The sequence below is a fragment of the Lepidochelys olivacea genome (genome assembly GCF_965140295.1).
Source record: "Lepidochelys olivacea isolate rLepOli2 genome assembly, chromosome: 8".
NCBI lineage: Eukaryota > Metazoa > Chordata > Testudines > Cheloniidae > Lepidochelys > Lepidochelys olivacea.
Genome location: NC_140418.1, coordinates 4,983,766 through 5,126,462, shown reverse-complemented (window position 1 = coordinate 5,126,462; position 142,697 = coordinate 4,983,766). Strand labels below are relative to the sequence as shown.

At 47.3% G+C, this 142,697-nt stretch overlaps 3 protein-coding genes and 1 long non-coding RNA gene across 7 annotated transcripts; 1 reads left to right on the top strand and 3 right to left on the bottom strand.

The window, feature by feature from the left end:
* Positions 1 to 49,252: 49,252 nt before the first annotated feature.
* On the bottom strand, positions 49,253 to 76,762 carry LOC311524537 (LON peptidase N-terminal domain and RING finger protein 1-like). The gene is made up of 12 exons (XM_084635709.1): positions 76,129 to 76,762; positions 69,438 to 69,556; positions 66,188 to 66,310; positions 65,075 to 65,218; positions 64,075 to 64,225; positions 62,743 to 62,845; positions 58,703 to 58,817; positions 57,802 to 57,923; positions 57,134 to 57,292; positions 56,197 to 56,359; positions 55,268 to 55,414; positions 49,253 to 52,687 (listed from the first exon to the last, which is right to left on the bottom strand). The coding sequence occupies exons 1-12, from the start codon at positions 76,433 to 76,435 to the stop codon at positions 52,490 to 52,492; spliced, it is 1,851 nt and encodes a 616-aa protein (XP_084491835.1). The 5' UTR covers positions 76,436 to 76,762; the 3' UTR covers positions 49,253 to 52,489.
* A 16,227-nt stretch (positions 76,763 to 92,989) lies between these two features.
* Positions 92,990 to 98,286, bottom strand: LOC311524508. Of its 3 annotated transcripts, XR_014712571.1 has the most exons (6): positions 98,210 to 98,273; positions 96,842 to 96,951; positions 96,656 to 96,716; positions 95,015 to 95,136; positions 94,225 to 94,287; positions 92,990 to 93,166 (listed from the first exon to the last, which is right to left on the bottom strand). It is a non-coding gene; the product is annotated as an uncharacterized lncRNA (long non-coding RNA). The 3 variants fall into 3 exon arrangements; XR_014712570.1 differs by lacking the exon at positions 96,842 to 96,951 and having other exon boundaries at positions 98,210 to 98,286; XR_014712572.1 differs by lacking the exons at positions 96,842 to 96,951; positions 98,210 to 98,273 and adding an exon at positions 96,995 to 97,393.
* Positions 98,287 to 103,006: 4,720 nt separating this feature from the next.
* On the bottom strand, positions 103,007 to 120,036 carry FAM114A2 (family with sequence similarity 114 member A2). The gene is made up of 14 exons (XM_084636990.1): positions 119,893 to 120,036; positions 117,298 to 117,521; positions 116,095 to 116,194; positions 115,335 to 115,430; positions 114,878 to 114,990; positions 113,876 to 114,010; positions 113,516 to 113,674; positions 111,835 to 111,958; positions 110,598 to 110,677; positions 109,463 to 109,591; positions 109,105 to 109,244; positions 108,180 to 108,252; positions 107,232 to 107,285; positions 103,007 to 105,536 (listed from the first exon to the last, which is right to left on the bottom strand). Exons 2-14 carry the CDS (start codon positions 117,505 to 117,507, stop codon positions 105,435 to 105,437), a joined length of 1,515 nt encoding a protein of 504 aa, XP_084493116.1. The 5' UTR covers positions 117,508 to 117,521; positions 119,893 to 120,036; the 3' UTR covers positions 103,007 to 105,434.
* Positions 120,037 to 120,093: 57 nt separating this feature from the next.
* Positions 120,094 to 134,066, top strand: MFAP3 (microfibril associated protein 3). 2 transcript variants are annotated; one of them, XM_084636991.1, is made up of 4 exons: positions 120,094 to 120,209; positions 121,503 to 121,551; positions 127,517 to 128,004; positions 130,041 to 134,066. In XM_084636991.1, exons 3-4 carry the CDS (start codon positions 127,713 to 127,715, stop codon positions 130,784 to 130,786), a joined length of 1,038 nt encoding a protein of 345 aa, XP_084493117.1. In that variant the 5' UTR covers positions 120,094 to 120,209; positions 121,503 to 121,551; positions 127,517 to 127,712; the 3' UTR covers positions 130,787 to 134,066. The 2 variants fall into 2 exon arrangements, with proteins under 2 accessions (XP_084493117.1, XP_084493118.1); XM_084636992.1 differs by lacking the exon at positions 121,503 to 121,551 and having other exon boundaries at positions 120,103 to 120,209.
* Positions 134,067 to 142,697: the final 8,631 nt, after the last annotated feature.

Here is a 142,697-nt window from a genome sequence, read left to right as displayed (position 1 = left end):
CCATAACCATATCCAAAGCTGTTATACCCTTTTATAAATTACATCATGGACTATCCAAGGCTTTAACAGGGTTTGGTGGGATGGTTAAGATTCCAATCCACACTGTAAGACAACGTAGTGCTTTAACAGAGTCTGGAGACAACCCTGTTGTAACTGGTCTCCTGACACACCTGCATTTTCAGCTTGGCTCTCATGTTTCATTTAGAGGCGTTTTCACCTCAAGGAAACTTTCCAACGTATCAAGATCTGCTTTCCAACGTATCAAGCTCACAAGAGAGACCCATCCACCTTTCACAGAGCTTCCACCATCTTTCTGAGCCCATCTGCTAATTACCCAATGGTACAGGGACTCTGTCTCCAGTGTGAAGTCAAAATGTTGAACGGATGACATCACATTCAATTTCCATGGCAACAGACTATCATCACAAACCCTGGCTAGTAATGAGTTCCTGGCAGGATCACCCAGGAGGAGGAGCTAGCCGAAAAGAGACGAGGCTGTCGTTCAGACACAAGGGTCATTAATAGCAGCAAAAGATAGGAACAGCCAGGATCAGCCATGTCAATTGTTGTCGTGCGAAATGCTACCTTTGTTTTGTCAATCATAGGATTGCGTGTCTCCCTGCTACTCTTCCCTCTGCACGAGGCTTCAATGTCATTTGAGAGCTGGTGGAAGCTGACAGTAGAGGTATTTATTTTCACAGGTTACTGGGCGAGGTCCTTCCAGGCACATGGACCCCCTACATCACCCAGAAATCCTCCTTTGGGCATTTTGCTATCAAAATATCTCCAGTAAGTTCCACCAAAGCTCCAGGCCACTGGCCTGTGCGCTTTCGGGCTTTAAAGTGAGGCCTGATGCACTCTGGATGTTTTAAGGTACAACATCAGTCAGTGATTATGTGAGTTCTGGAAGGGCCAAGGGTGGAGGAAGAAAAATAATAAGTTGCTTCTCCAGTTGACTTGACTCCTCTGGCCAATTGTGAATAGTGGGAGCTTTCCTCTCCTGCTAAACTGAGCCAACTCACCCGCTCTTCAGCACCAATGGCTGGTCTGAGGCTTGTAAGAGCAATTTCACCGGTCCCAAAGCTAGCTGGGACCCTTGTGATCATCTTGTCTGTATAACACAGGCCAGAGAACATCCCCAAAATAATTCCCAGAGCAGATCTTGTTAGAAAAACAACCAATCTTGATTTATAAATGGTCAGTGATAGAGAATCCAGCTGACCCTGGGCAAGTTGGTCCAATGGTTAATTACTCTCACTGTTAAAAAATTATTAATTAAAATGTCCGGGGAGGAAAACTTAGCACAGTCATTCCTGGGGTGGGGGAAGGTGCAGCCCCTTGTGTTCATTTTGTGGAGCCTATCATTATTTTACTATGGTAGCCCATGAAGGCTCCTAACTAAGATCAGGGGCCCATGTTGCTAAGTGCAGCCAAGACACATAGTGAGAGATGGTCCCTGCCCTAAAAAGCTTATAGGCTCAATCGACATGGCAGACAGAGTGAGGGAAACTGAGGCAGAGTCTTGCTCAACATACCCGAGTAGTGCCCAGAATAGACCCCAGGTCCCCTGATTCCTAGGCCAACCCCCGATCTGGTAGGCCTGCTTCCCTCCTGGCTCATTGTGGAAGGGGAAAGTGTAGCCTGCCCCTGGCCAGGGTAGAGCAGCTGCTGAGGCTTATGTGTGAGACAATTCTTATAACCAGTGTGAAGCCAACAAACTGGGGCTTTGCTCTTCTGGCACTTGGCTGTAATGTTCTGACTGGTAAGGAAGGGCAGATGCCAGACGACTCTGCCGAGAAAAAGGAGGCTGGAAAATGGGGGTGAGAGGAGGCCTGAGGGAATAGAATCTGGAAGGCCAGAGGGGACGACAGGCCACCCCCATAGTGAAAAGTCTCCCCCGCCCCAACCTAATGCCCTCTCCTGCTTGTCAGATCCCCACACAACAGCAGACAAGCCTCCCACCCCCTCAGCCACCCAAATCCTGCTGTTTTCCAAAACACAACCCTTCCTATCCCCTCAGCCTCAGGGCACATTTCTTGCCCTCAGCAATTGCCCTTCTGTGCATTTGAGCAAAATCCATGTACTGAAGAGGGTCAGACTCCAGGCAGCTTCTTGGCAGCTTGGCTCCTCAGCAAGGGGACCACGCAGAGCCCAACAGATAATAATCGTTGTGGGTGAACTGGCTGATGCCCTGTTTGGGAAAGGAAGCCAGGGGTGCATCAGCATCACCAAGGACAGGCACAGAATTCAACAGCCTGCCAAGAGAGTGGCTGTTGCTGGCCCAAGCTTTTGCATCAAGATGCTTACGGAACACCCACCAGGAGTCAGCCAAGGAACGGGGCTAGTGAGAACAAGGGTCACTCCTTCTGGGTATTTACACGCACACCCTGGTTGTGGATTTCGGTTCACAAGACACCTGCAATCTGGGAAAGGATCATTAGCCCCCTTCTAGAAAGGGGAAACTGAGGCAGAAATACCTTACAGAAGTTGTCTGAGGGGAGAGACAGGAACTGAACCCACAGCCCATAGCTCTCTCCTGTAGTGTCTTTAGCACAAGACCAGCTATCTGTGAGCAGCTCGTTGGTGCAGTGGGAGTTCACCTGAACCCTCTGGGGGAAATACAGCAATCGTTACTTCCAAGAAGACACATGCGTGTTCATATCAGGAGTCAACCTTTGACTTTAAATACATTCATTATGCCCTAACATTATGCCCTGACTTAATCCATGCAGGTCATAAAGGAGGGAGGTGCCTGCACAGCTGGGCTTCACTTGGCGTGTGCTTTCCACCCGGACTTCTATTAAGTTACTATAAGAGCCTGAAATGTTTACAGAAAAAGTTGAAACAGGAAAATGTTATATGGGCTGGGGGGAGGAATCTGTCCCAGCTTTGTGGCTTCGCCTTCACTGGAGTGAAACCAGCCTGCTGGTTCCTGTAATTGGCTAAGAAATCACAACAGCTGTGCTCCTTCTGCTCCTTGGAGGCAGGCAGAAATGACTTAGAAGGACAGAGTTTTCACTTCCATCACCAAGCTCACCCGAGTTTACAAAAGGGGCCTGTATGGCTATGACGGGTTTATAGACCCTTGCCTGGAGCCTGGCAGACAAAGGGTTAACCTTTTCCCCATGGCTAGAGAAAGGGCCACAATTACCTGCCCTGAAGGCAGGGGAACAAGGCTGGGCCAGCTGTAGCAAATTAACTAAACAACATACACACTATAAAGGGACGTGCTGTAGGGAAGGAAGGGGCTGAGTTTGGCAGTGTCAGTGTCCTCTCTTCAGCTTGTCAGCCCTGACTGTTACTTTGGCAGAGGGAAATCCTGGGGTGGGCTCTGAAAGGGGCAAGACGTTTTTTTACTTTTACTCCCCTGTTTTATCGTACAGCTCAGCTGCTGCGCCCCATCTAGCTGTGTGGCCATTCCTTTCCAGTCCCAGCTGGTCTGTCCCCAGGACCCACTGGGTTTCTTGTTTGCAGGAAATCCCAGTGTCCCCAGCGTCCATTCACACCCACTGAGGTACTGCGTGCTCCAAACCCAACAGTGCCCCTCAAGTACCTGTAGAGCAGAGCTGGGTGGCAAATAGCCATTGAAAAATGGCTTTGCTGTTTCTTCTGGTGGTGCAGCGCTGCCCTAACAAGGCAATAAAGGACTCCCCAGGCAGGGCTCTATGCCCCTCTCTACCGTGGTATAAGACGTTAGATGCAGAGCAGCACGCCAGGGGTCGCGCCCAGTATACAGGCCCCTGGGGGCCTGCTGCATGCCCTGAAGGTGCTCTAACTTCCAGTATGGGTCAGACAAACCCCAGGGAGCACAAAGGGGGCATACAGTACCTTCCCCTTGTCCCAGCTCTCCTGAGGGCTTGTGCTCCTGGCTGTAATGCCCAGCACTTGGGGGCTGTGGTTGAAGGGAAATCTGGATGGGTTCTCTCTGCTGCAATAGGGTAATGGGGTCTATTAACAAGGGGCTCTTTCCAGCCATTCAAAATTGAGAAACCTGTTATTTGTATTAGGGCAGCACCCAAGGCCCCAGCTGAGAGCAGGGCTCCGTTGTTCGGGGTGCTGTACATACGCATAATAAAGAAACGGTCCCCGCCCTGAATTTACAGTCTAAATTGCAGTGGGTTTGCGCTTTCCTCAGAGCTGATTTCCTTTATGTTATTTCTGCCCTGCCACACTTGGCCCCGTCTCACCTAAACGGCAGTCCATGGCAGGCGTATTCCTTTCAAAACGCGCCTGAGTTCATAACCTTCTTGGAGCAAGCATGAGACGTGTGGTGCACACAAACCCATTAAGGCCCAGGGGCTCCGCCCTGTGCCTTTGATAGGAGGAGGCACAGGAGAACTTTCTCTTTGCTAGTGGCCTCCCCTTTCCGGACGTAGGCTGTGCAAATTCTGGGTCTGCCACCTCCGCTGCTTCCACGCGTGTTACTCTTTGACGGGCCACCCGTCTGGCTAGAAAAGCTGCAATGTGATTAAGTGGGAAAGAGGTGGGAGGGGAGCAAGAGATAGGAAGAAGGCCAGGGGCATAGCAAGAAGGGAGAAAAAGAGAGACTGGTGGATGGGGGAAAAGATGAGCAAGAGCTAGTAGTGTGAATGGCATGTAGGGTATAATGAGCTGCGATGGAGCTAGCCCCAGAGCCTGCAGCTTAACAAGACACAGCAAGGAAGCATTGCATGTACTGAACATCACACTAATGCCAAGAGAGGCGGAGGGGGGGGACAAATGCAAAGAGCCGCGGCTACTCATAGATGTTGCAGGTGCTGTTTTTCTGATGAGCTTTGGCTGCTTCCTCTGAGTATGCAGCTTCCCTTTGGAGGTGCCAATGATGTAATTCTGGAGCAAAACCCTTCTCCGGCTCCCATTGTTAGTGAGCCTCGAAGACAAGCAAGCACTTGCATGCTTACCAGCTCCCCTGGCTTGAAGCAGCTCAGTGCGGAGAACAATACTCATTGTAAATACGGTCCTGAGACTTGCTCCTTTCAGACTGGCAGGAACGCAGGGAAGGAGGCTTAAAACCCTTAATTTGTATGGAAGTTAGAAGCTGGTGCCTAGAGGTTTTATACCAATCAGCTTTGAAGCAATTAAGCATGATTGGGAAAACATTACAGCTTGTTTAATGGGGTTGTCGGCTCTCCAGTGGAGCCTGGCTCAGAACTATTGCTCTTTAATGTGAAGGCTTCCTTCAAGCGATAAAGAGTTAATAGGATGTTACTTATGAGAGTGGCTTGATAGCTAAATTCCATACTAATAATTTACAAGGCATTTACACTAAGGAACTACTCTGGCACATTAACAGCCTTTGGTGACTCTCTGAAATGAATTGGTCTCACTTCAGTTCCCGTGGCCATGTGTCCAAATGGCTTATGCCTCTTAGGCACATGACTTGAATGCATCATAAAGGAACACTCCTTGACTCTGTAGTGCGCAACAATCTCAAGGCAGAGTCTTGTTCTCCCTGGTGCCCAATGCATTGCCTGTTTTACACCTTGGAGTTAAGAATGAGTGAACCCCCAAAAGTCCAACGGTCTTCAAAAGCACCTGAACTCTTGATGCTTATTTACACCTTATTTCCATACTCCAGATTTTTCTGAGGTTCTCCCACCTCCATCTTTCCCCATCCAATCTACCCACCTTCAGTGATTTCCAGCGTAGGGAAAAGATCTGGGGCTTTTCTCCCCTGTAGTAGGAGACAATATAAATTGAGGGAGGGGTCTAAAGCTTTACTCTCCCCATTCTGTGTGTGCGGAAGACATTGGCGTGCCAGTTCTGGCTAAACAAAGCAGATGGGTCACCATGAAAACTCTTATGTGGAGGTATCCACTTTCAGCGGTTAGATGAAAATGGTGCCCTCGTCTCTGGGCCTGAACTGTCAGTGAGTGTTCACATTCCTCTCTTGTTTCTCATTGGTGGAGGGTCTTGGCCCTGCCAGAATTCTCCTGGAGGGCTGGAGTTTTTCTGACGTGGAATGACCTCTCTTCCACCTGCTCCTCCAGTTGCATTTAAGTCTTCAAGCAATAAAGATTATATTTCTGCTCTGGATTCTCAGATATTTTTACAAGCAAGCGCCGTAAAAGGGAAGCCTCTGATTCAGTAGTAAATATCGCAACCTGTCATGTTCAGGACAACGTGTGCCCAGAGCACATCACATTCCCTTACGCTCCCCCAAATCAATCTGTTCAAAGAAGAACAGAGGAGGGAAAACTCTTTCAGCATCTGACCATTAGTTGTTTTCAGACAGACCTCTTTTTGCGTAGCGTCCTTGCCAAAGGCGCCGGAAAATTCCATCGCTTTAATTTATAACTGCAGTCATAGAGTACTGTCTCTTTAAAGATCAAAGCCAGGAGACCAAGAGCCTGGGAGATGGGAACTAAAGGAAAGATTCCGGTGATATAAACTCTTCTTGCTTGTGGAATAAAAGGCAGCTGTTAAACCAGCTTAATGTGTCCTGCTTCCTTACATAGCAAGGGCCAAACCGTTGTGGTAATTGCTTTCCCAGCAATAAATTGACTATGTACGTTTAGGTTTCAATTAATTTGCTTGCTCTAAATGACCTGCCTCCTGGTGCTTCCAGCAATCAAACCTCTTTAACTGAACACAGCATTTGCCCTATCTGCTTGGAAAAGGGTGGACAAAAGTAGGGCAGTGGAATCCCGTGGGAGGGCAATGCAGAACAAAGGAAGCTGGGGGAGAAGAGACACAAAGCACAGGCCGCACCCTGCAGGCAGGAGACATTCCATTCCTTCCCGAGTAGCCAAGGGAGAAACTGGGTGTGGACCTGATCCAAAACCTATTGGCACTCTGGTTGGTTCCAGTGGCATTTGGATCAGGTCCTAAGTCCTCAGCGGCAAAAAGGCAGAGTGGAACAGCAAGCCAAGCTGTCCTTCCAGGGAATCTCCCTTCTGAGCTGGACCGCTTCTTCCAGGAGGGTCGAGGAAGTGGCAGGGATTTAAGGCGTATGGTGACTTTGGAACGGCGCCACCTCTAGATCCATCTTCTGAAATAAAGATTTACAAAATGTGAGCCTAGAGAAGAGGGAAAGGAGGTGGGGTGAGGGCATGGCTTCAACTCCAGTGGAGAGGCAGGTGCTGGCTGCTTCGGGAAGCAAGCCAGCAGCAACCGAGCAAAAGAAGAAATCCACCGGGAAGATGAATTCGCTGATGTTTTTGAGTCCCCAGACTAGGCAGGGTAGGAGGATCTGGAGAGGGGGAATGGGCCCATCAAAGTACACATCCCCTCCAAATGGATATGAATTGTTTATTTACGGTCGCACCTCTGATGTGCTGGGCACACACCAACACTCACAAAGGACGGTGCTTGCCCTGTGGAGCTCACAGTCTAAGGACACAGGAGCAGCAAATGGCTAGGAGAAAGGGAACAGTGGGCAGTTAATATACAAGTCAGCTAGATTCATGGCAAGCAGCATGGCAGAAGTGGGTCTTTAAGAGGATTTATGTGTGGACAGAGGAGGAGCCACTGAGCAATGGGGCTACGTGGAAAATAGAGGCTGGAACCATGTTGATGCAAAAAGCAAGTGACACCAGCCTCCCTCCATCCCTCTTGTCCTTTTTCTTTCTGCAACTTTTCAGGTGTCTGGGGCCTTCCCTGTCACTCCCACCCCTTTCCAAGCACTTGGATCAACTCTTTTTTAGCCAGCACCTTCTCTCTGATGCCAGAAATGTTTCTGTTTCCATCTGAGATGATGTAACTAGTGTTGAGGTGAAGGAGGGAGGAAGCGGATTACTCTTACTTTCAGCTCTGACATCCAAATCTGGGGGTGCCCTTACCTTTCCCTGCCCAATGAAAACAAGCCTCTCAGAAATCAGTTCCGACCTCCACCATGGAAGGGAGGGTGCAGGCCCAGCTCTGCCATGGTGCTAATATAAGTCAGACCTCCTAGAACACCCCCTTCATAAATGCAGCCAGTTGTCTTTTCTCACTGGGTCTGCTCATCATGCAAGAAAGGTCAGATCCCTTTCCGTAGCCGGTTTCCAGCATTGTTTCTATGATACAGTGTGGAAAATGTCCACAGCCAGTCTAAGCTAATACACCATTGCTAGCACTGGCATGGCTGCTCCTGTACTGAAAAACCTTTGTAGGGTAGAGGCACCTTCACAGTCTAATAATCTTCTCACCCCTCCGTCTCCTGGCTGAGGCAATCGTTCCAGGGCTCTCTTCAAAACCAATCAATGACACTTCTTTGTCATCTAAACAAGGCAACCATGGGTCAGTGTGATTCAAGGCCTACCTCCCAGGGTCTCCTACTCCCTACCACCGTGGAGAGTGAGTGGCAAGGTTTAGGAGTCAAACCCAGGTTTCCCGCAAACCTTGTGGCTTGTAATGCTTTCCTCTTTCTTCCTATTTTTGTGGGACAGATCAGTTAGTGATTCAAGAGGAGAAAAATACCATTAAACCAAAGGAAGCGAGCCGTCCGCCTCTTTCAGTTAGAACAAGCAGCTGTTGGAAATGTGCATATGTGGAGCAATAATGCCAAATGAAACAGTGACTTCTCAATTATGATCATTTAGGCTTCATTTAGCAGACTGAAAAGAAAGCACAGGGTTTAATTGCATGAGAGAGAGAGAGAACCTCTAAAGCTGCCAGGCCCAATCAAATGGCCTTGAGAAATAGCACTGTATCTGCTCTGGGGGAGTTCATTCTGTGTCCAAAATACAGACAGGACCTCTCCACTCTGGCCGATCTGACTAGTGTACAGGGTGAGTCTTTGAGAACAGCAAAGCCCAGAATCATATCCCCTCTCCTTGTGATTTTTAGGTCTCCTTAAGGATCAGGGCTAATAACATTCTAGCTCTTTTTTAAATAACTTTCACCATCACCAGCATGGAAAGGACAGTCTGGGATTGGGATTCTTTCCCACGGCCATTGGTAATTCATGGTGTCTCCCTCTGGACCTACCGGGAGAGAGGGGGTGAGGGACATCAGGAAAGAAAAGGAGAGAGGAAGATGCTAGGAAGAAGAGCGAAGGAGAGTGTGAAATATCCCAGGGGTGGGGATGAGGAGAACAGGGAGACCCACAAATGGCTTGTGAGTTGGGAAGAGCACAAAAAGAGGGAGAGAGGAGGGGTGGACAACAGAGATGGGGTGGCAAATAACAAAGAGACAAAGCAAATGAAAGGAGATGGGCTGCTGCTCTTCAACAGAAGACCCAGAGATATGGTCCAAGGGAGGGAGAATAACAGAAGAGACAACAATAGAGAGACACGAGACAAGGGGAGGAAGATGAATAGAATGGGCCGGAACTAGAAGGAGAAAGGAAAGAGGCTAAAGACATGGAAGGAGGAGAGCAAAGGAGCGGAAGACACACAGCACATTCGTTTCAGTGAATTTTGAGTAATTGTGTTCCACTTGATTACTATGAGTTATATTGCGGTTGGGCCTGGAGGCCACCACCAGGTGAGACTCCTTTTGTTCTCGGCTCTATATAAGCAAGTGGTAAATGGCAGCCCCTTCCCCAAAGAGCTCTCCCAGTCTGTTTGGGTCTGTGATAAACTGCCCTGCATCTCTGTAGGTTTAAAGGTCAGCCATGGAGAGATCCTCTCATTCTATTATTACTGCTGGGTGCTCTGGAGTCGGTAGTTAAGTACTTTGGGGGTAGGGAAGGAGATGAGACAGAGGAGGGAAAATCATTCCTCTGGCCCTCCTAAAAGCCCTAAGTCGGAGCTGTTGCTACCCAGATATTCACACACAACTCCCTCCCCTGCACCACAAAGTGGGCACGGGCCTTCTCCGAGTGGTCACAGCCCCATCAACCCCACCCCTTGTGGCTAGAGGCCATTGCATCTTATTTACACAGCTCTTCTGTGCCCTTCCCCGACTAGTCCTTTGCACCCCCATAAAGAAGTGCACCCCACACTGGGAAATGCTGGCATAGAGCTTAAGAAGATATTTAGGACCCAAGTTGCAGAGCTAACTTTTCTAAGGTGCCTTCTGAATTTTCCCGGTGGCATAGGCCAGCATTCATCCATAGATCCATAGCTGCAGGTACAAGATAGCTCGCTGCACAATAGCACCCCTAAATCCAGGGTTTTGTACATGCCAACTGGCCAACTCACAGATGCTGGCAGTTTGCAGTTCAGACGTCTCCTGTGAAAATTTGACCCTAAAAGTTGAAAATCACAAACTAGATTAGCCGTGCCGTACAATGCAGCCGACGTAAAAAAGAAGCAGAACTCCCTCAGTATAAAGCCCCATTCCCATCCCTTCCTTCTAAAAGACACTTTTGTTGGCCATTCAGTTTTTCTGCCTTTTTTTTAATAAAAAACCTTTGCCAGCTATGTTTCTCAATGTGAGCATCTAAAAATAAAATGAAAAGCCACCATCACGCCTGGCCTTGTTGCAAACTCCCATGGAAATTATTGTGGTTTCTTGCTGCTGCTACATAATTGTTTAAGAGGTGGAGTGAACTGGTGTGGTTTGGTTCGTTTTTTTCTTTCCCTTGGTCTGATTATTTTAAGCCTTCTGCGAGTCCCATACGATTGAACCTAACGTTATCTCATGCACACAGTTGTCGTCTCATTAAAAGGAAATCAGAGAAACTGACTTTAATAAATGTTAACACCCTCTGTGAAAAATCCAGCAATTAAATCTTCCTGACCCTAGACCTTTGAAAATGACACATGGCAAATCCCTTTCGGTCTTAATAAGTCCAGCCCATCAAAGGATGGTAGCACTGGGGGAGGAGGGGAGAAGGTTGGGGAGGGAGAGAAAAAGGGAAATGAATACTTAAAAAGAGTAGGAGACAAAGAATGGCCATGCCATTTTCCATCATCCACACCAAAAAGCAGAACATAATGAGCATCATTAGAATTGGCGTGATAAGATGCACTCACTCCAAGCAACATGGGTGGGGTAAAGGGATGTGGGGGAGGGTGGCATGAGAGTGGTGACTTGACCTACCATTGAGGGCACCACAACCCTCATTAGATAGATTTCCAAGGGTGCTTAAAGAATTCTATTTACCCTATAGCTATAATTTTGTTTTCATATGAGTCTCAAGCACGGAGGTATTGTGGGCATTGGAAACAACTGGACCGCAGGCGAGGGTTTAACTCCACAGACTGTATTGTCAACTCATAGATAGTAATAATCATAGGACTGGGAGGGGCCTCGAGAGGTCATCTGGTCCAGTCCCCTGCACTCAAGGCAGGACTAAGTATTATCTAGACCATCCCGGACAGGTGTTTGTCTAACCTCCTTAAAATCTCTTTAAATCTCCAATGATGGAGATTCCACAACCTCCTTGGGCAATTTATTCCAGTGCTTAATCACCCTGATAGGAAGTTTTTCCTAATGTCCAACCTAAACCTCCCTTGCTGCAATTTAAGCCCATTGCTGCTTGTCCTATCCTCACAGGTTAATGAGAACAATTTTTCTACCTCCTTCTCATAACACCTTTTATGTACTTAAAAACTGTTATCATGTCCCCCCTCGGTCTTCTCTTCTCCAGACTAAACAAACCCAGTTCTTCCAATCTTTCCTCACAGGTCATGTTTTCTAGACCTTTAATCATTTTTGTTGCTCTGCTCTGGACTTTCTCCAATTTGTCCACATCTTTCCTGAAATGTGGCACCCAGAATTGGACACAATACTCCAGTTGAGGCTGTATCAGCACGGAGTACAGAGGAAGAATTACTTCTTGTGTCTTGCTTACAACATTCCTGCCAGTACATCCCAGAATGATGTTTACTTTTTTTGCAACAGTGTTACACTGTTGACTCATATTTAGCTTATGATCCACCATGACCCCCAGATCTCTTTCTGAGTACTCCTTCCTAGGCAGTCATTTCCCATTTTGTATGTGTGCAACTGATTGTTCCTTCCTAAGTGGAGTACTTTGCATTTTTCCTTATTGAATTTCATCCTGTTTACTTCAGACCATTTCTCCAGTTTGTCCAGATCATTGTGAATTTTAATCCTGTCCTCCAAAGCACTTGGAACCTCTCCCAGCTTGGTGTTGTCCGCAAACTTTATAAGTGTGCTCTCTAGGCTATTGTCTAAATCATTGATGAAGATATTGAACAGAACCAGACCCAGAACTGATCCCTGCAGGACCCCACTTGATATGTCTTTCCAGCTTGACTGTGAACCACTGATAACTACTCTCTGGGAACGGTTTTCCAACTAGTTTTGCACCCACTTTATACTAGCTCCATCTAGGTTGTATTTCCCTAGTTTGTTTATGAGAAGGTCATGACAGACAGTATCAAAAGCCTTACTAACATCAAGATATACCACATCTACCGCTTCCCCCCATCCACAAGGCTTGTTACCCTGCCATGTGGTACTTTGGCACAGTTGCTTCCAGTGGGAGCTGGAACCTGGGAGGTGGAAATAACCAACTGGTGCTACCTGAAGTCAGAACTCCTCAGAAATGGAGAAATTGGGCCTGATTTAAACTTGGGATGAAAGATGTGGGGAAGCCAGCAATTCCTATTGTGTTTGGACCAGTACTCTCCTTCTTAAACATGAATTCCTGGGTGGAAGGAAATTGTGTGTGGTGGGGTCAGTAATATTTTGTGATATGTTTAGAAAGCTGTTGGGGAAGGAAGACAGGATGAAAGTGAATTAAGTAAGGGAGGGGGGAAGCCAGAGGAGGAGGCTGCTGAAAAGCAGAAGAGGATTAAGCAGAGGCAATATGATCCATTTGTAATCAAATAGGGAGTATCTCAAGAGATCTGGGTTCAAAGCATGGTTCTGCTACCAACTCAGTCTGTGACCTTGGACAAGCCGCTTGATCTCTCTGAGCATCACTTTGTCCATCTCTTGTCAAGTGGAAATAATAATCTTTTCTCAGAGGTAAGGGACTTGATTCATGTTGAGCGTGTGTAGCGTACTGTGAGATCCGAGGACAAAAGGCACAAAGTATCATTCATGGTTCTGATTTATTCCGGCATTTCTGGCTGTCCACTGCCTGACTGCTGATACTTTTATTACTTAGACCCAACATTTCCCTTTTCATTCTATTCCCATTATCCAGCTCTTTCAGCTCTTTAATCTCGAGTGGCTGAATTGGGGCGCAACTGGGAAATAGCTGTTTTTGTGCACAGCCAGGTGAGACACTGGCAGTGAGAAATCGCTGATGCACAGGAACTCATTAGCACAAATGTCTAGAAAGCCTGATAAGAGTCCTCCAATAAGCCTGCCCAAGAGATAACAGCACTGGAAGAGGAAGAGAAATGGCCAGCCAGGGACTACAGGTTTGATTGGATTGTAACGAACCTTTAGTTCAGACACACATTTGCCTGTAATAAAGTTTGTTGGGCCAAAAAAACTTTGCTAAGAGTACACGTGATGGATGAGTGCCCAAGAGACACAAGGGCCCAGAAAGTGGAGCTGCTAATATGCAGGTGGGGTAGGTGGGGGACGTAGGAACTCTCTCTGGCTGGACCGGGGAACCCAGAAATGACCAAGCCCAGTTTATAAAGGCTAGAAATGCCTTGGGCAGGAATTGCCATCTCGTCTCTACAGGGGAGACTCTCTGGTCAGAGTCAAGGAGCCTTGCTCGGTCGCAGCATGGTGATGCTCGCTCTGCCTGTGCTGTATCTGCACTGTGGAGCAATGCCGGAGAGGACTTTAGTCGCAAGGGCTCGCAGTGCCTTTCACACCTCCTTGGCACAGTGGGTGCTGTCGGGGGATCTCCATTCAGGCTTCCCTCCTGTTGACCCTATGGCACTCATTCCTGTGGGCTGACTTTTTTTGTTGCCCATGAAATCCTGGTTCTGTGGCCCCACCCTCTTCTGAGGGGTGGGGCTTCCACTCCATGGGTGGCTTCTGCCACTCCATGGGTGACTTCCTAGGACTTAAATAGGCTAGTGCCTTTCACACCTCTGGGTGCTGTCCAGGGTTCTCTGCTTAGTGTCCCCTCCCAGGCCCCTAGCCTCACTCCCCTTCCTGTTTTGTCCCCTGTACTCAGTTGATCCTTGTGGTCTATCCCTTTGATTTTAGGGGAAGATCTTTATTGCATTTGTGGCTGGTGCTTTGAAGGCTCCACCTGCCAATGTGGGAATCAAACAAGCCAGTACCTTTCACTAGCACTGACCGACGCAAAATCCATTGCACGTGTGTGTGCACCTTGGGCTTTTTCCCCCCAGGGCTCCCGGCTCCCACCTCAGGCTTTACTAAAACCACACAGAACATGGCTCTCCCTCAGCCGTGAGCTTGCCCAGATTCCGTGCTGCCGGGGCTCAGTGAGGAATCTCACGGCCTACAGGGGCTACGTTATCCCAGGGCTACCTGGGGCAGGATTAGGACGGTGTCTAACTTCAGCTTTGGAATTTCCTCAGCCGCTCCTGTTAGCTGAGGTCGCCCTGCCTACAGCGACTATTAATGCAAAGAGGCCCTCTGCAGTTGGCGCACGAATCTGAGCCAGCCAGCGGAGTCACTCCACGGCCCAGCTCTGGTGCAAGCGTGGTGGGTCTGTCCTCTGATATGAAAGAACGACAGCGTCCAGGGCATTATGTATCCTCCTCCCCGCCACCCGCCAATGCTAGATTCTTCTTATCAGAGCTAAAATAGCCACAGGCTTTTTCTCACAGTGACAGGGTCTGCTTGGGCCCTGAGAACTCTGCTTCCTCTGTGGCAAAAGAGCATTTAATTTCCAAGGTAATTTGGCTTTGGGCAAAAAGCGATCTCCTCACCTCAGCCTGCTGCAGTGTGATCTGCCACATCCCGCGCTGCCTTGCCACTGAGAAATGGCTCTGCTAATCAGCTGCCCTGGGTAAGATGTGAGTGACTTAGAGCCCCGGGGCGCAGGGGCCAAGGAAAGTTGGTTTGGTTGACGTGTTTGTTTTAGTTACTTATTCAGCCTCTCTCTCCGGTGCAGAGCCCCGTCTGCTGCTGAGCGATAAGCAGCAAGGAGGCCGTGGTCTCGTCGCCACCTCTCCAACCCCAGTCAGTTCTCTCAGCCTCCGTTTCCTGCCAGACCCTGTTGCCACTAACACACCGGCTGCACGGAGGAGCCCCCGCGTAAGTCTCTGCCAAGCTGCCGTCCTGCCCCGTGTCTGGAAGGCCGCGCTGAGCGCCATGGAAATGCTGTCAGCACAACGCAGACAGAAGGGCAGGATGGCAGGGAGGAGAGAAGGACGGGGCAACTCGTGACTTACTCAAACAGAATCCACCAGAATGACTGTGCTGGGACAGAGCTGCAGCACCGGGATTATACACCCGCCAGCAGCTGCCCTACCTGTGGCATGCCATGCAAATTGTTTGACCTCGACGCTAATTGCTTTGCTAGCAATTTGCATATGTGCTACTAATATGAATATGCCCACATGCTTCAGCTCAAGACACCCTGCCCCAAGCCGTGGCAGGGATTAGGACCTTCAGCCTGGGCTCTGGAGGGGGCGTGTGCCACTTGGCAGGATGGACCCAACCTCGCCTCCATTCCCCCTCCCGGTGCCCCATGGCTCCTGCACACAGAGCGATTTCCCTTGTTGTAGGTGCTACCGAAGCTCAGAGCTCTTGGCCAGCAGAGCATTGCAACCCATGTGGTGCTGCCCAGCAGGGGAAGGTTAAGGAGATGTCTCCTGGTTCCCTGGAATGTCCTGCTTGGGTGTGGGCAGGGAGTGGGGGCTAAAAATCCAGTTGGAGGAGAAATGGAGCCTCTCCCCACCCATTCTGCCAATACACCTCAGTACCGCTTTGCAAAACCACAGCTGTCTGTCTACCCAGATATTTGCATCACGCCCATCACCATGGTCTTGGGCCATGAAAAGAACTAAGGAAGCAAAATCCAATCAGCAGAACTGGGATCCTCCACTACTGCCTTTAATGATGGCATTGGAAGAGAGAAAGTAATGAAAACAGCAAATAAAAGTGGCGTTGCTGGGCCATCGTGAGATAGCCATTGTGAAAGGCAAACGCGAAGAGATGGGGCTGCTCTTCTGCTCTGAAGCTGGTGAGATCTGGGCTCATTCTAAGCTGTTCCAGCCCTGGCTACCCACCCCCCGCCCACACACACACAGCTCTGTTGATGCACCTCAATCCTGACCCCTCAGCCCCCCTGCTATTCCAGCCCTGGGTCCCCACACACAGCGCTGCTGATGCACCTGAATCCTGACCTGAAGCATTCCTCGCTCTGCCTCTGGTTTGGCATGGAGGCACCTGTGTAACTGAGCTGTCTATGGCAGTCTGATGCAGGGCGCAGACAGAGGAGCAGAATATACACATGCAATTGTCCCAAGTCCCTAGCCAGAGCAGTGACAGCTGCTTTGTGTTCTCTACCCACCGACTGCAAGCACCTGGGTTCCAGGCTGCTCTGTGGAAGGGAATGAGCAGTGTCTGACAATCCCACAGCACTACACAGCCTTCCTGCTCCCCCTCCTGGCACGCTAGAGCTAAACAGCCACATGGAGGTAAGATCCCAGGCCTGGGGAGAGGGAAGAAAAAATCATTCCAATTGCTCTGTCGTGTCTCCAATCTTGAGCCCCAGCAAACCCATCTGATGGTCTATTAAGTTATCCATCACACCAGTCAAAGGAACAGCAGCACAGAGAAACTACTCAGCAGGATTATATGGATCATTTACTTCTCCTGCTTTGGAAGATCTTTTTAGAAGCTTGTAAATATCATTTTTCTTTCTACTGATGTGTTCTTTATTATCTGTATCACAGCAGCACCCAGAAGCCCCCGCTGAGTTGAGGGCCCCAGTTTGGTGGGGGCTGTACAGACAACCTGTCAGCCAGTGGATATGCCAAAGAGCCTACAGTCCCAGTAGGCAAGACAGATACAGATGGGAGGGGAAACAGAGGCACAGAGAAAGGAACTGACTAAGGCCAGGTCTACACTACAGATTTCTATCAGTCTAACTACGTCACTCAGGGGTGTGAAAAATCCACACACCCACCCCGAGCGATGCTGTTATACCAACCTAACCCCCCAGTGTAGACAGCGCTATGTCAACAGGAGAGCTTCTCCCACTGCATAGCTACCGCCCTCGGGGAGGTGGATTAACTGCGCCGATGGGAGAAGCTCTCCCGTCGGCGTGTCTTCAGTACAGTGATACAGCTGCACCACTCTAACGCTGTACGTGGAGACGAGCCCTTAGCCAAAGTCACACAGCTAGGCCATGGCAGAGGCAGGAGTAAAACTGGTCTCCCGAGTCTTAGCCCAGCGTCCTACCAACCCCGCCCCTTTCGAACCACACCTTTCCTTAGAATTAAAAATGAACTGCAGGCAAAGTCAGTCTCTGCTTCATTTACTTTCTGTCCTCCCCCATCATGAGTCATACCACTACTAATCATCATCATTAATTAATCATTTGTATTGTGGTGGAGCCTAGGAGTCCTGGGCATGGCTCAGGACCCCAGGGTGCTAGGGGATGTTCACGCACAAACCCCACCCCTGGAATCTGGTTTCATTAGCTGCCGTGCACTTCCTCCGCTGGCTGCTTTGGCAGCAACAGAGAGTTCATCTTTTTAAGAGGTGACTATTTGTTTCTTTAAGTTCATGGGGACCCCGCTGTGTATTTGCAAAATGCAGAATTAAAAAAGCCAGCAAGAGTATTTTGCCACTTTAGAAAAGCAAAGTGTTACATTCTGTACTTGTTCTAGGTAAAAACCCATCACCCCGAGAAGTGTGAATTGCATTGCTAATTGGGCAATTATTTTGTTCGGTAACAAAGAAAAACTTGGAGTGCTTTCAGCAAATTCTGGGGCGGAGCAAATGATGACTTTTTAAAAATTACATACCACAGAAAGCAGTTCTTTGTGAGATTTGTTATTAGGCTTCAGGCATATTTTACTGCCAGTCCTCTAAAAAAAGACGAAAGCAATTTGTCTCATTAGCAAACATGTTACATGGTGGCCTTGCCAGCCAGGCCTGCTGATGCAGGCACCTGCATGCACCGAGAGGATCACTGACATCCACACCTGGAGTCATTTTGCAGCGAAGTCCCCATGAGCAATTTGTATTCACAAACGTCAGCTCTATGGGCAATCTGGGTGTCCCATGGTCTGGGCATCCTATTTTCGGAAGGCGCCATTTTTCCTTCGTGTACATTTTATTTCCTAGGATATCGCAGGTTGAGAGGTGGCACAGTCTAGTGGCTATGGTACAGGATCGAGACTTGGGTTCTGTTCCCTGTCCTGCCACTGCCCTGCTTTGTGACCCCATCTCTGTGCCTGTTTTCCTTCCCACCTTTCTCTCTCTAAACAATCACGGTGGGACCCAAAGTCTGTCTGAGCCTCTGTTTGGCAAATGTGGTTGTTATAGGAGTTGATTCTCTCTGTCTCCTACCGTCCTTCCCTCCTACCAAAAAAAAGTATCCCCTGGGTCAGAATGAAGTTTTCTCTCCATCTTGGCCCCAGGCTGAGCATGTACCTGGCGCCATGAAAGAGAAGCAGAAAATAGATGAGAGAGAACAATGTCCCTTCTTAGCAAGTGATCACAGATGTTTGGGAAACAAACCTCTCCCAGACCAGAGGAACACTAAATCTGTTTGCTGCAGATCCATCCCCAGTACCAGCAGAAGCAACGAGCAGCAAATTACGGGGCATCTGCCTGTAGAGTTTTCTGAGATATTAGGATCCCGATCTGGAAAACATGGTGACATTTTAGCCATGAGACTTATTGGGCTGTTCAGTGGTAGCTGGCTGGTCAGGTAAGCCAGGTCTGTTGGTACTCTGCAGGCCAAATGAAAGTTGGCATGGCTCTTTCCTAAGCTAATAAAAGCAAACTCAGTTTCTATTTATCTTTCCTGCAAATGCCCGCATAGCTTGCACACATGCTCTGCCATTCAAAGCTGATTGCTTCAGAAAGAATGGGCAGAATTGTGGATGTAAAGTCTTTAAATTAGACTTCCAGTGTTTCCTGCTTTCACGGCAGCAGTGTCCGCATGTTCCCAGGGCAAACAGGCTCAGCACGAAAACTAGAAAGAATCAGCTGTCATGTCACTGAACATCCCACACATGTATTGTGGATGCCCTTAAAATCATGCAAATCTGTCCTTAGAATGAGGAAATGCTGAGAGGATCACATCAGCCAAACAGTTAAATAGTTTTTAATGGTGCCCAGTGTACACACAGAAACAGACCCGAGGGGTGGGTTGTGACTAACATCATGCAAAACATTCAAACCATATCGCTTGATTTTAGTATGGATTTCAACACAGCCTCACAAGACATTCTCAGAAGAAAATTAGGGCAATGCAGTCTAGATAAAAATTACTATAAGGTGGGTGTGCAACTGGTTGAAAGACCATACTCAAAGAGTAGGTATCAATGGTTCACTGGGAGGGTGTAACTAGTGGGGTCAGTTCTTGGTCTGGTACTATTCAACATTTTCATTAATGACTTGGATAATGGAGTGAAAATAAAATTTGAAGGTGACACCAGGCTGGGAGGGGTTGCGAGCACTTTGGAAGACAGGGTTAAAATTCAAAACAACCTTGACAAATTGGAGAATTGGTCTGAATTCAACAAGATGACATTCAATAAAGACAAGTGCAAAGTACTTCTCATAGGAAGGAAAATCAAATGCATAACCACAAAATGGGGACTAACTGGCTAGGTGGTGGTACTGCTGAAAAAGCTCTGGAGATTACAGTGGATCACAAATTGAATATGAGTCGATGATGTGAGGCAGTTGTGAAAAAGGTTAATATTCTGGGATGTTATAGTGTTATATGAAGACAGGGGAGGTAACTGTCCCGCTCCACTCAGCATTGTGTCCAGTTCTGGGCACCACACTTTGGGAAAGATGTGGACAAATTGGAGAGTCCAGAGAAGAGCAACAAAACTGATAAAAAGTTTAGAAAACCTGACCTGTGAGGAAAGGTTAAAAGAATTGGGCGTGGTTAGTCTTGAGAAAAGATTATTAGGTGGGGGGTGGGGGGGCTGATAACCCCGTCTTCAAATATGTGAAGGGCTGTTATGAAGAGGATGCTGATCAACTGTTCTCTGTGTCCACTGAAGGTAGGACAAGAAGTAATGGGCAAAGTCTGCAGCAAGGGAGATTCAGGTGAGATATTAGGAAAAACTTTCTAACAGTAAGGCTAGTTAAACACTGGAACAGGCTTCCAAAAGAGGTTGTAGAATCTCCATCCTTGTAGGTTTTTAAGATCAGGTTGGACAAACCCCTGTCAGAGATGCTCTAGGTTTAGTTGGTCCTGCCTCAGAGCAAGGGGCTGGGTTTGATGATTTTTCGGGGTCCCTCCGAGCCCTACATTTCTATGATTCTCTGCAATTATTGATCTCAAACTGCAACTAAATATGTGCATTCGGGACAACTTTCATTGCATCTGACTTTGCAAACGATCTCTCTAGCTTATGCTGTTGCGCAGAAAGTGCCTGATCCTGCTCCCAGGCGAAATCAAGAGCAAAATCCACACTGGCTGAAAGCAGACCCTATTTCCTTTGCTAAAAGTTCTCTCATCTTTAAAGTGTCTAAGGGTCCAATCCAAAGCCCACAGACTCCAATGCAAAGACTCCTACTGACTTCAATGGGCTTTGGACTAGGCCCAAACTTGTGTCCTCCTAGATGCCTCATGGGAAAATGTTGCACGTTTTCCAATGCCATTAGCTCAGACCCTTGTCAGATGGAGGCCATGCCTGGGTTACTTCCCCCTTAGATTTCAAGCCTTCAGTCCTTCTGGGAGCTGATCCTGCCACCCTGAAGCCAGTAGCTCTTCCTCATATGAGTAGTCTCAGTGACTGCAGTGGGGCTGCTCGAGTCAGCAATGGTTGCAGGAACGGGCCATAAGTTATAGGCATAAGAAAGCTGATATTTTTTTTCTGAGAAGGTTAGTAAGGAGACCCAGTTGCTGTCTCTCCTGCTGCCAGATCTTACAGCACCTTCTGAGTGGTTTCACAGATAGGTTAAAAGCTTCAATTGTATCAGCTTTATCCCCATCTGATCAGTTTCACAGCAACTCTTTGGTTTGTGCAAAACCACCCATTATCCAACAGACCAGGTGTCCCCATGCTGAAAGCCACTGCAAGGATTTGCCCATTGGCAGGCTTGTTGAAACAAGCCGAGGGCTAAACAAGGGCAGAGGACTCTTCATTGGGGAAATCCTTTGTGCAAAGAACTCCCATGGAGACCAGTTCCATGTGGAAAGCATCTACAGGATGAGACCCAGGGACTGAACTACCTCTTCAGCCAGGGCTGAGGTGCAGAAGCTTGCTGCCCCCATGTGTGGGTGGGGGAAGCTTGCATTGCTCCTGGATTTGGAGAACTAGTTCTGAGGAGTCACAGAGGGCACCACGCCCCAGGACAGCCAGGCTGGTACTTCTCAAGAGCATTATTGTTTGCAGCTGGTGGGGGCTTTGGCATAGGGCTAAGTTCTAATAGCCAGTGTGAACACTCACTGGTGAAGTGAGCTGCAGTCTGAGTGTCTGCAGCCAGCTGTACAGTTCCTCGGCCCTAACACTTCTTTGTAATGGGACAGAGTTCCTAGCAGACCATTTGTCTCCTGACCTGTACTGTACTTCCGTAGGGGCTCTTGTGCCAGAAACTACAGATTCAGCTGGTGCCCTCTTGCTTTTAAGCCTGCTAACCTCTCCTAACAGTTTCCTGGCATCTACCTTCCCTTCACCCCTCCTTAAGGGGATAACGAGTGCCTCTGGTTTTGGTGTTCAAATTTCACTGTGGCCTTTCCTCTCATTATTTCATCTGCCTTCTTAACCAAACGTGAACCCACCCCAAATCTGAATGAATCATTCTGCTCTAAGAAAAGGAGGACTTGTGGCACTTTAGAGACTAACCAATTTATTTGAGCACGAGTCCTCCTTTTCTTTTTGCAAAAACAGACTAACACGGCTGTTACTCTGAAACCTGTCGGTTCTGCTCTAGTTTCCAAGGTTTACGGACTCCGGTGTCTCAGAGCAATCAGACCTTCCAATTAGCCTTAGTCTCTAAGGGTCTGCTCCAATGCAGACTGAGGTGAGGGGAGTCTCTCCATTGGCTTCAGTGGGGTTTGGATCAGGCTCCTAAACAGTGTCATTCAGACGCTAAACCTAGAAACACTAAAGGCACATTTCCAGAGGCGGCGTCAGTGGGTGTGTCCACACAACCTGAGGCCTGTTTGCAGAAATAGTATTGTGTAATTACACATCAGTCTGCATTCCAGTGCAGGTTTCTGTGCACACAAAATGACCAAGTGGCAGCAGGCACTGCAGTTAAATCCGAACTTTCGGTATCAGCCCCTTTTTTCACCTGCTTCTGACTTTCTCAGCCCTCTCCTTCTGGACAGAAGTGCATTTACCAGATGCGTGAAACGGGAAGAAAGCAAGCTTTGAATGAGGGCCGGATTCTCCCAGCAAGACACAAGGGATCAGCCTGCTTAAACACATGATACTTTCCCAAACGCCGTGCACCAATTTGCATAGCTATTTTTCAAGTTTGGAAATTGACTGTCTGGTTGTCCCCTTTGGAGAATCTAGTGTTGTGAACATGGCTTACTGATGAAAGCAGCAATGAAGGAGAGATAAACAGCGCTCTACCTGGAGAGCTAGGTGAATGCCAATATACCTGTTGACACATCCTTTGAGAGGAAGGATGGTCTTGTGAGTAAAGCACTGGACTGGAACTCTGGAGATTAAGATCCCATTCTTAGGTCTGCTATGGACCCACTCTGTGACCCTGAGAAATCATTTAAACCCTGTGGATCTTAGACGCCTATCTATAAAATGCAACAACAATGTTTCCTTTTTCCCACCCTTTGTCTTGTCTGTGTAAATGGTGCCGGATTTGGGGCAGGGACACTCTCTCACAATGTGTTTGTACAGCACCTACCTCAATGGAGCTGAAGTTTCACTGTCTAGGCACTAGTGAAAACTGTTCCCATGGATATAAAATGAATTGGCTTCTTGTCTGCTCCTGTTTGCCTTCTGCAGGCCTCCATGAGACAGCTGTGTTTGGGTAAATCCTTGCATAAAGCACATTTTAACAGCTCACAGGTGATTTTTCATGGCAGGTGAATTTTAAACTGACCAGTAAATAAGCCAATCGAAGATATGCCTGAACCGTTTGGAGTTAGATCTAGGCGTGCACAAGCAATTACTTTCTGACAGGGATTATGCTGATGACAGAAATTTCCACCATGAAATGCCTCATCCTCTAAGCTAAATAAAGACATGTAGGATGAATTTTGGTTTTTGATTAATTATTTGTATTAAAGTAGCATCTAGGGGCCCCAGTCATGGATTGCAGCAGGATCATATTGTGCTAGATATTGTACAACCACATAACAAAGAGATGATCCCTGCTCAAACGGAGTACAGTCTACCTTGTGGTATGACTTCCCCCCGCCCTTTTGTCTCATGAGTGTCAGGAGTAGGGCTATATTGTATGGGTGGTTAGACTGACAACCTACACCCATGAACACAGATTGAGACCATGCGATACATCAAGGAGAACCACAAAGGTTCTATATATCACCTGAGGATCTGGCCCTCAGAGTCAAAGATCTCAAATTATAGCAAAAACTGCAGCACTGACATGGACAGGTTAAGGGCCAAATTCAGTCCAGTGTAAGTGATCGCATCTGTAATTCTGCCTGAAGGGTGAAATCCTGGCCTCACTGAAGTCAAGAGGAGTTTTGTCCAAGACTCCAATGGGCCCCGAATTTCATCCTAAATGAATTCATTTAGATTAGAGCGTTCTGCATTCTTTCTGCTCCATTCCCTCTCTATATGTATGGGGCTCTCTGGTTTGGGGACGGGGTGCCTGCCTTCGAATTAAGCCACGCAGCTGCCGTGGCTGTTGCGTCAGCCCACTAATCTGTAGATATAAACTCTCTCTCCGTTAACTGGAAAGAGTTAAATGACCCCAAGAGCTCCATGCCTTTGCATGTAGGTGTGTATGAGAGAGAGGGCAGGGCAGGAGAATTAAAGGAAAAAACCAGTTCCAAGTGTTTCTATAATCTCTGAGAGTTGATTTGTATCCTGCTTACATTTAACTTTGCATGAGGAGTCGGGGAGTGTTTTGCAGAGAAGGGAAGGACCTTCTGATGGAATTAACACGTGCTGATTTTTCATCCTTGCTAACAATAAATTACTTGAAGAGAAAATCAGTGGGGACCAGCTACTGTCAGTTAACCAGTTTCAGAGTAACAGCCGTGTTAATCTGTATTTGCAAAAAGAAAAGGAGTACTTGTGGCACTGTAGAGACTAACCAATTTATTTGAGCATAAGCTTTCGTGAGCAACAGCTCACTTCAAGTGAGCTGTTGCTCACGAAAGCTTATGCTCAAATAAATTGGTTAGTCTCTAAGGTGCCACAAGTCCTCCTTTTCCTTTTTGCCAGTTAACCACGTACTTGAGGAAAATAATTGGAATGCACAGTTCAGTCATTTGTAGCAATACCCAGAATGTCCGTGCTTCCTGAGTTCTTATGCAGCAGGATCTGCCTCTCAACGACTTGGCATCCTTCAAAGGTTTTCTTCTGTTCTCTCTCTCTCTCTCTCTCTCTCTCTCTGGTGCTAATCGCTGTGTCTTTCCAGGAATGCTTGTTAAAATTTCAGGATGAAGGAGTCCCAGGAAGGCTGGCTGGACCCACGATTGTGTCTGTGACTTTTCAACTGTCATCATTTCCAGTGGCACTTTAAATAAAGGAGTTAGATTTAAGAAGAGTTGTTGTTAGAATGGAGACAAAGCCCAGCTGATTATTGGAATCACTTAGTTGAAAGCTACCAGTTAATATACTTGGCTCTTATGTGGCACATCTCATCCATAGCTTTACAAAAGGAAGTTAAGTATCATTATCCTCACCTTACAGATGGGAAGTCTAGGCACAGAGACAAGGGATATGCCCAAGATCACGCAACAGGTCAGTTGCAGAATCAGGAATGGAACCCAGATCTCCTATGTATTTATTAATTATTGTTCTTATTATTTATTGTTTCTGTTGCTGGAATGCCTAGAAGCCCCAGTCAGGGACCAGAACCCCATGTGCTAGGCACTGTACAAACACAGAACAGAAAGACAGTCTCTGCCCCACAGACCTTACTGTCTAAGCATGAGACAAAAGACAACAGATGAACACCAACAGACAGACGGAGGAGCACAAGTACTGATCAGAATGACAGGCATTGGTCTCAGTATATGAGCTACCTAACTGGTGTCACTTGGCAAAGGAGAGTTTGCAGAAGCACAATGAGTTAGCTTTGCATGATGGTTACAGGAAGTTCCTTGTAAGCAAGAGGGACAGAATGGGCGAAAGCAGGAAGATATTTGTTTGAAAATTCAACAAGTGGGCAATGAAGCCTACCTGAGATTCCACCTCCACTGGACACCACGACCATTCAGAATTTCACGGTGATAGAGGAGGCAAAGCTCAGATCATTCTGCCTCAAAAGCACAGGCTCCTATTACTCAAGCTACAAGAGAATCTCCATTAGGTGTTTGCAGTCTAGGGCCTAAGACACATAGCTGATAAATTCTTATAATCTGATACCAAGTCTATTGTTGCACCAGGTGGTGCCTGCTGTGGCGTGACTTTTGCTTGGAAAAATGTATACCGAAATAGAATGATAGAAATGCAGGGCAGGAAGGGACCTCAGGAAGTCACCTAGTCCATCCCCTCACCAAGGCAGGATTAAGTATACCTAGGTCATCCTTGATAGGTGACAGGTAACCTGTTCTTAAAAACCACCAATGAAGGGGAGAGGCAAAACAGAAAAAGCATGAGAGGAGAAGCAGAGAGACAAAGAAGCGATTGGCAGAGGCAGGGGTAAAATTCAGATTTGCTGACTCTCAGTCCAGGGGCCCCTCCTGTGAAATGAGTTTCACTTTGTCTTCATGGACTACTTAGTAACTGCAGACACCAGTAAGTATTCTGTGGGGTCCTGACTTAAATTCGTCACCTGTGTCTGCGAAAATAAAAAGCAGCGATCACAAGAGAGAGCCTGAGATTTTGTGCGCGTGCACACCCACAAAGCTAACTTTTCCTTGGTTCTTTCCTACCCCTTTAGATAGTCAAGGACTCTGCTGTCTGCGGACGCTGACAGCCACTTTGTGCTGAGGCCAGTGCAGAAGTACAGAGAAGACACACATAGCATGCTCTCTCAGGGAGACTTTACTTTTGTTCTTCCTTTTTGGTTCTTTTAATCCTGGCTGGAAGGACATGATTGCCCCTTTGGGTATAGAGTAACAGGCTGCTACCTCTTTGTGTATTTGTGATGCATCCATCACCATGGCATCTAGGTACCATCTCGGTTCTTCATAATCCCAGAAATTGCTAAAGAAAAGAAAACCCTGCTTCAGATAAATTACGTAACTGATAGTGATGTAAATTAGGGAGCCCACTCCAACAGCGAAACAGAACGAAGAAACCTAGGATTTTCCTGCTAAAGGCTGCTGCCTCTGGAATGCACTCATTTCAGAGATTAAATGACCACCAAAGCATTGGGGTCAGTGATGGGATGGAGGGAGAAGGACAGACTGAATGGAGGGACAGTCATTCTCATTCTCCTGCAGCTAGTGCCTTAAAGGAATGATCGCTGGGTTTAAATGCACCTGTAAGTATGTTCCTCATCTGTAATGAGCAGAGGCCCCTTCACAAAAGTTTGCTTTCACAAACCAATAGGGTATGGAGGAAGGGCAGGCGGCATATGTCCCTCCCATTCCAAAATGTCCACTCACCTCTTCCACACATTCCAGGCACCAAGTGCTGGACAGATGTGCTTGATTTCCTATGCTCCTTATGCCCCTGTGGTCACTGTTGTGTTCCTATTAATCACCCACTTCACAAACCAGGCATCTGTCTTCTCTCCAGCAGTGATTGTGCAAGCAGCCACATGAGGGATGGCTAAACAGTGGAGGGAGGAAAACGCCTCATGTCCCATCTATTTTCCTTGTCTGGCTGGATTGGCGCTATGCCTGTCATGTGGAAGTGTGCTTTAATAAACAGCTGGATTCCCAATGCCTGCTGCTAGCTCCAGAATCATGTTGCTTCTTGAGCCAAAAGAATCAGATTAGAAGTAGAATCATCCCTGGATCCCAGCCTCCCTGAACTGCAGAAAGGGGATGGGGCAGGAGACCAGAATCCAAACCCAGATCTAGAGTTGAATTTGTAATGGACCAAATCAGATCCTCAGAGTCAAACACTTTGAGGAGTTTGAAGCTGAGCTGTATTGAACTGGTGCCCGATTCTGAAATACCAGTAAGAGAAAAAGTCTACCCCAAGTGCCCGGGATGATCCTTAACAACATCAGTGCAGCCCCAAAGAGCCTTAAGAAAGCCCTACGCGGATCAAGGCGACAAAATCATGATAGTTCCAGCTGAGAATCTGGCTCCCCCTGAGTGAATCAGTTGAGTTTCACTGCAGGATCAATTGAAGATCCAGGCCAGCCCTGGAAAAGCCAAAGCAGTGATGCTAGCCTGCCTTTCCTCTGCAGTAGGCTCTATTCCACCCCTGTGCACAAAGCACAAAGACCTTGGAGGAAATGAAATGACAAGAAAGAGCTCGGCACTCCGTTGAATGAGGCACAGAGCAATGACAAAGCAGAGAGCGAAGAGATGCCCACAGAGGACTCTGACCTTTATGGGAAATGCTAAATCATTGTGGGTTTATTTGTTATTTAATATTCTTCATTGATTCATTTCTATCTCCCTGAAGGGCAGGAGGATTTGACTAAGAGCCAGCACAGTGCATGCCATTAAGGCTAAGGGTATGTCTGCAAATGAGCTGGGAGGTGCGATTCAGTTTCCTAGTGTGGTTTACTGGTCCCTAAAGCAACAGACGCACAGCACTGGCTACAGCAAGGAACATTACAAAATACCTCCCCCCAGTCTCTGCTGGTGCTCCTCGGTCCCCACCTGCACCACTTCCAGCCCTGGACCCTTCTCCCAGCTCTGCCAATGCACCTCAGTCTTGGCTTCCTGCTTTCCAGCCCTGGCTGGCAGTCTCTTGAGCAAAGGTGGCCAAACATACTCCAGTGTAGAGGTGAGTGAGCACTGCCAAAAAGTATGTGTGGATATTCCTTTAACTTCCATGGAACTCCATTGTGCTGCCATGTCTGGGCCTTTCTTTGTTTGCTCCCGCACAAACATTCGTGAGCATCAGGTTTTGTTCTCAGGATGCTGGGGGAATAGCTGTTCTTCATGGGAACATCCTTTTCTAAGCACAAACGGTATGTGTTTGCAATGTTTTGCTCATCCAGTCATGGAGCAGAAATAATACCAGATGACTCGGGGACCAATCACACGCAAGGAATAACAAACGGTGAACAGCCAGAGACTGGTTTTGTCCTCGTGGTCACCTATAAAGCCCCAGTGCTTTCACTGCAGTTGCACAGGCCTCAGGGATTGGAACTTAGTACATAATTCCGTTGTTGATGCAAAAGGAAGACCAGACTCCAGACCAGCCATTCTCATGTGCGCTGGCTCAGAAGGGCTAACAGGAGCAAAAAACAGGAACCACGTAGGTTTGTCAGCAGTTCTGAGTGTGAATATTTACAAAAGGAGTCTAAGAGAAGTGGTGTTGACGCATTTCATATAACAGGGTGCATAAGTTATCCCCTATAACCATTTGCAGCCATGACTATTGCCATGTGACCGGGAATAAAGGCCAGGTTTTTCCCCCTGCGTTCCTGTACACCAGCCTGGTCTGTTGCATGTGCAAAGAACCCTTCAACCCAACCATGCACGGAGTCTTCCTCGTCCGCTCTTCAGACTCTGAGTAATATCTGTCCTTGCAAGGATACGCACTTCTGTGTGCCACACTGTACTACCAGGAGCAGAACTGGTGAGCAAAGAGGCGTCCATTTTAGAGCCTGTTTCAGGGTGCAGCTCCTCAGAGACACTTTTAGCAGCAACAGAAATAATAATCAATAATAATCAATAGAAGGCTCATATCCCCAAAAGAGCAGCCATTATCCTGCATGGTTAATAATTGCTTGTTCTCCCGATGCTCTTTCCACAAAACTCTCACTCTCTTCTTTCTGCTGAGTCATAACAGCCGATCCCCCCTACTCCCAGTGTAGTTCTCAGTCTCATCACTGGTTTTAAGGCCTTCATTTCCTGGTCCCTGACGAACGCCTTTGGGAATCTCGCTTATGAATTTAATTTTTTCAAAAACTATTTTAATTACTCCCTAATGTTCCGAACGCGGGACCAGCACTCAGCGTCTCTTTGGCACTTCGCTTTGTCGCTCAAAGGTGCTGTAGGCAGCATTTGCTAAGTGACTGCTAGGGAATACCATCGCTACCCCTGGTGCGAGAAGACAGCACAACAGGAGATGAGGCTTCTCTGAGAAAAAGCCCTCAGAAGTAATCAAAGGCTTCATCCCATCCCATTTCAGGACTCTGTATAAGTGGGCAGTATCTTGCAATAATACAGCTGAAAATGAGTGACTATTATTATTCTTTATTACAGTAGCATCTAAAGGCCTCGTGTGAGATCAGGGCCCATTTGTGCTAGGCTTTGGGCATCCATGTAGCAAGAGACCGTTCCAGCCCCAAAGAGATCACCACCTAAATAGACACATGGTGCACTGGGATTTGCTCAAAATTGTGGCAGAATTAAGACTGGAACTCAGACCCCTAGATTGCCAGCCCAAAGCCATAGCCACAAGGTCACACTGCCTAGCCCTAAGGCAGCATACTGTCTTGTGCCATGCAAGCCTCCTCTCTCTCCCTGTGATGCTCAGGGCCCACCTGCAGCATTTCCTCCTACTATTCCTGTGTAAAGACCAGCTGACTGTGTGGAAGCTTTGGCAGTATCTGTAAATAGACGCAAGGGAAAGACCAGCAGATTCTCTTTCTCCTTTGAGCTTCGGCTATTTATTTGAACCTCTCTCCCTAGTATATTAACCCCTTTGGCCATTTCCTCTCTCCACGCTAACATGGAACTCCCCTAAAGGCAGAGCTGGCTTGGGAATCCATAAAGCCTGCAGCCGTCCTCCCCATCCATGTCTATCAAGTTGCCGGTTGCAGGATAGTGATGCCAGGGCTAATCTCAGCTTTGATGGTCAAACCCGACAGTGTCTAGTCTTTCTTCTCTGGCAGACCACGTTGGTGTCAAGCAATTGCTGGGTCTGAATATCCGTTACTGATTTTTCAACAGGTCATAGGTTAGTCAGTCACCATCTTCACCTCGCCCACCCAGTTTGGTTCTGGGCCCCATGTTGTACTAACACAGAATAAAGAGATGGTCCCTGCCCCACATTGCTTACAATCTGGGTATGTAAGTGGCATGGTTCTCTTGATGGGTCTGTAAGCTAAAGCCTGAGTGTGACTTCTATTTGGGCTGGTAACCCAGCCACTTTGGAGTGGGAATGGCAGTTAAATCACTCAAGTGTGGCTAGCCCCCCAGTGCCTTCCCACAATTCCCCCCCGCCCCCGTGCCCAGAAGCGCAGACAAGTCCTCCCACAATTCACTGGGCAAGCATGAAAGAGCGGCTCATCTTACTGCAGTGTGAAGAACCAGGGGATATGCCCTAGAAGTCCTAGCAACACACATGGGAGAGCACTGCACCAGTCAGGACACAGTAACTTGGGTAAGGCTTGGCGGTGGAGGTGCTCACACCTGGGCTATGCTCACCCAAGGGCCCAGACATGGAGCCAATCACCCAAGTTAAGTCTGTTCTGAAGACCTACCCATAAACAAGGCAAACTCCTGTTCACTTGGCACCCGGGAGAGGTGAGAAAACTCAGCCCAGCTGAGCAGGGGAAGTCAGCAATTTTGGACATGCCGAGCTCCTGTCTGTAAGCAAATTTTAGGCTTTCTGTGAATCTGTTATTAGCAGGGAGAATGGAAAGCAATTCCCCCCTGTCCCTCGCCTCCAAAACAAATCACTCCTGGACATTCCCGGGTGCATTGCTTTCTGGTTTTCAGTGATTCATTCCCCCATCATAAGCTTTTCTAAATAACCAGCGTTCTCAAGCGGCTGTTACACTTATCTCTTGTGCCTCTCGCCCCCTACCTCTTCTATACCTGCTATAATACTGTGTTCATTAACAGGAACCTTCAGTCTGCAAGGTTATGAAGCAGCTTCCCACTCTTATATAAACTCTTATCAAGCATAAGGAGTAAAAAGCAGGAGGAGCTGGGAAACTGGAGAGTGTTTATTCTTTTTGTTTTAAATGAAGTCGTTTTCCATTTTCAGGAGTTCATTTGATTAAGGAGGAATAATGATAACAGGAGATAATGTATAGATATTGAACTAGTAAGATGCTCCTTCAAAGCGATCGCAGAATATTTTTTTAAAAACTCATGGAAATATCCCTGCTAACTCCCTTATCTTTTTGGGTGCACCTGGGACTGTGAAAGATTTAAACTTGCAAATCCAAAGCTCGAACAGGGTAAATATTCTGGCTTCAATCAAACTGCCCTATAAAAAAAATGACTCACTATATTTGGCCTTTGGATTTGTTGCACGTCTGTGGGAGGGAGGGCTTCATGGGAGCTTATGGATTTGTTTGGGAGCTGAAAAGCTTGCGCTTGCTTAGTAATCTTCATAGCAATGCGTTTAGGGGAGAGAAGCCCGTCTGCTGCTTTAAGTAGGGTTTGCTGCTGTTTCCTTCAATGCCCTCTTTAGTGGAGGCAGCACCGGCTCTGACTGTGGATCTGTATTTAAAGGGTCCCTGCTGGCACTGGAATGGTATGAAAGGGCTCCCGCCCGAGTCATTCGTGATACTCCGTGCCTGTGAAAATTGTCTTCAGGCACCGCTTTTTCCAGTGCAGTTCTTGCCTGCTTCCTCCTCTGTCTCCTCTCCCCATTGTCCTCCACTGACTGCCTTCTGCCCCCTCCTATGTTTGAGATAGCGGGCTTGGGGCATGCTCATTGCAGCCCTTTGCACTGAGGGTCCATGCTTCCAGGTGCCCAGCTCCCAACATTTAAGGCTGGGGTTTCCTTAAGAGCTCAGCTCCAATTTAGGCAGCTCACCGAGGGCCAGGTTTTCAAATGCTCAGCACTCAGCCCTTAGCTCAATGCCCAAGGAGCACTGGCCAGGCTAGCTCTTCTGAAAATCTGGCTACTTGCTTCAGTGCTTAGTTGGGTGGCCCTTGATGTGGGGCAACGGTGAATCAAGCCCTGTTTCTCCCACGTTGGTTATTTGAACACTACCATCCCTCACCCATGCTCCACAAGGATGCTTGCAATGGAAATTTTGGCTGCAGTCCCTTTGGCTCGAACCTCAGGCTACTTTTGGAAGAGTTAAAAAAAAACTATCTAGGGAGGGGTTGCCTTTTACTTTTATGCATAGATTTCTCCTCCTCCCCCCCTCCACCCTCCAACCCATCCCCCAAAAAAGCTATAACCAGCTTCTGCATTTAAAAAGTGGAAAGCCGGGTGATTCCAGAATTGGCCAGGAAATCACCCTTGTCATTTGCCCAATGCAGTCCCGGGAATTTGTTCCAAAGAAGCCCTGTAACGAGAAGAGTTCACCCAAGAGCTGAGGCCACGGGCCTGAGATGAGGTGCTTGGAGTGACTAACGTCAGCTGTGGAGCAGAGCCAGAGCCGGTGTAGACTGTCAAGGCTCCAGTAAAGCGCTATGATGGTTTACACCAGCTGAGGATCTGGCCCTGTGCCTCCCCGAGGTGAGGGGGAGGATCTGGGGTTGGCTCTCCTCTTGCTTGCACCAGTGTGATTCCATTGCCTTCAATGGAGTTGCTCCAAAATTACACCGGTGGGAGGTGGCAGAGAATTAGACCTGATAAGGTCGGAGTCATCTGGGGCAGGCTGCTTATCCCTCCCCTATTCTGCTGCTGGGGGCAAAGATACAGGCTTGGACAGCCCTAACTTGTAACTCCTACTGCCTTAGTCCCTAAGCAGCTTGTGGCAATGGGGAATAGCAGGGGTGCAAGACTGCCTGGGCTAGGCCTTCTAACCCCACTGTGCCCTTCCCTCCTCTGGCCCACCCCTGCTTTGCCCCAGTCCAGCCCTACAGCGCCCTCTGCAGCAGGGCAAGTGTGAAGGTGGCACACAGCTGAATGGGGGGTGTATTGTGTGTTGAGGGGGGATATACCAGAGAGCTGAAACACAAAGGGGACATTGCATGGGGGAGGGGGTGTCTGCAGCCCACCAGGGATGTCCCTTCCCCTCCCCCCCCCCAGTTGACCAAGGTTTTCTGCTCATTCCACTCCAGGATTAAATCCAGCTCAGTGCCTGCAGGAGAAAGTCAGGAGTGTCAGACAATAGCCTCCCCAGCTGGAGATGGGGCTGGTGATCGAAGTCCCCCAAAGGCTCCTGGCCACACTCACTTTTTGCAAAGCATTCGGGCAGCTTTTGCCACACTGCCAATTTCTGCACACATTAGCAAAGTGAAACTCCATGCAGACAATAAATCATTCGGCTTCTGAAAGCTGCTCTCCCCAAGGAGCCTCTAGGGTGTCCTAAATGTCCTATCTGCAGACGGGCAGACTTCAGGGCCCTGAGACAACATTCCCGTCCTCATAGACCACAGTGGCAGAGGCCCAAACCATGTTGGCTGACCGTGAGATGACCCCTGAGCAAACATATCAGCCACTTGCTGTTAAAAATACACCACCCGAGGGCTCGGCCCGAACAATAAATGTAATGGGATGCACTTAACGCAGATAGACGCAAAGGGACTGTGCCAACTGTCCTTACTGAGGTTAGTGAGACTTTTGCCATTGGCTTCAGTGGGGACAGGACTGGGCCCACGGTACTGGAAGCAACCTTGTCTCCACTAAGAAAATGGCCTGTTGCTAATGAGAGCTGTAGACGAACCAGTGCTGAGCAGAGTTTAACTGCAGGCAAGGACAAGGGCAAACCACAATCAGCTCCATGTCAGAAACTGGGGTCAGACCTGTCCGCTGCACCTATTGTCAGCAATGGGTCATTTTCCTAGGCTGAGGGGTCAGGAAGCATCACGATAGCCACTGGATCCAAGTACCTTGACTTCTGCCATCGCAGTGGGACACGGGTCCTTTTGTAACCCTGATCCATGTGATATGACTGGAGCCAGGAGATGAAAACCAAGGCTGGGATTTTCAAAGTAGCTTGGGAGCTGGGTGTCCAACTCCCTTGGGCCATGTTTGAAAATGCCATGCAAGCTCTCCTGCATGTCAAATGGGATTCATGGGGTCTTTGTCTACACAGAGGACCATGCGCAGAGGACCATAAAGCATTCCCGGTACAGCCACAGTGTCAGTCATTCCCAGTGGAATGGCTCTCATGGTTTGATCATCAGTCTCACGACATTTGGTTTGTTTCTTACAGCTCCAGCTCCTGGAGTCCTGTGAATACATAGGGATTCCAGCTTTCATTTTTAAAAAAAGTAAGTTTCTAGCCCACATTGTTTCATAGATTCACAGATTCCAGGCCAGAAGGGACCATTTTGATCATCTAGTCTGACCTCCTGTACAGTACAGTACAGGCCAGAGGACAGCCCAGAATAATTCCCAGAGCAGATCTTTTAAAAAAAACAACCAACCTTGATTTCAAAATTGTCAGTGATGGAGACTCCACCACAACCCTGGGGAAATTGCTCCAGTGCTTAATCACTCTGACTGTTACGAATATATGCCTTATTATTGCTGAGAAAAGCTGGAACAAAAGTCATCCAAGTTCATCCTAATGGCCCAGAAACCTGAAGGCAAATAAAAAGAACCCTCCATGTATTGTTTTGTTTAGGGGGTTGGGGGGCTGACTCATGAGTTTTGAATGCGTGGGATTGGCAGTACAGTATCAATGGCGTGTTGGGGAGAATGGGTGTTCATATCTCGAAGGCATGGAGACCACAAGAGGGATAAAGCAGGTCCAGAACTGAATAGGAGAAACAGGTGTTCCTCTGCAGCTCAGAGAATGGAGAGAGAGACAGCGTCCACCTGCTGCCTTTCAGTAATGACACAATTTAGTTTCCGTTACTTTCTCCTTCTTCTTTTTAACATTGAGGTTTATGGCAGGCAACCTGCCCAGATGAACTTGAGTGTAACAGACATCTCCCTGTAGGTAGAAGCTGAACAGATCTATTCCTCCACCTTGTTAGCAATAATGAAGAAAGAGGAAGGTGGAAGAAATTCAGGGCAGCTACAGCATCAGGAAGATGATTACCAATATTATGAGAACGAGAGACCCCAGGAGCACACGAGAAACAATTGCAATTTCACAAAGTCCTTTATTAACAAATCCATTAAGGAGATAAACAGTCCCGCGAACACTGAAATACAATAGCAGATACAGAGAAAATACACAAGGTTTAACCCGCCGAGTGGCATCACTCCCATCTCCTGTGTGTCAGCTATTGTCTCCCTTATCATCTTCATTGTCGTCATCCTCACGAGTGCTTGACATTTTGGAGTCTCGCATGGCCTACAGGCCAGGTTATGCCTTTTGATAAGGTGTTACGCTGATGCCCCCTGGGGTTCATACATAATCATGAGGGTTTTAACCCCTATCTGTACTTCCACACCCCACTAACTTTGGGGTGCCCCATTTTTCACAGGCAGGGTGGGGAGGAGGCATGAAAATGCAGCTTCTTTTCCCATTGTCAGTGTTGCTGAAGGGGAAGCAATGGGTAATGAAGGATGCTGGGTGCATGTCACAGAGGGGAACGGACTCAGCGACGCAATGCAGAAGTACTTCACCAGATACCTTTCACCAGCTCCTCAGCTGCCTTTCCTTAGTTTTCCCTGCCCAGCGTTGAAAGGCATCACTTCGCCTATTGCCCCTCAATGGTGCGTTGTTCCCGCAGAAAGGAACTGAAAATGATGATTGTTCAGAGAGCTCTTTTGCCGTCTAATTGTCACTGATTCCGGCATGTTCGCGTTCCCAGCCCTCCCGCAAAGGGAGGCGGTAAATCTAGGAAACATAATTAACTACCCCAAACATGCCGGCATAATTGAAAGAAATTAATCAAATTTATTTAGGCTTTTGTGCGCTGGCTTCTGTGGATCTCAATTTGTACAAGTCTCGCTCTCAAATTGATGGGGGAGAACAATTAAGGTAAACAGAGAGCAGCTTAGAGAGCTGTCCTTGCGAAAAGTCACATTTGATTTTAATAACATTATATTTATATAAGTCCCCCACTTTTAACGAGTTTCCCATCTTCTCGCCATTTAATCTTCTTGTAAATGTTTTGCTTCAGCTGAACGGTCTAATGAAATCATAAATCATCAGAAAGGGAGCTCTGTGGGAGAAGGAATGAACAGTTGATGGGTGCCTAATGGTATGTGAGCTGCGGGTTAGGGACTCAGAAAGAGGCTGCGTTAGACAATGGTTAGAGCAGAGTCCTGGCAATCGGCCCTCCTGGATTCTACTCCAGTTGATTTCCTGGGGCAAGTCACTAACCTCTTTGGGCTCCTCTTTACTACAAAATTAGCCGTAATTAACACTTAATTGCACTCACAAGTAGCCTCCCCCTTGTGGCACAGCCATGTGACAATTTGCAGGCAAGGGGCCTAGTTGCTCACTGAAGGAATAAACGGCCAGGAGCTGAGATAGGATTAGATATGTGGCTAAACGGTTAATGGTCTCCCTGTGCATGCAAGCAGCTCCACGTAAACTGCTGGGTTCCTCTTGCCTCGAAGAGGCTATGAAGAAAGGAAAGCTGGTATTTTATTGCAAGCAGTGTTCTAGCCTGCAGCTGTCCTAGCTGTGCCACTGCTGATGGGAAGCGAGCTGGTTCCTCTGCGGGTCACGCAGCTGCTTGGCCATCTTGCGCTTCGAAACCCTTGTCTGCAATTCATACGGAAACCCAGCTGGGTGCTTGGAGAATCTTCAGTGCAGACCAGCAAACCTCATTGCTTAGTATTGGTAAAGTCCCTGGCAGCAGAAACCTGAGTCCAAGTTTTCATTGTATTGGCACGCTCTTTGACCCAAGCAGTTAGGTAGTATTTGGTGCCTTGCACGTTGTTTTTGTTAGGGGAAGAAATTGATGATGGAAACAGGTATTTCTTTGATGAAATCCTTTCACTACAAAGAATGTTCACAAAGTTCTGTTTCCCTGAACATCGTATGAATCAAACAGGAAACCGTTTCCTTGGTCAATCCTCCAAGCCTCTTTTTCCAGCCAGCACTATGCCCAAAAAGCTTTCTCTCTCTTAGCTTTCTCTCAGGGTGTCACTACAAGTGCTTGTCTGGCTGCCTTTGGCTTTCTGCTTGCCTTCTCTGGCTGCCTCTCCTGTGTGTTTGGCTGCCTCTCCTCATACATACAGTTCCTCCAAAACAATACACAACCCTCTGCATTTGCATTCAGTCCCCAGTGAAACCCCTCTGCCCACATAGCTCAGTTTCTGACTGGCCTTGCATGCGTTTTGGGTGGTGACTCCCATTGTTTCAGCTATCCCACTCCTAAAGGAGTTTAACTATGTCTTACTTTTATTGAGAATGAAGGGTGGTGATTACAACTACCCCCTTCAACAAGGTTTCACCCAACCCCCAGAATAACAATACTGTCAGCTATTGCACTGTGCTATTGTTTAGTGGTGTAAAGACTTCAGTGAGCAGAGAATCCTCCAGCAAGTGACCCGTGCCCTATGCTACAGAGGAAGGTGAAAAACCTTCAGGGCCTCTTCCAATCTGCCCTGGAGGAAAATTCCTTCCCGACCCCAACTATGGCAATCAGCTAAACCCTGAGCATATGGGCAAGATTCACCAGCCAGATACCCAGGAAAGACTTCTCTGTAGTAACTCAGATCCCACCCCATCTAAGTTTTGCTTTGTCCAAGGGAGCCATGACCATTCAAGTTACGGGACCAGACCCTCAGCTGGTGTAAATGCATGGAGATTGACACCAATTGTGGAGTTGGGCCATGAGTTCTCAGTTACCAGCCCGGATAGAAATGAGAGCTATAGAACTATCCAATCCTGGGCCCTAAGGTCATGTCATTCTGCTGTCTGTCTTGCCTCTATGCACCACTTATCTCAGTCAAAACCTGATGTAAGCAGACATAGCGGTCATGGTTCCCACGTACTGCTGCATCTGGGTGCAGAAGCACTCGAGCATCACGAGAACAATGAGACCGATCTGTAAAGCCGTCCCGCTGCACACCCCTTCTCGTCCGTTTTGTTCTCGGCACCCTCTGACAAGCCACGTGTCTCTGCAAAGGGACGACTAGTAGTACAGCAGCTTCGGCTCGTTGGCATTTCTTTGATCCTGAGGCTGGCTTGTTATTGTGTAGGTGCCTTGGGCTGCAGCTTCTGTCATTGGAAGGCCCCATGATGCAAGAGAGGAGTGTGAACTAGTTGAGAGGACCAGAAACTCCGCTCTGATACATCCTACTCCCTTAGATCAGTCACTGGCAGCCAGGGGTCCTGGCACTGAAGGTGCTGGGGGTGTGGCAACACCCCTTGGCTTGAAGTGGTTTCCATCATCTACAAGGTTCACAGTTTTGTTCAATGGCTCTTAGCACCTCCCACTATAAAACCTGTTCCAATACCAAAGCTGGCAGCTCCCTGATAGGCTTCAAATCAGTTATTATTGCTATTTATTATTTGTATTGCCATAGCACCCGAAGGACCCAGTCATCTGGGTCCCTCTGTGTGAGGTGCTGTCCATACACCCGCACCAAGTAGCTTAGTCAGACCTTCATTCTTCATGCATGTCACTCAGGGCGTTCATTCCTTTCTGTGCTCTCGGGGCTCTGATATCGTGCCTATCTGAGGGTTCCCAGCCTGGCATCTTGTAGAACCGCTTCCCTGCCCCAGGACATGAGAAAACAGGAGGAAATGGGATGATCCCTGCACCCCTGCTGAGAAAAATCACCTGATCAGGAGCCTCTTCCTGCCCTCTCCAACTCCCCGTGTTTTTGCTGTCACCTCAGAAGCCCCTAGCTGTTCCCTTTCCATCTGAAATGCCCAACTGAGGTAATTCATTGGTGTGTAAGCACAGGGAGGAGAAGGAGGCTGCTCTGTAATTATAGATAAGCAGCCGAGCGTGCCATGCTATTAACGGCTGCCTGGCTCTAATATGGGGAGGGAATGAGAGGCTGGGTTTTTTTAATGCCTCTTACAGGCACTTCTCAGGCCTGTGTTTTCGGGTTTTTTTACATCAGCCTTTCTCCAGTCTGTGGTGACCTCAGCGACCAGGGGAGCACTTTGTGCAAGAAGTTGTGGGAAGCTGAAGCAGAAGAGCAAAGTGGCAGCCCGCAAGCTCAGTCTTTCACGTTCCCTCTGCCCAGGGCTTTCGCCCAGCGAGCTGCTGCCCCTTTCTCACATGAAGGAAAGCGCCCCAACTGGAGAGCTGGCACAGAGACGTGGGCCTCTGATGACAGAGGCAGTGGCTCGAGTCTGAAAGGAGGGCTACGTACGGACACCTCCTCATGCAAACTGGAGCACTGAGGCCATGCAAACAATGGCATCACGTCACTCTGGCCAGAAAGCACTCCCAGCGAACGTGGGAACTGGGCCGAGACTTGGTCTGCTGCAGTGAGCCCGCTGCATGGAATTGCCCTCATGCCTGGAGTCTCACGTGTATGCTTTAAATACAAAACAGCAAGTGCCATAGAACACTATGTGGAATGAGCCAAATTCTGCTCTCTCAGCCACCCGGGGTAGCCCCAACTGGCCTCAGTGGTGTAACCTTCTGAGATTGTTTGTTTGCTTTCCACCATCTTCATGGCTCTGCTGCAAATAGGCTCCTCCTTTCTTCAGCCCTCTTCGGCCAATACAAGACTTTCATTTTGGTCCTGTGACGTAGGCAGCTGGTGGGGTGTGCCCAGTGCAGTGCTTTGGTACCTCCACGCTGGGCAAGCCAGAAAGCCGACTGAAAGAAAGAAGCTAGAGACGAAGAATGATCTTATGGTGAAGACACTGAGAACCAGGAGATGTCGGTTCACATCTTGGCGCGGGCACAGGCTGATTGTGAGACCTAGGGGAAGTCATGTGAAGCCAGATTTTGAAAGGTTTTTTTGAAAGATTTTTGGGCTGTATAAGTAGGATCATTGCTAGCAGATCAAGGGATGTGATTGTTCCCCTCTATTCGGCATTGGTGAGGCCTCATCTGGAGTACTGTGTCCAGTTTGGGCCCCACACGACAAGAAGGATGTGGAAAAATTGAAAAGAGTCCAGCGGAGGGCCACAAAAATGATTAGGGGGCTGGGGCACATGACTTATGAGGAGAGGCTGAGGGAACTAGGATTATTTAGTCTGTGGAAGAGAAGAATGAGGGGGGGATTTGATAGCTGCTTTCAACTACCTGAACGCAGGATTTCAAAGAGGATGGATCTAGACTGTTCTCAGTGGTAGCAGATGACAGAATATGGAGTAATGATCTCAAGTTGCAGTGGTGGAGGTTTAGATTGGATATAAGGAAAAACTTTTTCACTAGGAGGGTCGTGAAGCACCGGAATGGGTTACCTAGGGAGATGGTGGAATCTCCTTCCTTAGAGGTTTTTAAGGTTGGGCTTGACAAAGCCCTGGCTGGGATGATTAAGTTGGGGATTGGTCCTGCTTTGAGCAGCGGGTTGGACTAGATGACCTCCTGAGGTGCCTTCCAACCCTGATATTCTATGATTCTAAGGTATTTAGGCAGCTAAATAAACAGACAGGAACCTGGTGGGGTTTTCAAAAGCGCCTAACTCCCACAGACATCAACAGGGTGTGATGCACAAGGGGTGACTTGTGGCTTAAAAGAACTTAGTCCGGCTCCTGCTGGCTTGGCCAAGGTGAACATCTGGGAACCACCTGACATGGCAGCTGCCTATGGACGAACTGGTGCCTGTTTTAATATGTAGGAAGCCCCCCCCCCCCCCCGGAGGAGGAGGTCTGCACTGCAAAGGACACTAGAAGTGCAGGCTCAGAAGCATACGTCATTTTCAGAAAAGGGAGGTTTCGTCAGTGGCTGGTGGGGATCTAGGCTGACATGCCACAGGCAGATTCCTGCACCCGCTCTCTCTAACACACATCTTCATTGACATTAGCATCAGAATAAAGCCAGAGCTGTTACCGCTGCCCTGGGATGACTGGTGTGTCCGTCAGCAGAGTTACTCCCCATTTACACTGAGTGTAAGTGAGGTGAATCAGGATCAGGGAGTGAGCCCTGTTGCACCCAGGCAGTGCCAGCATTTTAATACCCCGGGACAAAAGGGAGCCGTTTTTTCTCTCTGGCACTGGCAGACAGTAGCCCTGGGAAGGAGGGGCGGGGAGTGTTGCCCTCAAGGACAAGGCCACTGTGTTACAATATTGTGTGGCCGTATTGCCAGGACATCACAGAGCAAATGTTAGCTGTTGACCTGTGACCTCAGGGTGCTGTGGGTGTCCAGGAATCCCACCTCACTCCATCAGCCCTGGACCATCCTGGCATCACTCCCAGGAGACGGCATTGCTGGACATGCCCTAAGGAGCGGGAAGATCCCTTCAGCTTGGAATCCCTCATAATACTAAGCAAGGACCCGAGGCTGTAACCACTCATACGGCCAGACCCAGTGAAGGCCAGGAGCACTCAGGCAAACGGTCCCATTGAGTGAAGCCTGCGCACATCCATAAGGGCCTGCAAGGTCAGGCTCTGACCAGCGAAGGGCCCCCAGCACATTTCAGCCACACTCGCTAGATAGATGTGTGTGAGCTCTGGGACATAGCCAGACTGTGCTGACTTCAGAGCTCCCGCTGCATACGTCTCCATGGCCCAGATTTCAAACTGCCACGCCGCAGAGCTTCATGCAACCCGCGAGGCAGCCGCTGCCATACTCAGGGTGCCTCCGCTGAGCTCTGTGTTTGCTTCTTGGGGGTTCCTTCCTGAAATGTTAAGGCAGTGGCAGAGATAAAGCAAGCCTTAATAAAACCCAATCGAAGCTGGAGGAGGGATGCCTTACTGCGGGACTCCCAGGACCCCAGCCCCAGAGGACAGAGAGCCCCTTCACTTCACTGCCTGGGCTGCGTCGTGATGCGGGATGCTCCGGCTGGACTGCAGCACCAAGGCCCCCCGGACGCAGACCTGTGAGTGGTCCTGGGCAGGAAAAGGCCGTGACTCACTGAGTGCTTCAGTACAGTCCGCTTGGAGGAAATAATGGGAACCATTTCTCCAGAGGGTGCTGGCCGCTTCCATTTAAACTGTTCCAGCAGGGGCTTACGTGGCTTGGGTCTGAGTCTATTCCAGGGGTGGGCCTGCTTGAAAGTGAAGACACATCCAGTTGATGTTATTTCTTCAAGCATCCGCCTCTTGCTTACATAAGGTATTTCAGAGCACTGGAGGCCAAGCTAAATCTCACCACAGAGGGACAAGAGTGGTACGCTCAGTCTTGAGTTATACTCATTTTTTTCCCTCTGGTACATAGGAAACTAGGTGGTAGTTTGTTTTTGTTTTTCCCCTCTGGTTGCCTCTGTTAACCTTAAAATGCAATCTGGTTCACTTGAGGCAAAAGCTTGTCTTTAAAGAGCTGCGGACCTTAACTTGAACCATTATCTGTTTATTTTTCTCTCTCTCAAGAACTGGCCAGTCCAATTAGTTGGGAGCCAAGCCAAATGCTAACGAAACACAAGGCCCAGCCAGACACCCGCTGTATTAATTACTCGCCTGCTTCGCTTAGTTTTCGCCCAGCCTCTAGACAGGGGAAGCTGCTATTGAGGTTTCTTCGTGAAAGCAGCTGATGGAATAGAGATAAAAGTCCCAGTTTAGGTGAGATGGAGAAATCCAGTTTGGTGTTTTTCTAATCTCTTTATTATTCCAGAGTGAGCAAGAGACCTCTACTGGCCTGGCCGCTCATAGCAATAGTGTTGTACCGACAAATTGCCACACGGTGGGAGTGTTCCAGAGTTTTGTCTGCAAGGGTGTTGCAATTCACATGCGGTCTGGCAGTAAGGCGATGCAGTGGGGGACTTTTATCAGATGTAAAATGCAGGCTGAAGAAGGAACATCTCCAACCAAGATTAGAGGAGGAAAGGAATTGGGTGCAGTGCTGGAGGCAGGCAAAAGGACTCAGGATATGGGTTCTAATCAGCGCTGCCCCTGGCCTGCTGGGCAATGTAGGGCACTTCTATGCCTCAGTTTCCCCATCTCTGAAATGGGGAGACTGACACTGACCTCCTTAGTGAAGCTCTTTGAGATCTACTGAAGAAAAGTGCTACCTAGGAGCTAGGGATTATTAGGACTATTTGTTTTGAGGATTAAAGGGGAGCCTAAAATCACTACAAGGAAAAGACTTAGAAGGAAACATAGGGAAAGGAAAAAGGCTGGAGAAATTGGGAGTAAGGCAGGAGAAGAGGCCCAGAGTGCCAATCCTCACCACACTAATTAATCTTATTTGGATTATAAACTCTTTGGGTGAGGGACCATCTCTGTGTTCTCTGTTTATACAGTGCCTGGCACAATGGGGTCCTAAGCAGGGACCAGGGCTCCCGAACACATTAAAAATTATAACATGGCTGAGCTGAGTCACTGCCACTCAACCAACGTGGAAAGTGAAGGGTGTCCAGATCTGCACTGTCAGCTCGTTGGGGCAGGGAGCTTGTCTTTCCTGAAAAGAGCCTGGGACACACATAGCGGCCGGCACAGAGCTGTGGGGCAAAATGGCTGGTGCTGCCCATGGCCCCTGTAGGCCTTCCGCTAATGTGTGGGGAGCACATTGAACTGGGATGGATCACATGGCTGTGCCCTCTTTCTCTTTCAAACCCACCTCCCCAATGACCACACCTCCAAGTCCTTGGTGCTGCAGTGGGTGCCCCACGCCCATCCATGGCTCCTGGTACAGGGGGGCGAGCAGGGCTGGATTCCCAATAGGCAGACTAAGTACATGCTTAGGGCACCAGCAAAGCAGGGGGCACCAAAAAAAATGAGATTTTTTAAAAAAAATTTGATTTATTTAAAAAAGCATCGAAGTAGTCATCATGGGAAAAATCGGAACTTTGTTAGACTTCCTTACACTTCACTACACACTCGGAGGCTGACGCTTCTTCTACTGGTGAAACAAACACCATTCCAGAACATGTGGATGTGTCAGAGACTGTAACTGATCATCCTATTCCTGGTGGTAAACCAGACATTGTTCTAGAAGGTGTGGATGTGTCAGAGACTGAACCTACTCATGCTGTAAATAATAGGAGAAAAGATCCTGGTGTGTGGGTTGATTTCAGTACCGATGATGTAACTTACTGGATAGATCATGGACCAAATGACTGTCAGCACGACACTGGGCCACTTGAGAAACCACGTCAGACTTTTACCAATGGAAAACAAACAAGATATTGTCCACAAAAAATATTTTTCGGCATGAAAGCGAATGGTGAGAAATACACTTGAGAATGGTTACTGTATTCACCATCAACAAAGTCTGTGTACTGTTTTGTTTGCAAACTTTTTGCGTATAAACCTTCAACATCCCGGGTTTGCTGCAGATGGATTTAATGACTGGTGGAATACTGTTTTAATTGACCAACATGAAAATAGCACTACTCCCAGAGACTCAATGTTGACATATTTAAATCGAAGACAGGGCTTTGGATTGGCACAAAAATTAGAAGAACAAATTAAAGGGGAGCGTGAATACGGACAAAATGGCTTGCAGCGTGTTATAGCTGATGTTCAAACATTAGCTGAACGTGGTCTGCCTTTCCGGGGATCAAAGGACACATTTGGATCATTGCAGAATGGAAATTTCTTGGAATTGTTGGAGCTTGTGGCTCAGTTTGACCCATTTTTAGCAGGCCAGATCTCAAAATATGGGAATGCTGGCAAAGGTAACCCATCATACTTATCCAAGACAATATGTGATGAACTCATTGGTCTAATGAGTGACAAAGTTCGTTCAGCTATTGTGGATGAAATAAGTACTGCTGGGTACTTCAGTTTGTCTGTCGACTCTACACCTGATCTTTCACCTATTGATCAATTGAGTAGTGTACTAAGATGTGTCTCCCCTACAGATGGAAAACCAGTTGAACGATTTATAACATTCCTCAATTTGAAAAGCCACACTGGTGATGAAATGGCAAATCAAGTATTGCCTTATCTGTGCCAAGTTTGCAAAATAGATTTCTTAAAGTGCAGAGGTCAGTCTAATGCCAAAGCTGCCAACACGTCAGGGCGTTATCAAGGAATGCAGAAGAAGCTTTTAGAACAGAACAAATGCACCATACTCATACCATGTGCTGCTCTCTCTCAATCTTGCTGGCCGCGGCGCTGTTGATCATTGTCCAGTGGCAGTAAGTTTTTTCTCAACAGTCCGGTTACTTTATACATTTTCTCTGCCTCAACACACCGATGGGCAGTCCTTAAAACATACTTGGGCAATGATTGTGTGTTGAAATCTCTTTCTAATACTCGCTGGGAGGCACGCGCAGTGGCAACAAGTGCAATTCTGGAGTCCTACTCAAAGATTGTGGATGCATTAGAAAGTACAGCTGAAGACCAAGAGGCAGAAAACATTGCAAACAAGATGCAAGAACTAGAGTTTGTATTCACGTTGACCACGTGGAATGAAATTTTACAACACTTTGACCACACAAGTCAAGCTCTCCCAGAGAAAGAATTGGATTTGAAAACGTGTGCAGACCTCTGTCAATCATTAGCAGACCAATTATACACTTTGAGGAATAATGTCGAAAGATTTGAAGACATATCAAGATATCTTGCCTGATACTAACTAAAAAGAAGCCCAGTCCTGCAAGCGAATCAGGAAAAAACAAGCAAATGATAGCAGTGTATCAGAAACAGCATTGAATCCTAGAGACAAATTTCTCGTATCTACTTACTACGCTATAATTGATACACGTGAATTTCAGATGAAGAGGAGAGATGAAGTGTACAATGAAGTATCAAGTAGATTTTCTTTTCTAAATGATATGGACTTATCTGATGAACTATATTCACAAGGTTCCCAAAAGCTCGTTGACTCAGACCCTGTTGACTTGAACATGAATCTCTGTGGAGAAGTACGGCAGTTCCACTGTTATATGCACGCAACGTTTAATGAAACAGGAAAAATGAAATTCAGTCACATTCATCTTCATGACACAATACTGAAAGAGGGACTACAAAGTGTATTTCCAAATGTAGAGATCACACGACGTGTTTTTCTACCATTGATGATTACTAACTGCTCTGCAGAACGCTCTTTTTCTCAGCTGAAAAGAATAAAAAACCCTCAGAGAACAACAGTGTGTCAGGACAGACTTGATTCACTTTCCCTATTGTGTATGGAAGCGGACATGCTTCGTCGAGTCAGCTTCGATGAGCTTATCCAGAATTTTGCAATCAGAAAATCTAGAAAGAAGCTATTTTCATTTCAGCATACATGTAAGTTTTGTGTCATTTCAAAAAATAAAATTTTATTTTATGGTATAGTATTGTTTTTATTTGAGTTACATATGGGGGGGCACCATAATCTTTTCAGTGCTTAGGGCCTCTAAAGGTCTTAATCTGGCCCTGGGGGCCAACATAGCCACTGCTATCTTTAGTGAAGCATAGACAGCATGGGGAGGTTGGCATGTGAGTTACCCCTTTCCTCACTGCAGTCTCTGCCTAGGTATGTGTACCCGCCCCAACACCACCACATCTGAGCCCCATGCACCAGATGGGCTGATCGGTGCAGGGACAGACTTACCTTCAAGTCAGATTAGAGCGCGGTAACCTGGCTCCGTGTTGTTACTGCCCCCCCATTGCCTTCCCAACCATACCGGCTTCGTTGGCTGACAAAAACAATTGCTCAGTACTACACCCCTGGCAGGAACGGGGAGATTCATTTCCGGATCACATAAGAAATTGAGCCAGCAAGGACGATTAATGACATGTAAAGAGCTGACGTGTGTGTGTCTGTTGTGTAAACATATCAACATGCATATCTATACACCCAAATATATTTAACTGCATATATAGTGATGAGTACATGCATAGACATATGGGGGACTCCTTCATGCTTACTGTGACTGTACCATTGATTTGGGGGCTGGGGGGCACTGATGTTTTAGGGGGACAGGGTGCAGAAAATAGGGTGACCAGATGTCCTGATTTTATAGGGACAGTCTCAATATTTGGGGCTATTACCCCCCAGCCCTGTCCCGATTTTTCACCCTTGCTGTCTGGTCACCCTAAGAAGGAAAGGAACAGGCATACACTCCAGTGACCTAGTGTATCACTTCTTTTCTCTCCCACCCTTCCCTTTGGCCTGTCTTCAGCTCCCTCATGCCACCTAGTGGAAACAAGGCAGCACTGTAGGGAAACAGGAACCCTGAAACTTGTATCAGGTTTGCTGACACTCACGGTTTCAGTGCTGTTTTTGAGGGGAAACCTGGCAGAACATGGTGGAATGTACAGCCACTCATGCCAACAAGGACTGGCTGCAGCTGGGGAAGTGGTGCATGAAACTACAAGCACCCCCTATCTACCTTCCCAATGCAGGAGTGAGACTTGAACTCAGGCCCTGCTCCAAAAGATGGAGTCCCCACCCACTTGTGCTAAAGGAAAATCCCCATCATCGCGCACCAGGGCACAGATCCTCTTTGTAGGTTGCAGCCCCTAGAGGGCGGCAGAGTCGCAGGCCGTGAGCAAGTCAGACATTCCACCCCATAGGGGGCAGAGGGACAGACACGCTGCTGTACAGAGAAGCGAACTTGCAAAATCTTTAATATTATTGTGAATCATCCGTCGCTGAGTCTCCATCCTCCCTCAATAGACTGAGGGAGAAGGGGTGGCTGGGCACACTTGTGCTACCTCAGCCTCAGGACTGACTGTGGTTAGATTTTCGCAGCGGGTGGAGTATCCAAGGCACAGCGTCCTTGTGCGGGAAGAGAACTTCCCCATCGGTTGCCTTTGCCTCATCCTGTGGCTGCCCCTTTCCACGGCAATTCCTTGCGAACAACCTTTAACTGGCCTCCCCTCCTTCCTCTACAGCACAGGGAATGCTGCCAAGTGTAGCTAACCTGGCATTCTGCTCCCAAAGCATCCACCTTCTTGTTCCTCTTCGCCCAGAGCATTCAGTGATTGGCCAGCTCCTGGGAACTGCCCCACTCCTCTCCCACGGCGGGACCATCACCACATGGCTGCGGGCATTTAAAGGTTCAAACCATTTCATTATTTAACTAAAGCCAAAGACCCTAACTCCACAATATACTGAAGTTCAAAGTCAATGTGGAGGCTATTCGTGCTAGGCCTTGCTGAGTCGAGGCCTGAGTGAGCATGTGGTTAGCTGCCTTTGCCCCTCCTGCTCTGTCCCAAAGGGATTCCCCAGCCCTCAAGCCCTTTGATGAAGATTGCAGAGAGCCTCCTGCAGCGATGAGCCTGACACAGGCCAGGTTTGGGGCTGGAGTATGTGCCCCAGGGGACATTTCCTTAGAAACTTGCTGCAGCACGGAGGATTCTCCTACCCTTTGTGGAGTTTCTTTTTAAGCCTTTAACTGAAAAGCCCACCCCAGTTTCTCGCTCTCCCCAGTTGCTGAGCAGGAGGTGAACCCTGGGCTGGTGCTGCTCTCTGCAACAGGCAAGACAAGAATAGGTTTTCTTTCCCTTTTTTGTTGTTGGATTTTGTGGGTGGAGGATTCTAAGAACATCACCCTTGCGGAACAGGTGGGCACCAGGCCACCACATGCCATAACAGCCAGAGTGGCATTCCCTGGAGATGGCATTTCTCCTGGAGCTTTACTAAGGGGAAGGTTGGGGGGTGGCTCTTTATCAAGCCACTTCTTAGCACCTTATCAGTGATCGCACTGGGCTAGGTGGTGACCCTTGGTCCCATAGAGGGCGCTGTGGCACCTAAGCCCCCCGAAGGAGCTCACTCCCGCCAGAGGAGAGTGCACAGAGGGTGGGTGCAGGCAGGACTGCCAAGTTCTGTGAACTGGTGGATCTGGATGATGCCGTCTCCCTCCCACTCCTCTCTGCCCGCCATGTGCCCCAACATGCATGGACTACCATTGTCTCTGGCCCTTATGCAGGGCACCTAAGGTGCAGGGAAGCTCCTTGCACACACTCCCTCCTGCATGCGTGGCACAAAAGCTGGGGCAGCTATTTGCAACTGCAGCTCTGGCTTGGGAAGCAATGGGGATGCTGTGGGAACAGGGCTGCCCAACATGGGTGCATTTCATAACACCTTGGTTGGAATCAGTGGAACGCCCCCCATTTCCCAGCAGCCACCTCCCTCAGAGGAGCCGCAGCTGAACGGAGCCCAAGATACAATCAGCTCCCAGAGTGTTTATAGCTCTCCCTGTATACAAGTCTTCACACCTCCTCCACTGCACCAACCTCACTCCCTAGCCTCCTCCCAGGTCTTCCTCGCTCAGCCTTCCACCCCAATCCTCTCTCCTGCCAGTGCTGTGTCTAACCCAGACTGTGAATGTCTTAGGGCAGGGGCATTACCACTCCACGTGTCTGCCAAGGCCCAGTTGCCACATGAGGGCTTCTGCTCAAGCTTTGGTTGAGCGGGACTCACGGGAAGGAATCAAACCAACCCAGTCAGTGTTCAAACAGGCACAACACAAAACACTCTCCTTTATTTCTTTGACAATACGGAGAGTTTTGTTCAAAGAGGAAAAATCTGCTCATAAAAATCCAAATGGACTCCAAGCAAACTGGAGCGATTCCAATGAGTCTCTACCAGACGCGGACATGGAAGGAGAAGTGGCTCCGGTGGTCACCCTCCATGGGGCTTGCCAACTGCTAAGCTAGATCACTACTGCTAAATGGGAAAGTCTTAGCAGCAACTTCCAGACACTGCCCCCATCACATCTTATCTGTGCTGCCAGAATAAGCATGACAGCAAACCAGGTGGGTCCCGGGGGATGAACAAGGTGTAGGGTGAACAATGCTGGCCAGTCGAATCTGCGGCCAGTCGAATCTGCAGGCCTTCTGATCAGCTTGGCGAACTGGTTGCGCCCACCACAAATAAAATAAAGGCACTTCCCAAAGTTCAGTGGAGAGAAAACTGTGTGTTTGTCATTGGCTTTCAAACCCCTTTCATATTTCCATTCCTAGCAGCAGCCAATCCCTTCTGTAATACACTGCAGCCCCTCTGTATGGACACCCCTGCTGTCGTTCTACCCAAAACTCCGGGGATTCCCACACAGGCCAGGCAGCCAGAGCCCCTCACCCCCAGTTGTCCCACCACTACGGTCGCCTTTGGGGATCACCATGGGCCCAGTGCTGTAGTAACAGGTGCAAAGCAGGAGAGGGAAAGGCCAAGTCCAGGGGTGAAGACAAAAATCCAGCTTTGACCCATCCTTACCAGCCACCCCATTCTGTCTTTAGCTTCTCAGGAACTGCAGGCCTCAGTTTATCTGGATTGTCATCCCCCAAGCAAGGCACTTTGTCGGGAAGTAGGGAATCAAACCTCCAACGTTGGAGGGTGGGGGAGGAAGGGTGGTGGGGGTGAGCAGAGGTGCTTGAACTAGCTGAGGGGATCGGGGTGGAGCAGGCAGGGGGGCTGGAGATTCTCAATCCTTTCCTACATGGTACAAATAATACCGAACACAGTGAGAGATGATCACCTGAACCATTCTAGATCCAAGCTCATACGCCAGATACTCTGCTGGTGTAAATGGGAGTAGCTGAGGATGTGGTGCAAAAAGAGACAAAAAGAAAAGAGAGGAAGAGCTCCTCTACCTTGCTCCAGCATGGCCTAGACTGGCCTCTCCTGATAGCACATGGAGTCCCCCGATAGTAGTTGGGAGAGATGGGACAGGCAGGGCTACAATCCTGGCAAATCTGTAACCCAGCGAATAACTGATTATTTTTTAAATAAAGAACTAAATAAAATTAAACCCAGCCCCATAGAAATAATCTTCTTGTTGGGAGAGAAAACTACCAAGTCTAGATAATCTGCAGAAAAGCAGCCACAAAGTCCTAGCTCACCCTCATTTCCTCCACCTTTCATCTCATTCCATTGTATTCAGTGACAAGGCGAAACTAGTTAGAGGCACTCAGACTCTTGCTCTCCTGCTACGGAGAAGTTTAGATCCAGCTCAACCTTAGCATCACAGGCCCATCATTAGCCAGAAGAATCCCAGATCCACTCATCCGAACCATTCTGAATTTATGGACATTTAGATTTGAAGCCCCAGCCCCAAACCTGTCTCTATCAGTTTCATCTGAAGGTTGCATCCAAAACTGGAAGGACCTCATCTTCTGATCTCGGTTCAAACTGCAGCCAAAATCTAAGGACAAAAGCTTTCAGCCCAAAATGGCAGAAATATCACGAGAAATGCTGATCTCACAAGATTTCCATCGCCCAAGATGACGGAAATCTCATAAAATCATTTGTGGGCCAAATTGCCTGAGATTTTGGTGCCTTCAAACCCAAAGCTTAATGAGCTGGCCCAGAAGCAGAATCCCATTTTAAACTCAATCCAGATCCAACCGCGGCCTCTTTGGCACATCTCTAATCTGAACAAACTCTCCCTGCCTTCCTCATTCCATGGCATTCCTCTTGCAGCAGATATAAACTACATGGGAAGGTCTCTGAGTTACTATAAAGAATTCTTTCCCACGTGTCTACTGGTGGGTCTCACCCACATGTTCAGGGTCTAACTGATAGCCATAGTTGCAGTCGGAAAAGAATTTTCCCCCAGGTCAGATTGGCAGAGACCCCGGGAGGTTTTTTGCCTTCCTCTGCAGCATGGGGCAGGGATCACTTGCAGGTTTAACCTACTGTAAATGGTGGATTCTCTGAAACTTGAAGCCTTTAAACCATGATTTGAGGACGTCAATAACTCAGCCAGAGGTTATGTGTGACAGGAGTGGGCGGTTGAGGGTCTATGGCCTGCAATGTGCAGGAGGTCAGACTAGATGATCACAATGGTCCCATCTGGTCTTAAAGTCTCTGAGTCCATGAGAAGCAGGTGGCTGACCATTAGGAGAGCAACGCAGCAACATCTCTTAGCATTGCCAGACTGAATGTGGGGCAGAAGCTTCCTGCAAATTAAGACACCCAAACAAAAGCAGAGAAGGAAGCAAACCTGAAAGACGGAAACATACTGAACTGGATATATTAAAATAGCAACTTCTCTTTCGGGATTTTTGGACATAAGCAGCTGTTAGAAGCTGACCTGAGAAGATCAGATTATTTCATTTAATTTAATTAATTTAACTTAACTCTTTTTTTTATGGACTATCAGATCAAACTCATGATTAAAGACAGCAACTCTAACTCACGGGAAGCTACTGAAACCTCCCCCCTCCCGTTACAACTCTTCCACTCATTTAAAACCCCTTTTCCTCACCTAGCGTGCAGAGACTGGGACAAACTAGCAAACACTAGTGACCCTGATCGTGGAAGAGCCCAAAACGATGCGACACCTGGCATTTATTTCTGGTTGCCCTCGAGAGAGATTTCTCGATACCAAAATAGCTTGGCATGTGGCTTTGGCTCATAGAGGCAAGCCAGTGTCCTTAGCCTGGCCCCACCTTCAGACTTGCTGCCTTCCTTAGACCTACTGAGATGCTCCTAAATCCCCTAAGCAGCTTATCAAGACTGCATGGACGGCGGTGGTATCACTAATGGATCAAGGACTCTAGCTGCCTCTGCATGCCATTGCCAGCTCTGTTTGCCAGAGAGGCTTGTGCGCGGCCAGTTGCTAAGGTCGGTGTGCGGATGAAAAGACAATAAAAACATGGAGGCCAAATACAGAAATAAAACCGGTGACATCTCCATCCCCGGCCCTCCCAAAGAAAGTGCTGAGCAAATTGGCCAAGGCACCGGCAACGCCCCAGATTTTAGATTCTGCCTCTCGGGCGGATGTCTGCGAGTTGGTGGCCGTAATCACGGTGCTGCAGGATGCCGGTCAGGATGTGCTTCAGCTGAGTGAGGCGGGCCCGCAGCGAGGTAGTGGCAAAGAGCCAGAGCTGGTCAGATGGGTCCAGGGGCAAGATGGAAATAAGCCACCAACACCAAGCTGGTCCATCTTTGGTGGCCTAGAAGAGAGAGAAGAAAGCTGCAGTTCAGAAAGAGGATGGGAGCTTGACACAAGCCCAGGCAGTAGGGCCTGGGACCTGTGGGATATCCTGTAGGAGGCATTATGCCCCTGGTGGACAGGATCGCCCCGTCAGACCATTGTTAGTCAGATGTCCACTTGGACATCTTAGTTACCCGTCAAGGGCCAGGCCCATTGCAGAACAGAACCAGGCTCCAGAATTGAAAGACTCAGACATATATACCACACGGTGCTCCAGAGTGCAGCTATGGCCAGAAAAGGGGCTGCAAACATGGCAATTCCTTACTCAAAACACCGCTTTCTGGGTCTTCAGATGGCTCCTTGCTTTGCTGACCAGGGGGCCAGATCCTCTCCTCTGTTATATCCACACAGCCCCACTGGGGCTACCCCACAGCAGTGTGCACTGTGTCCAGTGGCTTTTGCAGAAAGGAGAGTGTTGCCTACAGCAGTGGTTCTCAAAGCCGGCCCGCTGCTTGTTCAGGGAAAGCCCCTGGCGGGCCGGGTCGGTTTGTTTACCTGCCGCGTTCGCCGGTTCAGCCGATCACGGCTCCCACTGGCCGCGGTTCGCCGCTCCAGGCCAATGGGGGCTGCGGGAAGGGCAGCCAGCACATCCCTTGGCCCCCGCCGCTTCCCACAGCCCCCATTGGCCTGGAGCAGCGAACGGCGGCCAGTGGGAGCCGCAATCGGCCGAACCTGTGGACGCGGCAGGTAAACAAACCGGCCCGGCCCGCCAGGGGCTTTCCCTGAACAAGCAGCGGGCCGGCTTAGAGAACCACTGGCCTACGGCAGTTCTCAGTGGGGAAAGCCTTACCCAGGGTATCTTTAGGACCCTTTGTTTGCCCTTTGTTTGGGCACATGCAGCTCCTGGATCTGAATGCAGCACTGCAGCACCTATTCATGCCATTTAGGTGCGCAGTTGGGCACCTAAGTAATCTGAAAAAAATGCTCTTTAAAATGTAACCAGGTTTAAGAGAAAATACCCCACTCGGGGGAATGAGGACAGGGCCTGCCTCTAGTTTCAGGCTGTCTAAAGCAGCGTAAAGTCCAGTCACATTCAGAAGAGAATCTTTGCAACCAGTAGAAATGTACTCGCTTAAGAAAAGGAAAGCTTCTGTCTGCAGAGTCTGAATCCATCAGAAGAATGTGACAAGCGAGTCGGATCCAGCCCTTTGGGCACCTCGTCCCTAGCCAGAAATGCCATTTCCTTGAAGGAGCCGCAAATATTTACCTTTTTTATTTTGATTCCAGGAACAGTTTAAAAATATCTGTGGGCCGCCTGTTAGATAGCAGAGGGTCACAAACCGGCACTAAAAATTATGCTGAGCAAGGGAAACCCTCTCAAAATAGCAATAGGAGCAACTACTACGCGAGGCAGACCACGTTGCCTTATTTGTCCCCTCTAGGGTCCCCGCCAAACAGCAAGAGCTTTGTGGGGACTGGTTCGTCCCACAGCATATACTCTAAAACCAGGCAAATGGGTCTCACGGTTGACATATTCACCAGGACAGTGCCCGTGAAAACTCATGGTCGTGCACCTGGGATTGAGATATATCCGCTGAAAGGACCTCCCCCTGCCCTCCCTGCTCCAACTCAGACCCCTTGCAGGGTTTAGCCATGAGATCATAGTAGGTTCCCCTAGCAATTCATCTTGGCATGCAGAATACCTCAGTTTCCCCTGTGACCCTATCACTGTCCTCAAACCTGTTCTTGTTTTAAAAAGGAGAGAGTAATACATTGCTCTTTGGGGCAGGGACAAGCTGCAGCACCTAGCACAATGGGGCTTTGATCCCCAATTGGCACTTTTACAAACAAACATACATTTGGGCAGAAAATAGCCAGCCCAGTTGCTCAGTAGCGTGGAGTGCAAACTCCACCCCCTTTCCCCCCAGGTCTGCTAATGTACGATGGTGTGGCCTGCAGAAAGCCCTGATGGTCCAGTCCTGGGCTCCCCACACACTGCTCCACCAAGGCACCTCACTCTCGACCTGCAGTGCCTTTTGCTGCTCCTGCCCTGGACATCCGGGCCTTTTATTTTGTAATGATGGACTTCTGCTTGGTGCCTGTTCGATTTTGAAAAATCAGAGAGGGTACAGAGTTGATCTGCAAGAGTGATTCAAGTTTGGGAGAACCCCTCATGATGAGAGAGTAAAGGAGCTCACCCAGGAGCAATTTCATGACAGTCTCTAAGTGCCTACACAGGAATCTCTCTGCTATGAGAGGTCTTTAATCTAGCAGACAGAGGCATCGTGGGATCCAGTGGCTGCAAGCTGAAGTCAGCTACATTCAAGCTGGAAATCAGATGCAAATTTTTAACAGTGAGGGTAATGAACGACTGCACCAGCTCCTCAAGGGACACGGCGGATCCTCCTCCGCTTGGAGATCAAGCCTGGATGTCTTTCTAAATGCATGCTCTACTTCCACCACGGGGCTCCAGGTGATGCAGGAGCTCAGGTTAGAGCTCACAAGGACCCTTTCTGGCCATTGCATCTGTGGAATCTGTAAGTTTATTTCTAAGAAGGCAGCCATCCCAGAGGCGCCTCACCAGCAACTCCCTCATTACCTGGATGTCCTCTTCCTTCTCAGGCAGGGGGCCGCGGTGCATCAGAATCTGCCTCAAGGCAGCATCCCCGTGTTCACAAAACTTCTGCGCCTGCTGGTAGGTGCACTCGTGCAGACGGTGCAGCTCGGCCAGCTCTTCCCCTTCCACCTGGCCGGTGGGGAGATGAAAGCAGAATGAAAGGAAGAGTGATGGGGAGCACCCGGTGAGGGGGTGAGAGATCAGGGGAAGGGAGTTGGAAGGAGACAGTGCAGGAGTGGTGAAGACAGGAGAGGAGAAGAAAGCAATACAGGGATTTTAGATAAACTGGTTCAGTAACATAGTACATGCAGGAGCAGTGCGAGCACGGGTGAGGTTCCTCTCTGCAGCAGGCAGTGCCAACCCAGCATGACACTGCTGTCATCCCAGCCACCCGCCCCCACAGCACTGTGTCCATTTAGTGGCTCCTCGAAAGGCTGCGACCAGCAGAAGTTGGCCTGGGTCAGCTCACTCGCGGAGGGGGCCGATCCCATGTGCACAGCACCAGTTCCTCGTTCAACACCACCAGTGCACTGGCGAGCTATTCGGCCAGCGGGGGGAAGGGATGCCCTCCATGACGAACCTGGCCTGCAGCACAGAGGTGGGGGCAGCCAGTTAGGCGTTGGGTGCAAGGAGGTCAACATGGGTGAAACGGCTGAAGTCCGTTCTTGGAAACCCCCGCACGCTCTAAGCCTGGGAAGTAGAGATTATAAAGCACCAAGGGATGAGCCGGCAGCAGATGGCTGGAGCGAACGGAAATTCTGAGCCCCAGAAACGCGCCTGGAGAGAACGTTCCCATGCGCCAGAATTCACCGTTCTGGGGTAGCCCCATTTCAACCGGTGGTCTGCCCCGCTGAATGACTGCTACTGCCCCTGCTGTGCATTTATACAGCAGCCCTACGGGCTGCTCTCACCTTCTCGTCCTCCAGGTACTCAATATCAGCAGTGTTGTAACCGTCCCTGTGTCCCCGCCTCAGCACCCGGAACCGACGCCTTCCTATCGTGTCCACCAGGGATCGCCCGTCGGCCAAGAACTCCATGTGCTGAATCTCCAACATGCAGCCGTAGTCCGCAAAACTGGAGCAGATGAGAGGGGAGTATGAGGAGGAGAGGGAAGGAGCTTAGGCGTGAGAGCAATGCGAGAGCGTCTTTCCACAAAAAAAGGAAGAAAAAGCCCCAGTAACTGGCTGGATGAAGGCCCTACACACAGAGAAGTTCCCTGTCAATCTGTAAAACCCTCCACTAAGCCACATACATCTGCAAGGGAGTGATTCCTCCAGTGTCCAGGACACTGAATTATGTCCAAGCTACGCAACCGGTAACTATGGATATATTTTACTCAGGGCTCTTGCATATCATTGCCGGAGCCCTGAGCATCTTTGACCCTTGTGACCCAGGTGGGCAGCCCACCATCTTCCCACCAGGGGAGAGGGGTTTTGCCTTTTGGAGCCTGTCAGTGCTGTTCTGAAAGGAACTAGAGGGGTGCCTCTTGGAGGATCTGTGCAGCTTCCTTTCCCCACCCTCCAAACTCCCTTCATGTGGATCATTCTCCTAACGGGGGTTTCCAACAGAAATGCTGGAAGAGCTGTAGACCACAGCACTGCTGTACCTGGCCCTAACCACTGGACCATCTTTCTTCCAGCATTGACAGTGGCCCCCCGTGGACATCACAGGGCCCCTAGACTGACAGCTACTATTTTGGAAGATAAAGACACAGGAATTGACATGTCTACAGCAAAAAATGGGGCAGTCGATAGGTCTGAGAGGATGAAGCATAGGTAGTGGGAGGAGGGGGTCACAGATGGAGAGATGAGAATGCAGCTGCAGTTGGTGCCTTGGTCCATGGCTCACCTCTTCCCACTCTCATACATACACATGCCAAACATCTTCGTGCCGGTCTCCTGGCACCTCCGCATCATGAGACGGTAGCGAGGTTCGAAGACGTGCAGCGGGCACGAGATGCCCGGGAAAGACATGGTGCACACAAAGATGGGGATGTTCTTGGTCAGGCTGCAGGGAAGGGGATGACAGGAAAGAAATTCTTGGTCACTGCTTTGAAACTTCACCCCTTTTCCGTGTGGACGTGGCAAGAGCAGCACATGGAAAAGCATAGGACACCAAGTCTCATCAGTCTCAAGGAGTCAATTTATACTTAGCAGGACCTGACCAGTCTCACAAACCTGCTCTTTAATACTGCATTCCACCAAGAGGCAAGGGATGCATGAAGAAACAATGCTCTGGCCTTGCAGAATAATAAATCATCGCCTCAGATCATCCAGGGGGCTATAACTCTGCCAATGAAGCCATCCAGCTGATCTGATATGGAGGCCCAGTGGAGAGAACCCCACCAACCCACCAGGTAGCAGCTTCTCAGTGGGATCCTCTCTGTTCTCTGAAGGGCCCTTTGAGACTGAAGGTCTCCCCTGTCCACATTATGGTACAGGCACGTACACTCGCTCTCCCGCCCCTCTCCCCACAAACACACCCACACACATATATTGAAGATGTTCTTTGTTTACTTTGAGAGCTCTGCCATCTCAGCCTCATGCACCCGTTTCCTGTCTGCCAGCTGCGAGGGAAAGGTGGCCGCCATGATCTCCACCAGCAGGACGGTGGGGTTGTACTTCCCAGCCTTCAAATACTGGAAGAGAGGGAAAGAGAAAGAAGTATAACCTTGGTCAAAAACATTCACGGTAGTGCAGGGGCCCAACTGAAGCTGGGAACTATCCCCACCCCTCATGGAGCCAAAGGCCATTTCAGATCAAAGAATGGGAAGGAGAGAGCCCACAATCTTCTTCTCCCAGTGATGTAGGCCCCTCCCATTCCAGCTATAGGAGGGTTTCCCACAGGTGTAATAGGATTAGGTGTTATAGGAAAGGAATTGCCAGACTGGATCAGACCTATGGTCCATTTAGTCTAGTATCCTGTCTCTGACAGTGGCCAATATCAGATGCTTCAGAGGAAGCTTCAAGAACACCCTGAGATAATCTGCTTTGTGATGGTCTCCTCTTAATCCCTGTTAGTTAGAGATTCCCTTAATCCCTGAGGCATGAGGGTTTAATCCCCTTCCATTTTTGTTAGCCTTCACTATTATAACCCTAGATGTATATAAATGTGCAGTTCCTCTGTGAATCTAGCTAAATTCTTGGCCTCAACTAGTCTTGTGGCAATGAGTTCCACAGTCTAATTGCATGTTGTGTGAAAAAGCATTATACGATCACACATACATGAGCAGACCCAGTACCCCATCTGGTAGAGAACAGTGCTTGCCAATGTACAGCACAGTCCTAGTCTTATACCCTCCTAGTTTGGCCAATATTGCTTCCAGGCCTGCTGCTTTTACAGCTGGAGCGTGTTAACAGCAGTGCTCCGATCTCCCTTCTGCTCCAACCCACAGAGTCACCAGAGGCTTCCTCTTACCTCTCTCAGGCTCTGTTTGCACAGTGGGCAGTTGGGCCTGTGGTCCAGACAGCGCTCCAGGCACTCCTTGCAGAAGGTGTGGCCGCAGGGCGTGGTCACTGGCTCAAAAAACATCCTGCAGAACCACAGGCACAAGGTTGAGCAAACCGAAGGCAGGAGGGTGGAAGAGGGGTGCGTGGAGTTACAAGCCATGATTTGGCCTTAGAAGAGCCGAAAGCCCAGGACGGAGAGAAGCAGAGAGCAGGCCCCCCAGGTAGCTGGGTCCCAGTCTAGTTAAGGTTTCGTAAGCCAGCAAAGCATGTGTGCTCTCTGGGCAGCCAGTGCGAAGGACGTGTGGGAGGCTCGCGGACGCACACTTTGAGCTGCTGCAGTCTGAACCAAAGCAAGGGCACGGCTTTGCGGGCAGCCCGTGGCAGATGGAGTTACCACACTCTGGGTGCCACGTGACCAGGGTGTTAGGGGGCAGGGTGCATCTTGCCCGCCACTGACACATGTCTCTCTGTGGCCAGAGCTCACGAAGGACCCACCGCGCTCTTAACAGCTCCAGCTGTGCCCTATGGCACCTAGGACTCACCGGCTATGCAACCTGTCAGGATGCTTTACTGGGGACCTGGCGGAGGCCGGAGCCAACAGGAGAGGAGACTGTGTTGCCGTGCTTACACCCCAGAAAGGGGACGAGCACTTTACTGGGGATCTGCTTGTTAGTTTGTTCTATGAATTACTCTCACTGCTGGGGGGCAGGGGGGAGCTCTTAGAGCTAGAGCAGAAGGATGGCCACTGGTTAGAGCACTAGCGGACACCTGGGTTCAAGCACTGCCCTGCCATAGACCTCTTGGGTGAGTCTCATAAACCCAGAAGGGACCATTAGATCTAGTCTGACCGCCCCTGTATCACAGGCTATTAACCTGCACCCAAATCCCGCTATGTCGAGCCCAGTGACTTCACTTAAACTCAAGCATTTCAAACCTCAGGAGACTAAACTGCTGTGTACCACAGGTATCAAGTACAAGTGAGACAGAGATCCCACTGATGCCCTGCAATGGCAGGGAACTGAGTAGGTGAGACAGAGCTTTGTGATCCCAGGAGGGGAGCCAGGCCTCATTTGCGGAAGAAAGTGAAAAACTCCCAAGGTCCCAGCCAGCCAGTGGGGGCAGATTCCATCCTGACCCTGACTATAGCGACCAGTTAGACCTTGAGCATAGGAGCTAGACCCACCAGCCAGGCCTCTAAGACAGACGATTCTCTGTACCAGCTCAGAGCACTGGTCCACCCCAACCAGTATCATGTCTCTAGCTGTGGCTCATCTCTGATGCTTCAGAGGAAGTTGGGGGGGAAAAAATTCAAAGTGTATGTTGGGGGTGGGGATTCCTTCCTGACCCCAGCAAGTGACTGGCTGAAGCCCTGAAGCATGAGGTTAGACAACAGTCATTATCATACTGTAGAGCTAAACGTGTTATGAGCATGCTGAAGGCAATGCAGACAATCCCATTCCCTCCATGGTCCATGAAGGAAGGGGCTGAACAGGGGGAAGCACAGACTCACAGTCAGTCTATCTGCTTCAGGTGCCCATCTGTAAAACAGGACTAACAGCCCTTCCCTCCCTCACAGGGGTGCTGGGAGGATACATAGCTTAAGAGGGTCAGGCAGCCAGAGGCTATGGCAAATTGAACCATAGAATTACCATAGACAGAGAATTCACCCTCTGACACCTGCCCAGCACCTCCATCTTACAATGCAAGTCAGCTCTCCTGCACCTGGTGCTCACTCCCCTAACAGCCAAGCCTCCTGGCAGGCAACTGACTGTAAAGGAAATGTGCAGCTGAGTATGACTAGTGTTTGGAAGACACGTGACCCCATGACACTCAGTGACTTTGCCCCAGAGCCTCACACATCACTGAACATCTCCGCTCACATGGCCATCTCCCCTTCGCCAGGAGCAGCCAGCCTAGCAAGTTATTCCCAGAACTTGCCAGCACTTGCCAGTCAATTTGCCAGGAGGCCCCAGCTCTGTGCAGCATCTTGGCTCGCACAGACCATTTCCTCTCATCGAACTGACGTCTACACTAATGGATTAATCGCATTATTATTTTTAATCGAGGGAACTCAGGCTTAAAAAATAACCAGCCCTTGAGCTGCAGACCAGGACTGGGTCATCCAGAGGGATTAGCGCTTCAAGCCACTGCTCCTGGGTTCAGAGGCTGATCTGAAGTCCCAGGGTGGTCACGGGGGCCATGGCTCAGGGACAAGTTGCCTGAGCGCAGTGCGGCCATAGGTCTCTGCTAAACAGAGGCCTGAGGAGGGAGCAGCAGGTTTAAGGTCAGGACTGAGGAGCCCTGGCAGAGCTGTTTGTTCAGGTCCTGTCTGCTGCTGGCCAACATACCCAAGCACAAGGCCTAGTTCTCCTCCCGTCCCTGCTGGTGGGCATTAAGGGTAGCTCCACTGAGCCAGAACACAGTCAGACCCAACTCGGAGAAAAGGCCGCATGTACCACTTTTCCTTGTTGCAGGGGCAAGCCATGTCCCAGATCTCCTTTCTCGCGGCTGGGAGAGGCCAGCCGTTTGTGAGGGAACATGCCCACCTTGGCCTGCTGCTTAGTTAGCTGAATGCTCCAGTGTGAAGCCTGTCTGTGATGCTGGCTTACTGCTTAATCAGAAGTATAAATCACCGAAAGCTTATGCTCAGATAAATTGGTTAGTCTCTAAGGTGCCACAAGTCCTCCTTTTCTTTTTGCGAATACAGACTAACACGGCTGTTACTCTGAAACTTCCCCTGATCGGCAGCCTGGGCTCCGATCGATGGAGTTAAACCACTAAAACCTCGGAGATCAGCCCCACAGCATCCCTGCTGGAGTCCTGGTGATCCCACACACGCTGTCTCGTCCCTGCACCTGCCTAGAGGCAGGGCAGGGGTTTCCTCTGGAGGCAACCGGGGCGGTCAGCATTAGGCAATGAAAGACGCTACATCCCACCAGCACTGACGAAGGCCAAGCATGCTGCCTCCAGAGCGTTCCCAGCGATCTCCTCGCCCAGAGAGCGCTAATGACTGGCCTATGTGACTTTCCGTAGCAGGTGGCAGGGTCCCACCAAATGGCCCCAAAAGCCTTCCCCCGGAGGAGGGGAGGGTCCACCCAGACATGAAGAGTAACAGATTATTTGGGACAAACCCAGGGAAGGGAGAGAGGTCATGGGCCAGCAAGAGAGTAGGGACCAAAGAGGGACATAGAGCAGAGAGCCCTGGACCAGTGCCCGCTGCTTGGAGAAGATGTTAACAGGCCAGGACGTGCTGCCCAATGGAAGCGCCAATCATTGGGCTAACATTTCTCTCCTGGCTTCTCTCTCTCCATTACAGTTTGGGCTTCTGGACACTTGTACATGCCTCATTCCCCTCCTCAAAAAACAGTCCTGGGATTAAACGACTGGCGATTTTCAGGTACATTGGGCCAAATTCACCCCTAGTTTAACTCCACCCTCCTCAGTTCATTTACAGTGTGGGTGGTACATTTCCCACGGTGCCCATTCGCTGGCTGAACCCCCCCCGTGTAGCTACTAGGAGCAGGGAAAGGGTTAGGAGCGGCCTCAGGCCCAGGCTGCAATGTACAAACGTCTTTGTCTTCTTGTTGCGCGCACATGAGCCTTCAGGAGCGGGGAGGAGGACAGCTGTGTAAGGGTTCCAGGTACTCAAAGAGTTAAGTGGATAATGAAGTTAATTTTAACACACCCTTTGGCAAGTTTCACTTGGTTTCGCTATCAACTCACTCAATCACATGGCCCTCAGCCTACGGGTGCCTAGTGTTTTCATTACAGTGAATCACACAGAGTGCACTAGGAATGCTGACTTACGAGTTGGTGGTAACGGACTCTGTTATCGACATCAAAGGGACCGACCACACATTGTTATCCGTGTCCTGCGCGCTTTATCGTGCGTCCCTCGTTTAGCTTTGCCTGCGCTTGGGCATGAAAAATTTAGCAGCAAGATGTGAGCAAAAGGTCTGGGCCAGCAAACTGTGCCCCCAGCTCGGCAAAAGCCGTTTGGTGACTCACCGTATGCAGAGGGAGCACTCCAGGTCAGACACGCTCAGTAGGTCCCTTAGCTCTGGCTCGTGGCGATGGCTAGATTTTGCTCCTGCTGTTTCCTCCCCGATACCTAGAAGCAGAGGAATGAGTGATGCCCTCTGAGAAACGCTTGGGGGTTTTCATAGATTTAAGGACAGAAGGAACCTCTGTGATCACCTCATCTGCCCTCCTGCAGCATACAGCCACAGGGTTTCAGCCGGGTGGATTTCAAATGTAACATTTTAGCAGGCAGTGTGGCCTGGATCTCAAGTCTAGTGAAGCAAGCGTAAGACCAGGAGCAATCATTTCTGCCCTGCCGCTGAGTGAGTCATTCTGCATGGCCTGAGTGAGTCATTTCATCCCTCTAGGTCTGTTTGCCCATTTGGAGAATGAAACTAATTCTCTGCCTCCCACGGGTGGTGTGAGGTGTAAGTCGTTACTACCCAGACAATGCTTTGAAGAGGAAAAGCCAAAGTGCTAGGTAGCGTTATCTAATTGCATGTGTGTGTCGTGGCAGTCATCATGCCCAAAGCTAAGGCCAAGTTCATACTTTGGAAAAACATTTTCCCCCCGTGTGTACAGGACAGGAAGTGTTTCTCACTCCGGAATGGAGGGCCTGATCCAAAGCCCCTGGAAGATATTGGGAATATTTCCACAGACTTCTGTAGGCTTCTGGTTTGAGAGCAAAGTAACTGCACTTGTCTTTTAAGCCTGTCTATGTGGAGGACACACTGTAACTGGAGCAGGCATTAACAGCTGCCTTTCTAAGTGAGAGTATGCATGGGGAAATCACCCTGCTAAATATGCTGGAAGCACATCTGCTGGAAGAAGGGAATTCACAGTACAAATGGGATGGGATGGAATTCACAACCACATGATGCTGTACTTCCAAATACAACTCCAACCTGAATCCAAATACCCCAAGCCAGTCCCCCCAGCCTACGAGACCAGGTGAGGGGGATAGACACTGTCCAGTTCAGGTCATGGCCTTCTGCTCTGTACTTCCTATGATGAGGAGTCTGAGAAGGTGTGACTCTAGGGTGGAGTTTGACCACATACAGTCAGAAGTCTCTGGAGTAGACTTCTCTACCCGGCTTGGTGAGGGGACACACTCTAGAGGAGACTGACAAAGCCTCATTAAGAAATGTTGGGTTTCCACAACCACTGAGACTCTTCTACTCTCCATGAATATTAAGCCCTATCCACCGTAGGTCCCAATGCCAAGAGAGAGGCTGCAAACTTCTCCTGCAATGGAGGACAGGGTGACACACACACTTGCGGCATTTCGATGGGCTTCCAGGTGTCTGCAAGGCCTCCTACCTAATGATCTCCCCTCTTGCTTCTCTGTCGAAGTCCCTGAGTCTTTCCTTCTCCTCAACCACCAGGCAGGCTGCTGGGGAATTTGAGGCTCCAACTGGCTAAGTTCAGACAAAGCTTCCCCCTTCCCATCCTCCGTCTCTCTCTCTGGATCCTGGATCACAAAAAATAAAAAGTCAAGCCTGATACCCCTGCCTCTCCTGCATTCCCCATAGACACGTCTGCACTACTGAGTCACAAGGGGGAAGGATTTTCCACTCATGCTGGGCATGGGAGCTCCCAGGGAAGGATTTTACACCCACACTACAGAGGAGAAACACACACACATTACAGAGGAGAACAAAGATGCCGTCCCCTTGTTATCCAACCGGGGCACCTATCATGCATGCAGAGGATGGCCAGTGTTGTGCTTAAAACATGGGCCAACTCTCTCCAAGCTCCGCCCACTCCCTGGGTATGGCTGAACCCACACTCCCCCGTCTCCACGTCCCTCCTCACCTGGCGGGGTCTCCCAGAGAGGGTAAAGTAACAATAGGAGAGGAGCTTTCATTAAGAGAGCTGGCCTGAATTTTTCCTCACGTAAAGCTTTTCAACAAAAAATCCCCCCTCCCTTTTTTTCCTCGAAAAATGAAACACGGGGGGGAGGGGGGAATTTGCTGTCACATCTTTTGTTGCCTGAGATCAGTTTGGAAATATTTTGCTTACCAAAAACACAGCAGGGGGGAAAAATCTGGAAAATGGGCGTGTTCTCATACCTGCCCAATCCCTTCACGAGATGCGGGGGTATCGCTTTCCCGGTGTTCAACCCACCCTGTTCACCCCTTTGCGGTGCTGAATCTCTGCTAGCTGCAACTCCCTCCGTCTTTCCTTCACCCCCTTCCCAATCCCAGAGAAAGACACGTCAGTGCTCTTGGTTACACACACCCATCCCTCTGAGTGACTATCTTCACCTGATCTTTGCACCTGCACGCATAACCATAGCAGGCCCAACAGGCCTCCTCACCTGCCCACACTCTCCTGCCGCAGAGGGCCTTAGCAGAGGGCCTGCTCCTTCCTTCCCTGAGCTGGAGCTTTTAAAGTCCAGGCTGGCAGCACTCAGTAGTTCCACAACAGTGCCGGGCAGCGGGGAGTCATCCTGCGTGAGGAGCTGCAGGCAGAGGAGTCACGTCACACGTTTGGTGCAGGGAAAGCACACCATAAGGTGGAATGTGGATTCTAGATTGGGGTGGAAAAGTCTAAGCCCTCAACGCCCTCTGTCGTCCCTCCTCCCCTCACAACCCTCTATATTCTAGAAGCTAGGCAGGACCAAACTCCAGCCATGCCTGATGGCTATAGGACAGGGTAGAGATGAAGATCCAAGCCCAATTTCTTATCTTCAAAGCCTCTGGACAGAATCCTGGTTTCCTGCTGCAATGACACACCAGTTCTACCCATTGCCACACTAATGCCTGGGCAGCGCAGTGAGCCGGGAAGAAAGGGCGGTAGAAGACAGCGAATACGACGGTGGTGATTAACAGCCGTGGGGACTTTGCCAACAAAACTGGTACAACACGGGCAGGTGCAGGGCAAACCGCTCCACCCACAACCGTGTTCCTCGCCTTGGACTCGGATGGAGGAAACGTCTCTGTGCCCATGGAAGCATGCCAGGGGTAGCAAGCGGTGCCAAAGGTCATGGTGATTTCTGTAAGGGGAGGGACACCGGCCAAACAGGATCTGCACTGAGATCCCCGCACTCCGGGCTGGCTTGACTGCTCTTTTTTAACCAGCCTGGGTGCAGTGCCTCCGCTAAGCATTGCCAGGCCAGAGACTTGGAGCTGCGGCTCGAGAGGCAGTTTTCTGGACAGGAAAACTGCAAGGCTTTTGCCTGGGGAAGGTGGGGGGTGAGGGGAAGGAAGCCTGTTCATAGTTGCCCTCAGGAAGAGACTATTCCTCACTCCCACGCTGGCAGGGTTAGCGACTCGGTGGAGCAGGATGCCCAGTCTCCGGGAGGGAAGGAGCACCTCATCGCTCTATTCGAGGGCACTGAAATCCATGCCCAGATTTCTACCTCCTGGGGAAGTCGACAGGTTTAAAGTGGGGCCTGGCTCTTGGCTGAAAGGCCCCGGGGCACACTCACCTTTTCCATCTCGCGCTGAGCGGCAGGGAAGCTGGGATTCAGTGCAAGGCAATGGTGGAACTGCAGCAAGGCGTCGGACTTCTGCCCCATCTCCAGCAGCACCTTTCCTTTCCTGAAATAACCCTGCAGAGGAGCAAAGCAAATAGGACCGAGCCATACAGATTCCCCGTCCGGATTAGTCACCAGCTGGTTGTTTTCTTTTAAAGGGAACCTCATGCCTCTGAGAGGCGCGAGCTTGGCAGCCCTAGGAACCCAAGTCCTCATTATATCTGCTCAACAGGCAGCATTAATATAAGTTTGCCTACCAACGCAGACCTTGCGGAACCCCCTAAAAGAAACCCCAAATGGCCACTTCGGCTTCCCTCTGAGAAGCCCCATGAACTGAGCTATGAATCCCATGAATGTCATAAAAAGCTGTGTGTGGAGAAATGTGAACTCCGTACTGCTGCTGTCTCCAAGAATCACAGAAATTACAGATGGAAGAGACAAGAAGGCAGCTAGTCCCGCTGAGCAGTACGGAATGTTTTGGAGGCTGTGTTTTTAACACACTGCCAACATGGGTACTGCATGATATGGCTGGTTTTCTATAGGATAGCGACCTACTACTGCTGCTGGCTCATAACTTTACTCTTTAAGCTCACACACGAGTGTTTGTTCTGTGGTGCTAAAACAGGGGTCAGCAACCTTTGAGAAGTGGCGGGCCAAGTCTTCATTAATTTAAGGTTTCACATGCCAGGAGTAAATCTTACATTTACAGGGGCCCCCGACGGAGCCCCAGACTGGCAGCGGGGTTCAACATTCAATATTTGCAACTTGTCACTTAATTTGGTTAATGTGCTTCCAAGCAAGACACACCCGATGACTGTGTAGAGAGCAAGCGCGTGAGTTCAGCATTAGCAATGGACCATGAGCCCGGCTTGGTAACCAGCTGCACCAGGGCTGCTGGAAGGTGGTGGCATTCAAAGGTTGGATCCTCTGCACAATGAGCACATTTTCCCATCCACTCTCTAGATCTCTGTTGCTGCTCTCTGCAAGCTGTCCCTTTCCCAGACATCCCCCAGGGACACAGGGAAGGGCCACCATGAAAGTTTTCCAAACTATAGGCCAAGGAAGGCTAGAAGAAACCCCTTAGTGGCTATTGCATTTCCCCTGCACTGCCGGGACCTGGCTCCAAATTAACCTGAGCTGAGGGTAAGATATTTGCATCTGGGTGGAAATTTGGCAGTTTTGGAGTCCAAAGAAAATTTGTGACACTGAAAAGAAAAATCCTCTCATCTTTCTGTATAATTTGTATTAGTACAGCCATTAAAGACATAGCACCACATGGTGCACTCCAGCCAAGCAATGCTCAGTGCAGAAAATGAGGGGACAAAGACACCTTTGTGCTCAGTCCCCAGTGTAAATTAGAGCAACCTCAAGGCTGCTGTAATTTACATCCGATTGCCCACAGCCCCCAAACCTCCAGTTCACTCCAGCCATGCTCTCTCTTTTCCTTGATGTGCCCCTGGTACACAGTGGGCTGCAAGGGAATACAGCACAGAGCCAGCCATGCCCGCTCTTCCCATGGGGACTCACTTATGCTGAGAGTACTCCCTCATGGGGAGATCTGGCTGCCCTTGTGTAGCTGGAGAAGTATAAAGGGGCCACAACGCCACAGAGAATCCAGCCCACACTGTGCAAACACACACAGAGAAACCAGATCTCTCCAAAACCTGGGCAAGTGAGCTCAGAAAAATCAAACGGCATGAACATTTGTCACTGTCATATTATGTAAAAGGCCATGCTACTCCCTTGCTCACAGACGCTGAACGAGGGCCAAAGAAAAAGAGGTCAGCTCCACCCATGGTGAACAAGAGCCTGTGTCATAAAGAAACCATGGGCCCATAGTCTGGCATAATCAGCCAGCTCAGTTTAAGCAGGCAGGCTGGAGACCGAGCTGCCTTTCCCCTTCAAGGTCTGGCCTGAAATCTCTAGCAGGGCGCTGGAGGTGGGAGGGAGCCATGCATATAACTCCTTTTATACTGGGCTTGTCTAGCAAATATCCTGTTGTACCTGGCCTGTGGGGGGAAAGCCAAGAAGAAAGCACCTACTTCCAGCATTTAGTGAGCTACAGGAGATCTCACCATAGAGAAAACAACTCTATTTTGCCTGGCAACATACAAGGGAACAACAGCTGTGCCAGCGGTAACAAAAAATGGCCTGGTCCCCTTATGCCTTTGCAACACTAACTATATAAGGGATGAACTTCCTGCCAAAAGCACCTTGGAAAACGCCATCTGATTTCCCAAGAGAAGGGATGAGGGAAGTGTTCCCACCTGTGAGCGTCTGTCCTCAAAGGCTCGATAGTTTACAGCATCACATGACAACACAGAGGTGTCGCATCGTGGTGGAGCATTGCAATGCACAAAACAAATGGTGTGCGCTTGATAGTCTAGCAAGTTAATGCTTGATCCAATACCCATTAGAGTCAATGGAAAGAGTCTCAATTTTTATAACAGGCATGGGATCAGGCCCTAAGACTCATGGGATGCTGATCTGCCCATGAATTTCAGGAAGAGCGGCCAAAAGGCAAAGCACCCTGGAGCTGGAGGGGGGAAGAGGCTTAATGGAGAAGACCCTCTAAAACTGCAACAGCTGGAGAAGGGGAGGGATAGCTCAGTGGTTTGAGCATTGACCTGCTAAACCCAGGGCTGTGAGTTCAATCCTTGAGGGGGCGATTTGGGGCAAAAATTGGGGATTGGTTCCGCTTTGAACAGCGGTTGGACTAGAAGACCTCTTGAGGTCCATTCCAACCCTGATATTCTGTGAGTTCTGAGTCCCAGCGCTGAATCCTCATGCACCAGCAGATAAGTTGCTAGGTGCATCCTGTTTGATAACAGATTCAAATTTTGCTCTTAAATATTTGTAGGACCCCCTCCCCATCTCCTTTGGACAGCTCTAACTCTCTCCGGGGCAGGGCAGGGGTTCATAGAAGTGTGGCAAAACAAGATCAGGGAGATGCGTGGGGCCAAATGAAGCCCTCTGGAGAAGCGGGGAGGGAGAGCTCGCCAGCATTTTTAACCCCCTATTTAGAGTTCTAACCGTCCCAGGAATGAAATCCCCCTGTCCCTGTGAGCAGATGGCTACAGCCCCAAGCTCAAGCTCAACATTTTGCACCACATTTTGTTTCAAGGAGCCGTTGTAGCCCACAGCAAGTGCCCCATCCACCTTCTTGTAGCAGAACAAACCCACTAGCCATGCACTGACGCACCTCAAACTCTTCTGGCTCACTCCGGCACACCACCTCCAAATCCTCCAGCGCCTCTGAATACTGCTGCAGGGCCACATACACCTCCGACCGGCACAGCCTCAGCGAAACATCATCAGGAGCTGCAGGCAGAAGCCCTCAGTGCCGTTAATACAAGGTCTGCACTCAGGATCTCCTATACACGGCAAGCCACATTCTGACCTAGTGCAAACAGGTGCAAGTCCTATGGAAATCTCCTGGACAAATGCAACTGGGAGGAAGGGGGGTGTACAACATCAGAAAACAGGTGTCAGGGGTAAGTAGTGTAACTTGCACTGACTTGGCATTGGATGAACAAGGCAAAATAAGCACAGCTTGCACATCGGAGCGCGGAGGAGAGGGTGTAGAAGGAAAGCCAGCCAACAGGATAAAACAGTTGTGACAACTGTTTTGCACACTCATTGTATGCCAAATCGGTGAGACTTGCGCTATGTTATCACATACACTTGCATTTGCATTCTGATCAATTTACGCCATGATTCTGTCACCACTAAATTCACACTGTTGGCCCTAATTATTTTTTGTTAATGACTTAATTTCAGGCCAGGATGCAGAAGAGTCCATAAGGCAATGAATATGCAGGTTAGCACTCTCAGAGTAGAATATTCACATCAGGCACATGACTAAGAGATCTTATCCAGCTAACTAGATGATCCAGTCTGACGTGAGTCACAGATGTCAATATTTTATAACAGGAACTGGTAATGCAAAAGCAGGCTACGATTAAACTAGAGTTGGTCAACAAAGCTAAAGACTATATAATTCCAGACCTTAATTCATGAAAACTCTGAAATTTTCAAAGCTGTTTTAATTCTGCTGGGTTTCCAAATGGGCCCAGTTTTTCATTTTTGATCCACAAATATTTACAAGGATTTCTTTTATCTGCATTACTATATTCCCATGGTTTGGAAATTTCTCAAAAATGATTTTTTTTTCAATTTTGAAATAGACACTTTTCATTTAGGGTGTACTTCTGATTTTTTGCAGAAGCCTGGCGCGTGGTGAATTGGTCCGATCCAGAGTGGTACAAGCGTCAAAAACAAAAGAAAACAAACTGAAAACTGATCAGTAAAAAATGAAAATGATACATAAAACATGAAGAAAACTGTTTTCCAACTGAAAGTTTTTGACCAGTTCTACTTACTTAGGGTATCCCAAGTAAACTACCCACCCTTAGAATAATGAATCATGTATATTATCGTAATGCCTAAGGACCAGCAAAGATTGGGGCCCCACTGTGCTTGGTGCTGTAAAAACACAGAGTAAGAGACAATCTCTCTCCCGAATAGATGAGCCAGACACAGGCTATGGGAAAAGGACAGAATAACAAGCAGAGCAATCAGTTACAAATCAGACTGCTTAGAGACAGGAAATCAGAGCTTCCATTTCATCTAGTCCCTTTCCTTGCTAATGCTGAACTGCTCCCTGGTTTTTAATCTCAGGTGCTTGGTGTAATAAGGCTGAATCACAGCCAGCATCCCTTCAGAGACTATTCAACAATCTATGAAACCTAGGGATTCCCCTTTCCCACCCCAAATATCCAGCCTTCAATTTCCCTTCATTCCAATTTATCCTGATGTACCCAATCTCTTAGCAAGACCTCAACTGAGTGGAATCTGACCATGCATATTAGAGCTGCCTTTCAAGAACAGGACCTATTGGTTCAAGGTTGGGGGGGTGAGGTAGGGAAAGGGGCTGTTCTCCAGACATCCAGGAGCAGTCTTTTGGGACACAGCTGTGCTTCTGTGGCTGGAGAAAGAATATAAATAGTCCCTGTGGTGGGCTGTTGCCATAGAAGGCCCAGGGGCGTCTGCTGTGAGTCACTGAGCGATGCTGCTGTGAGACATTCCAAAACAACATGTTGGCTGAGGACCCATAGGCTGCAGGGACACGAGACAGCCACTAGGTCCGTCTGACCAAGTGTTTGCGATTTCCATGTCAAGGAAGATGGATGGAGGAGGAATATGGAACAAAGAGAGGGAATCTGTATCCCTTATTGGCCAGATTCCCAGCTGGTGTAAATCAGCATAAATTCAATGCATCTACACCAATTTACACCTGCTGAGGTTCTGGCTCTATGTTTTCAAGTATAAATTTAGACTGAGATTCCCCAAAGCAGCCTACGGGAGCGAGGAATTCAGTTCCCAATGACAGATTAATTGCAGTTGGGCACCTTCGAAGTTCCCCGCTTTAGTACCAACGAAAGGTGCCATAGTGCCCATTCTACAGACCTCTGCTAGCTCCTGGACAGACGCTTACACTGGGCCTCATCCACTGACCTGGTGGGATCACCTCTAAGGTTTGCCTTTCTTCCAGCACTTCCACTGTGGATTCCAGGGGGACTGCTGATGTCACATGGCCACTTGTTCACTAACACCCCCAATTCTAATTTCATAGAGGTTACCGGATAAGCATAAGATGATATTACTTTCAGACCCTACTGACCTAGGCTGGATTTCAGCCGATGACTTGTAGCTAAAAGGCTCCCTGGGTCAACTGGTCATACCATATATTAATTTGCAGAGGGGGCCACCTATCCCCCAGTGTGCTGGTAATTTTCCTGGCCAAGCAGTCTGTCTATGAATATTTTCTCCCTTTCAGGTTTCAGAGTAGCAGCCGTGTTAGTCTGTATTCACAAAAAGAAAAGGAGGACTTGTGGCACCTTAGAGACTAACCAATTTATTTGAGCATAAGCTTTCGTGAGCTACAGCTGAATGCATCCGATGAAGTGAGCTGTAGCTCACAAAAGCTTATGCTCAAATAAATTGGTTAGTCTCTAGGGTGCCACAAGTCCTCCTTTTCTTTTTCTCTCTTTCAGTCACTCCTCGTGAGAATGTTACATGACTGCTGATGGGTACAAGCTTAATCAATGAGAAAGCCTGGCTGTGAACCCCCTGCCCATCTCTGTAATCCACAGCTGGCAATGCACAGCAGATTAGAGAGAGAAAATACTAATTATACTGCTGGCTCTCCAGCATTCCCAGGAAGGCTCATCTCCCCGAGCACTCCAGATGCTAACTTCGGAATGTGAGGAAAGGCCAGCTCGATAACATCGCCTCCGTGTTTGTGCTGGGGAAGCCGTCACCCTGCAGGGGGTTTACTCGGGTGGGTTTCGTTTGGGCTGCCCTGGTGCGTTAAAGTGAGAGCTTGACAGCAGAGACCCAGAACCAAGCTATAACAAGGGCAGGCGCGTCCTTCTGAGTGAACAGAAACGCAGTGGCCAGGCATCCACCTCTGGAAATTCATTTGTGGACAAAGAATAGTCTTGAGAAAAGAAGACAGAGGAGGGAACTGATGACAGTCTTCATATGTGTGAAGGGCTGTTCTAAGGAGGATGGTGATCAAATGTTCTCCATGTCCACTGAAGGCAGGATAAGAAGTGATGTTAATCTGTAGCTTCAGGTTAGGTATTAGGAAAACTCTCTAACTATAAAGGTAGTTAAGTTCTGGAATAGGCATCCAAGAGAGGTTGTAAAATCCCCATCATGGCAAGCTTTTAAGAATAGGTTAGAGAGGGACGGTCTGGGTTTATTTGGCCCTGCCTTAGTACAGGAAGCTGGACTTGACGACTTCTCGAGGTCCCTTCCAGTCCTACATTTTGGTGATTCTATGATTTTATGACTAAGGGGGGCAAAAATCTGCTGCTTGATGTGAGTGTTAAACTCCCACTCTAAGCTCTAAGAAAACTCAGCCAAGGACTGCTCTGTAGCCAAAGAGGAAAAGGGCCTTGGGCTAAAATTGAGCAACAAACTGGAAACGCTTTCCAAGCAGTTATAGTAATTTAACTACAGATAAGAGATTCTAGCAAAACCGCTCTGAAGAAGACACGCTGCTGAAATGTTAGCAGCGCTCTCTTCTCCATAATAAAACAATCGTAAGCGCTCTGAACATATGCTCTGGTGGATTGCTCTGTAGAAGCCTGAGGGTGTTTGGGGTGTGCAGCGGATTTGGGCTTGGTTTGCTAGGTACGTTTCCCAAGCACACAACACTGCCAGTGTACCTGAATCCTCTGCCGTTCCAGGCCTAGGCTCTGATACAGTTCTGCCAATGAGCCGCAGTCCTGGCGGGCAGACAGCTGTGACTGTGATGGCCAATGAGACTATTTATTCATGCAAACATACCTGTCTTTACTGTAACCTTGCCCACATCCCCATGTGTCTCTTTATCCACCTGTTTCAGAGTAACAGCCGTGTTAGTCTGTATTCGCAAAAAGAAAAGGAGTACTTGTGGCACCTTAGAGACTAACCAATTTATTTGAGCATAAGCTTTCGTGAGCTACAGCTCACTTCATTGGATGCACCTGTTGTGTCTTGTCATAATCCTGGAGAATGAGCTCTCTAGAGTAGCAGTTGCCTTTCCTTACTTATCTGCTCGGTGCCTAGCACAACAGGGCTCTGATCTCTGACTGGGTCTCCTCTCCCGGGTGATAGTACTATATATATAATAGAAGGAGATGCAGCCCCTCCTCCCAATGCTAGTCTTTGAGCCAGGACTGCCAACCAAACTGAGCTGTGCAGTGTGTCTTGTTAAGACGAGAAATGGAAACCACGGTGAAATCACAACTCATTTTTCATTTGGGGCCTGAGCGGAGCTCAGAATCCAGAGGGGAAGAGCTAGGGTGTGACTATTTTGCACTACTTCACCTGTCCCCTTCATGTGTGTGTAAAGACAGAATGCCATGGCCATTAGTATTCACAGGTTTAATGATGCCTACAGATCGTGTTTATTTGCCACGTGCATCGAGACACATGTGAACTTGAGCTTGCAGGGGAAAGTTCAAGATCTGGCTAGATGTTCTTTTTGTGAATGTTCTGTTTTACGTCTGTGGTTGTTGCCTAATGGTATTTCATAATCTTGATTGCCACTATAAGTTAAGGAGAGGTCCACGATTCCCACTGATATACTAGCTCATTGGCAAAAGTGACATAAGGCAACTGATGGATTAACAAAGCACTGCCTTTGGTTAACTGCAAAGTGCTTTTTCATTTCCCTTGAAAATAATACAATTTTTTAAAATGTTGTTTATAGACAGGCAGTATCCATGACCAAGATGGGAAGTTCTTCTGGGCAGGGATTGAATATTTTCTCTATGTTTGTACAACGCCGAGCACCAGGAGACTGGTGCAACAGCAATTCAAATGATAAGAATAAAGACAAGTTGGGGAGATGGTAAGCATAGAACCAAGAACCTTTGGAGCACACATATAGTGTAACAAGGATTTGGAACTTTGAACATTTTTCTTACATTTCTTTTGCAGGAATCCCATGATGTAAAATAAAACAGTAATGAAAATGTTAATTAACACACCGGCATGCATTTGCTTCAAGACTGTTGATCAAGCAATGGTGATGCTGAAAAGTGATGCATGCCTTTTGTTAATATGTTGGATAAAAGGATCTGCTCAGGACACAGTGAGGATTTATTAGCCATCAGCAAATTAGTTACATAGAAACACTGCATTCCCAGGTGCTGGTACTATGGTGATTAATGAATCAATATTTGTGCCATGCACTGGAAATGCAAAACTCTAGCTAAACGCTAAGTGGTACTCAGTATTGTTCCTGTCCTAGGAGCAATCCACATTCCCTCCTATGATCAGAAAATACAGGGCCTGATCCTGCCGGCAAACTTCCCCTGGAGGTCAATCCTAAAAGAAGACTGCAGGATCCAGCCCTGGCCCTTGGAGACCTGGGAGAGTAGAGAATTAGCCAACCCTTGGCTAAGAGTCTTTGCCATGGCTGTACTCTCCCAAGAGGCAGCGGTGACTCAGACAGGTGTAACTGTGGGTGGATACAGGGCGATGGTCTCACAACCCTGCTGATGATTTTCCATCTTCATAGCCTTTTTCCAAATGGCTCCAGCCCCTGTGACCAGCAAAGTTGGGCAAAGAACTTCCTCTGGGACTGACACACCGCTGGATGTGAGCACTCTGCAGCTACTGGTCTTCCAACTTCTAAACCAGCTGTTCCCCTCCCATCCTCTCATAAACTCACAGCCCCCCCCCCCCCCCCCGTAAATAATGGCTCCGATTCCGCTGCCATTTACACACATAAAACCCTTTGGACTAGTGGCTGACAGCAGAATTTGCCCCAGCAACTGTACCCTTCGCCCTGCTGAAGAAGATGCCCCTGAAGGAAGAGCAATGACTGCTCACACGCCTGGAGGGAAGCTATATACGTGCAGGTGAATAACGTAAACAGGGCGCAGGGCTTGCAAAAGAAAATATCGGCAACTGCATGACAAGCAGAGGGCTGTCGCTATCTGAACTTTGGAGCTTTGGTACAGATGATAATAAAAGTGCCCTTTTGAAAGTCCTGCGGGGTGGGGTGGGGAGGAATTAAGCCCTTCATCTGCGCAAGCCTGGTGAAAATGAGGTTGGCTTCAGCTGCATCGGTGGGTGACACCGGGCGAAGGCACAGCGTCGTGCGCGGAGCTCTGATGGTGGGGTTCCCATCTCAGCTAATAAAGCGGCTCTTTATTGACGGGAAACTGATAACGAGAGAGACGGTGCCGCCTCAGAAGCAGGCGCGCCTGGCGAGAAGTTACATAACCAGGAACGGGTGGGGGTTCGCTTTGTTTGGGTGCCTGGATCCAGACGTTGACCAGCCTCCCTCCCCACCACCCCCAGACCCTTGACCCCCCCGCCACGCTTACCCAGTTCGAGCCCCTTCTGGGTTGCCCTCAGGGCGGCCCTGTAGTCGCGGCTCCTGAGCAGATCTTGCAGGTGGCTTTGCAGCCGGGCCAGCTTGGTGTCCCGGTCCAGGCACTTCTCCAGCAGGCTGCCCAGCAGGACGTTGCCCTGAACAGCCCTCAAGCCCAGGAGTTTCAACCTCCCCCGGCACAGAAGGCAGCGGGAGGGCAGCGCGTCGCCCAGGCACCGCTTGCAGAAAGAGTGGCCGCAGGAGACGGTCACCGGGTCCCACAGGACAAACCGACAAGCGGGGCAGAGGAAAACTTCCATCGCGGGGAGCTACCGCGACCTTCCCGGGGCAGCGGCGCGCCGCATGGGCGGGCGCCGGTGGATGCGCCCCTGGAGCGGGGGACACTGCGCTCCGGCAAGCAGGGGAGACGGGGAGCGGGGCTGCGCCCCTAAACAAGGCGAGGGGCGCAGCTCTGTCCTGGCTTCTCCTTCCCCTGGCTGCCCGGGACCCGCGCAGGTTGCTCGGGGTGGCCCCTGTCTCCTGCCCCCAGCGCTTTCCTCCGACGCCTGCCTCCTTCTCCGGCTCGCCGGCCGCCCAGCCCCTGCCCGGGCTCAGCGCCGCGCCGGGGGGGCTGCTGCTGCGGGACCCATCCGGATGCACCCAAGGACCCTCCCACGCCCCTTACCCCATCCCCGCCCGCCGCGCCTGGCTGGCTGGCGTGCACCCCCTGGGGGCAGCGGGGCTCGCTCGGGCTCCCCGCGGGTGACACCCCCTCCGCGCTTTTCCTTCCCCCTTCCTGCGTGCCGGGGTCCCCGTCTCCGACCCGCTCTGACCAAGCAGCAGGTTTCCCCGGATCTCCCCTTTCGCATCCCTTCTGCTGCCCTGCCTGGGGGAGGAGGCTGCTCCTCCCACCCTCCTCTTCCCCGGGAGGAAGGCAGAGGGGGGCCAGGTGGGTGCAGCCACTTCCCCGGGGCTGGAGCAGCCCGGCTCCATCCCCGAGGAGCGATTTGTCGGGGGGGGGGGGGGAAGGGGGTGTTGCCGCCCCCCTTGCGGCTTGCAAACGCTTTTGTTGCTTGCACAAAACTACATTACGTAAAATCTAGAGCAGCCCCCATGTGATGCGGCTCCGGCGTCTGCCCATTGGCGAGCGGCTCAGGCCCGCCCCTGTTGTGAAACGAACCTTGCAGGCGGCATTTCATAACCTGCTCCGAAGTCGGCAGTTTAAAGAGACAAGACAGACAGAGGGTGGGAGAAAATATGCTTTCTATTATCCCTGTTAGCCCGATGGGAAAGTGACACCCAGGGAGACCAAGAGATTTCCTCCAGGCCACACACGAGTCCACACCACAGCTGGGAATTGAATCCAGATCATACCAGTCCAGTTCTGTAGTCAGAAAACCACCCTTCCCCTCCACTGGAATGCAATTAGAAATGTACAGATCCGTAGTCACATGACATTTTTTTTCATATACATTCATGCGTCTCTGTGTGGGGCGTGAAGGCGATATGGTAGTCTGGCTAGCCCGGAGGACTATTAATCTAGTCTTCTGTCATTCCGCAGTACAATGACGTGGCAAAGGCCGTTTTATATAATGCATTCCTGGGGAAATGAGGGCACCCTATTAACTTTATTGTACTCTCTGCGGCTCGGCAAGTCGTGCATTATATAAAGTATGTTTGCATATCCAACCTGCTTGGAGGAGGAGGTTTGTCTGTTCCTTGCGGGCTCCCTGAGTTAAAAAAAAAAAAAGACTAAGCAAACGAATAGAAAGCATGAGTAAAGGTGCGGAAGCCTCCACCTGTTCCCAAGGCAGAAAAAGGGGGGGCTCTAGGCATTGGCTGAGTTAGATGCAGCCATTGCGGACCAGACCAGAGCGGCTGGGTAATGGGTTGCAAGGGCATGGAACTTGCTCGCCAGATCTCCTGTCTGGATGTGTGTGATGCAGTGGTTTTATACCTGGGTGGACTGTGCCCTTCGGCATTTCAAGCTACACTTCGCGTGGAGCACAAAGGGGCGAGGAGACGTTGTTATAATTTCAGCCCGAAGAGTGGGGACAGTATTCAGTCCCCCTGGCAACAGACAGCCGCACACGGGTCCTTTACGCTGGTCGGGGGCTAGAATAGCAAGGCCTTTCGGTAAAGGTCAGATATTCGGTATCGGCGACCCATGCTGCTCCAGCTATCGGCTAGTCCTAAGAGCAGGGGTGACTACTGAGAATATAAGAACCTTAAGCTCAAGGTATTTTTTCAGCTGCATTTGTTCCCCCCACTAGGCATGTTTGGGGACCGCATGTGGGGTGGGAAATTCATGCAGAGCAAAGGAACTGTCTTCCCTAATATTGACCTGCCCCGGTCAATAGTCCCCACCTTTGAATGCATAAGGAAATATATCCCTGATCACCAAGAGTGGCAGGTCCTGCTCTCTGGATCCAGGGCTACTTAGCCCCATCTCTCATGACACTGCTGTTGCTGGCGATGTCAGCGGTAGTCCCACACCTAAGGCTGTGCCCAGGGTTTGAATGGAAGATCTGTTACTAAAGAACCTCCCCTTCTGCTCACTCCTTCATTTAGCAAGAGGGACCTTATTTCAGGAGTTGTCAGCACATGCTCGGAGTGGGGGTTGAATTGAGAGTGATCTATGGGGTATGGGAATAATTGCTGAAATAACTAGTGATGGACTGGAGAAAGAGGGAAGGGGAGTTCCTTTGGTTAACTGTTTGTCATTCAACCCTGAGCGCAGCCGCAGGTGTGGGGCTAGTCATGGCTTTGAAGCAGGCCTGCGGGATGATTTGGGCTAATTTTTGCTGTTGGTTACAACCTAATAAATAGGGTCATATGCATAAAAACCACCAAAACCATAGTTTAGCTGGACCCATCATGTTTCGCTTGTACCCTGTGCAGTCAGTAATACTTCCTCTCTCAGGGAGATCGTCTCCATGTGGAAAGGGTCCCTTTAAAAATTTCTGCATCTGGCCCAGTTTCCTTCACAGCTGATTTCTTCCTGCTGGTCGAGGATTGGACAGCAGGGCAATTACCCAGAACTCACACCATTCATTGCTGCTGAGAAGTTTTGTTTCCATTTCCCCTAACCCCACACTGGACGGTTTTTTCTTCATACCATAGAAAGCCAAATGCAGCCACTTTCCTGACATCAAATTTCTGTTCCTTTCATTGACTTTTTTGGCCTGAAAGTTTAAAAACCACCTTAAATACCCAGCAGTGATCATGTTGTCATTAACCAACTGAGTGAGAACTTCCTGTTTTGCACAGTGGGTTACACAATACAAATTACATTGATTTACTAGGTGATACTTGCAAAGCACAGTAGGAATTTTAATATGGTGCACAGCCCAGAGCCAGTTTAGGGTAGAGAACTCTGCGTGATCATTACCAACCATCTTAACTGACTCCTTTCCCCCCAGATGTTGTCCACCCAATCAGTATGTGCACAGGCTATTATCCTGGATAACATGTTCCACATTTTTCAGAGTAGCAGCCTTGTTAGTCTGTATTCACAGAAAGAAAAGGAGGACATGTGGCACCTTAGAGACTAAGCAATTTATTTGAGCACAAGCTTTCATGAGCATCCGATGAAGTGAGCTGTAGCTCAGGAAAGCTTATGCTCAAAGAAATTGGTTAGTCTCTAAGGTGCCACAAGTCCTCATGTTCCACATTGTTCACTGGTGCGGCATTGGAGTCAACGGAGTGACACCAGGGAGGAATTTGGCCCCTATGTGTGTACGTGAAATCTGATATCACAACTGGCTGTAGATATTTAACAAGCTCATGATTAAGAGGAATGAGGGCAGAGGTGAATTTAGCAGCACAAAGCTAAAGGCACTGCCTGTGAAGGTAGATGTCATAGGACGTCTGCAGTGAGCACCTTGGACTGCTAAATAGGTGTATACTAAACTGGAATAGGTAATATAGAAATAAATTTTCAGTCACTTTTTAGGAAAGCAGATCCCTATTTCTGTATCTCTATTCAGCAAATAAACTATAGGATCGATCTATCTATCCACACACCCACCCCTACCTATCTCGCTAAATATCTAGCTATCCCCCCACACACCCCTATCTATTTACCTGTCATCTTGTGTGATCCTCATCACCATCATATCTGAGTACCTCATGGCATCTATTTTGTCTATTACATTTCCTTGGAGTAAGCTGGATTGAAGATATGGTGCAGCTATGGAAAGAACTGTCTTCCCCATATTGAAGGCAGTGGAAATCAGAAAACTTCAGTTTCTGTAGCCATTGTTTTTTAAGGGTTAATGTAACAGGTGGTGAAACCAATTATTTTAATCCCCATACATCCAAATAATTGGCAGCAAATAATTGGCATGATTCATTTAGCCCTTTCCTCCACTGCCAGGGTGCCTGCCAGGGGATCGTATGTCCATGGAATGTATCTGTTCTTTGTGTAACGATACATTTACTTGCAGTAGATAATTCAACCACTAGATTTCTCTGATTTCTCTGATGCGGAGACCTAGACAAGTCCTGGTAAACAAAGACCAGCTGGGTGGAAGCCTGTTTGCTTGTGTCTACAGCTGCAGCAGTTTTCTTTAATAAATGCCTCCTCTTTGCGACGGGCTGGCATTCTATGTGTCATGACCATTTGAAAGCACTTGAATTTTGACGGGACAGTTATTCTCTCTTGGGCTGATCGTCGACAGTTTGCTGCAAGGGGCTGGTATTTGATATTCCAAATTTGAGCTGTTGCTTAGTTATGAATAGTCACGTATGTTCAGTGGCATTGTTTCAAGTCCATGAATGTCTTATCATCTGGAGAAGAACTCAAAGAAGCCACCGCAGCGCTGATCTCCTCAGTAAGAGGGATCGGATAAACAGGATTAGGGAATTAAAGAAAATGTTAATCTTTTTCCTTGCTAAATCGAACCGACTTTGCCTGAAGTGACATCATTCCTAGAAAAACCATCAGATTTATTGGTTGCCGACCCAAGCTCAAATTTAATTTCTTCTCCTCCCAGCCACACAGAGGAACTATGTGTTCATCTAAGGTCCTGGCTATGAGGGACATGGCTCAGATGCCTCTGTGCCAGGGATCTGGTGAAGGGCTTGAAGGAATTCCGTCCCCCTGCTCTTTGAAGCAGCTTCCCATCTATTATTAAACATACCTCTCTGGGTGTGAATACTCCAGCTTGCAAGCTTAGCGCACGCTCTCCGCAGGCATTCATGTGAATAAAAATGTGACCTCTTGAGAGTTCCTGGAAAGTGAACACAGCCAGGCTACAGGCATGGCCAGAGCTGACTCATTCGTCAGTTCAGGAAGATTGTTATGAAACGTATTTGCAGTATTTGCCCTGCTCTGACACATACAGACACTTCAAATGCTTCTCGTGGTTCTTTATTCTTTGTAATTGGATACAGTGATTAGAGCAGTGTTTCTCAAATGCGGCCACCGTGGCCGTATGCAGCCACCAGGAGCTTTTCTGGCGGCCACAGCTTCCTGGGCAGTGATGGGGGCAGGGGGGGAAAAACAGCAGCCCCCTCCCCAGGAGCCACCAGCAGTGGTTGGGCCCCACCCTCCTCTGGAGAGACTCCGCCTGCAGGAGCAGGCAGCCAGTGAGTTCCCCACCTTCCCGGGGGTGGTGGGATTGCATTTCAGCCCTGGGGTGGCAGATGGCAGGCTCCAGCCATGGGGCTTCAGACTCTGTCCCTGGGGTGTGGGACTTTGGGCTCCATTCCCTGGCTGCTCGGTGGCAGGCTCTGGCCCAAGCCCACCCCCACCATCCCCTCTGGTCCCCACTGTCTCCCCCAGTGCCCCATCGCCCATGCCCCCACTGGCTCCGTACCTACCTCCCCATCCAGGGCTTAATTTGTCCCCGAGCTTGCCAGGGCTGAGTAGGTCTGCTGTGAAAAGTGATATTAACAGACATACAAATATCACTTTTCGCAGCAGACTTACTTCTAGCTGCAGTCATGGGATCTGTGTAAGAACCCAGAGAGATTATGGAGCATCCCAGGGGAGGCCCTGGGGATGAGGACGAGGCAAATCTGGTTGAACGTATATGCCCCCAGGGCAAGCAAAGGCAACGACACCCCCTACCTGCGCAGATTGCTCTAGCAGGACTAATCTGCGTGGGAAGTCCAGGGAAGGGTGTGTGCTGAACACTGATGCCCAGCAATGCCTCTTGTGTAGCGCTCGTATGCTAGATGTGGGTTTGGCTGGATGACAATCTTACCACAGCTTTCAGAGGAGCAGCCGTGTTAGTCTGTATCTGCAAAAAGAACAGGAGGACTTGTGGCACCTTAGAGACCAACCAATTTTATTTGAGCATGAGCTTTCGTGAGCTACAGCTCACTTCATCGGATGCATACTGTGGAAACTGCAGCAGACTTTATATACACAGAGAATATGAAAAAATACCTCCTCCCACCCCACTGTCCTGCTGGTAATAGCTTATCTAAAGTGATTATCAGGTGGGCCATTTCCAGCACAAATCCAGGTTTTCTCACCCTCCACCCCCCCACACAAATTCACTCTCCTGCTGGTGATAGCCCATCCAAAGTGACAACTCTTTACACAATGTGCATGATAATAAAGTTGGGCCATTTCCTGCACAAATCCAGGTTCTCTCACCCCCTCACCCCCCTCCCAAAAACCACACACACAAACTCACTCTCCACAGCTGACTGAATAAACAGAGGGCTGCCTTAGGCATCAAATCCAGTGATCCTTAATGTCTTTGGTCCGTGACTCAGCAAATGGTCAACAAACTCATCCCTCACCCTGTTAGAGAGCTTATTCCTTCACTCTCCCACTTCCCTGGTCCTTCTCGCATGAACAGAGAGCAACAGTACCTGAAGTCCAAAGGTTTCAGAGTAGCAGCCATGTTAGTCTGTATTCGCAAAAAGAAAAGGAGGACTTGTGGCACCTTAGAGACTAACAAAATTATTTGAGCATAAGCTTTCGTGAGGTACAGCTCACTTCATCGGATGCATTCTTGCAAACAATTCAATGCTTATTGGGGTGAACTTCCAGCAAGCTTAAATCCAAGTTCCTTTTTCCTTATTTTTGAATCCCAATTTACTTCCTGTTTGCCCCTAATTTATATAGTAATATTCTTAGCTATACCTTAACCAATCATTCTACTGAAATTTACCTAACCAATCCTAACATATTTTAACATAATTAGCTAACCAGTTATATCCCACCACCTTAATTAGTTTACACCCAGCAAAATTAATTATACAGCAGACAGAAACAATCACAGAACCAGACAGAGACCATGCAAATAAACAATAGCAAAGTGGGAACTATAATGACAAAACAATACAGAAGTGAGGATATCACAACTACATCTATAAAGACATAAGGGTTTCCCAGCTGTGTCTATTGATAAATGAGTTCTTACCAGACAAAAAACTATCAACCTAAATTTCCTTTTACATCTTCTAGGCTCTTCCCTTTCTCTGGAGGTGATAGATCGGATCCCCTTCCTAACAGCCCCAGATTGACTAGTTTGGAATGTGAGGAGGTGACCGGTCGCTTCCCAGCTCATGGCTGCCTCTGCTGCGTAGCCAAAGGCATTGGCCTAAGAACAGGGCCTCAGACTGTCACAGCGAGAAAAGGCCCTTACACAGATTCTTTCTTGTAAACCTCTATTACTAGCTAAATGACAAACATAGACCTACATTCTTAGAGTCTAGGCCTTTACAGACAGGCCTGAATATCTATATCCTAACACACCCTACAGAACCCGCACCCCGCTAGCTGTTTCTGCTGGGCTCCCACTCAGCCATCAAAGGCCTCATGATTCCCAGCAGGGTACACGTCAGCAGCTAGCACATGGGCTCCCTCCCCACCCGCCTTTGGCTTTGTGTAGTGAAATTGTGAACGGTGGGCGGATGGAGCGTGTAGCTGGGAGACTGAACAGATGGCCAAGTCTTTGTCTGGAGTGATGTCTCCATTAAAACAACCTGCTTCGATTGCCAAGGAACAGCTCATTTACCAGGTGAGCCGTTAAATACAAAGGGCCAGTGACTTTTCTCCTGCTGAGCTATGCACAGGGCAGGATGGATGAGCCAGGAGCTGACAAGAGCAGCCTGGTCCCCAGCATAAGGTGGAGTATCCCATTCATCTCCATCACATGCCAAATGTATGTGTGTGGTCAGAGGTATGTATACATAATGGACCAAACGTGGCTCTTAGTTTACTCTTAGTTCACTTGCAGTAGCCTATTGAAGTCAACGGCGTCACTGTGGCGAATTTGGCCCAGGAAGAGCTAGATTGCCCAAGCCTTACTCCCGTTGGTGGTCCCTTACTCACCCCAGAGGCCTCACTGACTTCATCCAAGCCCGCTGGGTGAGGAAATGCTCACCAGTGCGAGTGTCGCACAGTCCTGCCCTGCAGTTTTGCTCACGCTGTCCCGCAGCCTCCCATCTCTGTGCAAAGGAAACATTCCAGTGATAGCTGCGGCCCCACTATTGCATCTGTGCAGAATTCCACGCGCAGGTGGCTTCTCGTGCTTTTGCATGATACAGTGGGGGTTGGGAGGCGAAGAACATATTAGTTGGACTGAAATTTCATGGAAAAGCAACATTTCCAGGTGGAGACTGGAGACATGATTTGCTTGAGATGACATGAAAAAAAAACCCCAAGCCCTTGACTTTCTCCCAGCTCTAGTATTAACATACACACCAGAGTGACAGTGAACTACATCAGACCTCACTTGAGGCCCAAAATGTGGACAAGCCAGGCTGCCTCTTTGTCCCTGCTCAAAACATAAATACCCACTTTCAGAGCCTGTGGTTAGGAATGTTGGAGGTGGCCAGTGCAGAGTCCTCAGATTTCTGAAGCCTGGATGTACATTAGCAGCACACTGCAGCTTCTGCAGCCCTGGGTTCTGGTCCTTTTCCCTTTGTGGTTTTCCTTTTTTGTCTATTTTATTTGCATGTTCCTCTTCCTGTACTTTAGACTTCAGGTGAATCATGCTTGTATAAGTGACTCATGGCTCTCTTCCATCAGATTGCTAACCAGCGTGCCGCTTTCATAACACACCAAAGAGTCACCTTTTAAAGGGGACCTGGTTGTTTTTTTTCCACTGAGGTGACTCCATCAGGATCTTGTTGTAGTGAAACTTGTCCCAGCAAATCCCCTGGAACAAAACACGAATCTTCTTGGATGTTTCAGCAAAGGGGATAAACCTGCCGCCATTCCTTTGTGGATTTTAAAACTGTGGTATTCAGCTTTAGAAATCACAAGATGTCTCCATTCTTCCGAAAGGCCAAATTCAGGAAGCTAACAAAGAACTGTAGGGAAAAGACAATTTGTTCAACAGTATATCAGATTCTCCTAGAAAAGTTGACAAAAATGAGCACAGTTAAGTGGAGAAAAACTAGGGAGCATCTTATTGTTGGTATTTAACAAAAAAAAAGAGTGTAAGTTAGGGATTCTTGTTATAACCATATGCAAAAACCTTAGAAAGATATATTATGGGCGGGACAGGAGAGCACCACAAGGTATGATTGGCATTCAGGGAGCTAAAAAGGCCTAGAAATTTCAGGGTCTTCAGCTACCAGAAATGAGTTCTGTTTTCTCTTATTGTTTAGCTCAGACAATGAAAAAGACGTTGGGTGTTTCATAGCAAGAGGGAACAAATGACCTATCTAATTAAACAGAGTTTATAATGGGTAATAACACAGAGGTTGGGACTCTCAGAGCAAAGAATTCTGATGATAACATGGATCATTTGCTGCTTCTGCTAAGAGTTACTTTAGAACAGTGATTTCTCAATCTGTGGTCCGCAGCCCCCGGGGGGTCCGCAGACTACGTCTAAGATTTCCAAAGGGGTCCGCACCTGCACTCAAATTCTTTACGGGTCTGCAAATGAAAAAAGGTTGAAAACCCCTGCTTTAGGGAGTGCAGAAAAAAATGGACATTTCTTTTTGCCAAACTGCAATGTACCTTTTCGTTGGCAGACCTCACTCATGGGCTGATCTTTGTCAAGGTGACTGTAACAGTTCTGATGGAACTGGAAGTATTTAGCCACATGGGGGCTTGCTTTGAGGCTTAGTAATACGCTTGCAGTAGAGAAGGATCAGCTGCCATCAGTGAAGCAAGAAAGGATGAACCGTGAGCTGGGAGACCCTCAATAGTACCAAATCTTCAAATACCCCACATTTGAATACCATGAGGCAGACCCTCCCTTGCACCCCACACAGCCATTCACCGGGGGGCCTAGTCCTGGGTTCTGTCAAGCAGAGAGGGACGCCAGAAAAGGTGCTGAAAGGTTCACGCTCCTGTGATGTAGGGTCAGACTTAGGCCGACCTCAGTTCTCGATGTTTCCAGCGTATGGCCAAAGCATCCCTGAATGGAACCTTGCGCTGGCTGGTCACTGCAAGCGGAGAACAGCCAGCATGCTGGCGGTGAGTGAATGAGAGTTAAATCTGGCAGATGAGCAGCAGGTTTCAGTGGTGCCGTTGAGGTGTGTGAGTAATGGGAACACTAAAGCAAAATGACCTCGCTCTCTCCCAGCCAAGCAAAGACAGTCTGTGTACAGAAAGCGGGAGCCAAACTCAGCAGTTTTTCAGCTGCATAAAATCTGGAGCAGGGAGCCAGGCCAGGTGCTTTTGCTGTTGAGTTAATTTGACGTATTTCACACCTTCAAAGATCGGAACTCCCAGGCTGACCTCTCCTTTCCCCCTTGAAATAATCCTGCCCCTGCTTCTAGAATCGCAAGGGCTGTAAAATGTATCCAATCCCCCGCGCTGGTATTGCAAGGCTATGGAGAGGAGGACACATCAAACAAGCGTCCTCTCCTTCTAAACACCAACCAGTCAAATGACACAGCAAATTCTCCTGGAGCACTCTGCGCACTAGGAAGATGGTACCATGGGACACCCTTGCAGAGTTGAAATGTGGCTCAGATAAACATTCCAAAATTTAGGTTTCAGAGTAGCAGCCATGTTAGTCTCTAATTTAGATGCTCATCCTAAATTATCCATGTCCCGGGAGATCCCCCCACCTATAAACTCTGTTTAATTAGATAGGTCATTTGTTCCACCATCCACAGGTCCTGCTCCTTGATCCACCATCCACAGGTCCTGCAGCAGTCAGTCCTCTCCAACTTGGTTTTGTCCTGTAGTTGGGGAAGACTCCATCATCCACATCCTATCCAGAGATCCACAGCTGTCTTTTCTCACTGAGCTGGCAGATTCGGTGGCATCTCTCTCTGCTCCCTTGTAAAACTCAGAGCTTTTTATTACAGGGGAGAGGAAATAACGGACTGTGTGTATGGTGGCTGAGGTGAACTAACCATGTGCTTTATGTTCACGGATGCAAATACCTGCAGTGGCTGAGATTTTACTGTGTTTAGCAAAAAAACAAAGGCTTCCCTCCCTGTAATGGGTTAGTCCACATAGAAAAGAACTCTTAGAATCAGCTGCCAGAGAAGGTAGAGGGGACACAGCCTCTCTCCCACTCCATTGCGGGGAGCTAGCTTCTGTGGTGAGTCCCTGGAGCTGAGGCTCTGGAAAGCTGCCAGGAGCTGGCGTGCCAGAGACCCTAGGGACTGGGAAGGGTGGCTGTGAAGCCTGGGGCCGAGGACAGAGTTCAGACTGTTTTCTATTTGTGTGAGAAACTTGGTTAAAGAGATAAACCTCCTTGGCTGAGCCTGGGTGCGACAGCACATGCCTTGAGGCCTAGCCCGGTGAAAGGACCATATCCCACGTATCACTCCTCAAGAGCGCCTAATGCGATAACACTAGTGTTATATAAATAAGAGTAAACATATGTAAACAAGATGGGACTTAAGAAACTATGACTCTGCCGGTTTCTCTTGTTGTTCTCCTTCCTACACCCCACCCAGGAGCCTTTCATAATGTGGCATTTCGGTTGCTAGAGTCATTCTTTTTCGCAACATTCCTTCTCTATAAGGTCTGGATTCAGCAGAGCACTTTGAGGCATCCCAGGGGGACCACTTAGGCACTTCAACACCTGATTAAGTGCATTGATGAATGAGGCAGTATGGCCTAGCGGATGGAGCACAGGACTGGGACTCAGGAGTCATGGGTTCAATTCCTTGGTCTGCTGTGGGAGCCACTTCCCTCTCTCTGCCTCAGTTTCCCCATCTGTAAAAAGGGAATAATGATACTGACCTTCTTTGCAAAGCACTATATAAGAGCTGGGTGTTAAATGAGGGTTTCAATAAAAGACTAACCTTTCTTGATCAGAGATCTACAGGGCATTAGCTGAGCTATCCACGCACTGCAGTCTGATAGTACAAAACTTCATGCAAGACTCGGTACCATTCACAAAATCATCGAGGCAAGTGAGGTTTTGCAAGAGCAAAACGTTTTGCCTGGTTTTTGCATATTCAGGCCCCAGTTCAGTTAAGTCTCTTTATCCAGCAAAACTCTGATGTGCATTGTTAACTTAAGCAAGTGTTTAAATTCCATTGGCTTCAGCCAGAATCCAGCACGGGTTTATTCGCCTGGGTGAACTGGGACGTCAATTAATTTTAAATATTATCCCTCTTGTTTGCAAATCACTGAAGGAATCATTCTGATTTGAACCAATTGCATGAGTCATGCCCCAATAATCCAGGGCCATGGAAATAATGGCACTGGCTCCTTCCACAATAATCCTTGGACTATGTGGGGAGAGGGAATCTGTCATTACCCGTAGAGACTTTTTCTGAATGAGAGCAAAGCTAGTGAATGATTTTGCGCCTTCCTTGTGCAATGATAATCTGGGCTGCACATGCTGTGACTGTACAGCACCCACCACAATGGGGGCCTGGTCTGTAACAGAGGGTCCGAGGTGCAAATAATGAATGGTAATACAATGTGGACGGTATTCTGTACGTGCCATGATCTAGCCAAGGCCATTGGGATGCTGGGGATTTGGGACAGGTTCAGCTCCTGAGGAAGACCAACATGTACAGAAATGGTGCCAGGAGAAAGTCATCACTCACACGACAGTGCCTCGCGCCAGGAAACCTTACACTGCTTGCCACAGCAAAAGCCTTTAGTCATAGAAATTATATAGCGTGCCAAGCATGAGAGGCCTTTGAAATGTGCTGGGTTTGTCAAAGCAAAACAAATTAAGCGCCGGGTCCTGCTTTCCCCACAACAGTGATGTTCGTACACATGTAACCATGGATTTTGGCAGAATTTAGGCACAGCTGGAATACAGGGGAGGGGAGGGCGGAGAAGCTGCACAGCCCCGTGGGGAAGGGGGACTCTGCCTCCTAAATCCTTACCCATGTTGCACAGTGTGGCAAGGGAGAATAATTTGCAGCTGGACCCGCTGCTGGCTGGGAGATGGGGGTGCAGAGCTGTGCCGCAACCTACTGCCCACTCCCCACCCAGTTGTCCCCAGAGGGACTTATCAGAGGAACAGCCCCTGCACTCTCTGGAACAAAGGGTCTGTAATTCTGGAGAATCCATCACCAGCTACTCAGTGGTGAAGGGGAATCCTTGTGGTTGCGTGAAGCAAAGGCACACGGAAGCCCTTAATTTTGTAGGCTGCACAGAAAGTATTCCCGCAGAAGCCCATTGACCTTGAGTAAGGCCTCAGCTGAGCGTAAAATGCTCTGAGGTATCAAATATTTGGCTTTAGGCCAAATCTCTGCCATGTGTCCTGCACGTTAGAAGTGAAAGCTGAAGTGGAAGCAGAGAATGCTGAGTAACGGTCTTTTCTATTAAGGGCTCCATGTTAATCGAACTGGGCTTGGGAGAAGGCGGTCGTTTTCGTAATAATATTGACAACTAACATCAGTTTATTTTTCAGCGTTTGTTTTTATTTGTAGTGATCTACATGTTCACAGCTGTGCAGAATTAGGGAAGGATCAGACAGTGGTGGTGGGGGCATACAATAATCATTCACTGACAGTAGCTGCTGCAGGTCGGAACGTTAAAAGCTTTTATGACCAGTAAACCACAAATTGTCAGCATCACACATCAAAACTATACACAGTACGTATCTTTAAATCAAACACTACATTCTCAAGCAGCATTTCATTTACTTTGCCTCTCCGTATCTTTTGATTATCATCAGTGGAAATAGTTTTCCATCCCTTTGTGTGTGTATGGTGAAATTGACATTTACCAATTAGAAATCGAATCCATCCAAGCCTAAATATAACTAAAGCACAAAGTTTCGATTTGGTGTTTGCTTAGTAAACCACAAGTGCTTGCAGTGCATTGAGAAAGCAATTCAGCTCCTCCCCCTTTTCTTCCCCCTGCCCCCGTTCTATAATTTTTTTCACCAAAGTCTATAATTAGTGCAGTATTTCATAACTTATTTTCTGCTGTTTGTTGTGACTGTTTCAGAGCCTGCTGTACATGGAAACAATATTTGCAGTCGTGTTCTTTGGTTTAAATAAAACCTCAGTGATCCTGGCTTTTAAACACTTGTTTGTCTGAAATCCACTTTAGCAACAAATTCTTTTTTCCCCTTTTGCTGAGCAAAGTCAATGTAAAATATACTTTTCATTGTAAAACAAGCAAACCGAGCGTCCAAATTTGGAGAGCACTCGCTTTATTTTGTACAAATGGTATTTCTTCAGTTCATGATTATTAGTACTATTTATTTGTATTGCAGTCGTGCCGATGGACACCGATAATGAATCAGCCCCCCCCCCCCCATTGTGCTAGCAGCTATACAAATACATGACAAAAATATGATCTCTTCCCTTAAGACTTTACAGTCTAAAAACTGCAATCGGGATTAAAACCTAGGGCCCAGTTCTCTTACTCGAAGGCCTCTTTACAACACCAGAAAGGCTCCTCGTGGAAAATATCCCTGCCTGGCATGGTGATAGCCCAATGATGCTACACTGAAACCCCTCAGTATAGGCTGTACGAGGAATGGAGGTGGGGGAAGGAGGGGATCTGGAGCATTTGACACCCCAGCTGCTCCTGGATGCCGATCACCTATAAAGGGCTGTGGCCAGCCCTAAAGTAGGGGCTTATCGACACAAGGAAGTAAGGTAGGTTGTGAAGTTAAAGTGCGGTGGCTATTCGGGGTTAGCTTTCCGGTCAGTTTCCCCAGGTAGACAAGCCTGTAGTCAGTGCGGTGTCAGCTAAGCAGGTGCATAAGACTTTGTAGCATCGGGGCCTTAATATAGAGGGGTTGCCTGGGTGGGCAAGGAGCCTAGCTCAGGCTGCTCCTGCTGGTGGTGGTGTTTAAACATGCCAGCTGCCAAATTACAAAGCCAGGAGAGATCTGTGGCAGCGTTCCCCATTTGAAATGGTCTGTGGTGTGTTAGGTAAGATCTTTGCAGTGTTTCATACCACATATTAATTATACAGTATTTATGTAATGTACTAACGACTGTACATACATATATAATTTACTAACTGCGTGGAGATACACTCTCAAAATGTAAACAATTAGAGCACAGAAAAAACAAGTGTCAGCAGCCTGCTTGGAATCTTTAATGGTTTTTCATGGTCTCTCAGAGACGGTGCGCCCACGTGGTTTGCCAGGGAAGCCTTATAAAACAGATGTGGGGTAATGGTTATGGAACATTTAGATTAGCTGCAAGAAACCCATTTCACCAGTAGATGGAGGTGATGCCTCATTTTTAAGGGCAGCTCCCTCACCTTGGATGGTGGTTATAAGAATATGGCTCGATTGCCATAAATAAATCAGGTTTCAGAGTAACAGCCGTGTTAGTCTGTATTCGCAAAAAGAAAAGGAGGACTTGTGGCACCTTAGAGACTAACCAATTTATTTGAGCATGAGCTTTCGTGAGCTACAGCTCACTTCATCGGATGCAATATAGTGTAGCTCACGAAAGCTCATGCTCAAATAAATTGGTTAATAAATAAATCAGTCACTGTCAGATGCAGGGCGGCGTAAGTCAGCTGTGTGCGTCACCGTGGGCTGAAGAGTGCCCTAGAAGCCGGTTAATCACCTCAGTGCTGAGGCCATGTTTAAGTTTTCAAAGAGCAAAACATTCAAAACTTACCCGTTTTTCACTTTAACATAAAAGAGCAAATTTCAAAGCAGATTTGGTTTTAACAGCCTGGTAGCCCTGAATGTTCTGAGCCCTTTTGAAATATCTGGCTTGTGTTTGGGCATCTCTGACTGACAGATCCATCACAGACCATGAGGTCTGGATTTCCAAAGGAGCTGCCCATGCTGATTGTTTCCTTAGGAGCTGCGTGAGTGCCAGAAGGGGGAGGAACCAGTAACTGAACAGAGGGAAAGGGAACACATGCAAAGCCAAAGGCTGCCTAATCCAGTGGACTAAGCACAGGACTGGGCAGCAGGATCGCTTGGGTGAATCCCTGGATCCATCCTTGGTCTCAGGAGAGCGTCCAGCTATAAATTGGGGATAACAATATTCACCCATCCCATAACCTTTCAGGGACAGTGCACAGTCACGCCATCTGCATAGGAACCCAGAGAAAGTCTGCGCTGCAGAAGTCCATAGGCTAAATTCAGTTGTGGTGTAATTGGTGATACCTCCGCTTAGCTCTGATGGAGCTTACACCATTATTATTTGTATTATGGTAGAGGTCCTGGCTGAAATCAGGGCCCCATTGTGCAAGGTGCTATACATTCACATAGCAATAGCCAATCCCAGCCCTGAAGAGCTATCAAGCAGACAAAGAGTGGGAGGGGAACCAGAGGCTCAGGGAGGTGAGGTGACATGACCAAGGAGACACAGTAGGTCAGAGCCAGGGACAGAACACAGATCACCTGGCTCCCGGTCCAGTGCCCATTCCAATGGCCCGCATTAAATTTGCTCCAATATTGGTACATAGCTTTGAAAATGTTACCAGGTAATTATTAGTAAAAGGAGGGAAGTGACAGCTCAGTACTGATGGGGGGAAAGGGGGGAGTTTGACTGGTCAATAAACAGAGTCTGTCTTTTTAGTACTCAGACAACTTTATTTGGATGAAAAAACCTCAGCACCAGGTACATCTTTTCACGATTGATCCCCTTCTCCTTCACTCTACCCAGCACCTGGGCGAAGGCAGGAAACACAAATGTGGCCTCCATTGGTGCCTCAGAAGTCATTCTTTATCCTTCTCCTTTTCCTTCTTGTCACCATGGTGACCCTAGGGGATCAGTCAAAGAGAAACAAGAGGGTGTGTCAGAGCCTGGGCAGTTGATGTGTGTTTCCTCGTCCCTCTCTCTTGCTCACTCTCATGGCATCTGGATGGATAAACACAGAACTACAGTGATCCTCAGCTAGAACCAATGGGCTTGCATCACCCACTAGCCAAATTTTACCCTGATACAGACACACGGCTCCCATGGACACAGAACTTCGATGGGAGTAGCATGGATGAGTCCAATGGCAGAACTGAGCCCACTGCAGTTATGACGGGAAGAGTGATTGTGGCACATCATCTTTTGATGGCTGTGTTACCCAGACCACAAGGTTTCCTGTGAGGTTGGATGGGCCTCTGAGACCAGTGGATAACTGTTTACATGACATGGCTAGCTGTCATTCAGGCATCCTTTATAACCGGAGGCTTTGGGGGATGACATTCGCCAGGACTTCTAAGAGCAAAAACATTACACAATTCAGGAGACTGTCTGGTGCATTGTGGGGGAAGTGGATCTGGCAGCCAGTCAGAAAACCTCAGGGGTGGAGCCTCTTTTCCAGCAGCTCACAAGATTCTGAGATTGCGGATGTGTTGTGAGCATTCACACTGGGTACCAGAGGCAGAATGGGGCTTGCAAGCTCTAGGCTTGTGCTCTGAGCTGATTCTCAGCAGCTCCCATAGCTGATCTGACTTACCCATGGGGGTATTTTCAAAGTCGCCCCACTCTGAACTCTTCTCATGCTCTTTGGTGGCCACCCCATGCACACCACACCTCCAGGAAAGGGAAGAAGAAGAGTCCCCAGAACCACCTGCAAACTCCAGCTGTAGCACTAACATGGTAGCCGCAGGGCTTCCTTACGGTGCGCCCATGTGATTTCGTCCCTTCTTCCCTAGACTGGCAGGGGCCAGCAGATGCTTGTCTCTCAGAAGGAGCGAGGAGGAAAGGAAGGAATTTACACTGCCACAGCAGTGACCAGACCCAGGCCGGACAAGGACATTCTAATCTAAAGCAAGGGGAAAACCCGCCCAGTAGATCTGCCAGGCACTGATCAGTTCCTAGTTACCTCGTCAGAATCACTGTCGGAGCTGCTGCTGCTGCTGCCGCTATCATCTTCATCTCCCTCTCCCTAAGGGGCACAGAAGAAAGGGTTCATGACTACCCTGCTGATAGCACCACTGCACAGGGAACAGAGCTTCCCAGCCGGGGTCCATGTCTATCCAGAGGCATCCTGGCTCATCTCCTGCTGGCAGGTTGGGCGGAGGAAGAGTGATCACTTGCATTTTGTTTTGTTGCTTTTACAACAAAGGCCAATGTTAACTCTCACTTCCTCTGTTCCCGGTGAGCGCCGCGGCAGGGAGGAGATGGGGCAACGATCAGACAGCCTGTCTGACTCTCCCCTCCCTGCCCTGAGAAATGGGTTTCATGCTCATTACTAGCTGTCACACACACTGCCACCATCCTAGGAGATGGGAAATCAAACACGCACAGAGATTCAGAGCATATAAGGCCCAAAGGGGCTCTTAGGACCACGCAGTCTGCTCACAGAATTGCACCCGGGACTATCACAGCATCCAATTGCCCAAAGAGCACCAGGGATGTGCAACCCGCCTGAGCACTGAGGTGCCGGAACCTCTGTCACGCACGAATCCAACACACAATGGCACTCGGCTGTGTTTGGAGGCGATGCTGGGGGAGGAAAACTTTCTGAAATTGAGTCAAAAAGAGGTTGGAATTTGTTATTCCTTAAGGTTTCTGAGGTACTGAAATGGCAGCTTCAGTCACGCTGCTCCAATGGGGAATCCAAAATGCCCAGACAACACACGGAATGTGGGAATTCTCCACTAGTTCCTCACCTTTTTCTCCTTCTTCTTTTTCTTGTCTTTCTTGTCTCCCTCTTTCTTGTCTTTCTCCTTCTCTTCCTTCTTGTCTTTCTCCTTCTCTTTTCCCTGATCCTTCTGGTCTTCTCTTCCGAACACTGAGGAGGAGAATGAGTGGACAGGTCAGCTGGCACTCCCCACCAGTTCCAGAGGGAGCTCATCCCACGCAGCCTGCGTGCCAAGTGTTACACATCGAAGCACAAGGCAGAAAGGAGTGAAAGGACAAGGAGCGCAAGGGACCCCCAATCCTGCACCACTGACAACACGGTGCATGGCTTCCATGTGATTCCAGCTCAGCAAAGGTCAAGAGGGGACATGGGCCTCATTTCCATGAGGGAGGGACTGTGTTTAAGAATGCATCGAGTTGATCAGTATAGCACAGGCCACCAACATGACCCACCACCCTCACACTAAACCCAACAACCAGAATGAGGCCATAGTATTACAGCTAGCAGGAGACGAGGCTATGGCATGCCACAGTCAGAGAACAGGAGGGACCGAGGTGCACCAGTGCTCAAGGCCTCTGCAATGGCAGGGAAATGATTAAGTGAGATAAACGCAGATAATCCTGGCAAGTGACCCGCATCTACATGCTGCAGAGCAAGGTGAAAATCCTCCAAAGTTACTGACAATCTGACCTGGGGGAAAATTCCTTCCCGAGCCCACACGTGGGGCGATCAGTTAGAACCCTGGGCATGTGAGCAAGAACCAGCCAGCCAAGCTCCTGAGAGACAGAATGCCTGGTACCATCTTAGAGCCTTGGTCCACCTTACCAATGTCCCATCTCCATCTTCCTGCTGCTTCAGAGGAAAAAGATTTAAAAAACCCAAAAGCAACCCTTCCAGAATACGCTAAGAGGTTTAAAAAAAATCCCTTCCTGACCACTGCGATGGCTGTCTGAAACCCGGAAGCATGAGCTTTGAGGACCATAAGACATAAACTGGAAGTGAGCCCTGCACCCCACCATCCCAACAACCTCACACACGCCCATTGTCTGTGCACACCCTCCCCTTTTCCACCTAGTGTATTCGCAAAGGAGGGAGAGGGCAAGCAGAGAACTGAGTCTTGTAGCCATTTACCACAGAGGTCAATGCCTAGCACTTAAGCTCCTTCTGCAACATCTCCATTTGCACCAGAACATGATCCCCTCTGCAGTGCGTAAACTCTCAGAGGAGCAAGATGTTCCTCTCGCCGTCCCCACATAATTCTACGGTAAGAGGGTTGGGAAGAGCATAGGGAGTGGGAGGCCAACATGAGAGTAGAGATGTAGGTGAAATGTTCCAAGCTTGGGCAACAGGGAGCAGAGTGGAATATTTCCAGGAGCAGGACAAGGGGAGAGCTTGTGGGGATGGAAAGAGGAACTGGCAGTGGGTCTTCCCAAATGAGATTTCAGACAGACGCCTAGCTGCTCCCTTTAGTGACTACCGCATAGGGTTACGTGCAGTTAGCAATGTGACAAGTGACTTGCGATGTGTGATTGTGAGGATTGATGGCCCTGTGGGCCTGAAGCAGGTAGGATGGAGGGAGAGTTCGCTTCCACATCATTCGCTTTATCCCACATCATGCTCACGACTCAATTATGCTGAGGTTTCCCTACCCGGATGCAAAGCCACTCACTCTTTAAGATTGAAGACATTCTGCAGCAGCTACCTGGCTCTCGCACGTCGATTCAGAACACCTAGAAAAGAGACATCCCCAGACAAGGATAGGGATAGAGAGAGAAGTTACAATACTATGTGATTTTCAGGATTGATCTGAGCTTTGCAGCATTAAAACGACTGTTTCTGGGTCCCCAACACTCACCTTTCTGCTTTCCTTTAACCTGCAGGTTAAGGATGAGCGCTGAATGTTTTAACACCTTCCAGAATGGTTAGTTTCCTGGGTTAATGGAAACCCTCTTAATGAGACCATTCCTGTTTCAAAAATGAGCGTAAATTAACTAGTGGAACAGCTCACCTAGGGCTGTGGCAGATTCTCCATCACCGACAGTCTTTAAATCACGTCTGGATGGCCTTTTAAAAGATCTACTCCAGCCCAGCCAGCAGTCATGGACTTAACGCAGGAATTAGCACTCGGGGGAGGTTCTCTGGCCCGTGTTATGCAGGATGTCAGACTAGGTGATCACAACAGTCCCTTCTGGCCTTAAAATCAACGAGTCTCTGAGTGTTAAGGTGAGACTAGTTGTTTGGAGCTCCCCAAGGGCTACGGCATTACAGTGTCACTCGGAGTGAGTTACGGTCATATTCGTTGCCTGGGAAGTGGGTGCAGCGAGCAGACTGAGCCAGTCACAGAGTCCTCCCTTTCTCAAACCTCCCATACAGCTGCATATCTGTATCAGCAGAGAATGGAAACCGCTATTGGTGAGCAAATAGGAAAGGCCAAAAGCTGCCGTGCTGAGCATGTACAACTGGGAGTCACCCATATCGCATCTCATAAGTCTCCACTCGCTTGGGAAAAGTCAGTCCTGCTAGATCTCCAGGAGCAGGGCATACCCCCCCTCGCCCTGGCAAACCTGATCCAATCTCAGTGTCACGCATTTAGCCAGGCTTGTTTGCTTTAATGCTCGATTACAATGCATTCGACTGTGTGGGTGGAGGCTGAGATGAAAGCAATAGATATTCTAATCCATTTCCAAAGCCAGATCTGGTTTGGCCAGGTCTAGCCTGCGCTCATTCTCATGCTCACCCCACTTTCTGCAAAATAATTTTTAAAAAGGCTGCAGTCACATCGCCAGACTATTGGATTATACAGTGGGAGAGCTGACAGCGACAATAAACATGTAATTGGCAAATTGCAGTTTTGCCTTGAGGCTGAATGAACCAAAGTAAAAGGTCAAACCAGAATGCCCTATAGACCAAATAAAACAAAGCTGCATATTCATAAAGCCTATGCAAATATGTTAATTTGTATTTACTTATTTCCTGTGGGCACAAAGAATTTACAAATGATAACAGCCACCCCTGCTATAGCCTTGTCCAGGTGGACTGCTTTCTGAACAGCAATTTCCCCACTCCAGAAGTACTGCAGAACAGGATTCAAAGCAAAAATGTGTGTGTCTCAGTGCCTGAAATCAAACAAAATCACACCCCGCATTTCCCCACTGCTCAGAGTAACAAAGCCAGGCTGTAAATCCCCAGAAAGACACCAAGGAGGAGAAGAAAGTGGACTTACCTGGCGGGGGAAAAGGCAAGTGGCCTCCCAAGTTTTCAGTTGGTAGCCGTAGCTCTGCAGTTCCTGTCTTGTCATTTTGTACTGTCTCCTCCCCAGTTCCACTGCCAGAGCAGAAAAACTGGTTCCAGCATCCTCCTCTGGCATCACAGTATCCCAGGAAACACAGGTGACCCAGCCCAGGTGCGCAGTAACCTGTCTGCCTGCCTTACACTGACTCATTCAAGAACTTCTGACCCACGCTAGGCAGGTCACGGCTGCTATGTTGGTTGGTTGGAAAACACCATTGAGTGGACATTGAGTGTTTGATCCTGCCATGCTGAGCACAATGGGAGCTGAGCCATTGACTTCAGAGGAAGCAGGAACAGGCTTCCAAGACTAATCCAAACCCCCTGGCTTGGAATGCTATGGCAGCAGCTGGTCAACCAGGATGCCTGAAGAGCCATTAAGACAGGAATCTCTCTCTCCTACTTATGTCATATTCTCTCTCACATATGCAATCAGGCTGACAGCTACGCCAGGAAGGCTGTGTACTTGACACATGAAACACTATGACAGACAGATGAATATCTTAGAGTGGACAGTTCCCTTTCATGTACGGCACCCTCTAATGTCTGCCCCTGCAGCAATCTTTCATTCCAAGTTCTAACTAGCTAAATACCTAACGACAGTAGTTAGCCAATAATCTTAAAGTATTAGTTCTAAACATTGCCTGGATATGCTCCTCCCTGCTCTTCCTCTTCCAAGCAACGTCCTCATTTCCAACAATATTGATACAATGGAAGAACGGTGACAATACTTTAAGGGCTGTGGAACTGCAAAGCCCTTTACAAGAATTAATGAATTCTGCCTTGCAGCACCCCCGGAAGTGGGAATTACCTTTGCCACTTTGAATGAGTAAAATTGGTTGGGGAAAATTCATAGACTCATAGACTTTAAGGCCAGAAGGGACAATCATGATCATCTATTCTGACCTCCCGCACATCGCAGGCCACAGAACCTCGCCCACCCACTCCTGTCATAGGCCTATAACCTCTGGCTTGATTTAAAGACTTCAAGTTACAGAAAATCCACCATTTAATCTAGTTCAAACAAGCAAATGACCCATGCCCCACACTGCAGAGGAAGGCAAAAACCACCAGAGACTCTGCCAGTCTGACCTAGGAGAAAATTCCTTCCTGACTCCAGATATGGTGATCAGTTAGACCCTGAGTATGTAGGCAAGACCCACCAGACAGACACATGGGAAAGAATTCTCCGTAGTGACTCAGAGCCCTCCCATCGAGGCTCACAACTCCAGCTATTGGAGATATTTGCTTATAGCAGTCGCGAATGGGCCATAAGCTGTTGTAGTCAATCTCATCATACCATCCCCTCTATAAATTTATCAAGCTCAGTCTTAAAACATTAGGTTTCTTTGCCCCCCCTGCTGCCCTAGAATTCACACACACAGGATTCAGTTCACAAAGTAAATAATTCATTGCAAGTTGTGGCCCCAGTTCTGAGTTGAGTACAGGCAGCAAGGGCATGTCCTTGTGCCTCCTGGATTCTGCAGGCAGCAGGACACCCTATAGCCAGATCACATTGCACTCTAGCCCAATCCGTCTCCAGCATGTCCCTACATGGGGTGGTCAGAGTGGAGCCATTCAGCTGGCCTTTAACTTCATGGGCATTGCCTTTCTACTGAGGAGATTCCCCGAGCTGGCTAGCTGGGCTGCCCCTGCAGAGCTCAGCTCTAATTTGCAAAGTTTATTCTCCTAATAATCAAGCCCAGCTACACCAGATATGCCTCCAGAATTGAACTGTTCTCCCTTCAGGCAAACGCCTTCAAACGCTTACCGCTCAGCAGGAATCACTCTAGAAGGCATCATAAAGAACGCATTGCTATAATGTAATTAACTCTGCTTTGCATGTTGTTATTCCTGGCCATTGACCCGGAGCATCTCTTATAACTACCAGTACAGTTTAAAGATGAAATATAAAAAAGCCCATCCTGCTATGGCACAAGACCAGGCTTGAATCCAAGACCTGGGCCCAGGGAGCTTGAAGTGTTGTAAGCACAACAAACTTGAATCTCTAGAAGAGGACAAAGAAGGCTACAGGAAAATTATGTGATCTGCTGTGAGCATTTATGGCATGGAGTTGGTGGGTTTGAGGTGCACCTAAAATTTCTCAGCTGAAAGAAGAGAGCCTGGGGACTCAGTCTGCAATCTCAGCATCCAACGGGATCCAACCCCATTTGTTGCAATTCTCAGGTGACAGCAGTGGCTTAACATGCCTTCTGACGTAGAGATCGCAGCTTTTCCTTTCTGCTGGTGACCTCATCATGGTGATCCATACCTTTGCCGGCTCCAGGCTGGACTCTAGAATCATAGAATATCAGGGTTGGAAGGGACCTCAGGAGGTCATCTAGTCCAACCCCCTGCTCAAAAGCAGGACCCATACCCAATTAAATCTAAAACTGTTCAACTTGGGGTTACGCTTGATGTCCACTCAGAAGCTTCAGCTAGCGCAGAATATCAGTCGCCGCTGTTTAAACCGCGTGGGTCAACGTGAGCCCATCACATTTCTCACATCATCTGGATATAATTTAATGTGACAGTGATTGCCCAGGAAGCTGTAAAAGGCCCACGAGCCGACTATGTCAGAGGCCGCCTCTCTATCTAGGCCAGACTGTAGCAGTACAGTTGGCTGAAACACTCTTGTTGGTTTGCTCCCGGGGTTGAACTATGCGTTACTCTGCTCAGCGTGATACTCATCACTTTCATGTGTGCTGAACTTAACAGAGCATTGAAGACCAAGCAAAGCAGGAGGGGAAGGTAGCCACGCAGCCAAAGTACTTATCCCTAGCGGGAGTGAAATATCGCCTATAAAGTTAGTTTTGAGACATTTCAGCCAGGTGGAATGTCTAGTTTGACTATTAGCATGCATGCAACTACCCACCTTTCCTGCTGGGAGACTGAGATTGTTGACTTGGAGCAGTGCCATGGGAGATGTGTACAAACAGCTGGCCAGCTCCCAAATGACAGGTGCACCTTGTTACGGTCTGTTGCATTGAGCCTCTGCCAGGATAAGTTGGAGCATGGATGTGTTGATTAAAGCAGTCTGTTAACATTTCCAAAGGGGCTTAATTAACGCAGAGTAAGATGCCAGATAGTTCAAAAAAGGAACTTTCAGTGTGTGGATTCAAGGTAGTTTTCCCACACACCCCTCCCCCCAAAAACCTAAATTTATTCCAAACAAAAACTTTTCCCATCTAGATCTGAGAGACTCTTTTCAGTCATGTCCATAAACAGGGTACAGTTGTTCACTCTTGAGCCCATCCTTCCATGGACAAAGCTACTGCCAAAACCAAGACATTGCCATGTTGTGTAGACAAGCTGATTTATTTAGCACTCGGGCACCTTCGAGAAAGATTTCAGCATCACTATCCCCCGCATCTTCTCTCTTTAGTTCTGAGTCATGCCATTTAAGTGTTTATCTGAGCCACTTGGGACAGCCCAGCTCCTTACTCACTCGAGGTTTTGGTCGCCTGGCTGGCAATCCTTCTGCCACCACGTGCTGATAGCAGACCTTTGTTTCTTCCTTTGCAAGCCAGCTGGAAATTGACTGCGCTCCCCAAACGCATAAAACATTTTTTCTGATTATCCACATTTATATCTTAATAATAAAAAAAATTAACAAGCAGGGATATAGCCAGGCAAGCCCTGGGAGGAAATATCCATAATTCCATCCAGTACCGAATAAAGATTTGTTTTATTCTTTTTTTTTTTTTACATTAGCACAGCAGCTGGTGGAAGGCTGTTTTCTAAGTCAACGTGTAACAGAATCTCATTGAATGAAAGAAAATAATTACATTTTTCCCACTGCCCACTACATTGCCTCCATCTTATCTGACCCTTATCCAGTCTAGAAAGCCTCTCACCTCCTCAAAGAACCAGCACCAGGAGCTCTCACATTACTTCCAGCTCTCATCAAGTTCAGACACCAGCCAAGGCTGAGTAACAGGATCTCTATTCATTTGAAAACAGTGCAGCCAGACAAAGCCTTTGAGTAAACACTTGCATTGACTCTATAGCTGTTTTCTTTGGTAAACCTGATTGACTACTTGGATGAGCAAGAATGAGGCTATTCTAGCGTTGGCTATTTGTTACTGTAGTGCATCCCTGTTGAATATCTAGCCCGACAGTCCTGCCATCTTACGCCTTAAAGAAATGTAGCTGTTTGGAGTGTTTCTGATTAGACCCCTATGGATTTGAAAAGCAGCTGCTGCTGCCCCATCCAAACCCATTCTCCTTCATGCGCTCTGCTCGTCTATCATTTTCTGCATTTCTCAACCTGTCGGCTTGATCAGTGAGGTTGGCATTTTGCAAAGACTCAAGGGTGGTTTCTAAATACCTCGTTTGCCATCATTGCTTATTTCCCACTTGACATCCTGGATTTAGATGAGCACACCCAATTACGCTGGTACTAGCAGCCCGAGTTCAGCTAATCCTGCTTCTCTACAGAGATTGATTCTGCCACCCGTTTACTTTCAATGGGCTTGCCTGTGTAGAATGGCATTAAACATGCAGACTACTTGCTAAAATCCCATACCCTGTGAACAGGGGTAGCTGAACCTGACCAGCGGCAGCAGTCGAAGAGGGAAGTGAAGACGGACGCTTCTAATTCTGACTGTCTTCTTGCATTTCTCTTATTGCTGTAGGAACTACTCAGTCAGCTTCATGGTACTAATCCAGATTCTGGCTCAGTGTTTGGTTTTGGAACAGTGACATCAGAACAAAAATAGTGTTCAGTCAGTTAGTGCAGAAACTTCCTTTTAATCATGAGCTTATAAAGTCTACATCATTGAAACAGTAGCACATCTCAGAGAATTTACATCCACCAAGGAGCCTGTCTCTCTCTGGCTAACTGTGGGGGATAAAACACCCCAGTACCAATATAAGACCTGGTAAATATGGGGCTCAAAACCACAGCCAGAGGCTGGGACAAGGAGCTCAAGAGAAAACAATGCATACTTTAAGCATCAATGCACTTTCCTTGATAGCATCTGTGGCAACTGTCGCCCCAGGTTGAGAATGGAGCTCTGGCCTCCCTCCTATATACATATATAAAAACACTGCTCAGCCATAGGGCAGGGGAGAAGGAAAGTAAGAGTGGGGCCACAACTGCATTAGCACCCCAGAGCAATTCTGCCAGATTAGTTATTGCCAGTTCATGATACATGAAACAGCACTGGCATTTAACTCAGCTTCTGGCCACAGAAAAAATGACTCACAGGTATTCAGACATTATGGTGATGAGCACAGTATAAGAACCGATACAGAATAGAACAGCTCTGTGAAAGAAAAGAGCATAGAGTATGTGTGTTGGGGTGGGGTGGGGGGGTTGTTCTTTCCTTCCCATCCCTTTGATCCTCCCCCACACCTCTCCCCACATATGATGTACAATTCTCAGAGCAATGCCTGAACACTTATTCCATGTATGGTTTTATTAATAGAAAAGTCAATCCATCCACAGATTTGATCATTCAACCAAAACTGAAGCAAGGATTTTTCCAGCTATACAAAATAGGAGAAGCTATTAGCCAAAAGGTGTTTCTATAGTAAAAACCAACTCTCTCTGCTTGGCAACAAGCTGTATCAATGGAGCAGAGCACAGGGAAGCATGGAACCCAAGAGTAGAGATTTGCAAGACCTGCTAAAACCTGGAGACGGCTAAGGCTGGGACTAGAGATTCATCATTACTGATGAGCCAGTACTGAGGAACGCAGGTATGACAGTCTACTCTCATTAGCTGCTGGGACTCCCTTTTTATTCCATTTTAAGCCACCTCTTTCTTTCCCTGTCGGTGCAGCAGAGGCTGTTCCCTTCCAGTGAAGAAGCTCAAAAGGTACAGAGTGCAAAAAGTAACAAAATAAGGAAGTTTTAAAGCACAAAGGAAAAGATGCCCTGTGTGGAACAGCAGCTTGTGGAGCAGATGAGGCGTCCCAGTGCCATTGTCAAGCTGTTTCCTCTCGGACGTATTCTAATCGCCTCCTACTGGGACAGGAAGTAGTACACTGCACCATTTTTATACAGTAGCCTAAGAAACTCCTTCAGTGGTACGTGACAAACGTCTGTACACACAGACCGCGACTGATGGGTCACGTTGTACTGAAAGGTAATGAGAAATTCTCCGCTCTGTTACTTGAACATCCCTTCTGGTTGCTTTTCATTTATTGTTACAGGGCCACGCACCCTGTTGTTCTGAACAAATCAGCCCTGTTACAGCTTTCTTCTCACTAATGGGGCCACCTGTAACCCTGTGTGCAACCCTTGTCTTCTTGAAGCAAACATCTTGCAGGAAAGAGAAACACAGTCTTTGTCAAAATCCCCAAGCCCCATCCAAGAACTCAGTATGTACGTAAGAGACCAGCACCCTTCAGCAAGCTGCCGCTTTCGTATATACAGAGCATCAGGGACCTTAGATTCTGTTCTTTCAAAGCTGAAGTCATTCCTGAGACCCTGAACCTTGCCGTATCTTGTACCCAGCACACACTTAGCAGGAACAGAAGTATGTGCCTCGGAATTCAAACTCAGCTGGAGAGTTTGGTTAAATTCTCATTAACCAGTTACCCTAGTCTTTCCTCTAGAGTGATTTAGCTTCAGTCTTCCTCAAAATAGTCGTTCCTGAAAGAGCTTGTTAACATACTCAGCTATGGGAGCGCAGAGAGAAGAGTAATAAACAGTCAGCCAAAACTAAGGACTGGTCTACCCTGGGAATTTACATCGGCACAGCTACGTCTCTCAGGGGTGTGAAAAATCCACACCCCTGAGAGATACAGCTACGTCGACAGAAGAATTCTTCATCAACCTGGCTACTGCGTCTTGGGGAGGTGGATTACCTACACTGATGGGAGAACTCCTTCAGTCAGCATAGGTAGCGTCTACACTCAAGTACTACAGAGGCACAGCTGCGCTGCTGTAGTGGTTTAAGTGTAGACTTACCCAAAGAAACAACCTGCACTTTTAACTTGCCAGATTGCCCAGATGCCTAGACTATGCTAACTGCATCCCTCATGTCTCTTGACAAATTGTACAGCTAAGACCTGGCCAGTCAGCATTTTGTCATCACCACTCTGGTACCAGTGATTAAAGCTTCGTTTATTTTCTGTCCCTACCCCATTCCCAGGCAAGGGAATGATCAAGTGGGCAGATGTGGTTTCTGCTTGACTAGCAGGATTCATTCATTGCTGGGATAATTCAGTTTGAGTCTGGATAAGAGAGATCTGTAGCACAGGCAGGAGTAGCTGGAAGGCATCTTGGATATACGAAGCACTGTTTGAAGCCTACAAAACAAAACAAACTACATTAGAGACATTCATGCTACCAGTCTTCATTACTGCTTGATATGTGTGTACTATATGGTCACTGATTATTAATATACCTAAGCAATATCAGGCTACTACTTTCAGATGCAGCCATTTCTTTTCAGTTAAGTCTACTTTTTAAACTCCAGTTTATCCCACTGGGCAAAAGGTGGCCAACTGACTCTCAAGAATTGCCATACCATTTCAGAGCTGATGCCCCTAGAATACTCAGTACCAGCTGCTCCAGGGGAAGGCATAAGAAACTCTGCTGTAGAAAGGAAGCACACACCAACAGGGAACATTTCTTCCTAACCCCCTCAGTTAGAAGTTACCCACTTTGGGAATCCCTTTAGTTGGGAAGCATATGGATTGTCACACACTGAATGATGTGACTTGTCCAAGGTCTGAACACAGCCGTTTCTAGCCCGTTGCTGTAATTGCTGGAGCTGCGGTAAAGTCTAGCATTTTGAGCCACAGGGGTTCACAAAACATTTCAGGTTGGAAGCTCACACGCAAAGCTATCTATCATCGACTGAAACAAAGTTTCATGCCAAATTACACAAGTCATCCATGGTCCAGTTGGAAGCTTTACAGGCGTTCAACAGACTTGGGCTGAGTTTCTAACAGAAAACAGGATGACTTTTCTATTGGCAGGCCTGCACAGCTCTAGCAATTCCTAGAGCCCCACAGCCTCCTGGACTGTGAATATCAGCTGTGCACTCAGGCGATACCCCTGAACCCGTGAACAGCTTCAGATCCTGAGGGAAAAGCGAGCTGCAAAAACAGAAACCAGCAATTTCTGCTAATAATAAATCCTTTGCTTTCAAGCAACAGAACCCCTACTCAGGTACTCCAGGCAAATGGGGATAGCTATTCAGAACTAAACTTTCAGTGGGGAAGTTTGAAATTTCTAATGCAACATTTCACACCACATGTGACTATCTGAAAGCTGTAACCCTTCCCCATCCACACAAATGGACATGGATTTTTCATCACATCAATTTAGAACAAGTTCTCTCTAGAAAAATTAAAATAGTATGAGCCCTCTGAAAAGTTTGAGCTCAGTCTCATTAATAGGCCAGGATTAAACATATAAGGACTGTCTCTAATATTTTAGCACGTTTGTTTGTTTGTTGGTAGCTTGCAAATATTCCAATTCTATCTTGCTTCTATTTGAGAAATGGTTACTGCTTATTTAACTGCAAGAAAGATGCATGTTGAAAAAAATCCACAAGAATCCAGTTTTCTTGGCAAGACTACTACTGAAAATCTTATTAAATTACTATGTTTAGAAAGACAAGCTAATTTGTTTTGTCTAAATCTGTAGAATCTCTTATGTTTACTGGCTGAAATTTGGGAGTTGTTTGAAGGAGAATTGCCAATTAGCTGACAGGAAAGGCAGACATTTTACAAAATGACATTCCCTTCTGCCGCATCTTCTCTACACTGTTCTGAAGGGATCATGTTTATACTTTACCAAATACATTGCACATCTGGCACAGATTATAGTAGCAATGCTCCCTCGGATATCTATTAAGACTTGTAAATTACCAGTTGGGGAAGCAGTCTTAAGCCATGGTTTAGAAAACTGGACATGAATAGGGATAATGAAGTGGGGATTGACTAGTCTGTCCACATTCCCACATTAGTAGCTGTAAGTGTATCATAACTGACCTCCAAAAACACTCCAGTGATTAATGGGTTAAGCACATCTGCCTTCTCTTTGACCTGGAAAGATTAGAGACAGATCATAGTACTTGACAATCTGATTGCATTTCCTTTCAGCAAAACACAGGGCCAGATCCTCACCTACTTTAGAAATCGGCATAGCCCTTTCACCGTCAGTGAAGCTGCACTGATTTACACCAGCTGAGGATGTGGACATAATATGAAAATATAGACTTGCACAAGTCCCAGCATATACCGAAAGCATTCTATATACAATAATGTGCACTGAACTTCCAGATGAACTGGGGAGAATTAAAGCAAGCTAATGTGACATATTTCTAACAAAAGCAACTGTAGGCTGGTATGAACTAGGCTTAGAACAATGGAAAGCTCTTGTGTATGAGTTGAGCACTGTGCATATATGCAAACAGTGGGTTCCTTTCAGAGACAGCTCTCTGTCTCTGCAGAGGAGAAGATCATGGAGGTATCCCTGAGAGGTGGGCCACAAACCATAGACGCATACAACAGAATTTCCCCACCATTTCGGCTACCAATGTGTGAGTGGGGTACATAATACCCTACAACAATTACACCTTCATTATCACAGCCATTAGCTACTTAGTCTCCTCAAAGCATGGAAAGAGTTGTCTGAGCTGGATGACTTTATTTCAGTAAAGTTCACTTTGAACTCCAATCCAGGCTGAAAAGCCACTAGCTTTACAGGCTGATAATGCGAAAAATCTGAAGGTCGTAATGAATTAGGATGCAGCAAAGCTCACCGATAACACACCTGTGTATTTTAAAAATACAGAAGATGAGACAGCATGAGAAGCTGTGCAGTGGAACAAAAGGGCATGAGGGCATTTCAGGGACACTACAGTCTGTTTTGAATGCAGCAAGAGGTTGAGCGGGACCAACCAATCTCATTCCTGTTAAACAAGAAGTAGGTCTTACCCCTGCAGTTGTTAAGCACGTCGTAAACTCTTTAGATAGAGAACACAATTCTTTGCATAGCACAATAGTCATTCTGGAAAAGCAAAAAGGAAAATTATGTAGTAAAGGCACTTTAAAAAAAAATCCCCTTTACTTCGCCATTGTCATCTGTAAAACAAAATCACCCACTTCCAAATGTACATTTTTCTTTAAAAACAAAAAGATAGATATAAATGTTTAAGGGTCCAACAACAAAGCGTCTAAAGAATGAGAAGTTCTAAATAATATCTGACAAGAGAACAAAGCTGAAACTTGGAAGCAGATTTTGGAGAACAGGAATGCCTGGTCTGAAGGGAACATTACTAACTTGCTATTTTAGTTACAAGCAGGAAGTGTCGTCTTGTTTGTAAAAGAGAAATAGTTCTTTTACATGCTCACCAATTGCCTCTTAATAAAACAAGTCCCTGCTTGTCATAATCAGTATCAGGGAGATAAGTCTGCTCAGGATGATTTTAATATTAGGCATCTAATGTGCTAGCAACAGGCTAGCAAAACGATACTGAATAATCATTTTATATAAAGAGAATAGCTCTCTTTACACTATTTTAAACAGAGTATTTTGTGGGCTCCAGTATTTTTCTTTTTAAATGCCTGTCTACTAAACTAGCACATGTTTAGGGCAGAATTCACTTCTCAGAGCAGCATGAAAGCAGTCACATAATATTTTCCTTTCTCCATGTGTTCCTGTCAAGAAATTTCTGTATATACAAAAGACAGTCAAGTTCTGTTTAGTGAAGACAATACTGCCCTTAGCAATTTCTAACATAAACGCAACCAGGCGTAAACTTCTGGCTGAGAACTGTGGAGAGAACCCACACAGCAATGCCTACACCAACAGCAGGATGCAAACCTAACCAGGTACTATAGCATAATTCAAAGGACTTACTGTGAAAGGGCTTTGGCTCGGCCTGTGGCTGACACCTCTTGCTTCTGACCATGTAGGACTAATGCTGCAGTTTTGTGGAACATTTCAATGGAGTAGGCTGTCAGTTGAGCCAGACTTCTAATGGCAAATGCATGTATATCCTGCAGGAGTTACAAAGAGCTCATTCTAATAGGTTTGCTATTATTTTAAAATAAGACTTCTCTCCACTCTGTCCCCTCCCCCACTCCCATCTCTAGGAGTTAATGTAAAGATTCTAACTGTGGGTTGAAAGCCATAAGCAACCAGTTGGCACATTATCCTAGATTGACATCCCCTCCACAGTTAGATTTCATTTTCTCTCTCTCCTTTGCCCACTTACCTCTACGGATGTTTTAACGTCTCGGTCAGCATCCCCTGAATCCAGCTGTTGGTTTTCTTTGCTCGTTTTCCTCTCTTTTGGAGTTTCCATGTTGAGTCTTTCAATCCATTCATGAGCAGATTTCCTTGCCTGTGTAATAAGAGGCACAGACACATCAGCATGGCACTTAATGACTGGGATGAGATCCTCCCACACTCTGTAGAAGGTGGAAGAGAGGATCTCTTTGTAAGAAATGGTTACTACCCCTACACTGGTGGAAAGAAATGGGACAAGCAAGTCAGTTACCTGCTGAACTTTGCAGTGGGTCGAGTGAAATACAAGGGAACTGGCTACTGTGCACACGTACTTTTGGTACTTGTTTTTCTTTCTTACAAGACGTACCACGACATGTGCTGTTTTAACAGCATGACTGTGATCAAGAGGTTTTTTTTTAGGGTTTCCAACAGACGTTAGTGCCACTCAGTGGACCACAATGGTATTGTAAGAGGGTAAGAAAAGGAGACATTCCTCTAAATGTATTAACTGGTCTGATGGAGAGGAAGTTGCCTTAAGAGGATTTCAGACACTGGGTTATGGGATCATGAAACTGATCAGCAATAACCCAGTGCATGAACTGTAAATAAGATACTTGATAATTCCAGTACTGAGAACCCTGGAGACATTTATGAACTATTCAACAACATATAAGGAACATTTGTAATTTTTTTATATATATATATTTTCTATATAGAGAGAGACAGCCCTTGCTCCTTTTCCGTAGCTTCAACGGAACGGGCCATTGTTACAGACATAATCTTCTGAAGAAGGCACACTTTTAAAGCTAGGAGATGATTTTAAAGCCAGATGTTGCGAATGGGCAACAGGGGTTGGATCACTTGATCATTACAAGTTCTGTTCGCTGGCCACTGTCAGAAGACAGAACACTAGATGGACCATTGGCCTGACCCAGTATGGCCGTTCTTATGAGACCTGGGCTCATCTTATCAAGGGCTCCAACATTTAAATGCTCCTTACCATTTTGTAATCCACAGGGGGAAGAACAGTGCTTCATAATTTTAACACCTTCACCAGGAGTTCAAGACCTGGTCTCCTGAGTTTTACCCACCAGCCATCAGAGGACACAAAGCTAACTCACTGTGGCTAATTTGTCTGGCTTGGCTGAGACGTGCAGTTCGAAGAAAAGTGCAGTTATTTCCTTTGTGAAATCTTCATCTCCTGAAGGAAACAAAGCAGGCTGGCAAGACTCGGAAGAGTAAGACAGTCTGTACTACACAAATAAGTGATAATCAGGAAATATACAGTGTATAGCCATGCAGCTTGTTTCTGTCCACATGCCTCAAGGGTTCAGCAACTGCTGACAACCAATGGCTGCATTTAATTCATCTTTAAATCACATTCAACAAAGGATTCAAACTCCTCAAACTTGTTTTTTCTTAATGCAATTTATTGGGCATTATTTGGTTTTGAGGGCCTATAGATATGTCACTAAGACTAACAAGCCTTCGGCCAAGGTAATTCTATTTTTACAGCTAGCATCCAACCACAAACAACATAAATTCTGCATTTCAGAAGACATCTGCTTGCACAGCACCTTAGAGAATTTTTAAGGCCATTTAAAGCCAATGGTTTTCCTACTATATATGCAGGGCCAGATGTTGACAAAAACAGGAAAAAACCTGTTGGATCATGTACAAAGATAAAAATTATAAATAAGGCTCTAGAGTACCTAACACTGAATGCGCCAGCCCTCTTTGCTTGGCCACTTGGGTAAAATCGAAACAAGAAAGTTGTTTATGTTCAAATTAGTGAAAGCTTCAACAACTGGATGCTCCCTGCTGTGCAGGTTGTTTCAGAGCTTTACGATGTCCCTCCAAACTATGTGGCCAACACTAGCAGAAACTTTTACCTTTCAAAAAAAGTGCCTTTTTTGAAGTCAGATAATGCTACTAATAGGTTTCCCTTAGCGCCAGGAAACGAGGCGGTTGGGAAGAAGTAAATCTCTTGGGATTTCCTACATAGCTCTCCCTTCACTCCCCCACCACAAGCCCACCCCTCATTTTCTTCTCTCTCATAAGACCCTGCATCAGAGGGACCTCCTTTCTTTTGCCCAAGGTGCACTGGATGAGCCTATCAGTTCCACTCCTGCACTGTCAATGGGTCCCTGCAGAGGAGGAGTTCTCCCTATCCTCACAAAGATTAAGGGCACTGCCTTTCAACAGTGCTCCCAACTGCTGATAGGTTGAGGATCAAGGGACCAGCTGAATAATAACCAACCCTGGGCCTTTCACACATTGCTGTGGAAGGCTAGTTGGTTTTAAATTGGAGTTTAAAAACCAGCCTCCCCGCCTGTAAACGCGAATCCCCTTACTTACCCTTCTTCTCTTCCTCTTCATCATCATAAAACTCAGCTAATGAAAATGCTTCTTTGAGCTGCTCCAACTCCATTTTTAACATGTCTAACTCTTCTCCAGAGAGGGCATTTATAACTGACTTCACCTAGTTAAGAGCAAGACAGCCATAAAAAGAGCCATAAATGCAACAGGAAAGAGAAACAAGATGGAAATGATACAGTGCAGCAGTATTAATGACATGCTGATACCAAATGCAGCTGTCCCTTTAAGACAGAGTTCTCTGCCAGGCCCCATTAAAGAGTAATTGATTCTTTACCGGGCTTCCCGATGTTTCATGTTTCAGTTGATATTTGCCAAAAATTGAATAGCTGGGATACAATTTGTGTTAACCTAGTAGGATCACCAAGATTGAAAAATATCACACTGCCCACACGTCAGGAAAGCTAGGAAGAATAGAATTGTGTGTCCAATGAAGGGATCGTGTGACCCAGTAGCCAATCAAGCGTCATGTTTATGGAATCAGGGGTTGAGGTGACACTAGAGAGCTGTACCTGCCGCTAACTACTTGAGCACAGGCATTTGCTGCGAATGAAGAAGCATCAGCTTGTTGGCCGGAGGACAAATGACAGCCGGGGAAAATTCATATTTAAAGAAAACAAAAACCAGAGAGTGGCTCCTTTGTTACAGGCTAAACTACAACATACTGTACTTGGCTTGGTGCTTACCATTTTCCATTTCCTGTCCATGCATTCTGCTCAGCCTGAAGCTACAAGTCATCAGACTTATTTTTTATGTATATAATGTAGATGAGGCTCGTGGCACTATTATTAAGATTGCCTAACACTTCCCATAAGAAGACCCTGTTTTCAGTTGCTTAGCCACTTGGGCTGAAGTTTTCCACGCCAAGTTGTCTGCCTCAAGATGCATTTTTCTGGGAAGATTTCAGCTAGAATGGTTCAGCCATTCCAGGGGAAAATACATTCTGCTCATCTTCACTAACTTCTGGTAATTTTTTTTTCTAAATGCTCTCGCACCCCAATTCTTTGGAGCGGAGACTTGAAATTTGGCAGAGGGGAGGGGTATCCCTTGTGTCTGGAGTGTGCCTCCTGCCACCCGTGTGAAAATCCACCCCAATTTGGACAATTATAAGTCTTTATTTTCGTATTGCACTTTGCTAATGCTCACTGGACACTTCTTATATATTAGCAGCTCAATTCTAGCTGAAGATTACGTCTACAAATGCATGCTCTAGCCCCAAGGCTGAGCAGGACTTTCCCTGCAATTGCAGCTCTGGGCTGTGCTGGATCTGGGCATGTGTACTGAGAGGAGGAAGACTGTCTCTCCTGTGCTCTCAGAGCAACTGGGGAGACAGAATAATTTGGGACAAGGAGTCTGAAGGGTGCAAAAACTGGTACTGGCTGGGCAAGCACATCGAGTCTGTGAGCCGGGGGGGCGTGAAAGGAGGTGAGGAGATGGAGTTAATTACGTGTGATCATACAATCAGACAATATCATAATGCATACGCACAAGGGGGCCAAATTAGGTTGCACCGGCAACCTTAATTCTGGCATTTCCCAAATTTTGAGTGCTTGACATTGCAACCATAATAATGTTTTTTAAACAGGTTTTTGTGCATAAATATAACCTTTTCCCTCCTCAGCTGCACATAGGAACTAAAAAGGAAACTGCTCAAAGCCATTACCTTTGAATCACTCTCTCTGGAAAGCATCTCCAAGGCTTCCAGATGTGAAAGACCCTGAAACTCATCAAAGAGTAACCCATAATGGGCTTGCTTCTCGGTAGCCATGGTAACCTCAGTAGCTGTCCGCTGCTCTTCTTTCTCCTTTGCCTCTCGCAAGACCTGAAAAGGAAAAGCGGAGGTGTCAAATCAGCACGTAGAGAAATTGGCTAAGGGAGGCGAAGGCCCCAGTGAACAATTTTCGGAAGCGTTCACTTGATGCTAATACTGAAGGTTCCTTAAAAGGAAAACACAGGGAAGAAAAAAAAAATGAGAGAGAAACTGCTGAGAGTCTCACTGTCAGGGTTGGAGAGAAACTAATACCTGTGATAGTGTGGAATTCCTGTTCATTAAGCCCTTTGTTTTCTTGAATCCAGGGTCTCCTTCAGCTATCACGTCCATTGTCTTCTTCCCAATGAATTCCAAGGCATCCAAACCGCCACTAATAACACTCTTCCCCTAGAAAGCAGATTTGCAAATTGCCAGAATGCATGTAAACAATACTTCTGTTTGTCTAGCTACAGTTAGTTTAAATGTATTATTAAAATATGATTTAAACCAGAAGCGATGTGGGCCAAATGCTCGTGTTTCAAGCCCAAGCTAGACACCCCGATCCCCATACAGTAAAGAGCATGAGAAACAAGGAAGAGACACTAATAGCCAATGTTTTAATGGGAGTGCTCAGCTGGAGAATACGGCCCACCATCACAGTTGCAACAGCCACCCTGAATTTATAAAATGCACACATTAAAAACGGATAAATGAACATAGTCGAGCTTCTTCTGACTGAAGGGAAGAGAGAGAAGGATTTTTTTAAAGTGTGTTATTAGACGGTTGCTGAAAACCAAAAAGAAGAAGTGGGCTTTGCATTTTGCTCTGCTGGTAGTGAGGCTTCTCTTCTAGAGTCATGGGCCAGTCACCAGGAAAGCTCTGCCTCCTGCACGCCAGAGTTTTACGCTTGAGGGTAAAGAGTCCCATTGGAACTAGCTATGGTCAGTAGGACGAGTCGCCCCCCACCCCAAGTAATTTGGGTCAATCCCACGAGTACTATGAAGAGGAGGACTGGAGTCATTCCTAGAAACGTCACTGAAGTTAGTGGAGTTACTCCAGGACTGAATCTGCCCTTGAATTTAGCCCGTTATTCTACAGCGAACCAGAAAAGACAGCAGAGCATTGGGGTGACACTCTATGCTACAGATCTGAAGGCCATAAAGAAAGGCCGGATAAATTAAAGAGTAGAATCAAGGTTTGTTGGTATGAGGCTTCAGTGCAAGGAAAAATAAGTGATGTTAGCCTATTTCCCAGGCTCCCCACCCGCCCACTCACTGTGCTTTGAACAGCTGTAGAAAGAGTGGATAAAACTCCAAAAGCTCCACTGATGGGCGAGGAACTGCTGTTACCAACTCCGCCTGTAATGCTTGCTTCAGCTCTCTGCCTTCCTGCATCGGAGAGGGGGGAAAAGGTGTTTTATTTTTCAAAACTTGCAAACAACAAAAAAGTTAAGATTGTAAATAGATATCGTCTGTTTCAGGCGGGCAAATGCACAAATCTCAGACAGAAGAGAGGGCCACAGCACGTGAGACAGAAAGAGTTAAGATCACTCTGCTATAACTCAGACTCTGCAGAGCTAACAGAAATAAGCACTGAAACATTATTGTAGTAAACAGATGTCAATCTCAGTACACACTGAGCAGACCTGTTGAGTGTAAGATGGTGCTATTTTTAGACCACACTTGGAGAAATTCAAAAATTACATTTTTTATTTTTAATAATAAAAACTGACCTCCTGTGACAACTTTGGCCTCTGACGAGATTTCACTAGGGCTGGGGATCCCAAAGGACGTCTCTGCTTTTTCGATGACATTCGAAATACCTTGTCCTAGAGAAGGCAATGCTGTTACTTCAACTCTAAAACAGAACTGCATTCACTTTAGCCACTAAGAAAGCAGTGATTGAATCAGAAATAAGATTAACCACCAGGGACTGTCCACTGGAGATACAGATATAGATATATAAGCACTAACCACACAGTCAATACTAAAAGCAGTTGCAGTCTGGCTTGCTTACTGACCAGCATAAAGAATTCATCTGACATTGCAGCTTTATGCTGTATCCCACTGATGGGAAAGTCTCAGAAATTTGTCACATCTTTTAATACCTCAGCTGGCCATTGTTTGTGCCAGCTCCTTAAAAGCCTGAAAGATATTCTGCTGTCCATTTCTCCCTACCTCTTGTTTTGCTTTTTGATTTTTTCCCCTGTATTTTGAACAGAGTGCTTGATTTTTGCCAACTCTTGCTTCTGAATTTGAAGCAAGCAAGACAGCATAAGCTGGAGACATTCGTGAAAACTGAAGCCTGATTTTAGACTGCAAAAAACAGTTAATATAAGAACGGCCATATTGGGTCAGACCAAAGGTCCATCTAGCCCAGTATCCTGTCTTCCGACAGTGGCCAATGCCAGGTGCCCCAGAGGGAATGAGCAGAACAGGTAATCATCAACTGATCCAATTATATCGAATTAGCAAAATGCCAGCAGCTCTTACCTACTGTAGCTACTGTGGCAGAGGCAGTGGAGAGAAGTGACTTTCCCCAGCTCCCCCAGTATCCCCATCCTGTCTGAGATGCATCAGTGGAATCAGAGACCTTTATTTAGAGAAATAGAGATGAAAGACAGCAAAGTGACTCACTGATCTCTGAACTGTATCTTTGAGAACCTCTTTTTTAACAGTAGTAACAACACTGAACTTCAGCCAACATGAACACATATTACATATCAATCTGTGACCTCCTTGATCTTCAATAAGTATCATACAATTACTCAGTTAGGGTTAAGTTCACCCTCCTGCAACAAGGCCAGAATAAGTGAACAGGGCAATTGCTACACTGTATCAGACTCGTGGTCCATCTTCTCCAGCATCCTGTCTCAGACAGTGGCCAGCACCAGATGCTTCGGAAGAACGTGCAAATGTGGGGTACTCTTTCCCCTTTCCAATGAAGATCTCTTCCTAAACCCTAAATGGAGTTTAAGTGGGGCATTATTTCGGAGTTGGGAGGGAAGGAATTTGGACACTACTGTACTAGCGATAAAAACGGAGGAAGAAAAAGGGAGAGCAGAAATGAATAGCAGAAGCGTTAATGTTGGTACCCTGTAACCTTCCTCTTCTGCATGCAACCCTCTCTCAGGAACGATGTGCAATATCAAAGTTTAATGGTGAGCTATCCGATCTGTATTTGACCATGAAGTAACTTCTTTCTACTTTAAGAAAAAAGAAATGGGGTTGCAAAATGTGAGAAGGTTGGGGTATGGAAGCAGGAAGGAAGGTAGGAAAGAGGAAGATCTGTTTGGTTTTTTTGTTTAAAGGTTCACAGTTCATTCCCCCCCATCCTGTCCCTTTCTAGTATAGTCAGTGTTCTAATGTCATTTGTTCCACCCTTATCTAACCCCCCATGAGAAGAAGCCAGTTCCTAGCTATCCTATCTGTGCAGTTCTAATATAAAGCCATGACTTTCTGCCACTCATGGGGAGAAGTCAGAGACCCAATTGCCAGGTTTGATGCAAAACCCATTCAAACCAATGACATTTAAAATAATTCATTTTCAGGATTTCTCAGTGCAAAACTCTATTCTGCCACAACTCTACATGAAAGGGCTTCATCATTGTTTCCAACACAACCAGAATTCTGCTGTGTTCAAAGTTTGTGCAATTTACCAATCTGCATGTTCAAAGAGTCAGCACAGAAACATACTTTCAGGGCTTGATCCACTGGCTCTTCTGCAGCAATAGGCTTGCTGGAGGGTTTGGCTTCGGGTCTTTTCCGAGTCAGAGCCACAGGTTCAGGTTCATCCTGTTCCCTACCACTGCTCTTAACGGACCCAGCTTCCTCCACTGTCTGTCCATTCTCATCCTTCTGGGAGGCACCTACTTTCAGGCTTTCACTGCCATCTTTTTCAGACATTACTAGAACATCTCCTAGAAAATAAAGTGATTCCAAGAATAACACCAACCCACTAGGATATTTTTGACATTCCTTTAAAATACTACACTGCTCTCTTGAATAGCTAAGTGAGAAGACACTGTTATTCTCTTCCTCTCCCCATATATAGGCTCCCACTCGCCTTCTATATGTCAATTAATTTTTTGAGAAACAAGGTGGGTGAGGTAATATCTTTTATTGGACTAGCTTCTGTTGGTGAAAGGGACAAGCTTTCAAGCTCTTCCTCAGGTCTGGGGAAGGAAGCAGAATGCTCTCTCAGTCAGTTTGAGTTACGCATGATTGACAGGAAACAGTGTGACAGGACTTTAAACTTCCAAATACGAGAGATCACGCTATCTAAGAGCCATACCCTCCCAGCAGGAAAGGAACTGAGCAATATCTGTAAGTGCTGCACTACAAGTCCAAAGGGTGTGCAGATCATTTAATCTACGGCTTGTCTCGCTAACCCAGATGGCTTTGGTGGACTGTTTTTGAAAAGCGTTTGCCAAATATGAAAGAATAGCACAATTAGAACTTGGGCAGTTGAGTAAGTTGCAGCACGTTTATTTGAGCGTTGTGCATTGATAGCAGAGCTTTTTTAAAGCGTACAAACAATTTGGAAATTCATCGTCACTGGCAACTTGCATCTGAAGTCGCAAGCTGCCATACAAATCCAATTGCTGGATAAGGACCTATAAACCACCACTTGTAAACGAGATTTTTCCCCATCATTGATGGGCCAAACAGTCATAACTTCATTAACTCCAAGTCAGTTAATAATTAAAAGTTAGATGTTAATGCAACACCAGACATTGTAATGAAGCTCGTTATATGTGCAAAAAGATGCCAGCTTATGGCTGCTATGGGAATCAGACTTTAAACAGCCCGACTTTGGTGTACTAAAATATCTCTGGTAAATCAAAACAGTACCATTCCATTTTACATTTATTTATAAATCCCAGAAAGTCCGCTGGTGATGCAATCAGATCAGCTTATTACATTGTAATGCACTGGTCACCTTTCTCTTAGTAAAAAAGAAGAGACAAATCACTATTCTGTCAATTTAAGATGACATTTCCAAAATCCTAGGTGCATGACCCCATTTCCCGCTCTGTCTCATCATTCCCCACCTACATATCCCAGAGACATTTCTACACTCCTGGTATTTTACAAACACACATGCAGCCTCAAGCCCTTGCCCATGGGATTTAGACACACGTTCTCCATCACACACAGGATGTAAAAAGCTTGACAAGTGCAATACCGTTCCAGCTCCCTCCCAAGGTTCAACATTCATGCTCCCAGTTACTCACCCACCCAGATGAAAGCGCACGACCCCAAATTGACTAGAACACGGTCCAGTTTGCGAGATCATGTTCACTGTTAGATATCTTCTCAAACATGGCCTCCTGCCCGCGGCCCTCCCTAACACACCCCACCCTGGCCCCCTAACCCTCCTCCGCCAGATCCCCCCTAGCATCTCTACCCTGACCCCCTCTTCCAGGGTCTCCCCCAGCACTCCTCACCCCTACTCCCCAGGATCCCCCCTAGCACCCCCTCCCTCTGTCTCCCCTCCAAGATCTCCCCTAGCACTCCCCACCCCTGCCCCCCAGGATCCCCCCTAGCACCCCCTCCCTCTGTCTCCCCTCCAAGATCTCCCCTAGCACTCCCCACCCCTGCCCCCCAGGATCCCCCCCTAGCACCCCACTCCCCCAGGGTCTCCCCCAGCACCCCCCACCCCTACCCCCCAGGATCCCCCCCAGCACCCCTCTCCCTCTGTCCCCCCTCCAGGGTCTCCCCTAGAACTCCCCACCCCTGCCCCCCAGGATCCCCCCAGCACCCCTCTCCCTCTGTCCTCCCCCCCAGGATCCCCCCAGCACCCCCCTCCCCTGCCCCCCAGGATCCCCCCAGCACCCCTCACCCCTGCCCCCCAGGATCCCCCCAGCACCCCCCACCCCTGCCCCCCAGGATCCCCCCAGCACCCCTCTCCCTCTGTCCTCTCCCCCAGGATCCCCCCCAGCACCCCTCTCCCTCTGTCCTCTCCCCCAGGATCCCCCCCAGCACCCCTCTCCCTCTGTCCTCTCCCCCAGGATCCCCCCCAGCACCCCTCTCCCTCTGTCCTCTCCCCCAGGATCCCCCCCAGCACCCCTCTCCCTCTGTCCTCTCCCCCAGGATCCCCCCCAGCACCCCTCTCCCTCTGTCCCCCCCAGGATCCCCCCCAGCACCCCTCTCCCTCTGTCCCCCCCAGGATCCCCCCCAGCACCCCTCTCCCTCTGTCCCCCCTCCAGGGTCTCCCCTAGAACTCCCCACCCCTGCCCCCTGGTACCCCCCAGCCCCAGGGCCTCCCCTCGCTCCCCCGGCCCTCACCTGCAGGGCAGGCCCCGGCCCGGCCGCCTCCGCCTCTGCCGGTGACAGTTGCCGCCACGTCTCAGCCGTGCCCCCTCACGCCCTCCGCGGACACGCACCGCTGGAGGACCAGCGCCATAGAGACTGCGGGACAAACAGGAGCGCCCCCGCGCTGACCCCGGAAGGGCACGTTGACCCGGAAGCCGCATCTCCCTGCCGCAGAGGCACTTCCGGGTTGGCCGTGGGGCGGAAAAGTCCGTTGGCTTCTCTGCACCGTCGGGGCGTGAGCGCTCCCGGGGCTCCGGCCAAACCCGCCTCTCACCAGCGTCAACCTATCAGTAAGTTGCCGTGCCGTGACGACGCAGCGTGTCACCGCGGTGACGTCACAGTGACGTCAGGGGGCCCTCGGCGAAGCCTTGTTAAGTCCTAGGGGGAAGCTACGGCGCCCCGGCCTGACGTCATGCGGGCCTGACGTCATGCGGGCATGACGTCACTGCCCTGACGTGTGCTCTGCAGTGAGGCTGCCGTAGAGGGGGAGCGCATCGTGTTCCCCTGGAGATCTGCTGGGGGCAGGCGGGGGTTAATTCAGGGAAGCCACATGGCGGGTGTCCCGCAGGGGGTCGGCCTAGATGATCCCAACCCGTCCCCTCTCCCCAGGGCTCGGCCGTGACATCACGGCGCGTCAGCCTGGCGAGGCCTCGTGGCGTCACAGCGAGCCATCGCTCCCCCGGCCGCCGCGCCCTGGGCCGGCACGGCTCTCTTGGCTCTTCGGGGGGCCCTGGCCGTGACCTTTTGGTTTCAGGATTTGTCTGGATTTTGCTTTCTTTTTTATTATGTTCTAAAATGTCACTTGAGCCAGTGATGCGCTTTTAAAACGTAGGCAGAGAAAGGTGCAGCTGCTGTCAGATTTGTTTTAAATTGCAATGTTTTAAAAAAGATACATGAAATGTATCTTTATTTCACACTCAGCCGCTGTGGTTGTTGTCAGTGACATGGGCACCAGGACAGCATACGGTCTCTAGAGCCGTCTGCCCCTCTTATAAAATGTGAAAGGGGAGAAAGAGAATGGTTAAATCTTACGCCTCAATCCTGTCAACTGATCTATGCAAACAGGCCCCAGTCATCCTGCAGAGCCCCATTGCCATCCGTACAGCTCCACCGTGGATGGAGGGGTCTGCCTGCACGAATCAGAACGCTCAATTGAAGCCTTAATCTTTGATTCGGGAAAGCAACCAAACACATGCTTAAAATTAAGCATGGATTTACGTGCTTCCCTGAATTGAGATGAATTTAAGAATGTATTGACGGGCTTTTTCTGAATCAGGGCTTTAGGTGCTGAAGGTCTAATTCAAAGCACATTGAAATCAGTGGGCCTACTGATCAGTATTTTATGCTTGAAACTATGCATATTGATGTGAGAAGTCACACTGATTTCACTAGGACCACTCACATGAGTAGAATTAAGCAAATGCATAAATACATGCAGTGTGGGGCCTTCAAGAGATTCAATTTTCAGTTTACGTAAAGTCGATTTTGAAATCCCCTATAGATTCTAATGTATTATATCACATTTATCATGTGGAAAAAATGTCTATTGTCATATACTAATTTCAACTTTATTTTTTTCAAAGGTGTATTGTAACAAACTACTTGACAGGCTACACAAAGATGATATCTACAGTAAGAGAATATTTTCTAGTAATGAAAAAGTAGGTTTGTGGTTTAAGTGAAAACTAAATATTTGTTGTTGTAGATAGGAAAATTCAGAGTTCAAGGCTACCGTCACTTGATGATGACCTGTTCTGTTCATTCCCTCTGGGGCACCTGGCATTGGCCACTGTTGGAAGACAGGATACTGGGCTAGATGGATCTTTGGTCTGACCCAGTATAACCATTCTTATGGCTCAGTAAAGGTTAAATATGTTGATCTTAAGTTCAGGTTCAGACATAAACCATTCCAGTTACTACTGTGGATGCTTTCTCTTGCCTTGATTTTAATACTTTCTTGAAGATTTTGTGATGTTTGCACTTTTCATGTTTTATCCTCTTTTTAACTCCATTATCAGTTTCAGAAGCTGTTTTGCATAAATGTGATGGTTGAGTAATATGGACTTAGCAAAACATTCTCTTCCAGCAGTTGACAATGAAAGATCTTTGTCTGCTTAATAACAATGGGTTTGCAAAAGGAAAATGTGACAAACAATTTATAATAAATCAGACCTTCAAGAATTTAATGGTAAAATTCAATGACCCATCACTCCTGATGTTTTATACATTATGCAGATTCATTGCACATATAGGCATTAGCATATGCAATTACTGAAGATAATTAGCTCACTCTTCTGAGGGAAAATGTTGCTAGATATTTCCGGTGTTGAAATAATTGACTTAGGTTTCTAATGTCAGGTTAGAAATAGAGTTAAAAAAACTTGAACATCTAATAATTTAAATTTAATAATTCAAAATGAAGAAATTATCACAAGAAAACCATTGGAGATATTAGAATTATCTCCACTGATTCTCTAAAACATCATTAGACAGGAGATTACAGTGATTTGATATAATAAGATACTCTTTGTGTCTGATTCAATAAGGAAAATAAGGACTTGTTTTCACTGCAGAGTTAACCTGCATGTTGCCCTTAACTCAGATCCCAACCACATAAAATCGTTAATCCAAGTATGCTGGTGCTTTCATCTTGAGTGGGTTTAGACTATAGCTCAAGTTAGCACAACTCATCAGCTGCTGACACAACCCGTCTGTGAAGCTCCAGTGTTATTTCGCAGTGTGACTGCTCTCACTCTAGCTTGGCTAATTTAAGAGGAGTTAACTCAGTCACTCAAGTTAACTCTGGAGTGAAGATATACCCTAAATCTGCTATCTGAATATATTGTACAGACTGCAGAAATGTATGTTAATGTTGCATTAAGATTAGCATTTTAGACTTTGATCCTTCAGGCACAGGGATGTCCACCTGCACATGCAGTTGTGGGATTGGGACCTGAAACACTCCGAACTGAGGAAATGTAGAACTTGATTGTCATGTAGTAATTGCAACATGCTCCATTTGCACCTATCAGAACCAAAATTGCCCTCAGATACACCTTCTGTAACTCTCATTGAAGTCAAGTGGAGCTATGTGTATATATCTGGTGGCAGGTTTGAGCCCATTGTGTATAAAAGTTACATTTAACAGCATAACTAACAATCACTGAACAGGTTTCAAAGTGGTAGCCGTGTTAGTCTGTATCAGCAAAAACAACCAGGAGTCCTTGTGGCACCTTAGAGACTAACAAATTTATTTGGGCATAAGCTTTCGTGAGCTAGAACCCACTTCATCGGTGCAGTAAAACGTTATTCACTCAACAGCTTGTGCTGCATATTTCCATTTTCATAGCCAAGCACTTAGTCAGTTTTGTAACTACACATAGAAATAGCAGCTGAAAAATCACACATAGGGAGTTCAAATTGATATTTATATTTATTATGTGATTCCATAGTCACATAAATAATATCCACTGAAAACTTAATGGGAATATTTTATACTATTCATGTTCCAATGCACACACTCTTTTGTTTGCTTGTTTTCTTTTTTCATTTCTTATCCTTTATTTTTCTTTCTGGGCTTCAGTCATTCAAAAGTTTATGCAGCACGTGTTTAACTTCATGTACTGTGAGTAATTTTGTTAAAGTCAGTGGGATTGCTCACAGGGTCCCATCCTGCCCCTATTGAAGTCAATGTCAAAACTCTCACTGACATTAGTGATACAGAATCTGGCCTACAGTGTGTAAAGATAAACGCAGGTAAGTCTGTGCAGGACCAGGGCCCTAGTTACTATTTTTCAGGAAGGAGGACACACCACTTGTACTGTTCAGATATTTTTGAATGATACTTGCATAGAAAACAAATCTTACAACCTTTTAAAATAGAAATGTTTTGTTCCTAACTGAAAAATGTGTCCGGATTTTGCTCATACTTTCCAAAAACATTCACCCCTGGAGCATTTATATCTGAAACTGCTCTAGCTATAATTTTTATAAGCCACTCCTAAGATTACTGTAACTGAAAGAGAGGAAAGAAAAAAATAATTTCCTTTTTTTTTCAATGTGTTTACTTTGAGCATTTGACAGCACTTTGCTAATAGTCAATTTCACTGTTTCCCTTGTATTGTCAGTTTTTTTACCCTGTCAGAATGGTCTTTCACACAACAGTAAGAAAAAGAGGGAAATCTTTTTTTAAAAAATAGAAAAAATAAGATAGTAAGGCCACAAAGATTGGCAGTGGAAACGTGTAGTATCTGAAACTATGTTTAACACCTTTTTTGAAATGAACTAGGTTTCCACAACTTTTATTGAATCAGATCTCATATGACAAAACTAGGACTGATGCTGTAAAACCTTAATCGCATGAGTAATGCTTATTCGTGAGAGCATCCTACTCATCTGAGTAAGGGTCATCTGAGTAAGGCTGCAACCCTTAAGTTGAAATAACATTTAAGTTATGACATGAAAGACAAAGGGTAGGTTAACACTTTGGCCTTCATTCATACTATTGTTCCGTCTTCACCCCACCAAAAAAAAAGAGTGAAAGATTGTGTGTCAATATAAACTTTGAATCTTCTTGCTCTTGTTGTTTCTTTTACATAGAACTGTTTATTTCACTTTATTTCCTGTGGGTTAGGGGGAAGTTTAAAGAAAAAGCAGAACCTCTGTGTTATAAAATAGTGTCTCTCATATTTATACAAGATATGAGAACAGACGTCATGTCACTTGATTAAGTCTGTGTGGAAAATATCCTTCTGAAACTTTGCATTTGTCTTGTACGTATTCAACTTTTTAATTTTTTTTTTAAATTGTACCAGTAGTGGTTAGTTCATATTTTGGAATAGTTACTTGCCAAACTATTTTTTTAAATCAAAGTAGTTTTGCAATTATATAAGCACAAAACAAATCTTAAACTCATCAACTTCTAACATTTTTGATTTATATATTTTTAGTTATGTATCCTCAGACATTTAAAAGCGTTAATTGACTACTAAACTAAGATGTTTACATGCCAAGTTCAGCCTGAATGTGTTTTCTCAGCTGACATATGGACCCGAGAGAAACAAGATTTTTAACTGTAGTGCTGACAATACTATTTATTTATTTCATTATAAAAGTGAGAGGGTAGTAAAGTTACTTGGTGCTTCAGAGACATAAATAAAAAGGACATGTGCCTTATCCCACACAGATTACCAGCAAAATAACACCAGATAAACTCAGGACCATGGTAAGGGAAATGTCGTTTGTGGAGTTATTGATTAGAAGTAAAGAGGAAAAAGAATAGCTGAACAAGGAGGATTTGAAGGAACAGAGAGGGCGCCTGGCAGATGGGGGCAGATAGATGTGCCATGGGTAAGGTGGTTAGAGAAAGCACAAAGGTGAGAGGAGAAAAAGGAGAGCAAGGCAAGATGATTGGGGAAAGCATCAGGAGCAAGAAAGAGAGTAGGGGGAAATGAAAAGGGAGATGAAAGAGGGATCCAAGGTATTAAATAGCTTCATAGATCCAGTATGTGCAACAGTGTGCCTTTGGGGCTGAGTAAAGTCCCCGGAAAAGCCCCCTGGACAGCCTGCTCTAGCTCCAGCAGAACTGGATCAGCACCAGTTTCTTTGCATAAATGCCTTCCCAGAGATGCCACTGGTGGAATGCAGCTAACTAGGAAGCTCTATTCCTTGTCAGCTTGCCTGTGGGAAATGGGTTCTGCTCAGTAGCGTGGCACTAATCAAGTTCCTTCCACAGCTGCCGGCCTCATCCTAAAGGAAGAAATAAGAAATGAGACATGCAGAAAAAAGAATGGGGAGGAGAGACAGGCTCGGTGCCATTCAGTGGATTTACACAGAAACAACAGTTGGGGCCTACTCTAATTCCACCTCAGGTTTAGACATGCCAGTCAGCTGAACCTTGAAGGAGAGTCAAACAACAATACTGTTTTTTCTAATTAGCTGATTTTTGACAACAGCAACCAATAATAGGACAAAGTTATCTTGTCAAATTAGAAATCTGGATTGTCCTTGGGCAAATAACCTTTAATAAAAATTCTTAGCTGGCATAGTATGTGGTAAATGAATTTCCTAATTCCTGGATGTGATTAATTAATCTATTCTATAAAGGAGTTAAAGAGCAAAAAATAGGTGCATTCATTTGTAGAGTAATCCTTTGTGCCGTGATCCTATTCCTCTGTGGTATGTTAAAGTACTATAAGCAGTGTCAACTAGTAATGTCAAAATGATGAAAAAAACGTATCAAGTGCCTGCTGCCTTATTTATAAAAAGCATATAGATGAATTACTTAATCCTTTGTACTGTCCTAGTTATGAAATAGAACCCTGCTGGTATGTGTTATTGGTAGAAGAACAACAGACTATAAAGATTGAAGTCAGATATTCAACAGGGTGACATAAGATATTCATTAAGATACCAAGGTATTTTAGTTTGGGTTTTTCCCATCATAAATTGGTTTTCATTGCCATGGGACAGTCTAGAAGGAATGATGAGTCTAAAGAACATTTACTAGATCAGAAATATTCTCTGGTCAGGTTTCATGAAAATTATATACAAATGTAAACCTTTCTCATGCCAACTCATTCTTGGAGTTCAGTGTATTTACTGAAATGTTTTGCTTCTTGGTTGTCGGTGGAAAAAACTGATATATACCAGAAGCATTGATAGTGGTCTTTTATTCTAATGCCATCCATTATCTTGTGCACACCTTCATTTTAAAAATTGTGGGTCCTGTCCTTAGTCAAAATACCCCCTGACAGCACTAGGAGATGCAGAGCAGAATTTGGCACCTGTAGCTTTTAGAGCACTTTGAAGATGAAAAACATACTGTAAGTGCTAAATAGTAGTAGCCATTAGTGCAATATTTTCAGCATCAAATTACGGTAAAAATGTGGGTCTGATAATGTGGCAGCAAGAAAAGTTGTCATGAAGAAGAACAGTTCGATGTTAATGGCCAGATTTCAGAAGTGACTTTCCATTTTGTACCCACAAATCATTGCAGATACAGTTTTCCAGGAACAAAAAATTGTGGGTGCATTTTATAGCACTTAGGCATCTAACTACTGATTGTACCTGCAAATCAGGTAATTATTTGTCTCAGGGCTATAAAATGCACCCACAGTTATCTGTAGGTACAGAACAAGAGGCTGAGTAGATACCCTTTGGAAAATCAGGACTTGAAATCACTTGTTTTTTAAAATTACATTTTCATCCTTCATCTTCCCCGTGTTGTGAAAACTGTTTTTCTTTGCCATACACACAGTCCACATTTTGATCCCAATGGGAGCTACGCATTTCCAATCTGTTAATCACTTTGGCCCTTTTGTTACATTCTTTTTGCCCCTAATGCCTAGCCTCCCTGAGATGTCTTATTTTGGAGGGGAGGACAAGTGTACATCTGAAGTGACTGGAGTACTGATCATGCTAATATCTTCTTACCCTCATCCCTTTGGCATGCTCTGAGCTCATCTCTGATGCCAAACCCCTCAGCTGACAGTTTAAATTATTTTAGTCTGAAATCTGTTTACTGGAAATGAGATTTGAAAACCACGTAAGCTTGGTATTATTAACAAACCTAATTCTCTTTTTTTTTTTTTCACAGTTGGATTTCCCATTTTCACTACTAATATCGATGGTCTTGAAAGTGCACTGGGATTCAGATGTTTCCAAGAAACTCTCTGTCAATGAACAACTCAAGACCCTCCTCACTGATCTCTGTTTAATGCAGACAGCTTGATATTACGCATCCTGCTCCTTACTCCAAGTTAAATGAAAAAAACAATTTTCTCTAATCTTCCATGAATCTCAGTTGTTGCCTGTTAGTTTTGATTGTTAGTGCGGGTCTGCCTGCTGCTTTTGCCCTGGAAAATGTAGCTTCTAACAGGACAATTACACCTGGGTCAAGATCCATTTCTCTGACTGCTTCACTTCATCCAGTCTTCCGAGTCGTGGCAAATTCTCCAGCACATCATGATATCATAGCAAAGGAGGGGACCAGTGCTTTAATTGAATGTAAACTGAACATCAGCCAGTATGAATTTATCCTTTGGTACAATTCAAAAGGACAGCTGCTCAATGAAAGAGATGAAGGTAAGCTCTGCTACTATCTTAGATGGTATCTGAACACTTCACCATCTTTAACATATTTATCTTCACAACCCTCGTGAGAGGTTTATCCTCCTTTTACACATGGGGAACTGAGGCACAGAGAGACTAAGTGTTTTGCCCAAGGTCACGTAGGAAACCTGTGGTGGAGCAGGGAACTGAACCCAAGTCCCAGGCTAGTGCCCTATCCACTGGCCCACCCTTTTTGCTCTGATGCTTAATCTTGTAGAACTGAACTGTTTTGCTTCAAAGGTACATAATTAAAGATCCAGAGAATCAGCTTCATAACTGATTTTTTATTTTGTCCTGCTCTTTACATCTTAGGAACATACATTAAAAAATAATTTTCCTCAAATTGTGACCTTTTCTAGCTGGCAAACTATTCTCATGCTTTCTCGGCCTTTTTAAAGGCGAGAGATTATTTGATTAAATTTACTTCCTGGTTTATGCGCCAGCAACTCTATGGAAATCAACAGGATGTTTAACTGCTCAGGGAATGGTTTTGCTAGTTAACCATTACTACAGAGGGAGATGCACTCTCTTAGCCCATTAAGTGCTTAATTTTAAAAAAGAAAAAAGTAATACTGTTTATAGAATCTGGGGAACAGTCTTCATTAGATAACAAGTTTTAAGTTAGGTCAAATTGTGAACCTGAGCTACCTGACAGTATCCTCTTAATGCTGTGCATATTAATTTGGGGTATTATCCAGCTTATGTGCAGCTAAAATAATCTTTAGATGCCATCTGGAAATTTAATTGAAAGCAGCGTAAATGAAGAGAATGAGTTATGAAAACAATGTGTCCTCCCCAATTTAGTAAATATGTAGGAAATTGCCTGTGAAGCCAGCATTATTATTATTAATTTATTTTTTTACCAAGAGTTTTGTCAGTCAGTAGAAGAAGCACAGTTGTGTAGTGGTTAAAGCAAAAGACTGGGTCTCCAGGGATGGGTTTTAACACCAGCTGAGCTACTTAGGGTATGTCTACACTGCACACTAAACACAGGCTCTGACTCGGATTTGAGCCCAAGCCCCTCTCCTGTCCACACTCAGTTCAGTCTGACTCTGGTCAGCAGCACTCAGGGTCCAGGTGCTAGGACCTTGTTGGGTGTGGGGGGAGTCAGAATCAAAGTACAAGCCCCACTGGGACTTGTATCCAAGGCCTATCATTTTGCAGTGTGGATGCAGGTCAAGTCACAGACCCAAGTCAGAAGGTCTGCGCAGTGCAATATGGAGGCGTTGGTACGGCTGTGAGAGACAGGCCAGCAATTGTTAACCCAGGTGTTCAATGCAGTGTGAATGCTCAAGCATGGGCTTGGAAACACCGAGTCCACAAGCCCAGGTCCCACAGACCTGGGCTTAGTGTGCAGTGTATAAATGTACCCTTACTGACTATGTGACGTTTACCATGGCTCACTTAACTTTTGCCTCAGTCAATCCACATGGAAAACTGGACGTTATAATTATATAGAGCAGTAAATAAACACAGCACCATACAGTGGGCAAAATGTGCTAAACAAATACTGGAATCCGTGCCCCAAAGAGCTGTCGGTCTAAAGGCACAGCCGCTCTGTACGGAACAATACAAAATGGAACAAAGAGTGGGATGCGAGCAAAATCTTACGGTAGAAAAGTACACCAGAGCCTCGCTAGAACGCGCGTCTATATAGTGCAAATTCACATATAATACAATCGCGGCCATGGATCCCAAATTTAATTACTTTAATTGCAATTCATTTTAACACGGTCCGCACTATAACGCAGTCCCGCGCATGGATCCCAAATCCCGCATTCTATTAAGGGTCCGGTGTACTTATAGCACCTGAGTTGTAAATTCAGGCTAAACAAGCTACAGAACAAAATCTCCACCACATCAGGTATGATCATTGAGGAATCTTTGTATTATGTTACAGATGCAGTACTTCGTGCCAAGGCCTGTATCTCAAAGGAGTAAGCACAATTTGTTATGTTTTCTTAATTCTCTTTGTCTCATTACTACACTTGTTTCTTTTGGATCTTTAGGTGGAAGATGGTTGATCACTGACCGAATCCTTAACATTACCAGTGTAACTTTTGGTGACCGCGGGCGGTACACCTGTGCAGCCACTAATCGTAATGGCACCTCCTACTACACAGTCACCCTGAGGGTTATCTTCACATCCGGGGACATGAGCATCTACTACATGATTGTGTGTCTGGTTGCCTTCACAATCATCCTCATTTTAAACATCACCCGTCTGTGTATGATGAGCAGCCACCTCCGCAAGACAGAGAAGGCCATCAATGAATTCTTCAGGACAGAAGGGGCTGAGAAGCTTCAGAAAGCCTTTGAGATCGCCAAGCGCATTCCTATCATCACATCTGCCAAAACGTTAGAGCTGGCCAAAGTCACCCAGTTTAAGACCATGGAATTTGCTCGATACATTGAAGAGCTTGCTAGAAGCATCCCCCTCCCACCTTTGATCCTGAACTGTAGGGCATTCATGGAGGAGATCTTCGAAGCAGTGCGAGTTGATGATCCTGATGAAGTTGGTGAGGAAACCAAACAGACCCAAGCCCTTGCTACCCAAGATACGATCTACCCCATCAACCCAGAGCTCAAGCGCAGTAATTCACCAGCAGGGGACTCGGATGATGGCTCCATGAATGAGCAGGGTCAAGAAATAGCAGTTCAGGTATCGGTCCACCTTCAGTCAGAAATACAAAGCATTGACACTGTTTCCCATGACAGCTGCCATACTGTACCTTCCGAAGAAGAGGTCTGCTGAATCCAGCGAGGTGGGATTATTAAAGCTGCGTCTGATTTCTGTAGGGTGTCGAGAAAAAAGGAACTCTAGTCAAATGTGCACAAGAAATAATGAATCTTTTTCCAGAATATGAGGTGCCAAAACTTTACCTAAATATGTGCGTTTCCTCATCTCTGTTTCTCAGTGCAGATCTATAGATTTAAGCCTGCTTAGATGAGGCCATTTGGAATACTCCTTCGCAACAATTTTGTAAAGCAAACTTACTCCACTGGAAGCATTTCACAAACGGGATAATTCACACTCAATTTCTTGGTCACCTCAGTTACTGTATCAGAGGTGGCTAAATTGAGCTAAACACGTGCCATAGGATCCTTTCCTTTGTGAACTGTTTCTTCATATACACAAAGAAATCTGAATTCTTTCAGATTCAAGCCTGCCTGCATTATTGTCCTGATGATTTGAGAGGTGTGCTCTTTTTGAGTTGCCTCTTGATGTGTGCAGCCCATCAAAACTATGGGCTTCGGCAAATCTGCTTTGTGTATTTTGCTTTTGTGTTGCCATCAAAACATACTGTACTTAGAATAAGGAATAGTGCCAGACTGTGCATCTGGATTAAATTAATTGTCATAGTTTCAAAGCAATTTATGGAATAACCAGGGCTCTAAGGTTTTAATGATTCTGCAGAAACTTACCAAAACGCCATTGTAGCGTATGGAAAATTAAATCTTGATTTTGACATAATCAGCACCATGGTTAAATGACCAATATTGGTAGATGCCGTACCCTGTTTCTGTTTTACATGGCAGGACAGGAAGGCAGTTCTGCTGGTATTATCTGTCCATGAACCTTATTGACTTTACTCACTGCAGAAAATCCAAACGATTGTGGTGTATTTGACATTGCCGTGGGCAAGGGATGACGAGTTGGTTGTCCTAAAAAAAAAAAAAATCTAGAGATCAAATGTCTCAGGCAGTTGTTTCTAAACAACATTAACAAGAAAAGTGGGGGGAACTTAGGGCCAGATTCTTAGCTGTGGATAGTTATGGCTAGTTATGGCTCCCTGGTTCTGCTATCTGCCAGTCGCAAGTCACTGGAGTGCAGTACCCGTCTGGCCATGCCCTCTTCCATTTCTAGCAAGCCCCATGGTAAGAGCTGCAAGGAGATGTAGCACAGGAGCTGACCACACATTGCCCTGTGCTAGTTAGGGACTCTCCTGTGCCAGGAGATTCCTCAGAGGAGGAGATCCAATCCCTAGGGACTGGCATGTAGAAGAGACTCTGACCCCTAGTTTCGCTTTTTGGTGCTGATCTTTTCCTTTTTTTTTATTTTGTATTTCTTATTTTTTATGTAACATTTACAAGTGTATCACTTTAATCACACTTTATTTCCAGTTGCGATTTAAATGTATGTAAGGCTTGTAAGCACTCCACAAATTATTTTCTTACAACTGCTGGGAGCATATTGCCATATAATTTTAACAACTTAGCAACAGGAGCACCGCTTAGCTTCCCACATCTCTTTCTTTGCTTCCTATTTTTGAAAGGTGACTTGAACTAGTGGTTTCCGGAGGAAACATTCAAGATTTTTCAGAGGTTTTCAGGTTACGTTTACAGGGGTGGCGGTGGATGACAAACAGATATAGGAGTGCCATTCTACAAAGCAGAGGAATCTGCAGTAATACAGCCTTGTAATAAATGGCATGCGTAAATCATATTTACGTGTCAGTATTAGAGACCGAGAGGGTGAAGCATTTTTAAGTTCTTTCCCGAGACGCTTCTGAAGTCAAACACAAGCAACGCAGGTCTAGCAGAGCTTGTCTTCACTGAGAGGCCTGTGTTTATCAGGAACATAGGAATTGCTGACTGGATCAGCCCAGTGATCCATCTATTCCAGTCTCCTGTTTCTGACAGGTGGCTATGCTTCAGAGGAATAGATCTGGAATAACCTGTCCTTCGTGATAGATTCTTCTTCACGCTCATATAGCTAGAGGTTGTGTATGCTCCTCTTCATCTTAAGGGTTTATATTCCTCTCTTGGCTCTTTGTTTATTCTTAAATAGTCATGGTTATAACTCTGGATATTTTTGTTAGTCAGATAAATGGCCAGTCCTTTTTTGCATCCTGCTAAACCGCTGGCCTCGGTGATTCCTGGCGGCAGTGATTCTGCAGGCTAACGGTGCATTCTGGTGAAAAGAATTTCCTTTGGTCGAGTTTGAATGTCATAGCTCAAAGATGTTACGGCCAGAAGGGGTAATCGTGTAGTCTGACCTTGTACGTCCCCCAGGCTATAGGATTTCCTCTTTGCCATGCCTGTCTTTCAGAGAAGCTGGCCATGCCCCTCTGTCAAACTGTCACACTACATATGGTGGCGGCATCCTTGATGTTTTTGTCCCCATGTTATAAATGCAATTTGGAGATGGAACCGTAAAATCAAGGCTTCTTTTAAATACTTCCAAACCAGCAGACACGCAATAATGATTGACAGGTGTCTCATCAAAAATGGCAGCTTGCATGCAACAAAATGACGCTGGAGCTATATGCGATCAGTGTAAGAGAACAGCTCCCGATTTAACTGAATCTGTTCTGTAATTTGTATAGTTTAGGTAGATAACACTGCATTCTTAATAAACCAAGTCTGTATTTGCCTATCTAGCTGTTTCATCTGGTGTCTGAGTAGCAGAGAGAAAGGACTTGTTCCATTAGGCCAGAAAATACAGAAATGATGTGCTGGATAGTTTGTTTATTTTTAAATTCCAAAATCAAGTGGTCAGTTTGCCATAGTAATAAGTCATTTCATTTCTGGGAGAGAGGCTGTTTTGTAGGATTTTCAGTACATAAGTAGTATTTATGAAGTGTAGGGCCCAATCTTGTTTCCACTGAACTTCATCAGAGCAGGGTTGGAACCTTAATATGACATCAACGAGTGTATTGAACAGATTCCTATGACACTGGGAACCAGGATGATGTAGAACCCATAATTTCCAAATAATGAACCCTAACATAGTGGTTTCCAAACAGGTTGACCTATTGCTCCCATGTTAGTGATATCTGTTACTGCTTGAATTTTTTGATACATCTAACTAAAATTTATTTTGGAAAGATTACTCAAACATCGTCGGGGGGGGGGGGGTTAAACTCCTTGTAAAAAAATGCATGTTTTTTCTTGGCTTCAGCTAATGTCTCTGACAATCACAAGGCTGTTTTATCTTCTCTTCTGAACCTCAATTTGTTTTTTGTACTGTAAACTCTACTCCTTAGCCAAGATTGTATTTACAAGTAACTTTGTTTTGGTTATTTGTATTCTGTAGAGTGTAATGTGACTGTGTTATATAACAACATTATGAGTCATACTTTCATAAAATTAATTGGTAGATTGTCAGAATAAATTTAGCAAAAAAACCTGTGAGTTTTATCATCTCTTTAAATTCTCTTGCATCAGACGGGGGAAAGAGGGGCTCTCCATAAAGAGTTAATAAACAGCTGTCTTTAGCTAATGCCAGCAAAACTGTTAGGCAAACTGGTAAAGGTTGCCTGTGTATCTGATTATCTGCAAGACAATTTGTGCCATAACATCTTTGATTTGTCATTTTATAATGTCCTAGAGTCCCCATGGCCATCTGTAACGATTCTTACCAGCTGCGTCAACAGATGGCTGTAGAACAGCAGCCCTGACATGATTTCAACAGGGTCTTTGGTTTCTTTATTGCTTCTTATCGCAAGCTAAAACAGCTGTTACCAATTGCAGTCCTTGCCTCCTCAAACCTATATGTGCTGACCCACACCTGTAGAGACAATTGTTCTGTTCTCCTGTATTTATTCTAATCTGTTTAGATTTTGGGAGGCTTTTTCCTATGGTTTGACACAGCTTCCCTTCCACAGAAGGAGACACGTAACTAATACCAGACAAGTCTATAGCTGGACTAATTAAAACTTCAAGGGACAGATTCTGCCTTGCCATGCCAGCGAGCAGTGGGGGTGCATAAAAAGTCTTCCCCTCACTTGCTCAGCTCACATAGGGCCTGGCAGACTCCCAGTTCCTGCATTGAGAGAAGTGCAGGGGCTGCTTCCTCCTTACATTTCTTGAGACGGAGAGGAAGCAGGACTATGACTCCGCCCTCCCTATTTGCGGGCCAGCGTGCAGGGTGGGAAGTTATCTGCATCCATAAAGCAGTGTAGCAGTGTGCACACAGTTTTTGCATGCCCTGAAGTTTCAGGTGCTCCCTGCGGGGTAGTGTAGCGTGAACTGTACAAACTAGCACTGAGTAGAAATGCAGTCAGATCTATCATCGACATTTTAAATGCAAACTGTAGAGCAAATCACACTCTCGTGGACACCGGGGCAACCTTATTAAAGTCAGTGGAGTTGCACAAGTGTAAATGAGAGAAGAATTTGACCATCTGTTTTGATCACAATGTTCTAAAAGTTAGGTTCCAATTGTCAATTTCTGCATGTGTAGAACAGGGGAATTCAATCCAAAGCCTTCTCCACCTGCAATGTGGATTTTACTGTGTGGATCTGGCAGCTGAAGGAGTAACAAATCCACACTAATCAGGGCTGGGGTCAGTGTTCAGTCAGTAACTGACTTCTAGCCCTGTATTTGGGGCTACACTTGAATGTATGTTGCTGGTTCAAGACACACTGTACTAGCAGTCAAACACAAAAGATTTTGTTTTTTTAATCTGGGTCTATGCAGAGATCCTAAGTGGGGCTAACATATTCATGCTTTTGTATCTATTTGAAACAAATTCCTGTTTTTGCTGGATGAACAAGGTAACAATAGGGAATTGAAAACAAAAGATCATTCCATGGTGGAGTATCCCAAAGTTTTCTTTTTTAAAAAGTTATGCATCACACAAAGTCACCTATCGCTTGAACTAGATCTTCAGCAGAGTTCCAGCTGAAAGTAGGGACTAACAAGTCCATTTACTTCAATTAAGCTGTGACAGTTGACACCAGCTGCGAATCTGCCCTCGATTTTCTGCTGTTACAAGGCATCTCACTCCCACACATCACAACAGGAACAATGTCTTTGTTCGTGCTCAAAAACAGTATAACTCACCATTTGGTTTATGCCAGATATATGCAATATAAAAAAAAAAAAATAAAAACCTCTCCTATTTCTAAGAGATGCCTGTGCTTTGCTGATTCTGGTCTGACAATGATCATCATAATACTGAGCAATGATGCAACCCTTTCCCTTTTCAAAACCCTGTGCAAACAACTAATTAGCCTAATGCAAAGGCATAGGATTATGCTTATCTCAAGATACTAACATTTATTTTATGGAACTAAAAAATCTGCAGTGTCCCAAATTCAAACCATATACCTGAGTGCTCATGCTTGCATTGGGACACTTACTTCAGCAGATAACAGATGTAGATTATACATCTGTGCATCTATCTGCCCAGAGGTTCTAGACGGGATTTTCACGTATGTCATCTGCTGTCAGGAGCTGAAAGATGGATGGCTTTAGAACAGAAATAGCCAGTGGGGGAACTCTCCTTTTTCTGCTATGCCTGATCCTCCTCTGGTGTAAGCTCAGTTTTGGACTTTACACCAGTGAGCAAACTCAAAATAGGCCTCCTGCTACTCTAACTGTCAATGGAGTAAGGCAGCTGAAAGTGACTGCCTGTATCTGCCACTGGCTGCTATGTCCAAGCACAAAATTGGAGCAACTGTGATCATCAGAGGTGCAGCTAGCCCATTGCAGGCCCGAAGCAGGAATATTTTCTCCCCACACCACACACACAACACAAACTAGTAATAGGGGGCCCCCTTGAGCTGCTTGGGCCCTAAGCAATTGCTTAGTCTGCTTATGCCTAGCACCGGCTCTGGTGATCACACTGGTAAATTGGGCCATATTTGGCCACTTGTGTATATACTTATCTGATCGCAGACATTCGGTATGCAAACTAAGCATGCATTTGTCCACCTAACTTGTTTGAAACTCAGCCTCTTTTTGTTGAGAATCTACCGTGTCCCTCGGCTACCTAGCCTAGCTTAACAGGGAAATCGACTCAGTGAAAACATCTTCCAGGGAACCTATTTAAGCCCATTGGTACTTATTGATAATGTCTAATGCTTAATGGGCACCGTAATTCCACTTCATGGGGATGCCTGCGGTCATTTAATGGCGCTTAGGTCTCTCTCATCCTGCTTCTGTGCGTTTGCGCCTCTGACCTTTCGGCCCCACCTCCCCGCACACGTGGTACGCTGGGCAAGTGTTATGAATTGCTTCATAGCTGCTTGTTCGGAGATGTTCTCTCCTTCCCCAGCATCTTCTCTCCAGCTGAGCTGCCACCAGCGCTAGGTAGGCAGCAGGTTCAGTCCATCCCCATCCCTCTGCGATAACGTCTCCTCCGACTCCAGTAACAACGGGTTCTGCAGCTCCTCGGGCCGCAGCATTCCTCCTGCAAAGTTGTCTTCTCTGTCTGAAATTCCTCTCAGTGGGGTGAAGGACATCCACTGGGGTGTCCAGTGCAGAGAGTTCTGCTGCGTTCTCTTGGACCGTTCAATATTTCACCCCATATTTGCCATCAGTGGTGCCCACGGCTGCACAAATTATCTGCATTTGAAAGAGTTTTGGTTCATCAGCACCTTTGTGGCACCATTTAAAATTTCCTATTTTCATTTTTTGACAACTTAACTCTCAAGGGTAATAAATGGGGGGGAGGGGGGGCTGCTAAAAAGAGATGGAAATATTTCCTTCAGCCATCTTAGATCGGAGCTGGGTTTCTTATGGGAACTGTGCACGCATCACCTCCCCTGTACTGATCGTTGGTTTTGACAGCCAATCTTTCACAGCATGGAGCCAGTGCAGTTCCCTTCCTAGATTTGAATTGCTTTATTATTTGATGACCTTTCAGACATGCTGCAAAAGCCATTTATTTAACCGGGGCTTAGGAGAAGGTGGAAGTATGGCCCTGCAGGTTAAAGGAGCCGTTTTGCTTGGCTAGCCGAGTTAATTCATTATCTGTGCATGATTCTCTTTTGCTGCTGGACAGTGGCTCTTTGATCATAAACCTAATTAATGGTCAGATCCCTTCAAGCTTTTTTTTATGGGTGGGATTTTGTTATTCAAAGCTAAAGAAATAGCATCAGTGGGCTATTGGTTGTAATAAAGGTTTTGGCTGTGGACAAAGAGACAGGGTTGGGTTGAAGTGACCTTGCATCACCAAGAAAACAAGGCTGAGGGCAGACACAGCAGGTTGGCCGGGCTGTGTGCACCTCACAGGTGGGGAGCAGACAGCATGAGAAAGGATGTCGAAAGAGAGACCCAGGAGTCATGATGAAGCAATGGGCTGGAGAGGAGCTGGTGTACATTGTTTGGAAGTTCTTTGGGGCAGGGATTATCTTCTTTGTTCTGTGTTTGTACAGCGCCTAGCACAGTGGGGGAAATAATCACTGAATTATGGATCATAAGCACAGAGCTGCCATAAACCATCTCATGATCCTATACCACAGTGTCACAGAAATGTAGGGCTTGAGAGGTTAGCAAGTCCATTCCCTGCACTGGGCCAGGACCACATACACTGTTCTTAAAAGCTTCCAGTATGCCCCCCATTACCACGTTGTCTGAGCAGCTCACACCCTTAACCATGGATAGGCAGGGCAGGGCAGTGCTGGTGTCCCCACTGAACAGATGGGGACTAAGGCACAAGTGGTACGCTACATTTCCGCAGACTGGAAAGACAGACGCGTGCTATCTGGGCTCGAGCTAGGGTGCTAAAAGTAGCCGAGTGGCTGCCGCGGCTCAGGCTAGCCACCCGAGTACGTACCCGGTGTGTCGGGCAGGTTTGTTCTCAGGCAGCTAGCCCAAGCTGCCACCCAGGCTGTTGCAGGCACACTGCTTTTTTTAGTGCATGCGCGAGGTGAGCTAGCATGTGTCTGTCTATCCGTGCGGGGAAGCACCCGACCAGCTGCAGAGGAGATGTTCCCAGAAGGCCCAGATCCTCAGAGGTCTTTCGGTGCCTAACTCCCATGCTCCTGCTCATCAATTATTTGTCCTTCGTTTAAAAGAAAGAACAGCGTGACCCCTTGACTCAGAAACATTCTCCTTGCATTGCCTTTGCCCTTCAGAAAAGGAAGGAAGCCAGCTGGGCCTATCCACCAGCTGTCCAGCATTTGTAGCCTGTAATTAGTCCCTCTAAACACGTGTCTAACTCAGTTAAGAATAGATTTGCAGTGGCTTTCACAGTCTGCTCTATCCAGTCAATCACACCGGGTGATGCTCACCTTGCCGTGGAGAGTATCAGCCCAGCTGTTTGCACCAGGGGCAAGGAGCACCGCAGGCAAAGCTGCCTGCAGGCTGTGTCCAACAAGAAGAGCAACTCTGATCTGCCTCCAGCAGCTGAGCGCCCAGAGGCACGAACTCCGTAGCTCGGGGACCCAGTGAACCGGATCCCACACTGATAGAGTTCGGACAAGCAGCACCCGCCATTCCAGCTCTGAAGTGGGCAGCCAACCCCGTGGCCTGCCCTCGAGCTATGAGATTAATTGTACAGGCTTCCGCTCAGTGCTCTGACGGCTCTGCTTTTGGGATGAGGGGCAGGGTTAGATTTTGCACCCCCTTCGCCCCATTAAGAAATCTCCCCTTAAACCCCCCAGTGCCAGCTACAGTCCCTCCCCTTTGGTTAATCGGCTTGTTTTTTAATCTCCGTTCATATTTTGCAGTCTCTGCATGACTAAAAAAGTGACATGCCTCAGTGGGATACAGCACAGGGCTTGCCGTGCTGGCTCCGCCTTGCCCAGAATCCTGTCTCCTGCAGCAGCCAGAAGCTGACGCTCTAGAGGAAGGCAGGCAAATAAAACCAGTCAATAGGATGCACCCAGTTAGTTATACAACCCTGTGCATCAGCTGCCAGGGGCACGGATTGCCTCCTTTGTTCCTTCTCTATACAGCACCTAGCACAATGAGGCCCTGCTTCTTGGTTGGGGGGCTTAGGTGCTGCTGTGACAGAGAGAATAAATATTAATAACCTATAGCACAAGGCAAAGAGGAATCCCTGCCTGACTCCTGCAGGCGCTTCATCTATATTAAACCATGACAGCTTGATTACCCTTATCACGGTCTTAAAGTGTAGAGATGCAAATGTCATTAGTGGGCATAAAAAGATCAATTCCTTTTGAGAAAAAAGGCCCCCGCAATCTGGCTGTAATCGCAAATGGCAGGTAAGCTATAAATCGAGTTCTTTCACTGCCTTTTCATTTCATTGTGTGCTTGTACTCGGAGACGCGGTAAATGTTTCCGCTCTGCTTCAATCAAATCTCATTTCCAAGCTGGATCGTCATGGGCGTCTTGTCATAGACGTCCACGTCTTTTGCCCTTTTCTGAAACTTTTCAATCTGTGCTATGCCTCTTTAAAAGTGAGACGACCTAGGCCCTATCCTTCAGTCAGGTGTGGATCTGCTTCACTTCAAGCACCTAATTAGTCCCATTGCAGCCAATGGATCTACTCACTAGCTTAAAGTTAAGCACATGCATAGCTGTTTGCAGCAATAGGGCCCCAAATTGTGCCCTGTACCCAAGAAGAGGGAATACAATGCCATCGCATTTTCAGTGATGCTTGGGTCCTAACTGCATGCAGTTTCCTATGCTGCATCAGAGATTATTTTGTGCTCCAGATCAGAGGTGGACAATTGCTTTCCCTGCTTTCAGAGTGCCCTTGAGAAACTCTGGTCCAGAGGATCATTACAGTAGTGTCTTTACTCTCATACACTGATATAAAGTGGACAGACACTTACCGTGCAGCCCCGGAGAGAGACAAGGTGCAACTAGAGCAGCCAGCTCATTGCCTGTGAGCCCCAGCTGATTTCGCCTGATTTACGGCAGTAGTGTGCCAGAGTTTTGCTTCAAATCCAAATGCCCTTGAACTGGTTAAACAAGCAGCCAGCTGCCTGTTTCTAGTCTAATCATACCAGGCTGCTAATCACATGCAGCATGTTGCGACTAACGGTGAGCCCAAGCCACAGGTTAAACGCTGAAACCTGGTTCCAAACGTCAGCGATTCAGAGGTGTTTGGAGTTTGGGTTTTAGCCAGTCTTACGCTATGATTAACGCTGGCATGACAGTGAGTAAAACTACAAAAGACACTGAGCTTCCCCCAAGGGCCACAGTCAGCCAAGAGCTATGAGGAGAAGAGAGAGGGTGCTACCAGCCTCTGTATACAGCACAGCGGCTTATGTAACTGTATGAAGTGAGCTGTAGCTCACGAAAGCGCATGCTCAAATAAATTGATTAGTCTCTAAGATGCCACAAGTCCTCCTTTTCTTTTTGCGAATACAGACTAACACGGCTGTTACTCTGAAACCTGTATGAGCTGATGGAAGCCAATCTGCCTCTGTAACGGTCAGAAGTGGATGCTGCTGCAGGCAGGTGTAGTAAAGATGGGATCAGCGGCAGCCCGCTGATCCTGTACTGGTGTTACAGAGCCCAGCAAACGGATGCTGGAAGCAGCTTCCTCCACCCCAGTGCAAGCGCTGAGGTTTGAACCTGTCGTTATGTCCAGCTGACGCTAGAGGCAGCTCTTGGGTTGAACATGGAAGAGACACAAAGGGAATTTAGAGCAGCAGCCGTGTTAGTCTGTATCCGCAAAAAGCAAAGGAGGACTTGTGGCACCTTAGAGACTAACACATTTATCTGAGCAAAAGCTTTTGTCAGCTACAGCTCACTTCATCGGATGCATTCCGATGAAGTGAGCTGTAGCTCACGAAAGCTTACGCTCAAATAAATTTGTTTGCCCCTAAGGTGCCACAAGTCCTCCTTTGCTTTTTACAAAGGGAATTGGAATTCAACATGAGGAGTTAGTGCAGGCTGATCATTTCCAGGCACGGAGAAGGAGCTGGTGGCAATCATAATCTCTGTGGGCAAGGGTTACCAGCAGAGAAGTAGAAAGGGCTCCTCTGGGAGAGCAAAACTGGACTGGCACAAGGAATCAGCTGCACTCAATCTTACATGAGGTGTTACATCAAATGCAGAAAAGAATACGACGTGGAGATGAGCCAGAGCCCCAGAGTTCCCACTGAGATGTGAGCTTTCTCTAAAATGGGCCACACTGCTCATCTGAGCCCTGCAAAGCACCTAAGCGGTTGGTCAGGGTCGCCTAAATGTTCCCTGTTGAGCTTGGATCTGAGCAGAAAGGGGTTAAGTGGCTGTGCTGGGGATGCAGCTCGGGCTCATCAAGCTGCCAGGCCCAGCTGGCCTCTATAAAAGGCAGATGGAGGGACCTAGCACCCAGTTTTTTGGGAGGGGAGGGTAGACACAGGATTTGGCTCTCTGCTGGGCCAATGGTATTTGGTCCTTGTATACACCTTGGGGATGGATTAGGTCTTCTGCTCTGTTTTGGAAGTGTGCTGAGAGGCAGAGCAAACCCCACAACATCCCCCAGGACCTGGAGGGCGTTTGACTGGAGTTCTGGCGTGGGCCCATTCCTAAGGGGGAATTGCTTTCATTCAAGGGAGCCTTTCCAGAGCACAGCCAGGGCCCTAGTGAAGCTTGTTGCTCAGCAATTAGACAAGGAAGGAGTGGGGAAATGATAGGTCCCAATCAGGAGCAGTGAAAATGCAGGGGAGAGGCTGTTGCTGCTCCAAGCCCCAGACTGAGAGGGAGGATTCAAACCTCTCTTCCCAGTATCCCCGGCTAGGAGAAAAGCTGTGATCAGTAGAGACTCATCTCCGGGATAGCAGTTGGCATCGCAAGCCCCCGCTGCTCTTGTAACACACCTCATGTCCCCGTGCAAATCTTACACTAGTGCACAGGAAGTCACGTCCCTCTTGCTGTGGTGCCTAGAGCCCCCAGCTGCTAGCAGGGCCTCTGTGCGCTAAGTGCTGTACAAAAATGTGGGATGAGACAGTCCCTGCCAGGAAGATTTTACAATCTAAATAAGTGAGGCAGACGAAGGCTCGTTATCCCCATCTGACAGCTGGGGAACTAA

Excerpts from the sequence above, each read along its gene's own strand:
- FAM114A2 (XM_084636990.1), bottom strand. The coding sequence starts at position 117,507 with ATGTCTGAAAAAGATGGCAGTGAAAGCCTGAAAGTAGGTGCCTCCCAG. Across the intron at positions 116,195-117,297 it reads CAGTGGATCAAGCCCTGAAA|GTCTCTGATTCCACTGATGC; the intron begins GTATGTTTCTGT and ends CTCTAAATAAAG. Across the intron at positions 115,431-116,094 it reads TGCCACAGTAGCTACAGTAG|GACAAGGTATTTCGAATGTC; the intron begins GTAAGAGCTGCT and ends TGCCTTCTCTAG.
- LOC311524537 (XM_084635709.1), bottom strand. The coding sequence starts at position 76,435 with ATGGAAGTTTTCCTCTGCCCCGCTTGTCGGTTTGTCCTGTGGGACCCG. Across the intron at positions 58,818-62,742 it reads GAGTGCTCCCTCTGCATACG|GATGTTTTTTGAGCCAGTGA; the intron begins GTGAGTCACCAA and ends GTGGTTCTGCAG. Across the intron at positions 56,360-57,133 it reads ATGTATGAGAGTGGGAAGAG|TTTTGCGGACTACGGCTGCA; the intron begins GTGAGCCATGGA and ends CATCTGCTCCAG.
- MFAP3 (XM_084636991.1), top strand. The coding sequence starts at position 127,713 with ATGAATCTCAGTTGTTGCCTGTTAGTTTTGATTGTTAGTGCGGGTCTG. Across the intron at positions 128,005-130,040 it reads GCTCAATGAAAGAGATGAAG|GTGGAAGATGGTTGATCACT; the intron begins GTAAGCTCTGCT and ends TTGGATCTTTAG.